The sequence below is a fragment of the Euleptes europaea genome, chromosome 5 (genome assembly GCF_029931775.1).
Source record: "Euleptes europaea isolate rEulEur1 chromosome 5, rEulEur1.hap1, whole genome shotgun sequence".
Classification (NCBI taxonomy): domain Eukaryota; kingdom Metazoa; phylum Chordata; class Lepidosauria; order Squamata; family Sphaerodactylidae; genus Euleptes; species Euleptes europaea.
The window spans coordinates 26675823-26820001 of NC_079316.1; positions in this window are offsets into that span (position 1 = coordinate 26675823).

A 144179-nucleotide genomic window follows, 5' to 3' on the forward strand; every position below is an offset into this window, starting at 1 on the left:
TCATCTGATCTTGAAAGCTAAGCAGGGTCGACCCTGGTTAGTATTTGAATGAGAGACCACTGAAGGAGTCCAGGGTTGCCTCACAGAGGCAGGCAATGGCAAAAGTCTCTTGCCTTGAAAACCCTAGAGGGTCGCCATAAATCAGCTGTGACTTGACAGCAAAAAAAAAAAAAGGGGGGGGAAGCCTTCATTAACCCCTAACTCTTCTGCATTCTGTAATTTAACAATGTGTCTGTCTGTTACAATGTCCCTTTCTTCGCCAAACAGCTGAATCTTTCCTTATGAAGAGTTTAATGCCTCTCTTGAGGATATCTTCCACTGCTTAGAATTCTTCAGCCATTTTCATCTTCTTTTTAAGGAGTGCCAATACCTGCAATCATCACATCTAAAGATCATTTGTACAAGAGCATACAATACTGGTTTTGAAGAAAAGAACAGGAAACGTATGAAGAGGCCTAATCCTAGTGAGATGTGTTTGGTACGGTTGTTTACTTCGTTTATTGAAACATAAGCCATTTTTAGTTTTGAAAACTTATGCAGATTTCCTTTTAACCTTCCATCCCTTTTCATAAGTGTAGCATTAGTTTTCATATCGTTTGAGCATTATTGTATGTTTACAGTGGATTTCCAACCCTACTAGAAATCCTTCTGTATATTACCTATTAGTGGGTTTAGCATTACTGGTACTTTAGCATATTTTAGTATCTTTTTATCCCTGGGAAAGACAGCCATGAAGTTCTTACTGTTTAACCTAAATCTATCTATTATTGTATTCATTTCTTTTACTCCAGCTGCTCAGATCAAACTCCTGTTCTCTATGTGTAGGCTGAACAGGTTGTTTACCACCCTGTATCCAAGATCCTTCAAAATATTTGAAAAGTTATTTGTGGTCTGTTTATTAGATTTATCTTCTGCTTTTCCATCCAGACCAGAAGCTCAAAGAAGATTACAGTTTTATTTGAATCTCCTTTTGGATACTTCCAGGACAGAATGCTTTCCCTTTAACATTTAATACAGGTAGAGATGTTCTTGCTCAGAAAGACAAATGTTTAAACTTAAGTACTCTGAAATCTGGTCCTGGGAATATTCATATGAAAACCTTTTGCGGTGCGCAAGTTCTCTTTAGAAAGATATTGAAAGAAGCTGTGTGGACATTTGTCTCCTAGAACCTTGATGATTCTTTTTAGTATTCTGTCTACATACTGTGGGTCTAAGCAGAATAAATTCTTGTCTTCCAAATTACTTTTTCAAGTAGAGGTCTGTTTTTGTTGCTATGCTTAATTTAAATGCAGTGACCACAGCTAGTGATTTTAAAAAGCCTTCGTAGTTTAGCTCTAGGTAATAGCAAACAAACAGCAGACTCCGAAACGATCATACGAACAGAAAAGACAGTAATCCAGCAGAGAAAACATTTTCCCTCCTTACAAGCTTTGCTAAGCGCAAAGCAATCCTGGAGCTCAGTTACATGGCCCACATTCAAAATCTTAGCTGTACCGGCGGCGGGGGGAGCATTCTGAGAATCTGTAAACGGAAATAAACATATGTATTTAATTAGGAGCATACAGATGAATGTGGTAAGGCTAGCATAAAATAAAGCTAATTAGAATGTTTATGCTGATCAGTGCTTATTTGGGCCAAAACACATGTATTAAGTTCCTATAAGATGCTCACTCAACACTAGTGGTTTATTTCTGAGGTAATGCCAATAGTTGATATTCTGGCAGGCCTCTTGGATGGTGGGTCACAGAGCAGGCCCTAAGAGCAGCTGAAAAGACAGAGACCAATGCTTTAAGGTCAGCATTCCTAGCCTGTGATTCAATCAGATTTAAAGGTAGACACACCGGTTGGCAGCTTGGCCAGGAAATGGGTAGGCTTGCCAATCTCCAGTAGAAATCCCTTCTACTTTGCTTTCAGAGATAGATAATCATCTCTCACTACCTTTTCACTTCCCCGATGGACAAAGCCACGGCGAAATGGGTCTTACCGGTTTCCCATCTCGGGATGAAGTAATTTAATTTCCAACTGCGGCTCAAATTGTTCTTTATCTCGCTAGTACACTTTGGTGTTTAGCGTTACGAAAAATCCAGTCCGGGTTTTCCACTTTTTTAGAGCTTGCCTCCTCTCCGAGTCTACTGGAGCTGCTTCACCCCTTGGTGTGTTTTGTAACTGTGTTTACATCTACTGATTTCAGGACTTTCTGCATACTGTTATATGCTTAGATAGGATTGTGCTTATATATAAAAATAAGTTGTGTGCCATCAGTGCTTGTTGCTATCTTTTAAACCTCCAGTTGGTAGCTGGAGATCTCTTGCTATTAAAACTGGACACTAAGAAATTATCTGGTGTCACATGACTTGCTTCTATGGAGTTGAAAAGCTTATGAATTATCTGCATGACTGTCTGGCAGCACCTCCCGTCTTGTTGGCAAGCTGATGAAGGTCTTTGACCGAAACACGCATGTATGCTACTGGTTGCTGTTTGAAGAATGCTGCTTATCTCTGGATGCTTGACATAATTGCACAGTCTGTGATATATACATTTGAACTTGCTACTGAATGTAGTTTGAAGAATTTTGTTTACCTCTTGGTGCTCTATGTTGCACAGTTTGTGCTACACATGTTAAAAAGGCTCCTTTAGCCTTGACTTAATGCCCTGCGTGGCAAATTTGTGATTATTTATCATTTAATTGTATTAAGCCCTGCGCGGCAAAATTTGGAGACTATTTCTTAGTTACTTGTTACAAGTCATATTATTTATAGTTCTAGCCCTGTGTGGCAGCTCATAAATTACAAGCCTGTCTGAAGCTGTTATCAGCTAATTGCCTCTAGTTAGCGTTTTGGCTTTAAGCCTTGCAAGGCATTTTCGCCTTTTTTTTTTTGGCAGGTGTGTCCTGTAACACGCCAGTATATATTGTTTGTTTCCCTGTGGTGTTGCATTTGCCAATTGTTTGAAAATTATATTATCATTCCAATAGTCAATCTTGCTTTCACATTTGTATATTTGAGCCTCGTGCTGCTTATTTCATTAGTCTACACTATTTCAGCATAGGTTTCTTGTAACCTCCAGTTGGTAGCTGGAGATCTCCTGCTATTATAACTGATCTCCAGCTGATAGAAATTAGTTCACTGGGAGAAAATGGCCACTTTGGCAATTAAACTCTATGGCAATGAAGTCCCTCCCCTCCCCAAAATCCACCCTCCTCAGGCTCCACCCCCAAAACCTCCTGCCGGTGGTGAATTACCTGGCAACCCTATCTCCAGCTGATAGAAATTAGTTCACTGGGAGAAAATGGCCACTTTGGCAATTAAACTCTATGGCATTGAAGTCCCTTCCCTCCCCAAACCCCACCCTCCTCAGGCTCCACCCCAAAAACCTCCCACCGGTGGCGAAGAGGGACCTGACAACCCTAGAAATGAGATTTGGACTTCCGTAATAATCCTTTAGAAAACCAGTATTTTCTGAAGGACTGTAACCCCAAAGGAAGTCATTTAAATAATAATAAATAATAAACAGTCGGAGGTGTAATATTTGGGATACACATGGGTTTCCCCAGCAGGCCCAACAGCACCCTCCCAGGACTGTTTCAGACTGGCAAAATGGTTCAAGGGGAAGGCTGTTTACTTGGTCCCATATGAAGATGTGCTTTTGATAAAGTGGAGAATCCTGCTATCTTCCCTGAGGTTTTTTCCCCCAGGAAGATTGGGATAAAAATCTATAGATAGATACATAATTCACTTGAATGGTGATTGGGTTGGTGGGAGGATGAGATTGTGGATGAATTTCAGTGTCACTCCATTCTGCACGGAGACCTTGTTGGGAGACAAGAGTTGACACAACTTGGTTGTATAACCTAGTGATTAACAACAAATTCCAAGCTTATTGATGAGCTCTACATGGGCAAAAGCTTACATGGTTATAGCAGAGTTCTGCTTATGTGAATTCTTGTGCAACTCCTAGCGATTCCCTCCTGTTATATTGCAGGGCCCTGAACTGTTGCATAAGAACTTACGCAATGGGAAATATGATTGGGGAAAAGAAAAGTTTGACTTAGCACTAGTGGCTGCCACAGTATTTTTCTTTCCACTTGTGCCTAAGCAGTAGTGCAAGCAGACATTTTGCCCTGGATCAACCCATTATTTCTTACTAGGAATATTATTTCAGTCCAATTCAATAAAATTATTTATGGTTTTCCTTCGCTGGATATGACAGCTACAGATTTTTTTTTCTTTTCCTGCTTGGATTCCCCTTCAAAATATATCCAAAATCGTATGATGCTTTGAACCATCGGTTTAAAAATAAACAACCCGACAATTTGCATTCAAAGTATTCCCGTTTTGCAAGCTGTCATGATGCAAGGGGGGAATTTCAGCTTTTCTTTTGAATCTTCCTTTGGAGATCTTGGATGGCAAAGCACCGAGCATCCGGTGGTCTGCCTTTTACAAAGTGTGTGCTTCTGTAGTGCGGTATACATATCAGTTGGTCTCTTGATGAATTTATTAAAATACAATGGTGCAGAAGGAAATGGAATTCCAATCCACTGCTGTTGTCCTAAGAAATCATTATCACGAGACAGAATTAGAAGCATGGATGAGAGTTAATGGGTCTCCCAGGCTGTCCAGCCATCATTATGTTACTGTGCAAGAGGCATCAACCGCTTTAAGTCCCATTAGTGTGTTGATGAGCTGTCTGGAACAGGATGCTTGTATCTGAACAAGCAGTTTACTCTGACTGCATTGCATTAACCCCTTGCTGCCTCTACATGCTTTAGGCTTCCGACTGAATGTCAGGGTGTGAAATCACCCTGCTGCTCTTTCAGTTATGTCATTCATAGACATTTGTGGGGGGAAAGGGTTCGGCTCTTACGCTGCACAAGCAGAATCATGCTGGATAAAGGGTAACTTTCTCGCTTCCTCTCACCCACCGCAGTCATCTGTGACCCCCCATGAATTGTTTCCCTGTAGGTCAGTGGACCTTCAGGAAGGCTGTAGCTCAGTGGTAGAGCATCAGCTTGCCATGCAGAAGGTCCCAGGTTCAATCCCCAGCATCTCCGGTTAAAGGGACTAGGCAAGGAGGTGATGTGAAAGACCTCTGCCTGAGACCCTGGAGAGATGCTGTCGGTCTGAGTAGACAATGCTGACTTTGATGGACCGAGGGTCTGATTGAGTATAAGGCAGCTTCATGTGTTCATGTGTTCATTATGATGGGATCAAAGTGGAGGGGGCTACAATGATATAGGAGAATCAGCAAAAATTAGTTTCCGTCTTCTGTAAGCAGCCTGGATAGCTCAGCTTAGCCCAAGCTCATGAGGACTTGGAAGCTAAGCAGGGCCAGCCACAGGTACTACTTGGATGGGAGACAAACCAAGGAAGACTGGGGTTGCTATGTGGAGGAAGGCAATGGCAAACCAGCTCTGCTCATTTCTCGCCTGCAACACCCAATGGATGGGGTCGGCATGCGTCGGCTGCAACTCAAAGGCATGTTCTTTTTCTGTAAGTGGAAAGGCAGTTGAGGATCCAAGCCATCCGTCTGATTCTGAAAGCATGATTCTTCCTCCCTACAAATAAATACTAGCTTTTGATAAGAAGGACATTGGAAGAAGTTTACATTTTTACATTTCTTTGTAAGGCAGCACAAACATTGCCCCTGAAATTTTTTTGTAGCCTTGTCCCCTTTTACAACTCCGCCTTCATACCCTGACTTACCTCTTTCTATGATTTCCCATTGAAATTTCATCCTCAGATGCTCAAACATCTCTTGCTTTTGGTCATCTGTGAAGCTTCCTTCAGATGGGACAGTGCTGTCTACTTTGGCTGGCAGCAGCTGCTCTCCAGGATCTCAGCCTGAGCTACTTTCATGGGAAATGCCCGAGACTGGACCTAAAAACATCTGCTCTACTGCTGAGTCACCAGCCCTTCTCCCAGATTTAGCCATTCTCCCTTGCTGTCCATTGGATGTGGGACTCCCCTCTTGAACAAATAAAGGGTTCTGCCACTCTCACTAACTTCAAATTCTTCCTCAGTGCCTTTCTTCTCCACAAGCCTTTCTTCTCATTCCTAACTGAAACAAAATTTTAAATCCATGTCACCAAGCTCTCCCACACTCATCCTTTATTACTATTTCTTCTCTCCCAAAGCCTGGAGTTTTCTCATGCCATAATAAGGCCAACTTTTCACGGTAGATTTTGCTTCTCTCTTGCCGTGGAGCAAAAAAAAAAAAAAAGATTTAAATTTCATCCCCATCAATCTCGAAGTAGTTTTGGTTTTTCATGGGAACAAAGCAGGCAGTATTCTACAACGGTTTGGTCTGCCCCTTTACTGGAGCCCTCCACTTCTGATAAGCTCATTGTTTATGCCCGCCCCCAACTCCACCCAGCGGATTATCTTGTGCGGTTCACCTCTGTGGACACGGCCCCAGTGCAAAAAAACAAGCACCAGTCCCTCTGGTTTCCTTATATAATTTTTCTATTTACCATGCTCCTCGTTTCCCCCCACCCCCATACTTGGCGACGCTCCCCTCCTTTCCCAGACTTTGACAGACGGTCATCGTTGTGCCCCCCAGTACAGTTCCGGCCGTCCAGTGCCAGGAACTTCCATCCAAGAGGGCTAGCAGCCTTGGGGGCGAGCCTTGGTGGCGAGCACTCAGGAGACCAAACCGCTCGACTCCACTTTCATGCAACCAAATGTATGGGGAGTTTTGCCTTGGATTTGCCGCTCTCTGGATGCTCTGTGGATGCACACTCTCTCTTCCCTTCCCTTTGCAGCATGCCGATCCACGCACTTTCCCAAGATTTCCATAGTTCCTTTGTTCTGTTCTTTTACCAGGTTGGGGATGCACAGGATGCATGGGGGGGGGGGAGAGGAGGGAGACGCAGAGCAGACTGGCCGCCCCTCCTCAGAAGGGTGATGGGAGGGAGTTTTGCCTTGGATTTGCCACTCTCAGGATGCACATTTTCCCCATCCGAATTCTCAAAAATAAACAATAAGCGGCAAGCCCCCAAAGCAGAGTTTTGAGAATTTGAATGGGGAAATGTACATCAAAAGAGTGGCAAACCCAAGGCAAAACCTCCCATGCATAAATGGCCAAACACTCTCCCTTCCCTTCGCAGCATGCCGATCCGTCCTGCCTTGGAGGGAGGCTGTCCCCCAGGGACAATCCCCTAAACAGACCCCCCCACAAGCAAAGCTACGGCACTCGCTCTCCAAAGAACAAAGAGCACGATCTGCAGCAGCTATGCACCGCCTGGCACTCCTATGAGGAGGAAACATATACATCTCCGGCCGGAAGACTTCTGTGGAGGTGGAATGGTGGCCTCACTGGCCTGTGATACTTGTCGGAGCACAAAACTCCCCTTGTCCAATCACTGTTTGCGTGCCGGGGAGGGAGGAGAAATTTGCCTGCATGGGCGGGGAGAATATATCTGACCCCAGGGAGATTTTCATGGAGATCTGCGCCAAAAACCGCATAGCAAAAGAAAAGAACGGACCAAAACAGGTTTGACTTGATGCGGGGATGAAGCGTTTTCCCCCCTCAAATTCGAAGCAGTCATGAAAAATCAAAAATTAGCAGTGTGGCAAAACAAAAGTGAAACCGCTGCAAACCTCCGTGAAAAAATGACCTAAGAGAATCTCTTCAGTGTTTCTACTGTTGAACCAGTGGTGAACTTGGTGCAGACAGATGCCTTAGGAAACAGGTTCTGGCTTGGAACCAGTTGAGCATTTTATGAGTGGAAGGATTTCTGCTTTGTCCAATGTGACTTTCTCATCTCTCCCATACTGCTGCAGCCCAAGGTGACACCCAAAAGGCTGTTCCTGGTGGTCTCTGCCCCCCCCAAGCAGTGGGATATTTTGGGCTGCAGTGGGAGGAAGGAGGCAAGAAATTCGTACTCCATGGCTGGAACTCTTTCCACCCATGGAAATGCTCTGCTTGGTCCAAACAGTTAAGAGTGGAGCAGGCAAGAATTTATGAAGAATCCAAGTTGGCTAAGTATTTGGAAAAGTGTCCTTTTAGATTTAGCCTTTGAATTTAGCAAAAACAAACAAACAAACAAAAAAAACCCTCAACCTTTAAGCAGGTGCTTAGCTTCACGGAGGTCTTAAGCACATTTTTGAGCATGGCAAGAATAGGGCTTACTTAGCTTCAAAGGCATGTGGTTGGCAAGCTGAGTAGTACAGGGAAACATTTCAGACATCTAATGAAAACTGACAGCACACTCAGCAAAAATATTATTTTTCCATTGCATGACAGTAGATATCTATCAGTCAGCAAATTTTAAATAACACAGATGTCAAGAACCTCAAAACAACACTTTGGGTAGCACAAGAATGAGATGATCGTACTTCTCCTTGTGCCCTCCCCTCAAATAGCCATGAAATATTATTTTCAGCATCTGACTCCTAGCTGTCCTGAGACATCTGGAGCCATTTATACCTGGTCAAATCTCATATAAAATGTGGGCTTGTAAATGGGCAACATTTGGCACTGTACTTGTTTAAAATTTTCTCGGGTGAAAAGTACTGAAAGGATTGGCGAATGGAAAGCCAGCTCCACCATGAATGAATCCACAACCCTCTCCGCCTTCTTTCGACTTTATCCAGTGAAATAAAAAGACCTAAAACAAGCAAATAAACAAAAACTCGGAGGCACTGTTTATAGGAGTAAATATCATTGGTAAAATTGAGCAAAGCACTTACAGCAGAGTGGCTTGGACGGAGTCCAAACTGTTCAGTTGTTAATGCATTATTTATATTAACAAAACAAAATGTCTGGATGGGCCAGAGCTTTGCTGACATGTTTACCAAGATTAGGATTTTAGTCATTAGCTGACAGTTATTTATCAGCTGAAAGAAAAAGAAAGGGAGAGATTGCTCTTGTGCTGAGCGCATACTCCTGCTTACCCAGGACTTTGTTCTTACATGTAGGGAACAATCAGAGTGACCAAGAGACAAGGGTTCCTCCACTTTAATATTTTAGGGCACAAGTTGATGTTACGGGTCTAACCCGTGGATGTCGCTATCATTTTACAGCTGAACTCGAGCAATTTAAAAATGCCACAAGAGTCCCATCTCAATTTTTTAAAATTGATGACCTTTGATGGAGGAAATGACAAAATAGAAACACAATAATATATAAAATATTCTGAAATGTCCCTTCTTCTAGAACACACAGACGCTTGTCAGGGTCATCAGCAGCCATGGATGAAATTAAACCGCAGACTGTTTGGGAGGTGTACTGAACTTCTGATCCTTAAGTCACTGCTGGCGGGATCCTAAGCAGAGTTACACCCTTTTAAGCCGGATCTTGTCAGATCTTAGAAGTTAAGCAGGGTTGGCCCCAGTTTGTATTTGGATGGGAGACCACCAAGGAAATCCAGGGTTGCTATGCAGAGGAAGGCAATGGCAAATCACCTCTGAACATCTCTTGCCTTGAAAACCCTATGGGGTCACCATAAATTGGCTGTGACTTGATGGCAAAAACAAACAATCAAACAATTAGGGCTGCACTCTGCCTCTCCTTAGGAAGCTGTAGGAATTCTTCAGTCCAAGCCTTATGGGTTCTGTTCTTCTTTCTACTCTATTCTATTCTACTCTGGCTGGTCCATTTCTCTGTATAACTGCTTCTATCTCATCCTGAGAACAAACTGGTCTGTAGAGGAAAGCATCTCCGTGCACTCAGTTCAGATTCTGTATTCTGCTTCTAACAGGCCCCACTCCATTTCCCTGACCCTGAACATCCTTTCCCTGGCCTTGCTAACCTATACACCACTCCCTTTTCCACACTGCCTTGTGGGACTTGACCTTGGTCAGCCTGACCCTTTATTTATTTATTTGAAGCATTTATAGCCTGCACAGGCAATACCAAACGTGGTTCTTGGGGCAGTTTACAATAATCAAGGGCAAATTAATATGCAAATCAGTTACAAATATCAATATTTATAATGGAGCGTGTTTTCCAGGCTCTTTCTCCAAGGAGCTCAGGGCAACACACTGCATTTTCCTTCCTCCAGAGAGCAACGTACTCAAGCTCACCAGCAAGCTTCATGGCTGAGTGGGGATTTGTAACGGGATCTCCCAAACTCCAGATTGATATTCAGATCACTACATTACACTGCCGATCTTGCAGCAACCTAAAAATCCATGTAAGCCTTGTAAAAATATTTATTTATTATTAAAAAGTGTGTTGCGTGTTTTCACCTGCATAGTTGTCCCTAGGCTGGAAACACTGCCCTCTAGAGGGAGGTGCTTCCTACAGAGGAGACAGGGTGAATGATTGCCTGGCAACAAGGCATGAGGAGGAAGGGGTAAACTCCAAGAGGGAGAAGCAGCCAGAGAGGAAGTTGAGGTGTTTCCCCTCCTGATGGTGTGGAGAATTTCTAAAAAAGAAGTTCCTGAGAAAACGGACCGAGGAGGTGGAAAAAGGCAGTTAGCAGAGGAGTGGTGGTCTTCTGGAGTGAACTGTCAATCCTGAGAGAGTGTGGCTTCCTCCTGGCGACTGTGAGAAAAAGCAGCTTCTCAGTGACTGTGAGGAAAAGTGGCTAGAAGACGTTCTTCTCTTTTTGCCCTAAGTTTGGGACTGCCATTAGAATTGTATTCATACTGCTTGTAGAAGCTCCCAATCTGACCTTATTGAACATAAGAACATAAGAAAGGCCTGCTGGTTCAGACCAAGGACCATCAAGTCCAGCAGTCTGTTCACACAGTGGCCAACCAGGTGCCTCTAGGAAGCCACAAACAAGACGAGTGCAGCAGCACTATCCTGCCTGTGTTCCACCACACCCAAAATAATAGGCATGCGCCTCTGATACTAGAGAGAATAGGTATGCAGCATGACCAGTATCCATTCTAACTAATAGCCATGAATACCCCTTTCCTCCATGAACATGTCCACTCCCCTCTTAAAGCCCTCCAAGCTGGCAGCCATCACCACATCCTGGGGCAGGGAGTTCCACAATTTAACTATGCATTGTGTGAAAAAATATTTCCTTTTATCTGTTTTGAATCTCTCGCTCTCCAGCTTTAGCAGATGACCCCGTGTTCTAGTATTATGGGAGAGGGAGAAAAACTTCTCCCTGTCCACTCTCTCCAAACCATGCATAATTTTATAGGCTTCTATCATGTCTCCCCTTAGCCGCCTTCTTTCCAAGCTAAACAGCCCTAAGCGTCCTAACTGCTCCCCAGAGGACAGTTGCTCTACTCCCTTAATCATTTTGGTTGCTCTTTTCTGCACCTTCTCAAGCTCTGTAATATCCTTTTTTAGGTGTGGTGACCAGAACTGTACACAGTATTCCAAGTGTGGTCTCACCATAGATTTGTACAAGGACAATATGATATCAGCAGTTTTATTCCCTATTCCTCGTCTAATTATGGCCAGCATGGAATTTGCCTTTTTTACAGCAGCCGTACACTGGGTTGACACCTTCATTGAACTATCCACCACCACCCCAAGATCCCTTTCTTGGTCTGTCACTGCCAGCACAGATCCCATCAGTGTATACCGGTATGTGAAGGTGGGATTTTTTGCCCCAATATGCATCACTTTACACTTGCTCACATTGAATCTCATTTGCCATTTTAATGCCCATTCTTCCAGTATGCAGAGATCCTTCTGGAGCTCTTCACAGTCCAATTTTTTTTAACCACCCTAAATAATTTGGTGTCATCTGCAAACTTGGCTACTTCACTGTTTAACCCCAACTCCAGGTCATTGATGAACAGGTTGAAAAGCACTGGTCCCAACACAGATCCCTGAGGCACCCCACTGCTCACATCCCGCCATTGTGAGAACTGACCATTGATTCCTACTCTCTGCTTCCTATTTTCCCCTCACCTTACAATAAACATTATTTGTTTAAGTGTGTTCATATTTTGATAGGGCACCCACAATCCCTAAACTGACTAAAGTGACTAAACTGAGGCTATCGTATTTTGGTCACGTCATGAGACGACAAGAGTCACCGGAAAAGACAGTCATGCTAGGAAAAGTTGAGGGCAGCAGGAAAAGAGGAAGACCCAACAAGAGATGATAAAGGAATATCAATAAAGGAAACTACAGCCTTGATTTGCAAGATCTGAGCAAGGCTGACAAAGATAGGACATTTTGGAGGACTTTCATTCATAGGGTCGCCATGAGTCGGAAGCGACTTGACGGCACTTAACTCTCTCTCTCTCTCTCTCTCTCTCTCTCTCTCTCTCTCTCTCTCTCTCTCTCTCTCTCTCTCCTATGAGCACTAACCTGGCCCTTTTGAGGGTTACACCAATAAAAAAAAACAGTCAACATGCTGGAAGTCTTTAAAACAACAGCAGTGAAAGCATGTAGCATAAACACAATCTGGACAGTGCAATCCTAAGAACACTTTCCTGGGAGTAAGTCCCACTGACTAAGACCTTAATAGAATTGAGTAGACCTCTCTAAATCCAGTAAGTCAAGGAGCATCAAAGAACATTAAAAGTGGATAGCATAATCTGCAGTATGATAGAGGGGGCCTACACATACACCAGCCAGCCAATGAATGTCTAGGAAAACACTCTTTGGTTTGATGTTTTTGTCCTGTCCTAGAAGAGGGCATGAAACCCCCTCCAATGAGTGACAGAAATGGGAGTTGAAGATGGACCTTGGAGTACTATTTATGAAACATCATGAGAAATAGGGCTGTCAATTCGGTTCGGCCCGAACTGAAAATCAACCGAATTTCCCCTGATTCGGTGCTTTTCTGTTCGGACGGATCCGAACTCAAAACTGGCGGGCAACCGGGGGGGGGGCGAATTCAGCGAGTTCGGGAGTTCGTGAATAAATTCGGCAAATTCGGCCGTCAGTAAGCAGCATAACCGTCAGTAAGCAGCATTTTCCTCCCCCGGCCAATCGGTGGGCAAGCTGGGTCTTCTTCTGGCCAATCAGTCAGGATTGAGTACTGGAGGAATCAGCTGATGTGCGGCCCGGCCAGGGAGAGAGAGAGAGAGAGCGAAATCCTTGTGTGTGTGTGGGGGGTGCTTGTGCACATTCGCTCCTTTCTGTGGCTGCAGGGGGCGCATTTTTTTGGGTACAGACACAAAACTTTCACTGGAACTTCAGATGAAGCTTCTTAAGGTACCCCCCAAGTTTTGTAAACATTGGGTCAGGGGGTACCGAGATATGGGCTCCCCCCTTTTTCTTTCCATGGCTGCAGGGGGCGCATTTTTGGGAGTACAGATCCCAAACTTTGAGCGGAGTTTCAGACCAGTGTTCTTAAGATACCCCCCAAGTTTTGTAAACATTGGGTCAGGGGGTCTCGAGATATGGGCTCTCCCCCTTTTCCCTCCCCCCCTTTTCCATTTATGTGGCTGCAGGGGGCGCTTTTTTGGGGATGTAGCTCCCAAACTTTTAGCATAGCTTCAGTGAATTATTCTTAAGATACTACCCAAGTTTTGTAAAGATGGGGTTCAGTGGGGGCAGAAATATCGCCTCCCCCCTTTTCTCTTTCCATGGCTGCAGGGGGCGCATTTTTGGGGGTGCAGATCCCAAACTTTGAACGGATCCGAAGTGGGGGAGTTCGGACTTCGGCACGTACCGAACCCACAAGGGCCAAATTCGGCCGAGTCCGAACTGTACCGAATTTTTTTTTTTGACAGCCCTAATGAGAAAACATAAAGCCTGAACAACTGCTAATCTCCATATTTTTTAAAAAGGTAACAGTCATTCTCTATGTAGGAATCCACAGATAAATGCATTTTGGGTGTGAATGAACATAAATTATGAAAGAGATAAGAAATCTCCAGACATTTTTTTGTATTGCTGGTGGAAAGCTTTGTCTTCATACCATTTAAAACTGGGAAAATATCAAATTAGTTCTAGACGCTGAGCTGAAGAAATTAATTTCAGTGACAAAAATAAACTGGATCTAATTAGTAGTCCCTGAGCAGTGGCTCATTAGCATGGTAGGTAAGTAAATGAAATCTCAGCAGTAGTAAATGAGAGGATCTGTCTTTGGTTATGCTTAGGATTTATGAGATGCTCATAATTCTTTAGTTAAAGTTTCTTGGAATGAAGCAATGAGATTTTTTAATGGAGCCACTTTATTCAACTTCTTTATGAACTACTATCACTTTGTAAAACTATTAGTAGTTGTTAATGAGGAAGCTAATTCTCAAGACTGACCATTTTTGACTGTCAGGTCTCTATAGTTTCTCATACTGAGGAGTCACTATGCTAAGGTTTAGTTTTTTCATTACAGTGCTAATTTTATATCTCATGTACGGCAGTTATCCTCAAAATAACATGGGCCTACCTTTGGAGAGTGTTTGGAAGCTTCTGTCAATCTAGGCTGCAGCTGCAAGACTGCTGATTGGCACAAGCTACTGAGAACCTATCAATACAAGTAGGGACTTGGGAGGGGCATCTCATTTCTCCCTGTATCCCCTCCCCATTATGTCCTCTGCAACTTCTCTAGAAGCCCCTATAGCCTCTTCCCTTTCCTGCCTCTTTCTCTCTTTCCCATTTGAATGGTAGAGAACCTCAAGAACTTGTGGGGGTCACATCACTTTTTCCTGTCCCACCCCCGCACTATTTGCTTTCCCCCTCCTGGCAACCTCCATATCCTGCTTCTCTCATTCTCAGCTAATCACCAATTTCTGTTTTATCAGCTATATTTATTATTATTATTGTTATTGTTACTACTAGTACTACTACTACTTCCTTTATATTCCACCTTTCTCCACAGTAGGGATCAAAGCACCTTACATCATTCCCCTCTTCTCCTTTTTATGGGCACAACAACCCTACAGGCTTTTATCATTTTGGGGTTTTTAACCCCCATGAGTATTTTTTTAGATTTCACATTTTTCTGCAAACCGGGGGCGTTTTTAAAGTTGGTAAAAAAGCTCCATCTTGTCCGTTCACAGCTTCAGTCACTGGATTTATGTATCTTCAGATTTGGCTAACTTGGCTATTAGATTATATAAGTGGGAATCCACAAGGACTTGCGAGGGGCATCTAATTTTTTCTCCCTCACTATTTCCTCTTTCCCTGCAAGCCCCCACAGCCTCTCCTGTTCTCCTGCTTCATTGTCTCCTTCCCACCAAACAGCCAGCACACCTTTATCTGCCCCCTGCCTTCAGCTTCCCCCCTGCAGCCTTTATTTAGGAAAACTAAGGCTCAGTTGTGTGGTGCTGGCTTCTGGGCCAGGCCTACTTGCATAATAGGGAGCCCTCAAGGACTTGTGGCAGTGCACCTCACTTTCCCCTGTATCCCCCTCCCTATATTATTTCCTTTTTACCTCCCCATATCCTCTGCCCTTTCCCTGCCTCATTTTCTCCTTCTCAGTCATTCACCAACCTATTTTTATCTACTTCCCATCTTCAGCTATATTTATGATTTATTTTCTTCTTTTGTACCACACTTTTCTCCACAGTGGCCAAGGCACTTGTCTCCTTTTTATCCTCACAACAACCCTATGAGGTAGGTTAGGCTGAAAGTATATGACTGGCCCAACATCATCTAGTGAGCTTCCATGGCAGACTGGTTATTTGAACCTGGGTCTCCCAGACCCTAGCACGAAGCTCTAACAGCTGCATCACACTGGCTTTCATTGGGTGGCTGCTGTTGAATAGTAGCAAGCAGCCAGACCTAGGTGAGTCAAATAGTAGCAGGTAGCACTGTGGTTGCTGCCACCCTCAAAGGCTAAAACAGCCCTGGAAAGGGCCCTGCCCGTGCCTTTTTTCGGATGATGACTGAGCCTAGAATTCTGTGATTGCATACCAACAGCCACTGAGGCCTTCTGTTTCTTAAAGCTACAGGCATTCCTTTGATCATTTTGGGTTTTTTTAACCCTCCCAATATATAGGGTTGCCAACTCTGGGTTGGGAGATACCTGGAGATTTTGGGGGTGGAGTCTAAGGAGGGCGGGGTTTGGAGATGGGAAGGACTTCAATGCCATAGAGTCCAATTGCCAAAGCGGCCATTTCTACTTAGAGAGAGACTGGTCCCAGATCATTCAGTTTGCTTCATTGAGTAAGGACTTGAACCCATATCTTCCAGGTCCTTGTTCAACATTCTAATCACTTCACCATAGTAGCTTTCAATACAATATTACTGCATGTAAATGCAGTGTACAGAAATACCTTGGTGACAATAAATATGTCAATATTCATTTATTTTGGGAATCTATATACTCCTCCTTTTTTCCAACACAGGATCCAGATGTGAATCACATCTGTTTGCCACAGCAAACACTTAAAGTAATAATGGGAGCTCAGGGCAGTATACAGTACTTCTGTCCACTATTTTATTTGCACAACAACCTGCTGAGGTAGGTTAGGTTGAGAGAGAGTGATTGGTTCTCAAATGGGATAGATGTGGGTTGAGGAACGCTGGTGGTTGTGACCTTCTTGTGTATTATTACCATGTACTTTTCCTTTCTTACCTCACGTTTCCCCTTCATACCTCATGTAACTAGCATGGCAAATAGTGGTGCAATACTCCGAGTACATCCAAAAATCATGAAGCCACTCTTCCTTTTCATGTATCGACAGTTAGTGGATGGTTCCTGAAAGAGCCTTTATTTGAACATACATTGTCAGATAGTAATGTAACCCTTTAATACTGTTATGAGGGGTGGGTGAGACGAAACAATGGAATGAAAATTATCTCCTGTATCAAGACTAGCACCAGGAGAGGAGAAAGAGATGCTGGACAGGTCTGCAATTCTATTGGTGTTCTGGACACTCCCCTGCCTAATAGAAAACCTCATGCTAAACTGATAGAGGTGATGTCCGACAGTACTGAGATGGAGCCTCCCCCTCCCCAACATGACTGTATTTTATTGATTAGTGGAAGGCCAAAAGCTGTTGAAAGGCAAATTCCTGTAATGCTCTTCCAAGCTACATCACCATCACTTTGTCTGGGCTGGTCAGCATCAACTGTGTTCTGAGATTATTGATTTTTTATTTATGATTTACAAAAAGTGACAGAGATGTAGAGTCTGCTGAGCAAGACGGGCACAAGGCTGGATGCTTGTTCTCAGAGAAGGATGTGGTCCCCTACACAAGCAAAGGAGCGGATGAAAAGGTGATTGGTTTCAGGCGGAAGTGTGTATGTGTGTGTGTGTATGTGCACATCAACAATGCTAACACTTCCTGCATTCTTTCTGATGTCACTCAAAAGGCACTAGTTGGCTATTCCCTGGACCAAACAGAAAGCGTCTCTGTACCTTCTGAAAAATGTTTGCTCCTTGATGAACATGGAGCATCTGTTTGATGGAAAATGGGTGGCTGCTTCAGAATAGGCCTCCATGACTTATGAATAGGGCTGTACATATTGACAAACCCAAATAAAAAATAAACCCGAAATTAGCTGTTTTTGCTATATTCGAGCTTTGTTTCGGCCGAATACCAAAACTGGGGAATCTACCCGAAGCTGATTACGTGATTCCCGAAAAGCTGAATAGATGTTTGGCTTTTTCAGGTTTTGACAATTCGCCTTTGCTCACATGAACGGCTCTGTGCTTTCTCCTATTTTTATATCTTTGACTGGTTTTGTTAGGGCCCCATAGTGGGGGCCCTTTTGAGGTAGGGGTCGTGTAATCAGAGCCAACTTGTCCTAACCAAACTATCCATTTTGATAATCTGGAGGCAGAAGGGTCATTTAAAAGATGGGACTTCCCCAGTTCCGTCCGGAGGGATATACCCTCCAACTAAAAAGTGCCAGCTTCAACTGCTGAACAGGCTTCATTCTGAAGAAGATTCCTCACCTGCACAGATGAGCAATCTCCTTCACAAGAGCTGCCTTGGTCATGACTTCAGCTGGCTCCAATATCACCCCCCACCATGAAAACCTGCTCTCAATCTGAAGGTTGCCCCGAATAGTGGCTTTGTTTCCCCACACCATGACCATCTCTTGAAATCAGATTTTTATTACTATAATAAAGGAAGTCATTTGCCACCAAAAGAAATGTTTTCCATTCCTTATTTCTCTTGCATTTAAGCTGTTTTCCTCAGTTTGGAAGCTAATTTGCATGGACATCATGCTCTGCACCCCAGATATGAAGGGAGCCCCCAGGCTTTGAGGCACCAGCCTGCCAATTGGCTCTTTACGCCAGTCCTCGGCAATGCTGACCTTCTGAACCTGAAAACCTGCTCACAAATGCTTGGAGGATGGGGTGACCCCTTTGCAGGCCCATAAAATTGGACCCCCTGTCCCAAATTTCACCAAACTTCAGTGTCCATCTAAGGAGAGTCCATTGCAGCTACGCTACAAATTTGGTGATTCTACCTCCAAAAATGTTCGCACAGGAGCTTCTGGAAAAAAAACCCCATAGACTATATTGGGCCCAATTTTTTTCAGTAAACCTGGAAATAAAGCTGAGTACCCATTTACCAGTATGGGTATTTGGCTAATTTCAGGTTTACTGAAAAAATTTGGGCCCAATAAACCTGAGCCCGAACATTACCATTTATTTTTTTTGCACAACCTTACTTGTGAACCACCAAACTGAGCCTAGCCGTGCAGCCCCTCCAGGATAACTGTAGCAATCCTCAGCAGATTTACTTGGAAGAGGGTTGTCAACTCTAGGTTGGGAAACACCTGGAGATTTTGGGGGGTGGAGCCTGAGGAGGCTGAGGTTTGGGAGGGGAGGGGCCTCAGTCGGTATAATGCCATAGAGTCCACCCTCCAATACAGCCATTTTCTCCGGGGTTACTGATCTCTGTAGTCTGGAGATCAGCTCCAGGAGATCTTCAGGCCCCACCTGGGGCTGGCAACTTGAAGCTGGGAGTTAGTCCTGTGCTATTCAATGGGCTTTATCCTGGAAAAAATGTCCTTCATATTGCTATCTCAGTCAAGCACCTGCTGCTTAAGATTGCACGGGGGGTGGGGGAAGAGTTGACTTGGCAGAATACAGTGCAGGATTAGTGGTGCCCGCTCAGTTTGGTGACATACCTGCTGTAGAAACATAGGAAGCTGTTACGCAGAACCAGTTAACACGCTCTCCACGCTGTATTTATTAAGCAGCACATGTTTCCAGATATCATACTGTGTCCAGTATAATTAGGGAAACTTAAAATGTTGAAGAGGGTCTTTGTGGTACTATGCACTATGGTGCTGAGAGATTGGGTGTACAGGTAAACTGATACCACAGTTTATTCTGCTATGCCAATCCAGGAACTAAACCAAGAGCAAACCAAGAACAAAGTAGAGACCCCCTAATCTTAATATGTGGCACAAAATGGTCTTATTTTGAGTAGGAAGGTATTGGTTGTAGTGAGTCCTTTATTAGGAAGTGGCCCATACAGGGTTTCACCATCAGTAATAAAACACAAATAGAAGAACCCTGTGCAATTGTTTTAGTGCACTGGCATACATCTGTGCATGGTTCACAGTTGGGTTACTGGCAGCTGTTCACTTTATCATTTCCCTTTTTGTAAAGTATCTTTAAGAATCTCTTATTCCGATACAAATCTTTCCCTGCCATTCACTTCTCATACTGGCTATTCTAGCATCTCACCTACCCCTCCAATATACTTCAAAGTGTCTTACAAAATTAAAAGAGCCATATTTGGTTCCATATTGAGCCACATCTGGCTCTAGAACCATATGTTGCAGAACCCTGCTCCAGTGGAAGGAATCCTTTCCCCAATGGAAGGAATACTTACACTCACGTAGATATTTCCTCACCAGTTCTGGTGGCTGTCAAAATAATTATTTACTTGATAGAAAAACCAAAGTAACATTGCTAATTTGAGATCAGTTACTTAAAATGACATAGCCAGGAACGGAATTTGTCCTGTATCTTGTAAAATAATCACATATAAAACTTGTGCACGCAGTAGCAAATGAACCAATTTGTCAGTTTTATTCAACTTGAGTCATCTGCTGGTAACCTATTATCTTCTGTAATTCAGAATTGTCAGTCAGCGGTGATTCGCCTTGACTTCCAGCACTTATAAAGTCACAGAATGTAGTCATTTAATGAGGGATAGATAAAAATTCCAGTCAGACTCAAAGCTGGGATGTTCCTGACATATCATCAAGTCCTCTCTTCTGTCACTCAGATGCAAATTATCTGAGTAAACTATGGTTAATTATATTAACCAATGGCCAATGCTGAGCAACTCAGAATTTATGTTTTCCATTTCCTGTAAGAAAAAAAAATCAGCTAGCACAATACAGGCTAAACCAATAAGAATAAACGAATTTTATTCTCCTTTTATTTTTGGACAGGGATTGTTCTACTGCTGTGATACTGACAGCTAAACTATATTTTACATTTTTTCATTCGTTTACACTTGCTTTCCCATATCCCCTGCCGCCACACAGCAGCTATGGGGAACTGCTTGTAAAAGAGAGAGCGAGAGCTGGAATGGGCTTGGAACAGCACCATGGGGTGAGGATCCCTCCCTCCCTCTGTGGAGCCATTTCAAGCCCATTTGAGCTCTCTCTCTCTCTATTTAGATGCAGTTCCTTGTAGCTGCTGTGTGGCTGCAGGGAACACGGGGAAACGAGTGTAAACAAGTGAAAAAAACAATGTATAGTTTGGGTCTGAAAAGACATTGGGGAGGGAACATCTCATTATCCATAGGTAGGGTTGCAAGCTCTGGGTTGGGAAATACCTGGAGATTTTGGGGGTGGAGCCTGAAGAGGGTGGAGGGGGAGGGACTTCAATGCCATAGAGTCCAATTGCCAAAGTGGCCATTTTCTCCAGAGGAACTGAACTCTGTCGCCTGGAGATCAGTTGTAATAGCAAGAGATCTCTAGCTACCACCTGAAGGTTGGCAACCCTATCCATAGGCCACAAAAGGGGCCATCCTCTTGATGGGTGAAAGGTTGACCATAACTCATGTTACCTTATATATTAAGCACTATGCCAAATGTATTGTCCAGACTAGTGATACTCAGAGGCTTAGAGAGCCACATATGGCTCTTTGACATGATCACCCATGGCTCTTTTGAGGACCATTCCCCAGTGTGGCTCCTGCCTCATGTTCCAGTAGGCAAGGCCATTGCCTGATGAGGCTTGTTGCTTACCTGCTGGTTCCCACCTTGAAACATCGACAGCCAGAGGGACAAGAAAGCAGGTGAGCTGCAGACTCTATGTTAAAGATAGAAGTAAATATTATTGTATGTGTGTGTTTGGTAGAGCTGCACACAGGGCTAACAATAGTCACATGGCTCTTTCGGTTTCTGAGCATTATGAACGTGGCTCTCTGCAAACCATAGACTGAACACCACTGGTGCAGACAGTACTTTATGCAGTTGAAAACTCAGTGACTTGATTTTACATTGTTCCAGAACAATCCTATGGTACACAGCAGGGGAAAGTCACTCTTTGCAGGAGAAAGTGCATTTTGCCTTGCACTTCCCCCCAAAGAGCTCAAGATGGCATACATAGTTCTCCCTGCCTCAGTTTTTCCCTGACAAGAAACCAGTTAGGTAGATTAGACTGAGAGAAGGCCCAAGATCACCCAGAAGTACATTAAAAGTGGATTGAAAGTGCATTACTCAGTGTGTGTGAAAGCGCCCACTCTAATTTCATCACCTCTTCCTGCTTTTCTGTTTTGTGGAGACTCCACATGGAACAAATGCCATGCTGATCCAGTGCGGTGTAGTGTGGTATAGTGGTTAGAGCATCAGACTAGCATCTGAAAGACCCAGATTCGAATCCCCAGTCGTGCCATGGAAGCTTGCTAGTTGACCGTGGGCCAGTCATACTCTCTCAGCCTGTCCTATCTCACAGGGTTGTTGTAAGGATAAAATGGAGAAGAATGATGTAAACTGCTTTGGGTCCCCATTGGGGATAAAGGCGAGGTATAGTGCTTGGAAGTAAGCTCTATTGAACTAACTGGGACTTACTTCTGATTAAACATGCATAGCATCATGCCGCCCATTTCTCTAATTGAAGGCATGCTGCACTGGGAAAGCTATCCCATTCTCTTCACTAGGTTGGAATTGGGTTCCATACCATATGCTTAATGTCCTGCCTTAGTATGGTATCTAGCTTTTTGCATGGTAATTTAATTTGTATAAGCACATAACAGTTTTGTCGAGAGCCAGCACAACAAGCTTCTGTAATTCTGTGGCTAGAACTGACGGACCTCCCCATGGTTGCCTACTGCAGTGGGTAACAAACCAAACTTGCTTATGTTTCTGAGCGTAAGAACTGCTCCAAAAATCCATTTTTTTCCATGACAACTATCCAGAAACTGCTTCCTCAACATCTGGAGCTGCCAGTGGCATTCATGCAATTTGGGCTACAAGACAACAACAAACTTTCCACCTTGTCATGCCAAGAAGAGGATAAATCTCAGTTCCCAGAAAATTTTTGATTGAAGGCGCTGATTATATACAGGCAATTGTTTGTAAACTCTTCCGTCATTTATGGGAAAATAATCCAAAGTGGAAAAGATGAACTAAGTGATTCCACCCTAAGGGGAGTGAGAGATTAAGAGGTTCTTTGTAGGCCACACAGTTGGTTGCAGATCCAATGAGGACTGAGGCTATTAAAACCTTTAGCTCCAGGTACCTTTGTGGTGTGAAATGAAATTAACATGAGCAAGTGGCAGTCTATTTGCTGTAATGGGCATTTGCAAGGCTATGGGATAGCCTCAGTGAAGAGGCTTGACAATCTGGCCTCCAGAAAGGACTGTTTTGTAGAGCATTTGACAGATGTGATTTGCTAATGTTGTAAACAAATGATAAAAGATCAGTCCAAAATTTCAGGTTTTAGCGCATTTAATAGATATGGAGAAGGGTGACTGAATGCTTGCCGACCAGTGGTGGGAAAAGCTGTTCCTGCTGAAATCCTTTCTCCTTCACAACTAGTCATAGTGCAGGGTCCCTGTCCTCCATTGTAAGTGGTCAGCCAAGGTGTGGAAATGACGTATTTCTCCTTTCAGGATTGTGGAAGTTTCCACAGAAGAGATCTGTGAAACCCCTCCCATACCACAGTGCTCATACATTTATTGTGTGCATCCCTAAGCAGAGTTGTACCCTTTTAGGCCCATAGGCATCAATGGATTTAGGATGTAACCCTGTCTAGGACTGCTCTGTTAGCTTAATTCTCCAAGTGAAGAAAACAGATGAAAGTAGCTCTTAGTATCCTTTGAAAATTTGCTCTATGCCTGTTTTGAAAAATGAAACACTGCAGATGTTCCTAAAGAAAATGCTAGTTCAAATTACATGTGATTGACTGCATAAATAACAAGGAATGGGATGCTAAAGAAAGACTCGCTAACAAGCGTCTTTATTAAAGAAAATATTAGGCAAATTAAATAAAGGCTGTCTGTATTTACAATCCATTCGAAAGTATTGCTGGCTAGATTAGCTCAATAATTGGGCCACACAGGCTGATTCATAAAGTTTAGATAACAGAATAACATCTTAAGGCAATAGTAATTTGATTTTTTCCCCTTAAATGTGTTGGCATAGATTTTTCCGAGATGTTTTACAAATAGTTATTAAAAGCACATTGAGAATCTGAATTCCCTGTGGGCAAAATGTTTTTATGCTTAACTTTCATTTAGTTCAAAATTACAAATAGCTCGGATGGAGGGAAGAGATCACAAAGTCATACCCAGTTATCACAAGATCGGCAGTTGAAACCAATATATAGGAAGCTCAGAGAAGGACAAGTCTGGTTGCCTGGTGCTGGGTAATAATTTTTTGAAAAACAGTTAGTCCCTGACACATTTAAAAGAGAAAACTTGATTTTTCTATGAACGCTGAATATTTCAGTGTTTAGGAACATTTATGATACCACTTTTCACAACTTTTGCGTTCCAGGCAGCCTTTTCATACTGGCTTGTCCATCAAAGAAACCCTACACATCTGCCACAGAATTTAAGAGCGTGGCATAGGTTGCCAGGTCCCCCCGGCAACCAGGGAGGGACTGGGGGAGTAGGGTTGCCAGATCCAGGTTGGGAATCTCCCGGATATTTGGGGATGGAGCCTGAGGTGGACAGGGACAATGCCACCCTACAAATCTGCAATTTTCTCCAAGGAAACTGATCTCTGTAGTCTGGAGACGAGCTGTAATTCTGGTGGGCACCCATAGATGTTTGACAACAGTTAGTTCCAGCCATGGGCACATAAATGAAAAGTTTAAGTAGCTCCAATTACTTGCTTGATTTCCTTGAAGGGCTTTTTGGAAAGTGAGATCTTAATGAAAAAACAATGATGTCTCTGAAATTACCACAATAAACTTGTGTGGTCAGCACACAGAAAAAAAATACTGTCAGCATGCTGTAATGCCAGTGCCTTATTGCAGGGGTCCCCCATGGGTGGTACCCATGGGTGCTATGGAGCCTGCCAGCACCTTTTTTGTGCCCACCAAGTGTTTTGAGAAAGTGGGTGGGGCCAGGTGGGACTTTTGCTCAGCAAAGCTTCTGATTGGCCATTGGAAGTTTTAAAAACCTTGCTTTGGCAGCAGCTGCCACCACACCAGAAGGATTTTCACTGTGTGACTGAAGGTAAGCTGCAGCAGCCATTTTGTGGCTGGCTCCACCTCCTGTGGCAGCCATGTTGTGGCTGCACCCACCATGCTGTGTTCCTGCGTGCTCAAAAGGTTGGGGACCCCTGCCCTATTGTACTAAAAACCCCTTTAATTTGCAAAGCAATTAAATTTGAAAATAATATGCCTGGTCTTGGCCAGGGCGGGCTGGCTGGCTAAAACTTTAAATAATAAATAAATAAAATTTTCAGGAAGAAGAATGTGCATTCTGACAGCAAATCCTGATTCAAGTGAATGGAGAAAAAAAATCAGATCATGTCACAGTGGATACTAACTGGCTACTTCATTATTATCCACATTGTATAGCAACTAATAGTATTGCCATTACTTGCTACTAATTACAATAAATGGAGGAGGTCGTATAATTACTATTAATTCATTCTGCCTGGGTGTAGATTCAGAAGGAAGTCAGCCTTGATTTATATGGAGACAAAATGCTTCTTTTATCCAAGATGTCCTAGAAACATCTCTCTTTCTCTTGAAACAAAGATGCCGGAAAGGGATAAAAACAAACAAGGACTCTAGGCCAAATCCTGCATTGGCAGAGATCCTGAAGTGAGCAGGCAAGACTCTCTCTTCTCGTTTTGCACTTGTGTAACAAAACCATGCTGCCTAAAACCCTATAATTTCTCCTCTTTCTCATCACAAAAGACACGAGATTGATTTGGCAGGAACCAAGTATTTAATGGAGCAACTGTCAAAATGGTAAAATGATTGAAGGGATTAAAGTTGGTGACTCTTCTAGCAATAAATGCCATAAAACTGAATGATTTATATGCCTGGAAGGCTTTGTTAGGTTACTGTCGTTTCCTAATTAGGACACCATAGTAGCCACTTGGGTCACTGGGGGAGGGGGACAGGAAACCTAAGCGAGCTCACATCTACAGCAAGCACATGTAAGGTCTCCGGTGAGCTTAGATAACTCAGACTCTGGGGGAAAAGGCCTGCACAAATCAATGTATTGTTATGAGCCATATTATTCACAAACAAGAACTTCTTGCCAGTTTGGACCAAGGCAGCACAAATTCTGGCAAAGGATTTTTCTAGATGCCAGAGCAAATATATGATAGTCTGTTCTGCAGTTCTGGAACCTAATCCTCAAATAATATCAATTTCAAATAAAAATAAAAGAATTAGAATCTGGTTTCACAGGGTGGCTATGTTGGTCTGTAGTAGAACAGCTAGATTTGAGTCCAGTAGCACCTTAGAGATCAACAAGATTTTCAGGGTACAGGCTTTCAAGAATCAAAGGTTCCTTCATCAAATTAGAATCTGGGGAGCTTTCTCCACTTAGGAAGAACAAATGAAGGTAATGTTCTATAGATTCATAGCTGAAAATGGCCAACCAAATCAGAATTTGGAAAAGGCCATTGGCATTGGATCAGCGTGACAAATGGACAGTCTATTGAATGTAAAGACCACAGACTATCTGACAGCAGCAAGGGTCAAATGAAACAAACCAAACTTCTGCCCCAAAAGTAACCAGGGCTGTTTTGTACCTAGGGTTGCCAGTCCTTCTTCACCACTGGCGGAAGGTTTTGGTGGCGGGGTTTGGGGAGGGGAGAGACTTCAATGCCATAGAGTCCAATTGCCAAAGTGGCCATTTTCTCCAGCTGAACTGATCTCTATCGGCTGGAGATCAGTTGTAATGGCAGGAGATCTCCAGATAGTACCTGGAGGTTGGCAACCTTACCCATCAGAGAATCGGCGGCAGCAGAGTTTGGGGCTGGGGAAAGAAGAAAGGCTGGGGAAAGAAGAAAGTTTATGAGAGGGCTAAGACCAGAAGATTGTTTAAAGCTATTCCCTTGTTGTTGGCACACATTTTTTGCTGTGGAGCTACCCACCCTTCCTTGTTCTGACAACAATATGGGATTAGTTAGTCTCTTTGGGGCTCAGCAGGATTTTTTTGGTCACTATCAAATTGGCTGGGATAAGGGACATTTCCCCCCTTACTGATTCACATTTGTTATTGTGGGGTTGGAGTATACAAATTAGCTTGAACCTGTGGGGTTATACAAACAGGCCTGATCCTGAGAGGCTGGTAACTAGGGCTGCCAGGTCCCTCTTCGCCACTGGCAGAAGGTTTTTGGGGCGGAGCCTAATGAGGGTGGGGTTTGGGGAGGGGAGGGCCTTCAATGCCATAGAGTCCAGTTGCCAAAGTGGCCAATTTCTTCAGGTGAACTGATCTCTATCGGCTGGAGATCAGTTGTAATAGCAGGAGATTTCCCGCTAGCACATGGAGGTTGGCAATCCTACCAATCAGGGAGCACAGTCCCAAGGATAAAGCGGACACTATTTACCTCTTTATGACTGAGTGCTAGAGATAGTACCTAGTTGGCTGTACAGGTTTTCATTACTTCCAGGCTGTGCTTTAAGTGAGTCTCTGAATTCTTGCCTTCCAGGATTGTGTCCAACATTGTTCACTCATCAAACTGGTCTCTTTATGCTGATCACTTAATTCAGCGTAGACACTAACTATAGCAGATGTCAACAGCAATATTTTCAGTGACTTATGAAAGCCATGTTTTGTTTCTGTTTAAAGCTTTTCTTGCTCATTGCTTGGCACAAGAAATCACAACATCCTGAAAGCCTGACAGACTAGTTTTTGGTGGCTAACAAACATATCATTTATTTTGGTAACTTGTTTTTATATTTGACTCCATTGTTTGGAGTATTGTTTTCATTGCATTGCAAATTTCTTAATAAAATGCATATTTTTAATTCCCCCCCCCCCCAGTGTAAGTTAGCCGAAGATGGAAAAAAATTTAAGGGGTGGGGATTGCTTTAAAAATATGATCATGCACTGGAATATACAGTCCACAGGTTGTAAAACACTGAACTGTGTGCTCAGATCATACTGATCACAGTGCTATGAACAAGTCCCATTCGTGCTACATAGTCTCTGCTGTGGAGTGTGTTTTCTTTTCCTCTCTAACACTTGCACTGATTTTGTGCAAAAGTATGTTTCAAAGGAAGAGGATGCTCATTCCATGGCAGAGATTATCCAGTGCACATGGGTGTTGTTCACAGTGTCTAAGCCAGTGAATGTTATACATGGCCAAACTTTTTGTACAGTTGAGTTCAAGTGGGGTAGGGTTAGAGAGGTCATATTTATTTAAACAGATTGCTATATCTATTTCTTTGAGGGAAAGTCGCTTTAAAGCATTAAAGGTTTAAAATATAAATACTGCAAAATGCCATCTGCTTAAGACAGAGAGCTCTGAATTGTATTATTTTTGTTTATTATTGTATAGCTTATTATTGTAGACACATGACAAAATCAATATATACTGGATGGCCCCAATCCAACACAGAGTAGAGCACTGAAATCTACATCCCAATCCATCTAAAGTTAGTTGTATGCATTGTGAGAAGCATCATGAGCATACTTAGTCGGAAGTAGGTCTCGTTGTAGGTCACTCCTCCACATGAGTGGCAGATGCTGATCTGGTGAACCAGGTTGGTTCCCCCACTCCTACACATGAAGCCAGCTGGGAAACCTAGTCACAGCTCTTAGAGTTCTCTCAGCCCCATCTACCTCACAGGGTGTCTGTTGAAGCAAGGGGAAGGGATGGTGATTGTAAACTGGTTTGATTCTTCCTTAAGTGGTAGAGAAAGTCGGCATTTAAAAACCAACTCTTCTTCTTCTTCTTCTTCTTCTTCTTCTTCTTCTTCTTCAATATCTACGGTAAATGAAATTTAGATAATACATTTAGATAAATATCTAAATGAAATATCTACATGGAATTAAATTAACATGGGGATGATATTATCATTATCATTTCTCTACCAAAACTGGCACTCAAGTAATGTACAAATAGTAATGTCACTAAAACATACTACAATAACAGTGCAATATAATCAACACATTAAACTGTCCTGGAATCATAATTCATCTGGTCCAACCACAGCTCAAAAAAAAAAAAAAACCCCAAAAAAACCAAAACACACACATCAGCACAGGAACTGCTGAGTTCAGTAAGCAGCCGAGTGTTCAGTGGATTTTTCTGACCCACAATTGTCTAGCAACAAAATGAGTATAGGTGGACTCCCCTCAGAAGATGGCTCTACAGATTGGCTCCAGGCCACCACGCAAATGGCATCATGCCCTTAGCAGATCTAACATGAGTATATGTTATATAAAGCAAGTTTCCCTCACAAGGTTATGATAAGGCTGAGGATAATGCAGAGCAAGCTCTTCACAGCGAGAAAGACTATTAAATGTCATAATATCATCACAGTAAAATTCAAAGTGGATTTCCAAAGTCAGTGAGGAGTGTGTTCAAGTGTTTCTTTATTATACAAGCGATTAAAAATGCATTTATTAGCTCCAGCACATCACAGTCATTGACTACAGGAACTCTACAGGAACTTAAAAAACCGAAACTAACGAAGCCTCTGTACTCTATATAATTTCCCCCCTCCCGTTAATGTCACTGTAAATCTCAATGTCATATTCCTGTATTTTGCTGCCCCTTAATCTGACAGTGTCAGAGGGATCTATCTTCATTTTCTCACTCTTTTCATAATCTAATCCTCAGCTCTAACATGCAATTAGTGCCCTCTTCGCCCTCTGCATACCAAGCAAAGCGGCCTGCTATGGCTTTCGCTGTGCAATCCGTTTAGCAATGCAGCCAGTAATGAATATGTACATTTTGAGGACCTCTGTGAGGAGGGTCACAGGCAATCAACCTTGAATTCAATTACGCAAGTCAAGGTTAATGACTCGGCACAGTGGTCAGAGGCATTCAGAATATGGCAGATTAAATCAGCCTGTCAGAACTGACAATGTAGAAAGGACAGAATTACTTGTGTGAGAAACAGGGAATCATGTGAAGATAAAATGGTGTCAGTCTTCAGCGAAGATTACATGGAGTTTGCTGTGGCAAATCTGATTGTAAATCTCCCTCAGCCCTATAATATGATTAGTCTACATAAAGACATGTCTGGATTGTAATGGGGAGTTTGCTAATAATGCTGTCTGAATGCCACCCTCGTTTGGTAACTTCAACGTTACCTCCTATTTAACATGCTGACAAGAACATTATGTATGGAGAACCAAAAATAACAAGTCTTGTCTCCTTTGTGAAGTATGTTTTGTACATTTTTGGCAGGAGATTTTTAAGCACTACTCCAAAGGTATGTCATTGGATTTTTAAAAATAGAAGTATGATTTTCTCATCAGTTTTTTTTAAAAATGCATGTTTCTGTCCTAAAAAATAAGTTAAACATCATTAGCATGGCTAACACGGGAATGAAGAAAGCTGTCCAGAACAATGTTCAAAATGTTTTATATCATTATGGCTGGCCCCAATTAAAGGTATTGCATGGATTTTGTTTCTTGTTCTGATATAGGAGAGAAGTCTGTGCTTCACAGAACTGATCCTTCTGTTAGGAAATATGAGGGAGGTCACTTCAGGAAGCATCATGAAAGGCCACAAAATTGTCATCTGTGTAATTACGTTATTTTTTTTTACTATTCCCAGGAGGGCCCTTTTGGACTTTTCTGCCTCAGGGGTCAAAACATCTTTGGCCAGCTGGATGCTCTACAGATTGTACAATAAGTGGCAGGATCCAGACTCCCCCTGCCCCATGCTGCCACAATGGAGGCTATGTGGCAGTACTGAAACAGACTTGTGTGTAGGGGAATTAAAAATATTCACCAATTTCTGGTGGATATCTTTCATTTCAGAATAAAATGGTTAAAGAAAAGCCACCCTTGGCGATGTTTTTATTCTAACTGGAACTTCCGTGAATGAAAATGCGTTGCAGTATACTATGAAAGCCCGGGATTTTGACGGATTGACATCTTGGTCCTCTACTAAATGTATTGGAAAGCACTTCTCCAGTGTTGTAAAGATCACGTAGCCCCTTCAGTGTGTCGTATCCCATTTACTTAAGTTGGAAGTTATCTTACAAAACCAGCCACATAGGATCTTTAATTATGTTATGCTTTATAACGCTGCTGTTGCCAAGCACTGGAACGGACTATTGTCCTTTAACCAAGTGAGGGAGCAACAACCTTATTGAAAAGCTTTCTCTCTTGCATTCATCTTTTTATATTAAAAAAAACAAACCAATAATAAGGATTTTTTTTTTAATCCAAACATTTTAAAAACTATACATTCCTTAAAAATATTTAGAAACAGCAAACAGGAAGATCGACTCCCTTGGACACCAAGTGGTCTGGGCAAACAGACGAACCTTGTATTTTTTTTCTGGAAGACTACCTCAGAGGAAAAGTGTTGATGGACCTCTTCTTGGAGCCTGCCTTACTGTATTCTAGGTGTCAGGCCCAAAGATTTCTTTTTATCCAGGCTTTTAATTTGAGGTTTTTATATTTACAGCTGCTTTATGGCCTGCATCTGTTCTGAGATTTGTAGTTAATATTGTTTTCATGTTCCTTGGCTTGTTTTAATGGCTTGTTTATTTTGTACTGATGTGTGTGTAAAGTGCCACCAAGTCGCAGCTGATTTATGGCAACCCAGAAGGGTTTTCAAGGCAAGAGACTAACAGAGGTGGTTTGCCATTGCCTGCCTCTGCACAGCAACCCTAGTATTCCTTGGTGGTCTCCCATCCACGTAACTATCCAGGACTGATCCTGCTGAACTGAGATCTGAGGAGATCAGGCTAGCCTGGGCCGTCCAGGTCAGGGCTTTATATTAATCATTTATTATTTTAATTGTAAGCTGCCAGGAGCAGGACTCTGGAGAGGCAACATAAAAAACTCCTCAAACAAACAAACAAACAAACAAACAAACAAACAAACAAACCGGTTCTAAAACAGAGAAGATGCCATTGCATTTTTTTCATTTTTGGAATTGGTCCAGCGTCTATGTAAACCTCTATGATATATATATAAAAATAATCCAAGGCTTCAAGCTGGGTGAAATCCTATTACCATAATTTTCTAATTTCCCCAAGCTGAGAATACAATAGATAGAACACCCTATTGTTTCATGTCCTCTTCTTTTATATAACTTGCCTGTAAACTCATGCTGTCATTTCTTCCCTAATAATCATGCAGCAATCTAAGCATTTCAGATCCTGGGCATAAAGGACTTGTTCACCTGCAACAGTAGCTTCAGCACAAGTTTCTTTTGCTCCAGGCCAGCCAGTTCAGGTTTCATTTCCCCAAGAGCAAGCAAATTGGCTGCTGTCCTGGAGCCAACAACTCCACACGCAGTTAGGAAGGGTTGCTTTGAAGCAGCTGCCCATGTAAAGCCCAGATATGCGGCTAGTCTCTAGCAGGCTGTTTTGCTTTGTTGTATTTAAACAGCTCTTCCCATGGCACCAGTGCCCCAGAAAGGAAGGGGCTATCTAAATTAGGACTGCCATCTTAATTATGAACTGAGTATCAGTGCTTTTAGCAGCTCCACAAAAGCCCAAAATCACCTTGTGAAGCTTTTCCTGACATGGAGATGCAGTGATGCAAAAAGCTTCATCTTGTTGGTTTCTGACTGCAGCTGCTAAAAGGGCAGGGAACTAGGGTTGCCTGGTACCTCTTCACCACCGGCGGGAGCTTTTTGGGGCAGAGCCTGAGAAGGGCGGGGTTTGGGGAGGGGAGGGACTTCAATGCCAGAGTCCAATTGTCAAAGTGGCCATTTTCTCCAGGTGATCTGATTGCTATCGGCTGGAGATCAGTTGGAATAGCAGGAGATCTCCAGCTATTACCTGGAGATTGGCAACCCTACAGGGAACGTAACAGAAAAGGCAGCAGCCTAAACCTGAACATTTTACTGGCTGTGGGACAGCCATTCACATAAAACGGCATGTGGGACTGTATCTTGTGAACAAGCCTTGAGCTCTCTGGAAGCTCGGTTCACACAAACAAGTTCACTACTTGGTTACTCAGTTCTTTTTTTATTTCTCACTTGATGAGGAGAAGCTGAAAGCTTGAACTAATTCAAGCAAAAAAGGTCTTTAATTGAGGTCAACATGGGTTGGTACGGTGTTAGCTGTGCGATGGCTCATCCACACATGCAAGTGGTCATTTATTTATTAAATAAATAATCCCGCCTTTCTCCCCAAAGTGGCTTGCATCGTTCTCCTCTCCTCTGTCTTATCCTCACAACATCCCTGTGAGGTAGGTCAGGCTGAGAGTGTGTGACTTGCCCAAGGTCACCCAGCGAGCTTCCAGGGCGGAGTCGGGATGTGAACATGGGTTACTCAGAGCCTAATCCAACCACTGCACCACACTGCCTCTTTGATGTTGCTTTTATTAAGGGAGGGTTGATACATGCCTGTTCATCACCGTACGACCTCTAACAGTGGCTTCCATGTATGAATGAAAGGCACTGCAGATTTTTAAACCACATACAGAACTTCCATATGGCCTCACATCTCCTCCATGGCAATGCTTTCTTTTCAACCACCAGTCACAGCACAATGATCAATGGTAGGGAAATTGTGATGTACGTACTGGTGTGTAAGCCAGACCACAATGATAAATGTAGATGTATGAATTAGACCTCAGTTATGACTGGAATTTGAACACTGGTTCCATCACCTTTGATGTCTAGGATTTAACAGCTTTGAGAGCAGCTACGAAGCACTTTGCTGCAATATTTTATATCCAGATATACAGCATTCTGCAGGTAGAACACACTAGAATACCTCGTGTGCCTATGTGGTTACTGGATTTTCTAGAAGTTCTCTGTGCTGTTGTCACTCTCACTACTGAGTGCATGAAATGATTTTGAAAACTGCCTTTTGGCAACACAACTCCAGATGCAACATGTCCCTCACAGCATAGTTTCAGACAAACAGTATAACAACATCAGGCCTTCAATATGTTGAACCATTGTTTCAGGTTCTCCCCTGAGATTTGAGAGGAAGGTATGAAACACCAAAGCAAGGACATCTTGATAATTTGACAGATATCATCCATTAATTGTACTATGGGGTGTTTTCCGCAAATGTACATTCTAAACAGGTACATTTACATCATGGGGACGTTGCTGCTTGACAAAACTTATTTAGCCAGATATAAGGAACAGTAATTTGCCCTGTCCTGGATAGCTCAGGCTAGCCCTAAGCAGGGTTGGCCATCATTAGTATGTGGATGGGAGATAGGGTTGCCAACCTCCAGGTGGTGGCTGGAGATCTTCCGCTATTACAACTGATCTCCAGGCAATAGAAATCAGTTTCCCCTGGAGAAAATGGCAGCTTTGGCAATTAGACTCTATGGCATTGACGTCCCTCCCCTCTCCAAACGCCACCCTCCTCAGACTCCATCCCCAAAATATCCAGGTATTTCCTAACCCGGAGCTAGCAACCCTAATGGGAGACCACCAATGAAGTTCAGTGTTGGGTCACTGTACATGTTATTCTATTTCCACCAAGAACAACTTACACGAGAACAATTGTTATCCACAACTGTTCTCGCGGAGTCTTTGCCTTCCCATTTCCAGCACAGAAACATAATACATCTCTTACTACTCTGTCAATGCAATCTGACACAGAATCACACCCTTCTAAGCCCATTGACTTCAATAGATTTAGAAGGTTGTAACTCTGGTTAGGATTACATTGTCGATGTGCTAGCTATATGATAAAATATTCTCTGTTCTCACATGAAGCTGCCTTATACTGAATCAGACTCTTGGTCCATCAAAGTCAGTATTGTCTACTCAGACCGGCAGCAGCTCCCCAGGGTCTCAGGCTGAGGTCTTTCACATCACCTACCAGCCTAGTCCCTTTAACTGGAGATGCTGGGGATTGAACCTGGGACCTTCTGCATGCCAAGCAGATGCTCTACCACTGAGCCACAGCCCCTCCTCCAGTATTCTCTAATACTGGACACATACTGTGCTCTCGCTGTAAGGAGTTCTTCCTGCTTTTTCTCTCCTTGATCTTTCACTTCCTTTCCCATGATGCTTGACAAGAAAATGCAGCTATACCTGAGACACACTATTAACTTTAAAATGTATTAAACATCCCTTCATGGATACAGGCTTGTTCATGTTACTGTACTATGATGCAGTCATGCGACATAAGCTTCCCTCCATCTCCATACCCTGTGTTGTTGGAAAAATATTTTTCATAACATCAACAAATATTAGGTACCTACCATTATGATTAGGAAAAACAAAAGATTTCACATTTGGAATAGCTGTCTGTATGACAAGGGTTTAGTGATTTCCTCCCTGAAAATCCTCCATATCCACAATTTTGGTTCCTATGTATGTTAACACGGCAGCTGCTGCACTTTATGAACTGAGGTGGCGTGTCTTGTTTTAAAACTATTTATCACTCTAGAAGATTTATTTATGATGTGCCCTGTCAAAGCTGCATTTATTAAAATCTTCGTATTATAAATCGATTCCCCTCCATCCCCTTTAATATACTTTCCCTATTTTTTTAAAGGCCATATATATAAAAAAGGCACTCAGAGCCATCTTCTTCAGATATTCCCATCTTAAAGTGTTTCTCTGTGGTTGACAAGACCATTTGATTTGACCTTTAGCTGAAAGATCATTGCTTGGATTTGTTTTTCACTGTTGTCGATCCTTTATCGGTGTGTCACTTCAGTCAAAGTTATTTGTATTATTTATCTTAATGTTAGCAGCAATTGAAACTTCTTCATGCTACGCTACCTTACCTAATTTTTACAGCTTCTAGCCAGATATGTTGGCTTCGTGTTTACATTTGCCAGAATATAGTACTCCAATTCACATGACAAGTATACATGACACAAGGCATCTTCAGGCATTATGTTTCTGGTGCTCCTATCCCATGTTCTAGAAGATCTTGCTATTTGTGACCATCTCAGTATGTGCTGTTTCCATGTTGTCTGGAAAGGGCAACACATGAATCTCGCACCTTCAGTGTATGAGATTGCATGCCCCTCAAAATCTGATTTTTGAGTAGCACATACTGAAATGACGAGATACAGTTGTTGCCATTCTCAGACAAAATGGCAACCGTGTGTATCAACATGACTGTGCATAGGTGTGGTCTCTAGGTTTGCCAACCTCCAGGTACTAGCTGGAGATCTCCTGCTATTACCACTGATCTCCAGCCGATAGGGATTAGTTTACCTGGAGAAAATGGCTGCTTTGGCAATTGGACTCTATGGCATTGAAATCCCTCCCCTCCCCAAACCCCACCCTCCTCAGGCTCCGCTCCAAAAACCTCCTGCCCTTGGCAAAGAGGGACCTAGTGGTCTCCCAGTACACAGGAGTGCCAGAACCATAATGCATTAAAAGGGTTAACTTCTTGAGAATATCAAGCAAATGCCAGACCTTATTTATTTATTTCAACATTTTTAGGCTATTTTCTCACCATAGGGACCCAAAGTAGCTTACAAAAAGAAAAGAAAAACTATGACAATCTTTCCCTTTTAAAGATCTCAGTCTATGGTCAGAGATCTCACCCAGGGCACCTGTCTCTTCATCTGTGCTTAACCAGAAACTCCTGACTGGGCTACAGGCAATTAGCTGACCAGAGGAGGGTGTGTGTGAAGGATTTCTCTCTCTCTCTCTCTCTCTCTCTCTCTCTCTCTCTCTCTCTCTCTCTCTCTCTCTCTCTCTCTCTCTCTCTCTCACACACACACACACACACACACACACACACACACACACACACCGCCTCTTGGACAAACACATTGGGAAGGAAGGGGGGATCTTTTACATAACGAACATGCACAGTTTTGAGTGTTTGAAATGTGGTAATTCTGTAGCAATTCTATGTAATCTGTCTTGAGTCCAAGTGAGAAAAGCAGACTATAAATAACACAAGTAAGTAAATAAATAAAAACAAGTAATTGGCATCACGATACCCTGAAATGGCTATAACTGCATAAAGCATGAGACATTCCAAGGTTGGCATGGCTGACTGGCACTATTTCCACTTGCTGGGAAATCAGCATTTCCTTTGGAGCTCAATAGGCTGGTGGAAGAACAATGAAGGGGGGTTCTTCGGCACGAAACTGGAAGTGACATCAGGTGCAATGCTCTAGGATTCACCCCAAACTCTATGGGTTGTTTGCAACTTGTTCCTTTTGTAGCGATCCTAAATCTAAGGAGATAAGGCATGATATAAATATTTTAAAATAAAAATATCAATTTGCTGATTGATTAGTGTGGGGAGGGGCCATGGCCCAGTGGTACAGCATCTGCTTGGCATGCAGAAGTTGTCGACTTCCATCTGTGGCATCTCCATTTGATAAGCTTCAGGTGATAGGTGATGTAAAAGACCTCTGCCCGAGACCCTAGAGAACTGCTGCCAGTCTGAATAGCTGGACTGGCAGCCCATTCCTGAAAGGGGGGTAGTTAGGCAGTGGTTTCCCGGCTGCCGAACAGGAAAATAAATTCATTAAAAAAATAAAAATAGGAAAATGCCCCCCATTGAAAAAAGCGAGACTATGCCACCAGAAAAGGTGGCGTAGCAGTGCTGCAGTGCGAGGGGGGATTCCTGGGCAAAAGGGGTTAGGAAGCTGCCTAAAGGTAATTTGCCCCCAGGAACACTCCGGTAAACCCCCCCCATGTCAGCGCTGGCTTTCCCTTCTGGGAATTCCCTACCAATGGGGGCTAGGGCAGCTCTGCAACTCCCTCATGCCAGCATATTTGCCCCTGGGATGGCGTAAGTGCCCCTTATCCCAGGTTAAAGGGGCATTTACACTGGCTCCTAAGGAGCTTCACCCCCTCTTCAGGATCGCAGTGTAAGGGTCTTTTTCCATATAAGGCAGGTTCATGTGTTCAATGTGCCCCAGGACCCTTTGCAACATACTGACAGATGCGTTGTTACATGCCTGGGGTTGGGCATTGCAGCAGCCAATGACAGCACAAGGGATAAATGTGTAAAGATGTCAATTATCCTGGATTCACGCCTCTTCAGCCTCATGCCTCACCTACTTCATTTGATCATCTTGCACTGAAGGGTGAATCCTAAGTGGGCAGCATGGTGTAGTGGTTAAGAGCAGTGGTGTGGAGTGGTGGAGTCTGATCTGGAGAACTGGGTTTGATTCTCCACTTCTCCACATGAGTGGTGGAGGGTAATCTGGTGAACTGGATTTGTTTCCCCACTCCTACACACGAAGCCAGCTGGGTGACCTCCGGTTAGTCATAATCTCTCAGCCCCACCTACCTCACAGGGTGTCTGTTGTGGGGAGGGGAAGGGAAGGCGATTGTAAGTTGGTTTGATTCTTCCTTAAGTGGTAGAGAAAGTCGGCATATTTCAGTTTCAGTCACCTTTAATGGCATGATAAAAGAAAGTCGACACATAAAACCAACTCCTCCTCCTCCTCCTCCTCCTCCTCCTCCTCCTCCTCCTTCTTCTTCTTCTTCTTCTTCTTCTTCGCTTTGTGTAAGGTAATGAACATCAGTTGAACCCACAGAAAGGATCAATATGAAACACAGGACATCTGAAATAATCTCTTGATGGTGAGGCTGCTGGTAACAACCACTTGGTACCGCTTGATGGCCTACAGAATAGCCTGCAGAACCACAATCCTGCTTAGTTGCTGATGCCGAGCACATCTGGTCTTGCAAGCTCCGTGGGAACAATATATCAGTTGCCTTGAAGAAGACAGGCCTATAAGTGAAATCATACCTTTTAAAAACATTTTGATTACCTGAAATCTCAAGACTGAGTTGCCTTTGGAGAAAAGGGCTCAGATAAATTAAAAACATAAATAACATTTGATTCTATAAATTGTTCCAATAAAAACGAATTATGAGGTTTATGTATGCAAAACAGTGTAAAAAATCCCTTATACATAAGATTTATCCTCTTATTATAAAAATGCTTCTAAAAGCAGATCATTCACTATGATCTCAGTAGAACTTACTATTTATTGTTCAAAATGCATAGCAGTTCACATTTTTTCAGCCAATTATTTAAAAAGAGCATCAACCAACTCTTTGTTCTTTTAAACCTTCATTTTGTTTTTTTGGCTTTTTACATTTCCTGTCCACATGACTTACTAAAAGTAAGTCTAAAAGTCTTAATGGATGCTGGCAGATCACCAGACAATGCCCGTAGTGAATTTGGGTAAGAGTGATAATTATTTGGAGTCCATGAACAAACTGTAACGTTTCTAAGGTATTAGAAAGAATTATTATTCTTGAGTGAAAACAGGAAAATAAACATTCCCCTTCCCAAGGTCAGTATTTAGCTGTTCCGTCAGATGTCTTTGAAAAGTTAGATATAATATATGAAGGTGTTTTAGAAACTAAACTGGGTTTTTTTTGTACCTTAGAATGTGGGCAGCCATTTTGTTGTTAGTAGTGCAACATGCCCAATCTATCATACTTTTGCCAAATTTCTGCTTGGGAAGGCAGTGGAGAGAAAGCTGAGAGGATAAAAAGGTACTGGCAGACAGATAATTGTTCTAGCTGGTTGTGGGCAGCCCCAGATCCAGGTGGTGGTTGGGGGAGCCTGAAGAGGTCCTTGTTGTGTGGAGGGAGGAAGGATGTGATGGTTGAAGCGATAAACAGGGTCTGTCTGTGCATGTATGCATACATGCCCACTTCTATTTGTGGAATGAATGAAGCAAGATCAGGAAAATAATTAATGAACTACTTAAAGAATCAGTCACAATTGGCTAGGAGGAAAAAGTTGGACTGAAAAGAATTTCTCACTATGTTATCGCACTGCATTTGGGTGGCATATTGTGATATAATCAACCTAGGTTCGAAATATCCCCTCTCTGCCAAGGAAGCTTGCTGAGCGACTTTGGGCCAGTCACTCATTCTCTTCCTTTCCCCACAATAGACACTTTGTGAGGTAGGTGGGACTGAGAGAGTTTGGAGAGAACTGTGACTGGCCCAAGGTCACTCAGCTGGCTTCATGTGTAAGAGTGGGGAAACCAACTCAGCTCATCAGATTAGAGTCCGCCGCTCATGTGGAGGAGGGGGGAATCAAACCCGGTTCTCCAAATTAGATTCCACCGCTCCTAACCATTACACCACGCTGGCTCCCTCACACAACAGGATTGTTGTGAAGATAAAATGCAGGAGAGGAGAACAATTTGAGCTGCTTTGGGTCCCCATTGGAGAGAAAAGCAGGGTATAAATGAAGAAAATAGTATTAGCAGCAGCAGCAACAACAGCAACAATAATATATTGTGTGGTGTGGAACCACAGGTATAATTCAGATTGTGTAAGAGTAATCCTTTAGAAGCATGAAGACCCTCACGTGGATATGTGCCAGCTATCAACCCTGTCAAACATTAGATACCACTGAATGGCAACTGGCATCTAATGTTATATACATCAACTGCCAGATATTAAACAGTTAATTTAAATATCATGGGAGTGTCAAAAATAGTTAGTAATATTTGGAGAACATTTGTCAAATATTTGAACATTCAGAGAACACTCGACACAAATTTCAAGGACAATTTTTGGAATAAAAGTTGTTTCAGCTCTAAGGATGTTTCTACCTATTACAGTATGCATATGTCAGCAGGAAGCCTACAGGCTACCCAAAGGCAGCAAGACTTGAGACAGAAACTTGTTGGGGTGGATCCAGTGACTCTTTCCTGCAAGGAGAGGTCTTCTGGCAGAAGGACCTTTCTCTGATGAAGGAGGGCTTCTCACAGGGGAAGGGACTCAATAGATCCAACCCATGGAGAAAAGAGAGTAATTTGTGAGTGAGTAAAACTGCTTGACCTTATGAACATTTGCTTTGAAAAGTCATTACTGCTGAATTTCAGTGGTAGCCTGAGATCTGAAAAATAATGATTCCAAGGACAGTGAATGCCCATAGCAAAGGCTTTCATTGTTACCTATGGTTTCTAGGGAGTGTCTCAGACTGATTAGAAGCACTTACTTAAAATGGTAGTAATTAAGTTATTGAACATTAGAAGAGAATGCCGTTGGAAGGAATTAACTATCCAAATAGTGAGAGTGATCAATTGCACACAGTTTTAATTGGTGAGATGGATTTAGCGGAACAGCCAAAGGTCTAGTCTTTCCAGTTTTCTTTCTGTTTCATCATATTCGGCTGTCTCCTAAACATTTTTGTTCTGTGGTTGGTCTTGGAATACTTTTTTTTGTTTTTACTATAGATGGAATAGTTTCATTTAATGGCACACATTAATAATTGCTATTGGACAATGGGAGCAGCAAGCTGCTAGTAATTTTCAGAAACAACAATGCAGATCTGAATGCAGATTCAGAAACAACAATGCGGGTTCTTCTGAAGCAGCAGATCCATTCATTTTAGAGGAAAAGAACTGCTGTGGCAGAGTCGAGAAGATGGCACCAGTCTGCAGTATTTGCAAAGAACTGGCCTTCTTCTGAAAAACACACATCGCAATTGCTAGAAAGGATAGCAGGGAAAGCTTGCCTGGCTCCTCTGGATATGAGGCAGTCTGCATTTGAATGAAAAAGAGGGGCCAAATCAAGGATAGACTCGCCCTTTAACTTTCTGGGAAAGGTCCTGAAGGGCTGCTGGCAGTGGGGTTGCTAGCTCTGGGTTGAGAAACATCCTGAGATTTTGGGGGTGGAGCCTGAGTAGGGCAGGGCTTGGGGAAGGAGGGACTTCATTGGGGTATAATGCCATAGAATTAGGATTGCCAGGACCCTCTTTGCCACCAGTGGGAGATTTTCGGGGGTGGAGCCTGTGGAGGGCAGGTTTTGGGGAGGGGAGAGACTTCAATGCCACAGAGTCCAATTGCCGAAGTGGCCATTTTCTCCAGGGAAACTGATCTCTATCGGCTGGAGATCAGTTGTAATAGCAGGAGATCTCCAGCTAGTACCTGGAGGTTGTGCAATACTAAGAAAAAAATCTCAGTACACTGCCACAACTTTCCTTTCAAATATATTTCTCTCTCTTTTTTTCTTTTCTTTCCAAAGTTTCTTAACTTGTCTTAACAATTTATACAACAACAAGGTTATAAGTTCCAATACAGTTTAACTTCACTATACAATTACTTCATTACACTTAATACCTTCTCAGAATCTTTAACATAAATGAGTACTCCTCGGGAACAACGAAATGCCGGCAGCTAAGTCCTTACTCGCAAGTAAGCAATATAAAGACAATGTTGTGAGGAACGCTGTACTCCGCACCACTTCCACGGTCAGGTGATGTGGACTGGTCCAATCACAATGATGGAATCTCGTTCCTGCCGGTGTTTCTCTTTTGGCTGTAAAAAGCTGTGTATTTTGAATGTGGATCCATTCAATATTCATAAACAGCATACAAAGATGTAACAAGATCCCAGTTGCCTCTTGTTTCGCGTTGTGTATAATTAGCTTCTTCAGACCATGTATTAATATTCTGACTGAACCCTTGCAGTTCAAAGGAATGACTCCTAGTCATAGGCTCTATGTGAAGTAATTGTATAGTGAAGTTAAACTGTATTGGAACTTATAACCTTGTTGTTGTATAAATTGTTAAGACAAGTTAAGAAACTTTGGAAAGAAAAGAAAAAAAGAGAAATATATTTGAAAGGAAAGTTGTGGCAGTGTACTGAGATTTTTTTCTTAGGATTGCACAATTTTATATCAGTACCTGGAGGTTGGCAACCCTATCTGACAGGGTGACCTCTGGCACAGGATAGGAGTCGCAATAATGGGTTTAAATTGCACGTCAAAAGGTACCGGCAACACATTAGAATTTAACAGTTTATATTTGGCTCATTTTAACATTTGCTAGCCCAATCAATTACTGCTAATTAATGGCTATCTTCTTATTTCCTTTTTAATACTTTTCAATATTTTAGTAAACCTTTAAAGAAAATAAATCAATATTTGAGTATATTTTAGTTTACATTTCAAAAGCATTCTGGAGTTTCAACCAGAATCCTATGAATGCTTACCTTGGAGTAAGTAGAATGCATGCATAGGTTTGTACAGCAAATATACAAAACAGAGCAATACACAGGTTAAAATGTTCTAAATCTTCTCAACTTAACTTAAAATCGGTGGAATTAGATGTTGAGTGTGTCATAGTATGTGATTTATTTACTAATTCCATCAATACACACTAATAGAGCAATAGATAAATCAATATAGTAAGCTATCTATAGCAATTATCATATTGGATGTAATGGTAGATGGTAGAAGTTTCTGCAAATCAGAGGGACTCTTTGGTTTGCAGAAGAATCTTAAAACTTCATAAAAATGGATACGATAAAACAAAATATTTTAAGCATGCTGAGATCTTGCAAGACTACCCACTGAGATCTTGGTTGCCATTTTGGATTGCATAGGCAACTTAACCTTTATTCATCATCATCATTTGTTCCATTTTGAAACTGAAGGAAGTGGGTTGGAGGAGAGAAAGAAAGAGTAGACAAGCAGGACAAGAAAGAAAATAAGGTGGGGGAAGAGTGAATGACAGTGCAATCCTAAGGGGGGGTAGTTGTGGTGGGCAAGAATGGCACCGCCATGCCGCCTCCTGAGCAGCTTGCTGGCCCGGCGGAGCAAGCTGAAAATGTTAATTTCCCCAAACCCTGTGAAACTGCTCTATGTAGTTTTACGGGGCTGTGCCTCCATTTTTGTAGGTACAAATTTGCGCTGGCCAAAGTGGGGGTTCCCAGGGCAAAAGGGCTCAGGGAACGTCCCCAGGAATGCCCTCTTTAGCGTCAGCATGAGCCCTTAACGTTGGAAAAACGCTGCTGCAGCAGCTGCACTGGTGGATATGCATGTCACTGCCACACAGCTCTCCAGCGCTGGTGTAAGTGACCTTGCACCGGCATTAGTGCCTATTTAGCTGGCACAAGTAGCACTAATGCCGCAGCAGGGGTCACGCTGGCTTCTAAGGCCATTCCCCCCCCCACTTCAGAATTGCTCTGTGAGAGTGGACCTGTTATTGATGGAGGGTAGAAACATGGAGAAAAATGGGGGAAACATGAGGGAGAAGGGAGAGAAAAAATTCCCCTCCCATGCAAGTCCTGGGGACATCCTTACATCTGCATTGAGACAAATGTCTATATTCTTCCTCCATCCATCAGATCCATCAGTGTTTTTTTTTTAAACAGGATACCAAATGGTTTATTCCAGTGTATTCTGATACTTCATATCATATCTTTAGGGATGACTTGTGATTTGTTCTGCATTGTTTGTTTCTCAAGATGTTCTTAGCATTATTCCTGATTTGCTGATGTTGGTGAATTTGTTCAGGAGCAGAAGGTAAACAGACAAACTTGGTAACAGACATGGGAAACATTATTACAGGGGATGTATTATTCAATCATGTGTGCAAAGGAGAAAAAAATTAAACCCTACATTCATATGATATTCTAAAATTAATGAACTTTGAGAACAATTAGGTACTATGTCCCTCCAGAGTATTTTATGTGTCTCTCCCATCTTTTCCTGGGGAGAATCAATCTGCTACTCAAATCAGTTTCAGTACACACGAGGCATGTATCCAAAGTATTTGCAGCATGCACTGAGACAGAACACAACTAAAGAAGCAGCATTTTTTAATGAAACATTTGCCTTTCCCCATTAAAAGTCTGTGATGTCTGACAAGACAAGGCACAGCATTCGTTCTCTTTGGTGCTAGCTCAACTATATATTCAGAAACACAAATTGCTACACATTCTAAAACCCAGTTTTACTACAGTTAATATGAAGAAAAGCAAAACATTTCCGTTTGGATACAAAACAGGGAATATCTTTTATGGACTTGTTAAAAGTAGAGCCTATGTTCATTTTTTGAGGTATGCATAACTTTTTGTCAGGCTACATAAGTCCATAACTGGTGCAACTGCGCCACAATTGCTGACTACATACCTCACATACGTACCTGTTTACACTGAGTGATGCTGCTGTGAGGGAAGTGTAAATTTGGCTTGGCTGCAGGAAAACCTCCACAAATGGTCCAGGACTAGAAGGGAACTATTGGGTCAGGGGGAAAGGAGGTTGCAGGAGGTTTGTTGAAAGTCCAGGAGCACTGTGGAATAAATGATAAACAGGTTGTAGGGAGAGGGCAATATGTGTGCAGCAGCATCACAGAAGAGATGTGAGGTTCCGGAGGCCGTGTGTTAGCAGGGTTGCCCACATATATGTGGAGACTAGAGTTCTGGAATTACAACTAATCTCCAGGCTAGAGACATCTTCAGAGACCAGTTCCCCTGGCGGAAATGGCAGCTTTGGAGGGTGGACTCTATGGTATAACATCCCTGCTGAGCTCCCTCCCCTTCCCAAACTCCACCTCCCCCAGGCACCATGCACAAATTTCTAGGATTTTACCAAGCTGGAGTTAGCTACCCTGAATAGAGTAGTGTGGCTACATAGGGTTGCCAGGTCTCTCTTTGCCTCTGGTGGGAGGTTTTTGGGGCACAGCCTGAGGAGGGCAGGGTCTGGGGAGGAGAGGGACTTCAATGCCATAGAGTCCAATGGCCAAAGCGGCCATTTTCTCCAGGTGAACTGATCTCTATCGTTTGGAGATAGGGTTGCCAGGTCCCTTTTCACAAACAGCGGGAGATTTTGGGGGCAGAGCCTGAGGAGGGTGGGGTTTGTGGAGGGGAGGGACTTCAATGCCATAGAGTTCAATTGCCAAAGCAGCCATTTTTCTTCATTTTTCTCCAGGTGATCTGATCTCTATTGGCTGGAGATCCGGTTGAATTAGCAGGAGATCTCCTGCTACTACCTGACAGTTGGCAACCCTATTTGGAGATCAGTTGTAATAGCAGGAGATCTCCAGCTAGTACCTGGAGGTTGGCAACCCTATGGCTACAAGAGGGCCCTAGTGCAAGGAAATGGAAGTAAGGTAGCTAAAATACCTCACATGGTACCTGTAGACATGACTTTCCTATCTTTATTTTTCAGGCAGGGCTTCTGTGCTGTTAGCAGCTGCAATGTAGACAAAAATGTAACAAAAGACACTTTCTCCAGCACTTGCGGTTTGAAATTTTTCCTGCCAGAAATAGGTCATAATCTTAGGCACTGGTGCCTAAGGTAAACTGAGAATGGCTATTTTAACTATTGATTTCCAGTAACTTCTTAGATCCTTTACTGTCATCTCCAGTTCATATAGCTGCAGAAGCCAAATGTTTACCTGTATATGCACCAAAAAGAAATTAGCCCAATAGAAGAGTTTGCTTTATTAATTTTGTGTCTAGGTATTGATCTGTTATAGTTACAGACACTATTACTAGAATGTTCCACAAAGATCTAATAATTGCTCAGTTTGGGTCTATAGATGGACTTTTTAGATGGTTTGTGACATTTATTTTAAACGTTTTTACCTCATGCTCAGTACCAAATAATTCTCAGGCCCTAGCCAGGAAGCATAAGGAATGAAATGGCCATGTTACTGTTGCTATTCAGCCTGTCCGTTCAGATAATTCCTAGCCAACAGAGACATCCTGTTCATTACTGAACGGGCAACTCCCATATGAGACAAGAAGACTGTGGCATTGTAATAATTGTTGTAATTGGACAGCTGAGGACAGATAAATCAACAAAGGAGGAATCTCCTGACACTTCACAATGTCAACCTGAGGGGAAAATTTGCTGACAGGGGAGGATGTTTGACGCTTTATGAACATATGAAGTTGCCTTATACTGAGTCAGACCATTGATCCATCTAGCCCAGGACTAACTCTGTTGCCTTGCGGCACCCATCTGTATATCAGGAAGAGATCTTCGCAGCCCTGCAACTCAATTATTTTAAACTGGTGATTGCAGGTTTTAAGCTGAGACCTTTTGCACATGCAGGCACTGCAGAGTCACCAGCAGAGGCATTTACTGTAGGGTACTGTGAGCTCTCATTTTCAGTTATTTGTATGTGGGATTATTTCCTAAGTAAATAAGGAAGGATTTACACCTCAGAGACCTTGTCAGGGAAGCTTGTTTATGCAATGATATCTTGAAGTCCATTGACCAAACATCACGGGTGTTAGCTTCTCCAATGGGTGAATGGAACATTTTTTCTTCAGCGCCGGAGGAGCAGCAGATAATGTGGGTGGCTGCTTCGAGCGTAGGTGCCACAGTTCTCAAAGGAAAAGGAAAAGAGAGCCAATGGAACAGAGGCAATTCAGTTAATGCACAGAAAAAGATAATGCTGTGGTTCCCAAAGTGGGCAGTACCACCCCCTGGGGGGCGATGGGATTACTTAGGGGGGCACTAAGAGGCTAGGGGGGAACAGGAGGGTGCTAGAGGTGGGCCCCTTCAACTGTGTTGTTGGATAGGGTAGGGGGCATTGGGGTTGGGTTTGTGGAACCAAGGGGGCGGTGGCCCAAAATGTTTGGGAATCACTGAGATAATGGAAGCATTGGGAGGGCATATCTAGGCACAGAAATCAAACATCTAAGACTGGCCCCTGAACCTCACTGTATGTGATAGAAGTTAACTGAATTCAGAGACGTGTATTTGACTTCACAGTTCTGAAAAATTCAGGGCACTTCTTTTTTAAGAGGGGGTGACAGGTTTCTACCTATTCCTCCGGCTGCCGCAGCTCACTGAGCCAACACAGAATTTCAACCCTCAAGAACAGCTGGAAGTCTGTAGTGGTGGTGGTGGTGATGGGGAATACCAGTCTTTCTTACAAAAAATTGTACCCTTAAGTCCTTGGAATGTGGATACGGGTCAGTGGTACTAAGGTATAGGGCTGTTAAAAAAAATTCAGTAAAATTCGGATTTGGCAAAATTCAGCCCGTTTTGATGCGGGAAATGCTGAAGTCCGAACTCCCCCAATTCAGATCTGTGGAATTCAGCACGAGATTCGGAGTTCGGGAAATAATTCGGCCGTTTAAAGCCATTAAAAACACATTTGCCCCTTTCCGCGGCTCCGGGGGGGGCATGTTTGGAGGTAGAGGTCCCAAACTTTCAGCGTAGCTTGAGGGGACCCTTCTTGCAAGAACTCCCAAGTTTTGTGATGATTGGGGCAGGGTGTCCCGAGTTATGGGGCCTGGAAGTGGCCCCCCATCTGCCCATTGCAATAAAGCTATTACAAACACATTCGCGGCTTTCCGTGGCTCCGTGGCAAGGTATTTTTGGAGGTAGAGGTCCCAAAATTTCAGCAGAGCTTGAGGGGACCCTTCTTGCAAGAACCCCCAGGTTTTGTGAAGATTGGGTCATGGGGTCTGAAATTATGGGGCCCGGAAGGGGTCCCCCCATCCTTAATGTGCATCTTTATTCCATTCCCTCGTTGGAATAAAGCCATAGTCCCCCCCTCTCAAACCAGTATGGCTTGGCCCCAAATTGGAAAAAAACCGAGGAGGAGGAGGTGCAGGTGCCGAGTGGCGCCAGGAGAGACTCACGCAAGCAGCACCGTCGCACTCAACCCTAGGCTAGGGGCAAAAAACAAAGGCAGAGCACAGCACACACTCCCGCAGAGGCGAGCGGGCACCCCCCCCAGGCAGAATGGGCGAAAGCCTCCCCTCAAACCAGTACGGCTCGACTCAACCCCAAACAGGAAAAAAACCAAGGAGGAGGAGGCGCAGGTGCCGAGCGGAGAGAGACTCGCTAGCTGCCGCACAGACTCAACTTTAAACTTTAAAACTTTAAAAGCAGAACACACACTCCCGCAGAGGCAAGCGGGCACACCCCCCTCAGCAGAACAGGCGAAAGCCCCTTTGGCTCCCCCCCACCCACAGAAACTGCTCTCCCCACACACAGACTCTGCTTCCACCCCACACACACACAGGAGAAAAGGTATAAAGAAAAACCCCCAAAATCAAACTGTGTGGATGTCTTCCAGCAGGAGCACGGACGAGAAGTAAATCCAATCCTATTCGGGTAAGCACCAGCAGCTCGGCCCAGTCAGGAATCGGATCTCTCAGCAGCACCATCACCAAACTGGAAGGCAATGAATACAGTCGGGACGAGAGGGGAGGGATGGGAGTTTTTAGACTCTTCTCCTGGCCATTTCAAAAGTGAGAATCCCTGCTCTGATTGGCCAGGAGAAGACCCAGCTTGGCCACCATTGGCCGCGGGAGAATGCTGCTTACTAACTGACGGTTATGCTGCTGATTCTGAGCCCCCGAATATGCCGAATTTATTCAGTACGCCCCGAACTCGTTGAATTCTGCTCGTCGTTTTCCCGCCTTTTTTTGAATTTGGTTCCATCTGAACTGAAAACCGCCGAATTGGGGGAAATTCAGCTGTTTTTGGGTTCGGGAATCAACAGCCCTACTAAGGTACCTAATCCAAATGCCATTGGCTTATCTGGTTTATGATCATGGTTGCTGTGGGAATCAAGACAGCCACCATTTTGCTTTCTCTAATAGCTCAGCCCAAACCACTGAGTACAGGTAAACCCTGAAGATGAGAACAGAAAAGAATGTGAGTGTAAATGATTGATTTACTCCATAATATGGATAATGACATAGCAGGATCAAAATGCAACTAAAATAAACCTGGATGGTTTAATTATATCCCTCTATTTACAGTATTTTATTACAGGAGAATAAGGAGATTCTCTTCCAAGACTAAATATCCCAATTGATTTCTCTACCATTACTCAAATGTACTGAGGCTACTTACATGAAGCCTAAACCATATATCTTTTCAAAAAGATTTTTCTTCATAAAATGTGACACCTTTGAAAGTATACACAGTGTTTGCTGAGAGAACACTGAAAGTTAAATAAAGCTTTCAAAAGGATTTATCAGGTAAATGTTATGGATTGCTGTAATTTAATTTATGGGATTAGTTTGACTTTCAATTACCGAGCTTCACACTGAATCACTTTATATCTTGAGTTCTGTAACCAGCAGTCCTTACACTCGATCTTTCATTTAGAGAGGGATTATCAATAATTAGACACTGTGGCCTTATTGATCAACAAATCAATACCCACATTAATCATCAGCAGCCTAAAAACAATTCACTCTTTGCATTAAAGGGAATTGGAGCAATCAAATTAGCATCCTTTGCTACGCACTGATCACAGCCCGGGCTTTTAAACACAAAGGTAATTTTTTTTTCAATGCAGGCTTTTAAAAAAGAAACAAGTGCACTGCAAGTAGGTCAGAATTTGAGTTCAGTTGCACCTTAAAGACCAACAACATTTTCGAGGGGATAACCTTTCATAAGTCAGGGCTCACTTCACTTTTTTGTTAGACTGTCCCCCCAGTTCTTTTGTTTTCAGAAGGATAATTACCATTTGCATTAAGATGTTTCATGGTGATCTTTCATGACAGAAATGTAAAGAGAAAGTAGACCATGCCCTTTGATGCTAGGGCAGCGAGGGCCACATGTTTGCAGAGGAGAGGTCAAATGGCAGCCATGAGCTTATGAGCATCTTTGACTGATCCTCATTTATTTAATGGCTGTTTTTACTGAGATTATACCTGTAAGAGGCTTTTGGCTTTTGGGAGGGTTGGCTAGAAATGTTTCAAATAAATAAGAGCACAATCCCCCTTCTTCGTGTAGGTGAGTTGGCCTGGAGGAAGGAGTAACTACAAAGTTACAGTTTTGTTAGGGCTGCCAACCTCCAGGTGGTAGTAGAGGAGCGAGATATATTAACAAAGTGCAAAAAGTTTATAAGCTACAAGTATTAACACACAAATGTGAACAACAAGTGAACACACAAGACAACTCAATCACAACAAACAAGGTGAAAATATATATACAGTGATATCACAATCACGAAGAGTATCAAGGAAAGTCTCAAAAAAGGTCTCAATAGTAAATTGCATATATCACATGGAGTAAGCAACTTACTCCATATGATATATGCATTTTACTATTGAGACCTTTTTTGAGACTTTCCTTGATACTCTTCGTGATTGTGATATCACTGTATATATATTTTCACCTTGTTTGTTGCGATTGAGTTGTCTTGTTGTGTGTTCACTTGTTGTTCACATTTGTGTGTTAATACTTGTAGCTTATAGATAAACGTTTTGCACTTTGTTAATATATCTCGCTCCTGTTCTGCTTTTCTAATCCTTTGATATTAGTGCAGTGGTGCCTTATTTTCTTCCAACCTCCAGGTAGTGGCTGGAGATGTCCCGCTATTACAATTGATCCCCAGCCAATAGAGATCTGTTCACCTGGAGAAAATGGCCGCTTTGGGAATTAGACTCTATGGCATTGAAGTCCCTCCCCTCTCCAAACGCCACCATCCTCAGGCTCCACCCCAAAAATCTCCAGGTATTTCCCAACTCAGAGCTGGGAACCCTAAGTTTTGTAGGGCGTGGGGGCGGTTGGGTGAATATAGATGAGGTGCCCAATATGGAGATTAAATAGTTCCATTATAACCTGGTAGCCAACCTTTTCAGGATCTATGTACTCCATAAATGCTACCCATTATAAACTGTAATGAGCACTATGTAGGAGCCACCTCTATCTCGGAGCCTCCCTATATCTTTAGACCACTGGCCTATGGAGGAAACAACAGTGCAGGGTGGGAAGGGTATTTATGGCACAAGGTACTCCTGTTCCTGTTCACTAAGGTTACCAATCTCCAAGTGGCACCTGGAGATCTCCCACTATTACAACTGATCTCCAGGCAACAGGGATCAGTTCACCTGGAGAAAATGGCTGCTTTGGAGTATGGTCTCTATGGCATTACGCACTGCTGAGGTCGCTCCCTTCCCCTCCCCAAACCCTGCCCTCCCCAGGCTCCACCCCCAAAATCTCCCAGTATTTCCCAACCCAGAGCTGGCAACCTTACTCTATGCCCTACTCTATGTTCACCTGTGCCACAACCTCCTACGGCGTATGCCGCATGTAGCAGCCACACCATAGCAGATTAGATTCAAAACACTAAATCATGACAGAAAGATCTCAAGACATAACTCTCTCCACCAAAACTGAGCCTAAATTAAAATTGTGTGTGAAATTGGCTTACCTTTGGGATTTGGTGAGCTCTAGAAGAAAGGTGTTTCCAGTCTAATGAAGTTGGTGCTGACAGCCACAAAAGGGTTAAATGGCACTCTCTGGGCACCATCTGCTGGAAAAATTTCCAACACAACTTCTATTGAAATGAAGAGCAGCAGAAGAGCAGGGTTGATTCAATGGCCTGGTCACGGCACAGAACATCCTGATGGATTGTGAAAGTCTACAGCTGTGAGATTTGCTAGGTGTTGTACAAGGATAGAACAAAGACTTAATATTACTAAACAGGCTTTCATATGCAGTCAGAAACAAGGTACCATTAAGAACTATAAATATAATGGCTTGTTTCCTTTAGAGTAGATAGCTATTAAGAGGGAAATAAGCTGCCAACCAGAAATGAAAGGTCTTCTGCTGGGGCTGCCACTCCAAACAATAAATGTAATCCCAGGGAAGAACAGCTATGTGAGAGTTATAGAAAAGTGATATGATGTGAAGTTTCTTTGAGGTCAGAGTTTCTGTTCTCTCACCACATGAACATGCCTTCTGAGTTCCATGTAGTATAAAAGCCAGTAATCACTACAAGACGGATTTTTTAAAAGTTCTCATATAAGAAGGTTATTGAAGGGACTGAATATTTATGGAATATTTATTGTTCAAATGTGGGAATCCAAGAATGTTTGTTAGAATGTCAGTGACTTTTCTTGAATTGGTACTATGAACTGAATGACAGGATCTGAGGAGAGGAAATTATATTTTTTTGGGGGGGGGACCCAAGGTAGTAGATGTCAGTCAAGCTTTGATGCGATGTGAATCAAGTCTACTATTGTTGTTTATAATTTCAGATTTGATGGCAAGTTGTTTTAGTTTCTGAAAAGTTTCAAAATATATGACCAGGTGACTTAATTGGTTCATTTGCTAAGTCAATGGATTGGACTAAATTGGATTATATGACTGTCTTCTGCTAAGTCTTTGTTCAAGGGAGAAAGATATCCTCCAATGGAGAATTGCTTTTTCAGATGGAGAAAAGTCTTGATTTGTTGAAGGAAATCATCCTCTGTTGGCGAACACTTAGTGAAAGACACATAGGATCCAGTTCAAAATGTTTATCATTGTAATAGTTATGACTTTATGTGTGTAAGTGACCTCAGCAAGGAGATTTCAAGGCAAACAAGAAGCAAAGGTGGTTTGCCATTGCCTCCTCTGCAGAGTCTTCCTTGGTGGTCTCCCATCCAACTACAGACCCTGATTAGCTCCTGAGATCCCTCCACTTATTACTTTATTTATTATAAATGGTCCAAACACATTTTGTATATATTTCTGAGAAACCCTAAGCCAGCAGACCTGGATCTACACTGCCTGTCTCTGGAGATGCATTTCTAACTGTCTGGTTCACCCAAAACAGAAACACACACTTACAGAAAATGTTAACATATTTATTTTTGTACAACACATTTTACAAAGTTAGACTGTATTTCTCAGGGTAAGAAAAGTGAACTGCCAATATTACATTCTTATGTGTGCAATATAAAGAAATCTACTGTATATAAAACAATGTAAATAACATTGCATAGCTAAATCAAGCATTACTATTTGAAAGAAGCGCATTTGGAACATGGCAAAGAACTGTATAGGGCACATCACAAGGACCCGAAAGAATGAAAATTATTTTAAAATATTTTTCAAAGTGTCTAACAGTTGTGTATATAGCATCTAGTATCAACAAACTGCATTTGATCAAAAAGTGCCTGACAGGTACATTTTCATAGAAAAGTAAAACCTTTTCCCATAAAAAAGATCTGTTAAATTTCTATTCACTGCTTGTGGTTTTTCTAAGCAGAAGCTTTTCTGTTCCTCAGATAGCAGTCCCTAAAGCACGGGTGTATTGTCTTCCTGAGCATCCGACTCAACAACCCTTTCATCCTGACAAAGGTTCATGGTCCTGCCCATGACCTGAAGTGATAACTCTTGTGATCAAGGCAGATGCCACCAACAGTAGGCAGGCGATATATCCAAAACTTTACCAACTTAAATTTAAATAGGGTTTCCTATCGCATAGGCGCAAAGATGAGGAAAATAGAGTGCTCTGTGCTCTAATTACCTGACCCAATTATGACCCTAGGAGGAAATTGATTTCCACTACTGTGCGAGTGCAAAAAAGTCTGCAAGGCAGAAGGAAATGAAATTCATCCACCTTAGCTACTGGGCAGCTACAAAGCTGCCCAGCATGATGCTCAAGTTGGGCAGAGAACAGCGAAGGTGAGATGAGCTGGTTGGCTCATGAGCAATCATAAGAACACGAGCTGGGCCTGCTGGATCAGACCAGTGGTCCACCTAGTCCAGCATCCTATTTCACATAGCAGCTGACCAGTTGGCCTGGTGGGCCAAACAAACATAGAGGCTAAGGCCTTCCCCTGAGGCTGCCTCCTAGAACTGGTGTTCAGAGGTTTGTGGCCTCTGTATATGGAGGATCCCTTTAGTCATCATGGAATGTAACAGTTGATTGACCTTGCCTCCGTCGATCTGTCTAACCCACTTTTAAAGCCCGTGCTTGTGGCCATCCCTATGTCCACTGGCAGTGAATTCCAGATGGAGGTTGATCGTGGTACATATGCCTCACAGGTATGTTTGCTTTAATCTAAGCAGGCTTGATTTCAAAATGGCATATAACAATGTAGAACTAACAGGAAATGTTTGACAAAGGATTGTTCAATAAAATGTACAATGGCACCTAAAACGAGCATCATTTTCACTAAGGTGTCTTTCTATTTGTAATGAATAACAGATAAGAGAAATTTTTATTTTGTTTTTTAAAAGTCTGACAACATTTTGGTCTTTTGGGTACCCTCTATTATTACAAAGAATTGGGACCAGCGGCAACTCTTAAAAAGATCAACAAGCCCAGAAAGATAGCATAATGATACAAAAATTCACTCCATCTTGCATAAAGAATTTTACAGACTGCATATTCATTTTATTGTGTTAGTTCCATGTTTTAGAAATATCACTTAACTCAGAATGGTCCATTTTGTTGTTTCAAGTCACTTGGCTATACGTTTATTAGCTACCATGGTGCCCTGCATTCAGAAAAACAATTACCGGTAAGTTGAAAAAACAGATACGATTTGAAAAACTTTTATTTTATTGGAATTTCACAAATCAAGATAGAAATAAGAATAAAATGATAAATTAAAATAATGGGAGAGGCAACTAAAAGATTATTGTGCACATATAAAACTAAATCTTAGATTAATGAATATTTGGAGTGATTATGATGATGAATCTTATAAACCTACTCTCTTTAACCCACATTAACTGCTTTTGCCATTTGCTTCAGGTGTGTACCTGAGTGGGCCCTACTTTTGGGCACCTTAGATGAAGATAGATGCACATCCTAACTTCTGGCAAATGAGCATATAACACTCCTCTGATTATTCGTTTTACAACTTGCAGAATCTTATTACTTCCCAATTGAAGCTACCAGCTATGATGTATCACATAGGGCTGTGTTTCTATATGAAAACCATGCTTACTTTTCCAGTTCTTTAAAATTTACTAAACTAAAAGTCTTGCAAGGTATGTTCAGTTTCCAGCCACATTGTCCACTTAGAAGATGTTGATCTTCAGCAGAATACCACTGTCAATGGGCTCCTGCTTTTCACCTCATCTTGGAATGTAACACCCTTGACATAATAAAATAATTTTTTTCACGACTCAGAAATGATTTGCAATAAAATATCTTGCCAAATTCTTCAAGTAAGATCAGGCCACTGAAGTAATCGGGATAACGCCGTTGTGAATCAGTCCTTAAAGCAAAGTTTGCTGTTTAAAACTTTCCCATTTGTAAATGAACCATTGCTATACTATAGTAATCGTCCTATTCTTATAACCTTAAATTAATAATTTGGTATAGATGGCTGTGTTGGAGGTTGATGGAACCCAATGCTAACCGAAACATGATGGAGGCACAATGTTAGGCCTAAAGACCATGAGTACAGGCAGGCTGTCACACACAGAAATAATTAGGAATTATGAGCAATGTGCGGCTTTTCTGCTTGTCTCCCATACCTTTTGGCGGGGGGGGGGATATTGTGTGATGGATGAGGGTAGGTAGAGGTAGAAAGTGTCGTCAAGTTGAAGCTGACTTATGATGACCCCATAGGGTTTTCAAGGCAAGAGACGAACAGAAGTGATTTGCCATTGGCTGCCTCTGCATAGCGACCCTGGTATTCTTTCATGGTCTCCCATGCAGATACTTACCAGGGCCGACCCTGCTTATCTTCCGAGATCTGACAAGATTGGGCTAGCCTGGCCATCCAGCTCAGGGAGATTGAGTGTGGCATAGGTAAAATTTACTCCTAGATTCATAGATAAGCTGAGCATACTTGTCCTTAGGGTTGCCAACCTCCAGGGAGTAGCTGGAGATCTTCTGCTATTACAACAGATCTCCAGCCGATATAAATCAGTTTACCAGGAGAAGCTTTTCTCCCTCTCTCATAATACTAGAATGCGGGGTCATCTGCTGAAGCTGGAGGGTGAGAGATTCAAAACTGATAAAAGGAAGTATTTCTTCACACAACACATAGTTAAACTGTGGAACTCTCTGCCCCAGGATGTGGTGATGGCTGCCAACTTGGAAGGCTTTAAGAGGGGAGTGGGCATGTTCATGGAGGAAAGGGCTATTCATGGCTACTAGTTAAAATGGATACTAGTCATGATGCATACCTATTCTTTCCAGGATCAGAGGAGCATGCCTAATATATTAGGTGCTGTGGAACACAGACAGGATACTGCTGCAGTCATCTTGCTTGTGGGCTTCCTAGAGGCATCTGGTTGGCCACTTTGTGAACAGACTGCTGGACTTAAGGGGCCTTGGTCTGATCCAGCAGGGCTTTTCTTATGTTATGTTCTTAAAATGGCTGCTTTGGCAATTGGACTCTACAGCATTGAAGTCCCTCCCCTCCCCAAACCCTGCCCTCATCAGGCTCCACCCCAAAAACCTCCCACTGGTGGTGAAGAGGGACCTGGCAACCCTACTTGTCCATGGCATCCACCAGTCTTGTGCTCCTTGCTATGTGCAGTGGCAAGCATGGAATCTCATTGAGCTCAGGGCCAGCACAGTCTACCTCATTTATTTACTTGCTTCATTTATACCCTACCTTTCTCCCCAATGGGGGGACCCAAAGCAGCTTACATCATTCTCCTCCATGTTATCCTCACAACATCTCTGTGAGATAGTTTAGGCTGAAAGTGTGCGACTGGCCGAAGATCACCAGCAAGCTTCCATGTCAAAGTGGAAGCTGCAGATGGCCAGTATTGATCAGTTGTTCTATAGATGGTCCTGCATGTATAATTATAAATCCCAGTGTTGTCTCAAAATATCAGATTAGCCCAGTGCTTCAAAAAGACATCATCAAGAAAGGATCCATCATCCCAATACAGAATAGCAAACTGGACTAACAGAAATTTAATTTGTAATATTTGTGTGTAAAGTGCCATCAAGTCGCAGCCGACTTATGGCGACCCCTTCTTTGGGGTTTTCATGGCAAGAGACTAACAGAGGTGGTTTGCCAGTGCCTTCCTCTGCACAGCAACCCTGAACTTCCTTGGTGGTCTCCCATCCAAATACTAACCAGGGCTGACCCTGCTTAGCTTCTGAGATCTGATGAGATCAGGCTAACCTGGGCCATCCAGGTCAGGGCAATTTGTAATATACACTCTCCATAAACTGTGAAATCAGTTAGAAGGAGGAAGACAGTCATATCCATAACTGGCTAGAGTATACAATGGTGCTTGTCATTCAGATTGTTACTCATATTTTTGGATGATTTTCCAAACTCAGGGATGAGTTCCCTGAAAGTAAAAATAAAATAAAATCATCAGCACACTAACAGTGCAATCCTAAGCAAAGTTGATGGGCTTAGAAGAGTGTGACTCTGTTTAGGACTGCACTGTAAGGCTGCGATCCTAAATATACTTATTAGGGGTTAAGTGCTATTGAACTCAAATGAACTTCCTTGTGAAGTACGCTCATGGTTGTGCTGTACTTTTCATTCTATTGTTATCTTTACTTGATTGCACCCTATGGCCAAACTCCAAAGAGCTACTTTAGGCACACCTGAAGGGCTTGGGCATGCCCATTAGGATTTCCCCCCTCTGTTGGGTAGCCCAGTAAGTTATATCACAAGCTGCTTTTGATATTCTCCTTAGGTTCAAAGGGCACTTTGCTATATGAAATGGGAGATGGCTGCCAACCCCCCCCCCAGCTCAAAGCCCCCAGAATATTTCAAAACTAGTTCCACATTTTTGGGTGGAGGATCCAAGCATATGTCTTCTATCCTTTTGACATTTGCCTTGAAAAGAGTTTTGATTACATTTTAAATATTATCCCACTGACACAGATGATAGAGCAGAGCATCTTAGTAAGCTTACATTGACCACTGTTGGGAAAAAACACACATATATTATTCATGCAGCACTTTCAGCATAGATGGGGAAATGTGGCAGAAGAAAAATGACTATCTAAAGGACACCAAGCAAGATGTCTTGGTCTAACCACCCTATCCTGACCTTGTTGACTCTATGGACAGCAGTGATCTTTAATGGGCCATATGCAGACTCCATGGTGCCCCCTTGGTGCCCTGCTTCACACTCATCCCTTATCTCTTTTCAAGCTTTGTCTTCTCTGGAATTCACTGCCAATGGTCCTACTGATGGACATGAGCACTGATGGCTTTAATAGGGATTTAGACAGATTTATGGAGAATAGGTCCATCAGTGGCTACTAGCCATGGTGACCAAGGGGAACCTCCATAATTGGAGGCAGAAAACCTGTAAATATGAGTGCTAGGAGGCAGAGGAAAGCCTTGGCCTTTATGCACCACCACCAAGAAGAAGAAGAGTTGGTTTTTATATGCCGACTTTCTCGATCACTTTAGGAAGAATCAAACTGGCTTACAATCACCTTCTCTTCCCCTCCCCACAACAGTCACCCTGTGAGGTAGGTGGGGCTGAGAGAGCTGTGACTAGGGTTGCCAACCTCCAGGTACTAATGGAAAAAAAACGTGTGCTGAGACAACTAGGTTAAGAAAACAACAGCACCAGCTCAATAGATCATAGCCAAAGTATATTGCCTAGTAACACATATAGCAAGAATTTCTACTTATTATTTTACCATTTGCAGGTTGTATCCTAAACAAAAACAATTCATATACAATACCAATCAGTCCGATAGTATAAGGTAACAACAGAAAAGTCCACAAGTGGGAATAAGAAATCCAGAAATATTACAACCTGATAGCTGTTCAAGTCCCAGACTTTCAATGGTACTTCCTTTCAAAAATAAAATCGGTCCAAAATTCAACAATAGGTCCAAACTCAAACCAAATAGATCCAACTCAAAACGGCACCTCCGGATGAGTGATCGTTTTGCAATATGAATTGCTTCTTCAGTTGATTAATACTGCCTTGACGAACATTCAGTAGATTGCTTCTGTCTTGATGAACATTTCCCTTATGGATAATGTATGTTTAAATGGGTACAAAGACCTCTGAAAAAAATACATATGTATATATATATGCATCACAAGCCATAACGTATAATATACAGACAAGAACTACTCATTCAAAACAACGAATGCCATTCATCTTACCAATAGTAGACCAGCCGTGCCTCATGGTTCCTCAGGCTCTGCCTAGGCTGGTGACGAGTGCAGAACCCGTACAGACTAAATCCCTGAACTCCAATAGCCTACACCTGGGGATGTTAATAAGTGAATTTAAAGGAAACAGCTCAGATCAAAATCATTATTGAGACCTGATGGAGACATCGTTTTAAATAAATGAATAAATTTCATTTCGTGTCTATGTAATAATTTAGCCGCATCTTCTTGACAATAAGGGCGAGGTTTATGTTGCCATAGGGCAAAAAATAAAAGATCTTTGTCTGAGTGGCCTTTCTCTAGATAGTGGTTGGTTAACGGAGCCTCCCGTGTCAGGGAACGTATCCTTGCCCGATGCTCACCAATGCGAATTTTTAATTGTCTCGTCGTTGAACCGATGTATAATAAAAAACATGGACAAAAAATTCCGTACACCATGTGGGAGGAGCTACAATTAGTAAATTGATTAAGTTTGAAAGTGAAGTTTGTGCTAGAGGAACTGACTTCCTTTATTGGCAGGCAATACGGGCACATAGCACAAGAGCCACATTTAAAGTGACCCTTTGGTCTAATCCAGCAGGGCTATTCTTGTGTTCTTATGTCCTCCTATGCTTGTCCATAAGCCATTCTTTTTTACTCTTTCCATTTTCACCTTTCACATTCCTTTCTTCCTCTTTCTCTGACCTTCTTTCTCTCTTGAGTCTGATTGTTCTTAAACCCACCCCCAGGCTTTTTTTCTTGCCAACTTTGAGGAGTGCTAAAGCATGGAACAAGTTGGGCCACTATGGATCCCGGTTGCAATAGGAAGAAAGTATGTTTGCAGTAAACTACATCTGACAGAAGCTTTGACAAAACACTTTAGTAATTTATCTGTGCAATCCTAAGAATAGTGACACCCTGCTAAATGCATGGAAGTCAATTCTGACTCTGTTTAGGACTGCATTATAAATTGACTCCTTGTTTTATAGATTAAGGTTGCCACCCCAGCCCACTTCCTTTGAAGGAAGTTTAATTGAGACCAGTGAAAACATCCTAGTCAAGATTGTTAGGTTCACAGTGCAAATAATGTAATTATCTTAACATTTAATGGAGCAAAATCTGTACAATCAGATTTATAATACTGTAATTTTGACAGTCAGCAATAGAAGGCTTTCTTTTCTGAGGAATCACTATAAATAATTTCCTTGTAAAAGCTCTCTGTGCAGGGAATTAGCTGGTAAAATGAGATTAGTATAAGATTTAATCGCACCAAGCTCATCTTCATCTGATTTCATTCACAGCCAGAGCTGGTCTCATTTAAGAAAACACCTCCTGGTTTTTAGTCTATTGTTGTCTAAGTAACTGAAGAAGGGCAAGAGATAACAAAATGATGAAGTAGCATCTGCTGGCTGTCTTATAAAGAACCTTCTTTGCATATGGTGCACATAAATGTGCTCACAGCATGCTTTAGTTTGCCCATCAGGGTCTTTTAAAAACAGAAATTTAACTGTACTGTCTCTTTAGTATAGTTATGACTTTAGAATGGTCATAGATTAGTATGGTTGGTTGAACTTCTCACTCAAAATAAAAGATAAGTAACTCAATGGAATCATAGTTCCACCTTGTATCCAGTTCATTTAATTTGCACCAAGGGGATGATATTAACAGAGCCCCAACAATGAGGGCTAGAGAAATGGGTAGACTAACTTACCAGGGTTCCTGAGAGACAGGAGGCTATGACTCTTTATGTAAGCCCATGCTTTCATATCAGTCTCTTTATGACATTACAGAAATAAAATGCAACATTTCATTTCATGCCTTATGAGATGGTATGTTTGATATAGACTGGGCCTCTCCATGCTCCAGGGTTGTATGGGGAACAATTATCTCAGACTCTTGTAATTAAAGCCCTGTCCTATAGGGTTGCCAACTCTGGGTTGGAAAATTCCTGGAGATTTGGGGGTGGAGCCTGGGGAGGGAAGGATTTGAGGAGTGAGGGACTTCAGCATGGTATAATACCACAGAATCTGACCTTCAAAGCAGCCATTTTCTACATGGAAGCTGATCTCTCTAGTCTGGAGATCAATTGTAATTCTGGGATATCTCCAGGACTTACCTGGAGATTGGCAACCCTAGCTACAAATTCAGGTCAGCTTCACCCAACAGATCCTGAGAGTTGAAATTTGTTGTGTTGCGAATTCTCTGTTGGATATCATTTGATCCTCCCCTACTATAATTTCCAGAGTCCTTGGGGAAGAGGGGCAACAACTATTAAACCGGTTTAAATCTGTAGCATGGATGACTCATTTTCTGACCAGGGAAGTTTCTGACTTAGGTGTACAATCAAATATGTTGAAAAAGTGTTTTTTTTATACTTGAGTTATGCTTAGACATAGACACTGTGCTGTTCTGTAGATACTGTAAGTGGTAATCTTTGATACAGCAGTGGCTATAAACAACAGAGCCTGCTGGGAGACGTAGTATTGTAGGACAGGAAACAAGAAGTAGAAGAGTGGAGTTCAGATGGGAGGAAGTTCCTAGGCTGCCTTACTGACTGATGAGACATTAGTTCTGCCAGTTTAAGATTTAGAACAAACCTTGTTTGGAATTTAAATTGTATTCAATTGCTTGATGCAGCATTATGGCAAGGAAGATGTTTCTTCTTCCTAGGGTTGCCAGGTCCCTCTTCGCCACCAGTGGGAGCTTTGTGGAGGCAGGGCTGGGGGTTGCAATCTGTGCATGCGGCATGATGATGTCATTTCTGGGTTTACCCTGGAAGCATCAGTATTATGTGGGATGCTCTACCATTGTCCTCCAAAAACTCTATGGAAACCATAGAGTTTTGGGGGGAGAATGCTAGAGCATCCCCATCGCAGTGCTGGCGCTTCCAGTGTAAACACAGAAGTGACGTCAGCATGGATCACTTCCCCTTCTTCAGCGGGCCTGGTTCCGCCATCCAACTAGCTGAGGGGCAGTGGGCAGCCCAGTTAATTGGTGGGCCAATGGGAAGCTTAATTCGGATGTTTAATAATTTCTTGCTAGCAATTAGTGATACAACCTCAATATTGTAAGAATGCTTAGAATTGTAAAGCAAAACTTCATCGATTTTATTTTTAGGGTTGCCAGGTTCCTCTTTGCGACCGGCAGGAGGTTTTTTGGGTGGAGCCTGAGGAGGACGGGGTTTGGGGAGAGGAGGGACTTCAGTGCCATAGAGTCCAATTGTCAAAGTGGCTATCTTCTCCAGGGGAAGTGACTTCTATTGGTTGGAGATTAGTTGTAATAGCAGGAGATCTCCAGCTAGTACCTGGAGGTTGGCAACCCTAATTATTTTCCCAATGGATGGCTTGAAGTTGGTTCATTAAACAGTGCCTTGTGCAAACTTCAAAGCTCCATGGTTTGGCAAGGTCTATCTATCTATCTATCTATCTATCTATCTATCTATCTATCTATCTATCTATCTATCTATCTATCTATCTATCTATCTATCTATCTATCTGTAAATAAAATGGTTCTACTCACTCACCCACCCACCTTTCTTTTTTGCCCACGATGAACCAATACGACTGGTAACACATTATACAAATGTGACAGGTAATACATGGGTTTAACAATTTCAGTTCAATGCAACCCAACAGGAACCATAGTTGATTGTGATTCAGGATTGAGCGTTGAGATTGTCTTACTGGGAGGAGAAGCTGTGATTGAATTTATGGTATACAAACCTAATAATTTAACATGGGAAATGTCCTAGTGTGGAATAATAGATAACGTGTTTGAAAAATGCTTTCACCAAGTTTGGAATTCATACATTTGCTGTATATCACCATTACAAAAGGAAAAAAAAACCACTCCATGTTTGCAGTAGATCATATTCAGATGGCCGGATTTTCAAAGGGGCCTCACACTAGCCTTTAATTTCACAGGTGCCATTCCCTTTAAGCATGTGGAAATAATGAATGCAAAATTGTGCATGCGAGATTAGAGGCTGCAGCCTGAATCCCCTACACTGCTTTGCATGCTGGCTTGTATCTGTCTTTCTGTTGGAATCTCTTCCTCCTCCTTTTCTTCTTTCTCTCTCTCTCACACTTTTGTCCAGTGATATTAAGTAGGTGTCATTAATGGGCCCTTTGACGCTACCAGCAGTATAACACAAAGAAAAGAACCGGCCCTGTAGGTTGTACAGATAGCGATATTTGGTACATATGACATCAAACAATAAAACTAAAGTTAAAAGACACATAAAAATAGCAGTTATGAGACTTGAAGTGATCGGACGGAGAAGGAAGGGCTTGCAGAAAAAGGCTTGGCTCTTTGATGTTTATTACTACTGCCCAGCAAATAGGAACAAATGCTGTTTTTCATGAACACTTCGTAGCATTTGGCATTTCACATTTGTTTCCAATTTTGAACCGTTAACATTGTGGGCTTTCATTACGCCATTGTCTTTAGGAATTGAACGGGCCATCATGGTTGTAATTTATCTTTTGTACAATATAATTTGGAGCAGTTTTCAGGCCAGAAAGGAACATCTGCATTGAAAAGCGGAGGCTCTGGACACTTTTAAGAGTTCGAGACTGGGACATGTTAGAAGGTCAGTTTCCACGTCGGCTTCCCCGATCGTTGTTGGTTTTATTCATTATATTTGACATATTAAGCTTCTGTATCTTGGCATAAAGGGACACAATATTGCAGCATATTGGCAAGCTCATTTGCTTTTCACAGCGAGTGTTGTGTCCAAATATCAATCCCCCGGGAGACACACGTGTATATAGACTGTAGGAAAACGAGCCTCAGCAGCAGGTGTTCTTTTGCAGCCTAATGAACATGGCAATCTGTTACTATCACCGCACTGCTTTTCACCAGACAATTAGGCAACTAAGCATGTAATTATTCAGCCCAACAAGAAGAGCCTCTTCTCTAATTTCATCTTTTCATTGCTGTTTACTCACCCACACTCCCCTCATTAATGAGAGATTTTCCAGTCTATGCTAATTGGTTTCAATAACATTCATTTCAGTTGAAAGGGGAACGATTCTGTTAATTGGAGGATCGAAAGCGTCTTTTCATTTCGAGTGCGTCCTGCTATGGAAATCTGAATCCTCTCAACAGGTTCGAGCTAATGAAATTAAGTTACACAGCCATTGGTGGTGTAATAGAAATAAAAGTAATTTATTTTCATTGAAGCATGTGCTTGAGGTCCAGAACAATTAATACCGCTTGTAATGGGAAAAAATTGGAAATGGTGATACTAAATAAACAAGGGGGTGGTGTGGTCCCCCACTCCCCTTTAAAACTGTTTATTTAACTCCCTTCCCTTTGGTTAAATGGCTAATCTTTCCCAACCCATATTAGAAATATATATAATGAGAAGCATGCTCTTTAAATAACACCCTTCATTTTAGGATACTTATGTATCAGGATAATCAAATGAGGGACAATTTAAAGTCCTTATTAATCTTTCAAGTTAGTATGATAAAAATGTAAAACACAACATAAATGCATTGGAATAATCTGAATGGCCACATGTAGATGATTTAAAATCTGCTTATGTTACTGTACATTTGGCTTTAATAATAATGGAAATCCCAAAGGCATTTGAGATGTTGCTTCTTGGATCTACACATTTATGGAAAACTTGGCATTGTCCCCCCCCCCCCGCAACTGTCAGATGCCTTGGTATCATTCTGCTATACTTTGACCTATAGCAGAGACCTGTGCTAATGTAAAAAACTAACCCCTCCACCCCAGCAAACAAAGGTTAGAACAAATTTTCTGGGCAGAGATGTCATACCTTGGTATCTAATATCAAACTGCCAAATCACTTGATTTTGGTGTCAGTGCTGTGCACAAGAAGTTGATTTTTGGTAAGCGAGGTGTCATAGTTCAAGGATGTCCAGGTACCCTATCCTTGGATCTGGAAGCATTGCTTCTCTATGACCAATTATAAATGCATGCAACCACTTTTTGAAGGAATAAGTAAACAACCATGTAGAAAGTACGTGTTGTTACACAGCGTGAGCCTTTTGGAACACTTTGAACATGTACAGAGGTCCTCTCTCATTTATCATTATACCTGATATTTCAAGGCAGAGTCCAGAAATTGAATTCAGATCCCACAGTTGTGCTTTTACTCAAATTCAGAATTGTACTAGCAGTTCAAGACAATTTAAGAAGTATGGTTAACATTCCCCCCCCCCCAGAATGACTCTCACCCGAAATAAATGGGCTTATGAAGCATTGACAAGGGAACTTCTTTGGTGAATCAGGCCTGACATATGGAGGGAAAAAACTGACTTTCCAAGGAATACCTAGGGGAAAGCTAGTAAATTTTTTTATACAATATGGGATGATGGTTATTGATGACTCTTACCATTTGTGGAAAGGAACCTGCTCATCACATTTTATTTTGAAAATGCACATTCTACCTCTTTGGACCTGCTGCTTTTTAGCTAGAGTTGCCATGGATGGTGGCATCAAATTGGTCTAGTCTTGTAAGAGGGTGCACTGTTCCTTATTTCAATGGAATCACCAATGTACAGCCCTTTTGTTGGCTAGGTAGCAGACATGAGATGGAAGAAGAAAGTGCTCCCACCAGGAAAGCAGGATCTGTCTGTCTTAGAAGGATGTGTGTCTTACAGAATTCCATAATTGTAGGATCATTTATGTGGAGCCTATCTATTCTGAGATAAAGGACTTTTCCTTAAAGTATATGATGTAGCCCTGAGCTATAAAGAGAAGCTTCAATAAGTAGGTCTTAACAATGCTTTGGGAAGGTTCAGATAGGATTGCCAGCTACGGGTTGGGAAATATCTGGAGATTATGGGGGTGGAGCCTGGGGTGGGAGGGGTTTGGGGAGGGAGGGGACCTCAGCAGGGTATAATGCCATACAGTCTACTCCCCAAAGCAGCCATTTTCTGTAGGGGAACTGATCTCGATCATCTGGAGATCAACTGTAACAGCAGGAGATCTCTAGGTGCCACCTGGAGGCTGGCAACTCTTTTCAGACTTGTAGGTCCATAGTGGGAGGCTGCAGTTAGATCACAGTTGCCTCTGTTGATCTCAGCTTGGAAATCTTTGACCAAGGCCACAAGTGCAGTTTTGATACTGAAGCCAGAAGGCAGACAGCTGGGGGCTAGGGTGCTGAAGGTATCCAGTTATGTCTGAAGCTGCTGGGTAAATCTTCACTCAACAACCTATCCCAGAAAAGAAAGATTAGATAAGGAACAGGAGTTGGTTGGGGAGTCCACTCGGGAGTTAGGTTTTTTGACAAGAGATGCTTGCAGAATTGAGGTCATTTGACAACTGAGCTTCCTTGGATGAAATAATAACTGCAGATAAGTAACTTATGGATACCAGTTCATTCTGATGCCTTCATAAATTTTTAAGAGAGCTTTGCCCAGCTTTGCTTCATTTTATTCTAGTCAAATGAGCTACTGAACATAGTGGAAGACAGAAATGTAGTTAACCATATGTATGTCAGAACAAGTTTTAGCTCATTTTCTTTTTAAAAAATGCTTTGAATAAACAACCTACTTTGCAATATGTTATGCTTTATTCTGAACTAATTGGATGACTGCACGTTTCTTTCTTTCTAAATAATGAGCAAGCATATTAACGGGACAAGGCGATCTTTCATGTCTGCATTAATTGTAAGTGTCTGCACATGGATGTGGTAGCAGGAATGGTATGTAAATGTCCTCACTTTCCCCACCCCATCTAGTTTCTAATGTCTATAATAGGGATGGGGTTATAAAACAATATACTGCATTCTGTTATGAATATTTCAGGAATTATTTCTTTATTTTGTGCATAGCTCATAGTGCCGACATTTGATTTATAGCTGCATGGATGTACCTGGGGTTGCTAAGGTTACCCAATTTCATTCACCTATGGATATTTGAGATCTACATAATCCCATCACATCATCCAGTGCATTTCAAAGTGATGTTGATAAATGGTACCTTGCTTAGATGATATTTCCATTTAGATGTGATATATCTCAAGATTCTTGTCTTTTAAAATATTGCAGTTGATGAAATTTTACATTATGTGCATATACAGAAAGCAAAGTTAACATCCCCACCCCCCAAATTTGAAAAGACCCCAAAACCCTCTTCAAAGTAAGGAAATATTTGGAATTCTAATCTGTTGAGGTTTCCTTTCCCTGTGAATTTCAATAGTTATCCTTCAACTGCTATCAGATTATCTTTATCATAAAGGATCATGGATCCTAGCCCTCACTAGAAGGCAAACTATGAAGCTGGCACTGGCACATGACAAGAACTAAGAAACTGCCAAGATCCATGGATTTATTTACTTACATTACTCTTTGGTCCAGAATGGTCAAAGGTTTGGAATCTATGCCCTATGAGGAGAGACTTAGGGACCTGGGTTTGTTTAGTCTGGAGAAGAGAAAGTTGAGGGGTGACATGATAGCCATGTTTAAATATTTGAAGGGATGCCATGTTAATGAGGGAACTAGCTTGTTCTCTGTTGCTTCAGAGACTAGGACATGGAGTAATGGATTTAAACTAAGAGAAAAACGATTCCACCTAAACATTAGGAAGAACTTCCTGATGGTAAGGGTGGTTCAACGGTGGAATGCGCTGCCTGGGGGGGGGTGGAGTCCCCATCTTTGGAGGTCTTTAAGCAGAGGTTGGATGGCCATCTGTCGGGAGCACTTTGATTGTGGGATCCTGCATGGCAGGGGGTTGGACTGGATGGCCCTTGTGGTCTCTTCCAGCCTTGTGTGATTTTGTGATTTTTTGTGATTTTTATCACAACCAAATTTCCTCCCTTTTTCTGTTCAAAGGTTAGGATTAACAAAGGGGTCGTGCAAAGATGCCTGAAGTTTAGGAGGGAGGAATATAGCACACTTCCACTGAGAGGTGATTCCATAATATCATTCTGTTACATCAAGTCATTCCACAGCATCAAAATATCTGCCAAGAAAGCCCTATCCTTGCCATAGATGTTCTAACTTCGCAAATAGAGGAAAGGGCCCTTGAAGATGTGCTTAGATGGGGAAGAGCACTTTGCTAGATACATAGGTCTTGGGATGTGAAAGGCTTTAAACATAAAAACTAGCACTTTGAATAGCGCCCAAGAGCATACTGTTAATGCAGTTGGCACAGAACCTATATCTATTGCCTAGATGTCTCCCAATTTGGGACCTTCTACAAATGGAGCTCTCTAAAGCATATATTCTTATAGAAATTTTGCCTAATAGTGGCGCTTAAAACAATTGGTTGATTCCAAAATATCTGTGTCATTTTGGGAATGGGATCTTAAAATTATAAATTCTGAATATGTTGGCATGTTTTTGAATGAAATGTTTTGTGACAGTCCGCAATTTACAAATTTATTGCATTCCAAGTCGGAAACAATATGCTTTCTGGCCTGTAGGGAAATGTACATGTTGAAGTTATTATTTCATAAATCCATTGGTGGAGCATGGAAAAGAAATAGCTTAATTCTCTTTCCCTCTACTAATTATTGTTAAAGATGAGACTCAGCCCTGGCCAGGAATTCTGCATAGCACTGCTAAACAATGCACATCGCTGTCAGAACCAACAGAAGTAATCCAACTTTCATTTGAATTGGATCCAATACCTGCCCTTGGTCCCTTTAGTGTAGAAATGAGAAAACAGTGCACCATACTTAAAGTGGGCAGCATCACAAGGGCTTGGGTTGTTCTGATTTCTTGTTAATATAACGTAAAGCCCTGACTTGGATGGCCCAGGCTAGCCTGATCTCAGAAGTTAAGCAGAGTCAATCCTGACTAGTACTTGGATGGGAGACCACCAAGGAATACCAGGGTTGCTATGCAGAGGAAGGCACTGGCAAACCACCTCTGTGAGTCCCTTGCCTTGAAAACCCTACTGGGTTGCCATAAGTCAGCTGTGACTTGATGGCACTTTACACACGTACCTAAAGACAGAGCTCAGCTTTCTAACAATGTTATCAAACAGCTTGACCAGTGGCCTTTATTAAATAGCATAAACCAAAAGGGGAAAAAAAGTTTCTTGCAAAAGGAGCAAAAATTCTATGAAAGCTTTGATTTAATCAAATGTAATGGCTGTATTTGGAAGCTGCATTTTGTAGCCTGATGCAAGCAAGGACACCACACAAGGTAGGATTCTTGACTAGGGTTGCCAGCTCTGGGTTGGGAAATACTTGGAGATTTTTTGGAGCCTAAGGAGGGTGGGGTTTGGGGAGGGGAGGGACTTCAATGAGGGAGAGCGCCATAGAGTCAACCTTCCAAAATGGCCATTTTCTCCAGGTGAACTGATCTCTGTCGCCAGGAGATCAGTTGTAATATCTCCAGCCACCACCTGGAGGTTGGCAACCCTATTCTTGATGCAAGCTAATACTCTTCCGTTTTTCTTACAGCCTTTCTTCCACTTTCTCCTCCATGTTTCTTCCCCCGTGTCCTCTCTATTTTCCTCCATTTCAGTCTGTAGGGTGTAGTGTGTATGGTCTCCCTAATGGGACAAACTTCTACAAGTCAGCAATGATATAAACTACAGCTATTAAAACTCGGCTGCATTTTTCTTGTGGATGTGGTGTTGTCTAGAGGAGCATCCATATAGGACCAGTTTGGCAGGACTCACCCACTTCCTCCATGGAAAATAGAGGCCAAAGATAAGAGACAGGTTTCTTTTACAGCCCCTCTTCCTGCTGCTATGGAGACCCCTAGTGGAGCGTATGTTATAAATTCACTGTCAGGAACACTGAAGCTGTATTCTGTGGGATATCCACAGGGATGACATCTGCTTTCAAGATCATTTAAGGCAACCACATATATGTACCTCCTTTTTTTTCCCTTTAGTGATTTTATGTTACTTTCCTGAAGGATACTGAGACTTGTGTATTCAAAAGAAGGCTAATGGGGGATGCTGCATGGTCCATGTCACTGAAGGCAAGGCATGCGTGCATTACTAAAGTAGTTAAAAATTGCACCCTTAGACAAGACACCAATCTCGTTAATTTTGCTCTGGAATTGGAAGGGAGCAGTAATGGTTGGCTCTTCAAATGTGTAACTAAATAGATGCTGAAAACACAGAAAGGAAAGCATGCAACAATTATGTGGGTATAAATATAGAACTGGAATGATCAAAATACTCCCAAGGCCCCAAACAAGGTCCCAAATCCATACAGCACAAAGGATAAGCTCCATTCTCCTATCAGCATCCGACTGCCATTCAGTGCTAATGAGTATCGTGCATATTGAAAGGGCGGTCGAAATAGCCTTTTGTCTTTTCCGTGTGTTATAGTTGGCAGGTGTTAAAAATGAGCGTCCAAGAAATACTTAAAAAAACAACCACACGAAAAACCCTCTCTACCTCCATCGCTTTTTCCATTAGTGTCGATAGAGATTGTTGGCTGGTGTATTCCCATAGGAGAAGCTTTTGTATGTCTGACCCTCTATTTTTATTAAGTTATTTTAAACCAGCAGTACAATTGCTCTTGCTAGGAACTCTAGGTGCCCAAACAATTAATTAATTCAGCAACAGTGTAACATAATAATAACCATCCAGCTGCATTAAAGCTCAGTTTTATATGTACAACATAAACGTGGCCAGGCAGCAGTATTAAAAAGTCATAAACAGTTAACAAATTAACTCAGCCTGTCAACTTGAGCAAAAGAAAATTCCCTTTCACACTTCCCGGCCAGCCATATCGTAAACTCTGTGAAATGTCTGGAGGGCTGTCAAGTTTGGGTTATTTAAGAGCCAGGGCAAAAGCAGCTGTATGCTCTTCTGTGCACAGCCTCCATTTTGGAAAGCGAAAGGTTACGTGGGGCTTAGGAGAATGGTTGATGATGGTTGCAGAAGTTGCTGCCCAACTTTGGAAGAGAAGCTGTTTCCAAAAAAAAGAAGCAGTCTAAAGGACGCAACCAAACTCAGTTCCGCACAGGCTTAAAGAAATCAGTGCAGATTAGCAGAGGATGGGGCTCTCATACTATTGGAGGGTTAGATAGTTGTCATCCGTGCTGTTTTCTAATCCTTCTGTGATTGGCTGTGCCCTGTGTTGAATTCCACATTCTTTTGCGTGTTCATTGGGAATGTCTACGATTAATTTCAGAACTGGCCCTTGCATTGATGTTGTTTTTCACTATGTTTGTTGTGGGCTATTTTGCATCTGAGCAAAGCCATACATATTTAAAACAATTTCCCCCCCCCTATGTTTTGAGCATGCAATCACATCAGCATTGCTCGGCAGCTTCCATTTCACTGGATTTCCCAAGTGACTAACTTACAGTGCATTCCTGAGCGGAATGCCTGCACCAGGCTTAGGAGGCAATGCAGGAGGCGCTGCCTCCTAAGGAGATTTCGACCCGGCCGAAACCTCTGCCTGGTGCCAAAAATCCGTGCAAAAATAAAAGGGGGTATTCCCAAGCCATAACGGCTTAGGAGGCCGCCTAACAGAGGCCCCGCCCCCCCCGGCTGGCACCGTAACACCCTAGGAATGCCTCCTGGGATGCCATTACTCCCCAGGACCGCCTCCTGGGACACCATTATGCCCTGGGAATGCCTCCTGGGTCGCAGCCATGGCCTTTGCTGGCATCCGGATGCCATCTGCAGGCTCCAGCGGCATCCGGGCCCGGTGCTGCCACGGCAATGGCCAGTGACCGGGGTCCAACCCTGCACGCCGGGGCTGGGACCATAAATGCTGGCGTGCACTACCCAGACGCTGGCGCTGTGGACCCTTGCGGCGGCGGAGGCCTTCGCAGGCATCCTGAAGACTTTTGTCCTGGCTGCCAGTGCGGCTCAGGAATGCGCGGTTACTCATTCACCATTTAAAGTCCACTCTTTGCTTTTGCCCATTTAAAGCTTCTCTGGTTTGCTTGTGCTCATCATGGTTGCAAAGGAACGTTGCTAGAACTGTGCGCACCTTTGCATGCTTGAAAGGAATACAACTTGTGTCATCTTTTAATGAGTTTTAGTGCATGCAAATTATTACAAGAAACTATGACGAGCACTGGCAAGTCGGAAAAGTCTTAGAATTGGGGGCCCATGCAGTCAGTGTGGGATTCTCTGACAGTATATGATTCTCTTTTTTTGGATATCATTTGTATCTACAAAATTTCATTTATATTAAATTAGATTTACATTTCTTTTGTATAGCATTTTCAGTAAAGGGCAGGCATCAGAGGTTGGCATGGTTGGGCATCTCCCCCAGTCCATGATCTGGCAATGAACAGATTGTCAAGTGAAGATGCCAAGCCAGTCTAGCGCCTGGATCAGTGGAGGAGCCAGAGCACAAGACAATTTTGTGCTCTGTTGCTTCTTCCAGGGGAAAAGAAAGTATCCCAGAGTCTCTTGCAACACTGTAGGAAGGAAGAAGGGAAGGTTACATAATGTATGTATGATTGGGGGACGGAGAAGGAAACATTGATGGTGGAATAAAGGAACTATGTTAAATGGATCCATGGACACACTATGCTCAAAGGTCCCTAAAATCTGCATCTGGCTCGGCTTCACTGTACAAGAACTTTGTATCAAATAGTTCAATCTAAGTAACAAGCAGAGTTCCATCTCCAGAGAGGGCGGAGAACTTTATTTGAAACCACAACCAATTATTTTTACAGCCACTAATCACTACCGTTACATGAACAATATGGAAAGAAATGCACAGATGAAACAGGAAGAGTGCTACAACTATGACCCAACATGAGTGAGCACGCTTGGTTTTATATATAAATATAAATATATAAATATATATATATATAAAGAGTTCTCAGTTCTCCACAGTATAACAGCAAGCTGCACAGAATGAGAAGTGGGAGTCGGAAATAACTTGCAAAGTTTTTGGGAAGTCGTTCATGGGTGTTTTTAAAAAATATTTTGAGATTTGGGACTGGAAGCAAAACTTTGTTATAAAAATATGAAGAATTATGTTGCCTTTTCAAATAAGGTCATTTGAAGCACTTAACTTGAAAAAAAAAAACCTGGTGAGAGGTACGGAAGAAAAGGTGCTTTAAAACCAGGTAATAAAACTATAAAGTTAATGAGGGAACTGTGTTCCACTTTATAGTATGGCCACTTTATAAAAACCTTCTTAGGAGCTAGGCTTTCAGAGTAATACAGTGCATGCTATAAAATGGATGTTTAATGTAGCTGGAGGCCAAGGAAAACATTGTATAATTGTAGTAAGCAGCTTGCTAAGTAAAATGATAGCTTTTAAAGGATGAAATATAGTGCTCAATGCCAGAACTGCACGGGCCTCCAGCTCGTGATTGCTTCAATAACAGTTTCTTCATTTCACTCACAAATGCATCTCTGAGGAGATTTGTAACAAATATATTATCTGCCTGGAAAATAAACTGTTAACTCGATTGAGTACCCTTATTTGCTGTGCATAAATTATCTAATAGCCTCCCCACCTTTTTTTTTTTTTTTTTTTTTTTACAATGAAGCCATTTAAATTTGCGAAGAAGGGACTTGTTATTGTTAGGGATGCCTTGAAGTTTGCAGTGCTTGAAAGGAAACATCATTGGTCATAGAACGCTAGACAGGAACCATCAACCTGGATTACTAGAGTGTAGCTAGCTTGGTGTTGCAGTTTACCTCTCCCTGATGTTTCAACAGCAATTCTTGTGGGGTTAAGGTTTGTAGCTGTCTTCCCTTTCCAGAAGGATATTTTTTTTGGGGTGGTGGTGGAACTGGAGCCTTATTTCTTTAGCCACAAACACTCCCATAAAACACTCCCATAAAACTACTACATAAAACTTCTCTCTGGAGGCCCTCCTTCGGGTTTCCCTGCTTTCTAAGGTTAGGCAAGTGATAACCTGGGAGACGGCCTTCTCAGTCATGGTACCAAAGCTCTGGAACTGTCTCCCCAGGGAGAGTTATCTGTCCCCTTCTGTTGCCATCTTCCGCCAGCGAGTGAACACTTTTCTGTTTCGTTTGGTGTTCCCTCAGTGATCCCTCCTCCCCACCCAATGTTTTCATTGTTGTTTTAATGTTTTTGTGTGTATTTTAATATTTTTAAATTGTTTTGATGATGTGTTGGCTTTTTGGCTGGGAGCTGCTTATAATGGTTTTGAAGAGTGATTTTATTATGTATGTTTTAATTTGTTAGCTGTCTTGGTTGCCCTTCTGGGGGTAGAATTTTTGTAAAATTAATAAAATAAGATAAATGCCTCAGATTTCCTGGGCCTCAAATCTGGACCTCAGCTCTTTGACTTTTTGTACATCTTCCCTACATGATTGGTCACTGCTTAAGACAAACTTCTTTCTGAAGGTAGACATTGAGCCTTTCCAGTATATAGCTCAGACCCTATGCTTTGTCTTGCTCCTGTTGCATACTGCCCTTCTGATTAGGTCAGGTTGCCAAAAGTAAGTGCCCTTTTTTCAAAAGGCCAAATTATCTTGTCTGTGCCCCCTTTAACTGTGCTGGCAGAAGGAGAACCATTCCCTACAGAACGTTTGTTAATACAAGAAAATGTTTGGGTACAGATAAGCATGTTTTAAAAATATTTATTAGCAACCTATGAGCACAGGTATGTACAGCTTTTAGCCTCTCTCTCCTCTCCCCTAGTGGATTCCTTCTTTCTCCTTCATTTCAGATCACCACTTCATATATACAATCTTGATTCAGGAAGCTTATTTCAGTTCTTCAGCGGCATTCCATAACAGCTGGACATTTCTAGCTTTAACTCTCAACAGAGAATTCACAGTCCAAAATAAAGAAGGCATCTTGGAGGCATCAATGAACAAAAATAGCAAAGCCACTACTAGTGCAATCCTATGCAGACCCATTCCAGTATGCAGACCCATTCCACCGTTGAAATCAGTGGATTTAGACTGGAATAACTCTGCAAGGGATTGCCCTATATGTTCTTCTTAAGGCAAGAACTATCAAAACCAAAAGTCCTAATCAAAGATTGCTGGATTGGAGAATATGCATTACACTGCCTCACCCCCTAGGCTTGTAGAACTTTCCCCTGCACCCCACCAATGCCAATTCCAGACTTCTCACCCCACTTCTCTCCAACCTGTCTACTCCAGCTGCTTTCTTGAAACCTGTTTCAGCTTGGCTTACCATTGATGCATTCACCTAATCTCATCAATAGACACCATGGCCTGGAATGGAAGATCCAGCTAGGCAGGACTGTCAACCTTAGGGCCTGATCACCTATGGAGAGATGGGGGCGGTTCCTTCCACAGAATGGGAGCTCATTTTAAAGCAAATAATAAGTCAGGCCACTGTTTCAGCTATCCAAATATGGTTGAGTTCGATGGGCAAAAGCTTTTGTGAGTTTCTGGTAGAGATACCTTTTAACAGGAGATACTAGGAACTGAAACTAGGACCTTATGCAGTGAAGCATGTGCAATCAATCAATCAATCAATCAATTAATGGAACCATGATGGAAAAGGCCCGGGCTATGGTCGATGCCAGATGGGTCACCCTAACAGCCCATTTCTTACACGCACTTATGCTGGCGGCAAGGCCAGTCCCGCCGGCGGCTGAGTGCCTCGCCCCTATGCCAGCACGGCCTATCGTTGGCACAGGCCACAGCGTAGAGAGGCCAGCGCAGGGGGTTGTTCCAGGGGCGGGGCGGGGGAGGAGCCACTGGTTAGGCGGCTTCCTATCCTGGTTTGCCGTGGTACGCTGGTGCCAGGAAGGGCGGCGCTGTGTCTGCTTTTTAGCAGACAAAAAAAGCGCCGTGAAACGGCTTTTTTCGCTCCCCCAGCATGCGCAAATCGGCTTAGGAAGAGACGCCGCTGCGCCTCTTCCCCGTTGACTTTGCACGCCGTTGTTTCAGGAATGGGCTGTAAGTGTTGGAATAGCCAATAGGTGCTAGAGAACTATACTGCTTCGTCCCTTAATTAATTAATTTATATCCAACCTTTCCTTGTGTTCAGGGTGGCTTAAAATAATAGTTAAAAACATTTTTTGTTAAAGCTAAAAATCAAATAGCAAACCCCAAATCTCTCCCCATCCCCCACAACATGCTTGCTGTTTAAACCCCTCTTGGCAAACAGGCAGGCCTTGCAGTACCTCCTGAAGATCTCCAAGAAGGCCCTTCCCTCAATTCTTCGAGGAGCCCATTCCACAGAGCTGGAGCCATGCTGGGAAAAGTCCAGGCTTTGCATCAAAGAAGATATACAAAGATGGGGAAAGTTTAAAATATTTGGGTTGGGAAAAATATCTACAGTTAAAATGAATGTGTTGCTAAGATTGATTTTTTTTTATTTCAAATGTTACCAATCATTATAGAGGAAAAGACTTTGAAAACATGGCAAAGAACAATAAATTACTTCATATGAAGTGGGAAGAAACCAAGAGTAAGGTTCAAGATATTACAAGATGAGAAGAAAAGAGGAGAGTTGGCAGTTCCACATATCAAATTGTATAGTCAAGCAGAAGCATTAGTATGGATAACAGACTGGATTATTGATCTGAAACGCAGAATGTGAAAATGTAATTAATTGATATTAAAAAAGAAATTCATAATTAATTGTGGCTTAAGAATTTATTAAAAACAATTCAAAAGCAAGATGGGAAACATATCTTAAGAGATGGACTACTTAGAATATGGTTTCAATGCAGAAGTAGAATAAGTCCTCCAACTTTGCCTTTGACATTGCCAGTTAATGTGCATTGTGATAATGCTACACAAAGAGAAACAATATAACTTTTGAGAATATGATGGCAAACAATTAAAGGTGAAGGAAATGTTTAATAACCGGTTTTTGGATCTAACACAAACTTAATGTTCAGTATTCGTTGCATTTCATTGTGTATCATTATCCAATATTTTCTTGCCTTTCTACAAGTCTACCACAAAATATGCCAAAAATAAATAATGAGTTGTTTAGGTATATGGTGACAGTGGGAATAGTGGTGTATGTAAGAAAGTGGAAAGAAGAGGACTGCCCAGATGTCATTAAATGGACAAATAAATCAGCAGAATATGCAACTATGGCTAATTTAATATCCTTACTGTATAACAGATCAACCTCTGAGTTTTTATGAAAAATGGAAACCATTTTTAACTATAGAAATGATAACCAATCAAAGAAATAGAATGTAAGAATTTAAGTAATAAATGTATTATTAGATATGCTAATATAATTAGAAAGTAGAAAACTGTAAGTCAAGAAGGCGATAATTGGATTGTAACCATAAAGTAAGTTCCAATATAATGTAACAATTTGTATGTTTATGTCTGTATGTTTAGTCTGATAAATTACACACACACACACACACACACACACACACACACACACTTGAAAAAGCCTGGGCTTTGGTCAATGCCACACTAGCCACTTTATGTGGTGGCATAGGTGCTAGAGAGCTATATGACTTCATTCATCAGCAATGAAGTTCAGAGTGAGATTTGGGGCATAGGATGTGGAGAGTTCTGTCTGAGATGACTGCTGTGCCAAAATAAGCAAGGTCCCCGCACACGATATAGCAAGTAAAAAAAACCTAACAAACCTTGTACGTGTGAAAAATGTGCAGCCTGTCAGAGTAAAGAGCACCAAATGTTCACCTGGCCTGCAATGCTTCTTTTGCTGACTAAACAGGGAGCCAACCACCTTAATGCCCTAGTTTACGACACAATTTCTGGCTGTGTTTATATTTATATCACATTTTCAGGCCAGCTCTTTTGCTTCACATTGAGGTACATTTGAACACAGGTAAAATTGGTTATCACTCCCTAACAGCAAGGAACATTTGCGCTGTGTCACGCAAAAGTTTATTTGACAGCTGCTAATTATAGGCATGTAAAATGGTTTGTTTCTGCTGAGGTCTTATGAAGCAGACAGAGTCTACAGTTGTTGATTATGAAGGGCTATTATATATTGAAAGGTTAGGATTTATTACTGAAAGTATAAACCGATTGCTCTGGATTGGATGGTAGGTGTACTCTGGGGAATAAGCCGCCGGGCTGTTAGCTTGGGGTAATCTATCAGTAGGAGGAGAAGTGTGTTCTATCAATTAAAGGAACAAGCAATTCTACTGATTTGCTGCTGGCACACTAATAGAGATAATGGGTTTTATTGGACAGCATAGGAACACAACAGTTGGGGAAAGACAGCGATATTAGATAAATATATAAAAAGCCCCCCCTTCCCTGTTCATTAAAGCATTATGACTGCTGCTGTACTGATACCTAACTGAAGGACACCCAGGCACCGGCGTGTCTAGCTTGGACAGATCTGCAGGAGATGGAGGGAAAACATAACGGACAAAAGTCTAGGCCTTTCAGCTTAAAGGAGCACTTTAAGAGATATATGGCAGAATCAGGTTATTCCTGTTTAGATATGTTTATTCTTAATATAACTACCCTTCCCCATCCTGGCACTGTATTTATAGCATCCAATCCTGAGTTGTGATGCCCTCCCCCAGCCATAAATACTTCCAATGCCACATTCGCTTAGTGGATGTAACAGTGTTATTCCCAATATGGGTATGTTTCTCCTTAAGTATGTCCATTTAGGCATGGTGCAGTGGTTAAAAGTGGTGGTTTGGAGCAGTGGAATCTGATCTGGAGAACCTGGTTAGATTTAGGGCTGTTGAAAAAAAAATTCAGTATAGTTCAGCTTTGGCAAAATTCGGCCCTTTTAAATTCGGGCCGTGCCGAAGTCCGAACTCCCCCGCTTCAGATTCCCGAAATTCGGGCGAGATCCAGAGTTCAGGGGAAATTCGCCCCCCCCCCCCGCGCGCCTTCAGGGAAGCCCCCTGAAGGCGCGCGGGGAGGGGGAGCCGAACCCCGAATTTGCTGAATTTATTCGCAGAACCCCCGAAGTCGGCAAATTTGGTTCCCCCCCCCCCGTTTCCCGCCTTTTTAAAATTCGGTTTGTCCTGAACCGGAAACAGCCGAATCGGGGAAAATTCAGCAGTTTTCGGTTCGGAATGAACCGAATCGACAGCCCTAGTAATATTCCCCACTCCTCCACATGAGTAGTGGAGGCTAATCTGGTGAACTACATTTGTTTCCCCACTCCTACACACGAAGCCAGCTGGGTGACCTTGGGCTAATCACAGTTCTCTTAGAGCTTTCTCAGCCCCACCTACCTCACAGGGTGTCTGTTGTGGGGAGGGGAAGGGAAGGTGATTGTAAGCCGGTTTGACTCTCCCTTAAGTGGCAGAGAAAGTCAGCATATAAAAACCAACTCTTCTTCTTAGGGAAGAAAGACACTTTATATTACAAAGAGATTTACTTATTCTTTTAAGCAAGTCTGTCTATACATCTTAAACCCCTCAGATAACTTTGCCTTCAGCAAATAATAATCTCCTGGTGGTCCCCAGCCCAAAGAGTGTCCGACTGTCCTCGACCAGGGCCAGGGCTTTTTTGGCCCTGGCTCTGGCCTGGTGGAACTCCTTATCCAATGAGACCAGGGCCCTGCAGGATCTCAAAAAATTCCGCAGGGCCAGGAAAATGGAGCTATTCCACCAGGCCTACAGTTGCGGACAGCTATGGTTTCCATCTGAGCTGGCCTCCCTACTAGGGTTGCCAGCTCCGGATTGGGAAATACCTGGAGATTTTGGGGGTGGAGTCTGAGAAGGTGAGATTTGGAGAGGGGAGGGACTTCAATGCCATAGACTCGAATTGCCAAAGCAGCCATTTTCTGATTTCTATTGCCTGGAGGTCAGTTGTAATAGCAAGAGATCGCCAGCCACCACCTGAAGGTTGGCAACCCTACCCCCTGCTCTCTCCCTATATTATGGCTGTAACTATATGGGGGGCCATTGGGGGGCATGGCTGCTGATAAGCTGCAGCGTTTCTTTGGTTTTTGTTTCATGAGTGCCATCACCTATTTTATCCATTTTGAAGTTTTCTGAAATTGCACATTTTATAGTTTTATTATGATGTTTTTATTGTATTTAATTGCTTTTATTGTATGGATTGCATGCTGTGAGCTGCCCTGGGCCCAGCTTCAGTCGGGGAATGAGGGCAGGGTGTAAAGCTAATAAACAAACAAACAAATCATTTATTATATTTTAGGCAGCTTTATCCTGACAAGTCGGGCTCAAAGCCCCTCATGGCAACATGATACAGTTAAAACTTATACAATATATGATTTAAACTAAGACAAAGCATCATTTAAAACGATAGTGCCCTTAAACTCATGGCAGCAGCATTAATTCGCACATATAAAAGTAGTTATTTATAACATTTGCAGCAATAATGGAAAAAGGAGAGGGAAGGAAGAGAAAGGGAAGCCACCAAAATAGATACTGTTGCTGTCCTCAACCATATGCCTAGTGCAGTGGTCGGACTCGGCAAACCGTGGCTCCCGGACAGGCCAAATTGGGGACTGGGGGGGAAGAGAGAGGGGCCTGGATGCTGGGGGTGGTGTTACTTCCGGGCTGCCTTCCCCTTTTTTGCTCGGGAGTGGGGGGCGTCCCGAGCTCTTCCTCCGCCGCCACCATTGTTCGAGACTGTGGAGGAGGGGATGGGCCGGCGGGGAGAAGAAGAAGCCTGGTCGAGCTGGGGAGGAGGCTTGAGTAGCCGGGAAGCCTATCATCCTCCCCTGTTTGGGACTGGATCCTCCTCGGCTCGAACCGGGCTTCTTCCCTCCCCCCCCCCGCGGTGCTCTTGCATGGGGAGGGGATCGGGCTGCGAGGGTTGTGCACTGATGGGAGGCCGGGATTCCCCGCCCCCGCCATTGAGTTTGGGGAATTGGGTGGGAGGGAAGTTGTTGAGTATTATGTCAAGTTTTGTTCAGTGTGTCTGTGGTTTGGTTGAGACTTGAAACTTTGGTTAAAGTTTGTTAATAAACAGTGTACCTACCTATGTAGTTTGAGTTTGGGAGATTTGGCTCTCAGGGGAGGTCTCGGTCATTGTGCTGTTGATATTTGGCTCTGTTGACTGATGAGTTTGCCGACCACTGGCCTAGTGGAACAACTCTGTCTTACGGGCCCTGCGGAAATACAAAGCACAATCCATGTAATACCTGTCAGATTGCACCTTAGTTCCTGTGAGCAAGGGAAAAAACTGTTGTCTTTCCACTAAAATTACAAAGGCCAGCAATTTTACATGTATCTCTCTGATACCAAGTGAGATTCACAGATCTCTTGCAGAGTGAGAACAAAGGAATGGTAGTCATTGTATTAAAAACTCATGTGATCGATTAAAACTTATGCACCTTAAACCCACTGTTTTGGATGACTCTGGTCAGGCCTGATTCAGGTATAGGTGTGTACTTAAGAAACCGTAGGCATTTCGTTAGCTTTCCTATACCAGATCATTTAACTCCTAGCCAAAGGTACACCTCTATAATGCTATAGGTTTATTTGGGTATAGAACACAAGTAAATACTATTAGAGAGTCTTTGCTTAGATTCTAAGCTTGTTTTATTAAAGCATACTTATTGTTTTCTTAACATAAACGAAACCAACAAAGCATTATACTATCCATCCATCATTGTTACATAGATAATTAAAGGAGAACAATTACATGAGTCCATAAAGGTTTCTTACCCCCAAATTAAGCAGGTCACTGGCAAGGAACCTCTTCTGAGAAAAAGCTCTTGATCAAGATAACTTACCCTATTTACAGGATTTTAAAATCATCTCCTAACAATAGCTATCTGTCCCACTTAATGAGGGCACACATTCTTGGCTAACTCATTATCGTATAACTTCAAATAACATACCAGGTTATCTATACTTAAAATAACTTTTTAGAGTATATAAAGAATGTTAGTTCATTCTCACTACTTTTTATCTCAACAAAGTTTATTTAAAAATAATTATTACAAGTTTATCATACACATGAATATCTTCTGGCTCGCAACCAGTGCTCCCATGCTTGAATCATAACTTCACTTCTGTGAAGTTGGACATTCTTGCAATTCTCAGACGCTTCTGCACCTGGGTCTCAACAAATTGTATCTATTGACAGCGGGTTAGATAGCACCTATCTTCACATGGCCATATAATTGTTGCCACTTTCCCTTCTTTTTACTAATCTTCAAGGCTATTCTATTCTGGATCACTAGACTCCCTTCTTGGCAGACTTCTCCAAGAGGACAGGTTTGTTCTGACTATGTGTACCACAACATCTTCTAAGAACTTTTTGGTCAAGTCCAGCAACTGTTCCCCTATATTTCTGGCCATATCCATAACACCACTCCTCAGCATTGTCTCACACACACGCACAACCAAAAACAGAATCCATGATAAATCTAAATGTCCTTGTCGTCACAAGCAGTGATTAAGGAGGTTCACCTGTTTCCTGGGATGTAACCCTCTGGCAAGGATACCACAGAGGGTGCAATGATATCAAGATTTGTTAGACCCCACAGGAAGTTCTTGAAAAAAAAATGCCCCTTTTCCATTTATGGGCACTGTCTGAAAATGCATTGTAAGAATGCCCTATCCTTCTTTAAAAGAGTGGTTTTCAGAACTACATCTCTCTACTAAGAAGCATGTTCTAGATGAAGTGTAATGATTGCTCAGAGGTGGCCCTCCAACTAGACAGCCCTAGGGCACAAAAGACTGGGGGAAGGCTCTATCAGTGCCCCTAGTCCCAGTGCTTCCACCCTGGCTGTTGGGCTAGCCACCTGGCCTGCTTGGGGCTCACTTGACCACTGAAAAGGTGGGAGGAAGTGGAATAAGAAGAGCCATGTGGGATCAGCCCAAAGGCTCATCTAGTGCAGCATTCTGTTCACATAGTGGACAACCAGCTACCTCTAGTAAACCCACAAACAGGAAGACTGCAACAGCATCATCTTGCCTGTGCTCTCTAGCAGAAGCCAAGTTGGTTTTTATTCAGCAAGGCTTGTCCTTCTATATGCTTGACAATTCTATCTGCTTTTCATCAGTTTACCTGGAATAGACGTTAAGCTAGCTGGCCTGTAATTTCCTGGATCTCCCCTGGATCCTTTTAAAAATATGAGTTATATTAACCACTGTCCAGTTCTCTCGTACAGAGGCTGATCTTAGGAATATGTTATGTATCTTAGATAGAAAATCAGCTATTTTACATTTGAGTTCTTGAAGAACTCTAGGATGGATACCATTTGATATGTTCATTTGCAGTTTGTCTATAAGTTCTAGAACTTCCTCCCTTGTCACCACTATTTGCTCAAGCTCCACATTTTTTCCTCCTGAAAACATCCATTCAGGAACAGGTATTTGCCTTCAGCAGTGAAGACAGATGAGAAGAATTAATTTAGCTTCTCTGCTGAATTATCTTCCTTCAGTACTCCTTTAATAGGGATTGTGTTGAAAATGGAAGTAATGGGCGACACTCTAGGAACCCCCAAATAACATAGAGATTTCAGGGACTCCTAGAGTGTCACCCAGAAGTGATGTCACTCTTGGGTTTGGACACAATTCCCTCCCTTTCTGCTGCCTGTCCCATCAGTAGCTTGGACTGGCTGGAGGGGTATGCTTGGGCTGGCCTGTTTAAGGCACTGAAAGCCGCTGGGATGGCCCTGATTCGACCACTCTACTCAGCAATATAGGAAGCTTTCTTCCAGTCTAAGGAAACTCCCTTCAACATAAATGGTTCTTCCACTGGCAGAAAAGGCACTTAATAATAAGGGCAATAAACATTTAAAATCTTTTAACAATATAAAATACAGATATCAATATACTGTAGAAGTACCTTAGATCAATTTTTATCTTCTAAACATGTGCTTAAAACAGACAAAAAGCCTACATGCATACGCTTCTAAGCACTGCATATAGTCCTGTGTGGCTGTTACCCCTCTTTCAGACCTGTTGGGGAAATCATGGATCTCATGGCTTGCCATGTGCTTTCACCCTAAGTAGTGCTTTCTGTAACTGGAGATGTCTCCTTCCAGAAATCTACCAGAATTCTGAGTCTGGGTAATTTTATTCCTAAAAGAAGAAAATGATTGTGTCTGTTTAAGCAACTGGACCCACTTAGGACATGGATGCTGAATCTGTCAGATCTTCTCCTCTAGTCTTGAGCTGACCCACCCAAGTCTAGCCACTACCAAGTTCCTTTCCCTGATTCAGAGCCCATTCCTGAAGGGGCCCCTTGAAGCTCCTTAGGAGCCAGCATGACCCTGTGCCGGCATAGGTGCCACAGAATAAGGTGGCACCTATGCCGGGTGGGGGCAAACACGCCGGCTTCCAGGAGCTGCCACCCCCTGCCACCAGCGCAGCCATGCTGGAAGGGCTTTCCTGGAAGGGAAAGCCGTGCTGGCATGGGGGGCGGTCATGGGGGAGGAGCTGCTATTAGGAATGCACCCTCACGCTGCCCCAGGAATGCACCCTCATGCTGCAGTGGTGTTTCACCACCTTTTTTTGGTGGCGCAGCCCCATTGGAGGCAATGGGGGATGTTCCCCTTTTTTGTTTTTTGTTTTTATTTTTTAAACCCTGTTTTTTGCCTCTGTGGCAGGCGGGAAGCCTCTGCGGAGGCAGTGTGGCTGCACTGCTCCTGGCCACTGCGAATCTGCCCCCCCCTTCAGGATTGTGCTTCCTGCTATTTTCATTTGAAATGAAAAGGGCACCTTTCCCCCACCATACCATTCCTTTATTAGGCCTACTCATCGGTCCTGTTTAAAGTGGTATACATTGTATGTGCGTATAGCAGAAGAGAATTGTGCCAGCTGGCCCCAACCTTAGGCTTATGGGTACACAGTGATCTCCTCAGTAAATACACTGGTATGTGTGTAGGCTTCTCCATGTGCTAGATACCATGTCCTGTTCTGTAACAGCCTTTCTATATTACTGTGTCCTCTTGATGTCACTTTGAAAAATATATTCCTAAATTATATCAGTAAAGGTGCAGCGAGTGAGCATGAAGGGATTATTTATATCCTGTTTGTCACTGATTATCCTGTATATATTAATGTTCTGCTAAATGGTCTTGATCCAGTTAGGCATCTAAATTAGATTCAGCCGCCAAAAAAAAAATGTTTGAATTACATAAAAATGCAAGAAGATCTGGGCTGTCAGTGACTTGGAAATACTTGCTAAAGTATACACTTCTTGAAATAAGAATATATTTTATCTCCACAATTAGTGGTTTCACTATTAAGGAAGAGCCCAGAGTCCTATAATTAATAACTGCTAATGCCACAAGTGAATTATGAAGGTTCTATTTCACGAAGAGGAATAAATGAATAATCCTAGTATAAACCTATTAAAGATGCGCAGGCAGCAAAGTGTATAGGTTAATAAAGTGTTCAATAATAAATAAATTAACTGAATAGTAATAAATTTCAAGGGTTTGTCGTCACCTCATTTGTGAACTACAGTGAATGTATGTGAGAGGAAAAAAATAACCAGGTTAAATAGAGGATATGTGCTGAAAAACTGCACTTAAAATATGCTTTGATTGAGGACCTCTTCGAAATACCTTCAGCAGTGTGGGAGTTGCTCTGCAGAGTGGCAGAGAACATGCTTTCCAAAATGGAGGAAGGACCCTAGTGGCTATTTTCTCTCATCGAACACAGCAGAGGTACAAGGTGAAGGCATCTGGGGAGTGGTAACATCGTATACGTAGGCAGGTCCCTCTTCACCACCGGCGGGAGGCTTCTGGGGTGGAGCCTGAGGAGGGTGGGGCTTGGGGAGGGGAGGGACTTCAATGCCATAGAGTCCAATGGCCAAAGTGGCCATTTTCTCCAGGGGAACTGATCTCTATCAGCTGGAGATCAGTTGCAATAGCAGGAGATCTCCAGCTAGTACCTGGTTTAACTATTAAGCAAGGGCGTGTTGCATATAATAGCTGGCTAAATCTCCTGTAAGAGACAGAGATCTCTTTCCTCCCTTGCCACAGCCTGCTTCTGCCCCCGTTGCCATCTGTTTATGCAAAGTGTTTTAAGGGGTGACCTTCATGAAGATGGCACTGGCATCATCAATAACATCGTCTTTGGAGGCTCTAAAGAAGCCTCATCACAGCACATTCCATTCTGTTCCTCATTCCTCATTCATTCTGTTCCTCAGAGAGCCAGCATGGTGTAGTGGTTAAGAGCAGTGGTTTGGAGTGGTGGACTCTGATCTGGAGAACTGGGTTTGATTCCCCACTCCTCCACATGAGTGGCGGAGTCTAATCTGGTGAACTGGATTTGCTTCCCCACTCCTACACATGAAGCCAGCTGGGTGACCTTGGGCTAGTCACAGCTCTGGTAGAGCTCTCTCAGCCCCACCTACCTCACAGGGTGTCTGTTGTGGGGAGGGGAAGGTGATTGTAAGCTGGTTTGAGTCTCTCTTAAGTGGTAGAAAAAGTCGGTATATAAAAACCAACTCCTTGGAAATTTAATGCATACATAGCTCATTGAAATGCTGGTGTGTGGAAGACAATGTGTGGATGGCAGCAGTAGTATCAGCAATGAAGTGATTCACTGTAGAGGACCTCTGGGAAGGGATAAAGGGCATCGGTATTACAGGGCTTTATATGAGGGATGGGTCAGGGATCGGATTTGGGGCTGGCATTGTGGAGTTCCAGAAAAGAGAGGCAAGCCTGAAACCCCTAGATCATGAGTTCCCAACTATGTTAAACCTGTCTACACTTGTGGCAGAACCAGTACCAGCGCAGATCAACTTAATAATTCACCACCTGTTGGTGCATTAAGTGCCTGTTACAGGCCATTCCTGAACCTTCAGTGGCCGGGGACGGCGTGGCCAAGGACCCACCATGGCGCCTCCAAAACTGTTCCCCAGGCACCAAAAGGCTTTAAAAAACCTTTCGAAGGCTTTTTATTTTTTAAATGGGGCATTTTGCCCCATTGGGAACAGCGAGGCTGCACCAGCAAAAAGTTGGCGCAGCCACGCTGTTCTCCCCGTTGGCATACCTGGGGTGAAAGGGGACAAAAAGCTGCCTACCCCAGGAACGCCCCCTGGGATGCTGGTGTGGGGCTTTGCACCGGTGGGACGCTGGTGGAAGGCCCAGCTGGTGTCCCTTGATGGCACTGTTGTGGCAGCGCCAGGAGACCGGCGTCCGGGTCCCCCCCACTGGCATCCGTGCCAACCTGGACGGCATAAATGGCATGGCCACTGGCGGCTGAGCCGCTTGTGCCGGCACAGCCCTTTCCTAGCCTCTAAAGTACTTCGGTCCTTTCAGGTCAGGAATGGGCTGTTTGTTTGTTACAGTTTGGTTTAGATTATATTTTTGTTTGCATTTTATATGTAAGCCAGTTTGAAGTCCAAACGTGGGAGAAAAAACAGGGTACAAATTATTTATGATATTTACATACTAAATCATTGCAGGTAAGCTTTCCTGAAAGACAGCTTCCCTATATCCTGCAATATGCATCTGCAGTGGAGTGTTGTCTGTACCGGCTGACTCTCAGTACCCAACAAGACTGGTCATCCACCTACTCCCATTGTGCCCTAAAACATGTCTAAGAATACCCTGAAACATGCAAGGGGTCCCATGGCAGATATGCAGAGGTTTGTCATATGCATGAACACACATGAAGCTGCCTTATACAGATTCAGACCCTTGGCCTATCAAAGTCAGTATTGTCTACTCAGACTGGCAGCAGCTCTTCAGGGTCTCAGGCAGAGATATTTCACATCATCTAGTGCCAGATCCTTTGCCTGAGATGGCAGGGATTGAACCTGGGATCTTCTTTATGTCAAGCAGATGCTCTACCACTTAGCCACAGCCCCTCCATTGTCAGCAAAAAAGTCATTGTGGAGAACGTTTTGTGAGGAAATAAAAATTAAATACCATTGGCATAGATTTTTAAAATACCACAGTTCTTTCCAGACTCTCTATATTGATGATGCAGGAATTTGGAAAGCGTATTTGTTTGGTTTCATAATATTTAATGTGGAAACTCAATGGAGCTGTTTTCGTTCACTTCCAACTGATTTCGAGTGCAAGTCAAAATGCCATAAAAGTTAAAGACACTGTGATGTTTCACTAGTGAAACATGTATACCGAAGTGTACATTCAAAAAGCTTACTTAACCTCCACACTGGCCAGTTTTATAGATTTGATTTTCTTTTTTTATGGCACACGCTATATGACAAGTTATAGCTATAAACTGGGAACCCTGCATGTTATCCCTGGGGGGTTGATATTTTTCTCATCAAGGAACGTTAGCTAAATAGCTTTTGAATCTGAATAGGTGAGAGAATGGTGGAAGCTAATCCATAGGAGTACAACCAATAATTGATGCAATGGGAAATTATGATTTTAAAAGCACATCTGTTTTATCACTTCTCTCTCAATGCGCTCTACATTAACGATAATTACATTAAAAAAAAAACAAATGGCTTTTCAGTGCTCTTATATTGCCCAAGGAAAACATGCATCTCTGTGCTTTAGAGCTTTATACTAAGCAGGAGTTCTTCCAAATGTCCAATCCCCACACAAATCCAATAATATTTCTTAGGGGAGGTTTTCATAATATATATATTTTTTCATACAACAATCTCAACATTATTAACTACAGTATGCCATCTATATGCAAGCAAGAAGACAAGTCCAGGAGCTAAGGAACCCATATACCTGTTGAGATCCACCAACCAATTTCCTTTAGCTATGCTTCTCTTCAGATGGTGCTCACATCCTCAGTGTGATCCCTTCTCTTTTATTATGCCTGTGTTGTGGAATAGACTGATAAAAGACATGTGCAGGCCATCCTCATCACTGGCTCTTTGCTACACAAGTAATGCAGTTTTTATTTCAAATGGTATTTTGGTGAGTAGTCTGCACAGGAGGTTTCTATTAGGTTATAGTTATTTCATATCATTGTGAATATTTATAACGAATTTTAATGGGCTGTCTAATGTTGTCTGTCTTGGAAGAAGAAGAAGAAGAGTTGGTTTTTATACCCCACTTTTCACTATCTTAAGGAGTCTCAAAGCGGCTTGCAATCTCCTTCCCTTCCCTCTCCAACATGCCCCATGTGAGGTAGGTGGGGCTGAGAGAGTTCCGAGAGAACTGTGACTGGCCCAAGGTCACTCAGCTTAATGTCGAGGAGTGGGAAATCAAACCTGGTTCTCCAGATTAGAGTCTGCCATTCAAGTGGGGGAGTGGGGAATCAAACCCATTTCTCCAGAATACAGTCCTCCACTCTTAACCACTACACTATGTTGGCTCTCAGTGCTAATTGCAAAACAGTAAAATGCTTATAGAAAACTGGGGAGCCTGGTATTAATTTACAAAAACCAGGTGGGGCTGAAGGGTTAAACCTCTTTCCTTCCCTGCACAGCCTCAATGCAAATTGAGGCTGGAAAAGCCTGCAACTTGCACTATACAGATAGAAACATGTGATCTCCCACAATCTGTTTTTTTTGCCCTAAGCCACTTTCCATTTTTGAGAAACGTGTGGTAGAATTTAAATCCAGATGTATGTGAACAATTTTTTATGACTAAATTGGATTGGTTCTTGTAGGTTATCCGGGCTGTGTAACCGTGGTCTTGGAATTTTCTTTCCTGACGTTTCGCCAGCAACTGTGGCAGGCATCTTCAGAGTAGTAACACTGAAGGACAGTGTCTCTCAGTGTCAAGGGTGTAGAAAGAGTAATATATAGTCAGAAAGGGGTTGGGTTTGAGCTGAGTATTGTCCTGCAAAAGTATTGTCCTGTAAGTATCAAGATAATGTGCTAATGAGGGTATGGTATGTTAATATGGAACCATTGTATCCTGAAGTGATCTGTTAATGTGTGTAATCCAAAACTAATCTGTATGGCTATTGTTGAATGTTGTCTTTGTCTGGAGGTGTTTCAGGGCAGGAAGCCAAGCCTTATTCATTCTTAAACTCTCCTCTTTTCTGTTAAAGTTGTGCTGATGTTTGTGAATTTCAATGGCTTCTCTGTGCAATCTGACAAAATAGTTGGTAGAATTGTCCAGTCTTTCAGTGTCTTGGAATAAGACCCTGTGTCCTGTTTGTGTCAGTCCATGTTCAGCCACTGCTGATTTCTCAGGTTGGCCAAGTCTGCAGTATCTTTCATGTTCTTTTATCCTTGTTTGTATGCTGCGTTTTGTGGTCCCGATGTAAACTTCTCCACAGCTGCAAGGTATACGATATACTCCTGCAGAGGTGAGGGGGTCTCTTTTGTCTTTTGCTGATCGTAGCATTTGTTGTATTTTCTTGGTGGGTTTAAACACTGTTTGTAGGTTATGTTTTTTCAAAAGTTTCTCCATCCTATCAGTGACTCCTTTAATAAATGGCAAGAATACCTTTCCTATGGGAGACTGTTTTTCTTGAGTTTTCTGATTTTTGTTTGGTTCAATGGCCCTTCTGATTTCATTCTTGGAGTAGCCGTTTGCTAGCAGTGCGTGATTTAGATGGTTAGTTTCTTCCTTGAGAAACTGTGGTTCACAGATCCGTCTTGCACGGTCCATTAATGTTTTGATTATTCCTCTTTTCTGTCGGGGGTGGTGGTTGGAGTTTTTGTGTAAGTAGCGATCTGTGTGAGTTGGTTTCCGGTAGACCTTGTGACCTAACTGATATACTCTGCAGGAGTATATCGTATACCTTGCAGCTGTGGAGAAGTTTACATCGGGACCACAAAACGCAGCATACAAACAAGGATAAAAGAACATGAAAGATACTGCAGACTTGGCCAACCTGAGAAATCAGCAGTGGCTGAACATGGACTGACACAAACAGGACACAGGGTCTTATTCCAAGACACTGAAAGACTGGACAATTCTACCAACTATTTTGTCAGATTGCACAGAGAAGCCATTGAAATTCACAAACATCAGCACAACTTTAACAGAAAAGAGGAGAGTTTAAGAATGAATAAGGCTTGGCTTCCTGCCCTGAAACACCTCCAGACAAAGACAACATTCAACAATAGCCATACAGATTAGTTTTGGATTACACACATTAACAGATCACTTCAGGATACAATGGTTCCATATTAACATACCATACCCTCATTAGCACATTATCTTGATACTTACAGGACAATACTTTTGCAGGACAATACTCAGCTCAAACCCAACCCCTTTCTGACTATATATTACTCTTTCTACACCCTTGACACTGAGAGACACTGTCCTTCAGTGTTACTACTCTGAAGATGCCTGCCACAGTTGCTGGCGAAACGTCAGGAAAGAAAATTCCAAGACCACGGTTACACAGCCCGGATAACCTACAAGAACCAATGAACTCTGACCGTGAAAGCCTTCGACAATATACTAAATTGGATGATCATAGATTTGGCTGGCAGAAATTCCATGCGTGCTTCCCCCTGTGGAGGAGGCCACAGATCCATAGTTATAGCTATAAATACATAGATTTTTGCTTTAAGCAAAGTTTAGATGCCAACACTGGGCAAAACCTACATCTTTCTTAATTAAGAAAATTGTTCCTTGCAGTTATTTCATATTGCCAAGGACCAAAAACTTTGATCGAGGAGAGACAGAAGCATCTTGAGAGAGGATGAACCACTGGAAGAAGAGAAATCACCCTGTTCTCTTTTATAGTTTGGTGACAGAATTTTAACAAGGAGCCCCTTCTAGCCCTTCACTGATAGGAAGTCTTTTCTTGTTTTTAGAAACCAATTTGGCAGTCCTTTAAATGATACTGCACTTGGCCTTTTAGCCGGTCATCCCCCATCCAGGAATGTCAGACCTATTAAGTGCTGATATAGCACCATGGGATTCCGATTGAGTGGATTCCTTTTAACATGTTATATTCTTATCTTGAACTGACATTACACACCACTCATCAGAAGATGTACGGCATTGGCAGCAGCTCCGTCTTTCAGGATGAAATGACTGTAGCCCAAATTCTGATTTTATCTCACCAGCATCAGATTTAGTGGCTTATTTCATGTTTATCTTTTTTTAAAAAAATGAATGTTTCCTGTTAAGTAAACGAGCTTAGTTGTTGCATTCCAATAGAACATAATCAGAAGATAGGACTCAACTAAGAATACACAATAACAATCACTGATTGGCAATTAGATTGATCAGTGGGCCTACTATGGTGACAGGCTACCCTTACAAAGGGGCCCATGGCACAACATCTTGTACCAGCATGCTACAGCTAAAACCACTATAACAAGGGCAGCCACAAAACAACACTTCCACTCATACCTAATTACAATACAACAAAAATCGCATCAGCAAAAACATTCCATCCACCCTATATAGGGTTGCCAACCTCCAGCTGGTGGCTGGAGATCTCCTGCTATTACAACTGATCTCCAGCCGATAGAGATCAGTTCACCTGGAGAAAATGGCTGCTTTGGTAACGGGACTGTATAGCATTGAAGTCCCTTCCCTCTACAAACCCCTCCCTCCTCAGGCTCCGCCCCCAAAATCTCCAGGTATTTCCCCACCCGGAGCTGGCAACCCTAACCCTATATGAATATCAGTTTACCACCTAATTCTCACCTTCTCTGCCAAAGTGTTTTGGAGGACTGGTACTGTGATTTTAAAAAATGTCCGAGATTGAGTTGAGGATGACTTAGGACCTTTCTACATCTGTTCTTTTGATTATGGTTTGAATGAGGAAAAATGCACGCTGAGCCCCAGAGAATATAATAATAATTAAGTGCTGTGACATTCCAGCCTACTTAAGGCAACCCCTCATGAGGTTTTCAAGGCAAGAGGTAAGCAGAGGTGGTTTGCCATTGCCTCCCTCTGCATAGCAGTCCTCGATTTTCTTGGTTGTCGCCCATCCAAGCATTAATCATGTCCAACTCTGCATGGCTTCCATGCTCTGATGAACTCAGGCTAGTCAGGTTTAAAAATGGCATACAGTCACCTGATTTCCAAAGAGCTCACTAGGGAGCAATCCTAAGCAGGTCTACTCAGAAGTATGTCCAAAGTTATTCAGTGGGGCTTTCTCCCAGGAAAGTGTCCTTAGGATTGTAGCCCTAGTGTCAGGTTGCAGGTCTCAGACTAGGAGATGAGTAGACTGTCTCCCTGCATCACCACTAGTTGGAGGAAGGAACCTCTATTTTCATAATTGTATAGAGTCTTCCAGGAGCCCCGTGGCACAGAGTGGTAAACTGCAGTACTGCAGTCCAAGCTCTGCTCATGCCCTGAGTTCGATCCCATCGGAAGTTGGTTTCAGGTAGCCGGCTCAAGGTTGACTCAGCCTTCCAACCTTCCGAGGTCAGTGAAATGAGTACCCAGCTTGCTGGGGGTAAAGGGAAGATGACTGGGGAAGGCACTGGCAAACCACCCCATAAACAAAGTCTGCCTAGTAAACGTCGGGATGTGACGTCATCCCATGGGTCAGGAATGACCAGGTGCTTGCACAGGGGACCTTTACCTTTATAGAGTCTTCCTCAGCCAGGAAGTCAGCTGACACCAAAGGGCCAATCACGTGCCACTGTCTGATATAAAACTTCCAGATCTGATGCCTGCCATCCTGTTGAGGGAGGCCAGGCCACTATGTTCTTCAGCAGTATAGCCATACTAGTAGCTGCACTTTTGCTACATAACCTCTCTGTACTGTTGTCTGCCCAAGGTACTTGCCTGCTGATGGACCTTAGGACCTGAAATGAAGAAAGAAATTATTCTGAAAGTCCATTTTTAAGAGTTTTGTCTGGGGATAAGGAAAGGTAACATTATGTAGCACAAGCTCACCAGGCTTCACTGACAATCTCCTGCAAGAGTTATAATATTGGATGGTAACAGTTCATAAATGTACATTGTTTTCAGTGTTTCATTGGCTTCTGTGTGATCTCCTTTGGATAAGGCAATATAAAATACAGAGGGAAGCTGGAAGGGGGCTTCTAGTAATATTTTGGATAGCTATGATGTTTTGCTTCATAAGTATTTGTACTCAAAGCCTGCGGGCTCAGCAATTCTTTCTAAATTTCCCCAAGGAATTTTAAGCAGTCTTCCACTTTGGTAAAGGTGCAGTGTGATTACTTCCAACAAATTGCGCACCAAATGTTTCAGAACGAGGGCCAAAAAGTTTGCTGAGCTACTAACCACAAAGGACACAACAAGATTACCCACCCACCGCCAACCAAAATAACATGATTTAAAAATCAATATATTTGGGATTTAGTTGTTCTCTAGTTTCTGTGTCTTTTGTAGGAGGGACATTTCTGATTTTTTTGTGGAGTGATGGAGATGGGGATTGGGGACAGACAATGTTCAGGTAATCCAATAGCCAATTGTCGGTATATTCAAAGCTAAATTGTTCAAAAAAAGTACTTTTTCCGATTAGTTTTTATGCATTTAATACTTCATAGGAATTTTCTAGGCAAACTAAATTCTGTTTAGGATGTTTGATATTCAAGGAAGAGTGGCACAGACTCAACCTAGCAATGTTCCTCTACGGCTGCTATTCTAACAGTGCTTGCATGGGAGTAAGTCCCATTGTGAGAAGTGGATCTTGCTTCTAAATAAATATGCATAGGATTGGGGTCCATCAAAGACTTTTTGTGCTATCATTTGTGCTCAGTCATTTCTAAGCATGATGAGTAACACTTCCTTTTGATGCAAACCTGCACATCCTAATGTTAGCGGCGGTGGGGGCAGGAGAGGTAAGAAGCTGCTTTGGGATAGCAACTATGGGAGTGAGAGAAGGGTTGGCAAGACTTGAGAGAAACCCCTGAGGATCCTCCCATGACTAAACAGGGTGGTGGTGAGGGTGGTTTACACAAATTGTTAAAAAAGGAAGTCTCCCAACAAGAATATATTGTCAGGAAAAGGGTTTGCTGCACCAGTTATCAGCTGATGGCCCCAAAGCTATCACACGGGAGAAAGAAGGCAAACTCCTAGGGCCTTGTTGTCATTTCAGTTTTGGATTTAGCCATTTTCAGACATTATGAGTGAGTATACTTGAAGCCTGCCAGCCATGCATATAGATAGGGTTGCCAGGTCCTTCTTCACTACTGGTGGGAGGGTTTTGGGGCAGAGCCTAAGGAGGGAGGGGTGTGGGGAGGGGAGGGACCTCAATGCCATAACGTCCAATTGCCAAGGCGGCCATTTTCTCCAGGTGAACTGATCTCTATCGGCTGGAGATCAGTTGAAAGAGCAGGAGATCTCCACCACCTGGAGATTGGCAACCCTACATATAGACAGCACGCACTATCCTGATCTCAGTAAATCAAGCCTGGTTCCTCATGGCCACATTAATTTATCAAGATATTCCATTAAAGAATAGATAATACATTTATATTCATTGGTGGCAGAAGATCCATTGTGACGTTCTACAGTACCTTGAAGGCAGGGTAGGATTGCCAAACATACAGGGGGGAAAAACGCAGGCCATTTATGCTTGGTAATTAGCAGCGCGTTCCAGGCTGAATTGCCCCGCATATTTTTTTGAGTTTTTCCTGGTGAACCGTCATTCAGGAAGTGACTATGAAGCCGGCGCATATCGGCTTAGCATTACTTAAGAGCCCCTTTAGCACGACCTTTTGTGTTTGTACCACCGCCGCGAAGTATCCCCTCAAAGAAACATGCAAAATCACAGCTGCGCGTTAGCTATGCAACTGGTGATTGCTAATGTCTATGCAAACAAGGAGCAGGCGAGTGTGTGTGTGGAATTTCTCCTTTTGCATCGGGACCGTGAATAGTCATTTTAAAGGTCGCATTTAAAAAAAGAGCTTTGAGCGAACTTCAAAATTGACCCTGCATAAATGGCAACGGTTTGGCAAAACAAAACAACAAACCCCACCCTTCCTTTGGGCCAGTTGCCAGAAAAGCAAGGCAAGGCTCATTTCCCTTCAACAGATTTTTTTGGTATGCCTTAAATGAACAGATTTTGAGTTCAGCGCCACTCTGGGACTTGCCACAAGTCTTCTCCCATGCTGAGGATTCACTCAGAGAGAGTTGCGGCAAAGATGGCTGATAGAAACTTTTACCCCAGCAAAACCCAAGACTCTCATAGGCTACTTTCCCTCCTTAAGGCACCTCCAGTTTTTTTTTAATCAACAGGCACCTTCTGCAGCAAGCAAGCTGTGGTGAGGATACATCTGGCCTGTGATGAGGTGAGTCTGGCTTCTAAGTGAAAGTGAAGTAGCAAACTATCTGTCTTGGAGTCATCTCTTGGAGGGGCCCAGCTGAGGCTGTAAAAACGCTCACACGATGTCATAGTATCTTCTGTCACCCAATGCATCCCTCAGTAATTGAAGAAGGGAGAGGTAGGGGACCAAAGTGTATGGCAGTTGCTAGGCAACCATGGGTGTTCTACGACCTCGCAGCTTCCAGCTCTCTAAAGTAGGGAGGTCTACTTGCATCTGGAATTCTCCCCAGATTCCAAGCAATATGATGCCTCCTGGGTGAAGGCGATTAAATAGCTCACAGAATGAGCTGTTTATTGTTCCTGGTGAAAAACTAGCAACTGTACATTCCTCACCTCCTTATACTAAAGGGCAAAGTATTTCACGACTTTGGAAGAAGAGAAGGTGTCATAATGAATGGAAGAGGAAGAGGTTAAAAAAGAAAGTATAAGTCCCCAAATGGCAGGGTTTTGAAAAAAATATACACCACTTTAATACGGAGTAGGTTTTGAACCACAGTAAGTCCATGTATCAGAAGCAGGTGGATGAGGAGCAAAAAGAAAGAATGTGTATCAATATTTAAAGGGTGTTTTTCATTCCCCCCAGCGAGAAATGCTATTTAAATCAGCACAAAATAAATGCAAGCTTCATATTCTTGGAATTATACAGTAAACTGCCCCGTACATTTTGGCAGCAGTTAAACATATCCTTAATCGAATTCATATGGGGCCTCAAATGATCACAATGTTTGGAGAGGAGCCAGATAGTAAGTAATTTAAACATCACAGGAAATTAAATTTTAGAATTCAATTTTGCATAAAGTTTTCTGTAATGAAAATGTCAGACATAAATTATGAAGTCTGATTATATTCTTTTTAAAAAAGTTTTTAATAAAATAATAGAAGCACTTGACAGTCCAGAACAAATGCATATTTTATGTGAGTAGCATTATGTTAAAACTCGCATTCTCTGGAAATAATGGAACAGATGTTAGCGCTGCTATATCAGTTATCAGGTGCTCTGTTAAACAGCTTCAAACACAAGTATTTATTAAAAAATGCTAACAGGATTGTCTCCTAGGGTTATCTAATTGTAGGTTTAAACTGTGGATACTTAATATAATTAATTATACATGTAGGCTTATATAGTTGGACCATAATTTATTATGTGTGTCAAAGTATAAATTGCACTTTATTCCATTATAAATTAATTTAATATGGGCGAGGGGAACAACTTTAGTGAAAATATCAAATGGTTCATAATGCAGTTATAAATGAACATTAATTCTAATTTCCCTTGCTTTGGGGAGGAGGAGGGGAAGGAAGAACAATTCCCTAAGTGTTATAGGGGGCTAATTTTTTTAAAAGAGGAAAAATTTCATTGCCCGTTCCTGCATTCAGGGTTCCTAAATATCGGAAAATCTTGGTCCAATTCCAAAAACAGGAAAAAAATACTATTCACCCTTGTGAGTAGAACAGCTGGTTTTAGAAGCAGTCACATTATATATTACTGGAAGTTCAGACTGGAAGTCTCTAATGTAGCCGCCTCCCTGACATCTTATCAAGCTATGCTCCTTGGGGATACCTGGAGATTTGGGGGTGGAGCCTGAGGAGGGTAGGGTTGGGACCTTGATGTGGAGGAGGGACCTTGATGTGGTATAATGCCATGACGTCCACCCTCCAAAAGTCATTTTCTCCAGGGGGAAACTGATCTCTGTAGTCTAGAGATCAGCTGTAATTCTGGGAGATTACCAGGCCCCACCTGGAGGTTGGCAATCCTATGAGGTGACTGCAGTTTCCCCCTGCCTTCCACCAGCTACATGCCCTAACTGTCATGCAGACAGCAAGCTCGCACCCTGTCTTTGAACCATAACATCCCTATATTTATGCATTGAGATCATTGCTGTTCTGTCTCTCCAGAGAACATCATTAAAAGTTGAGTAAACTATTTAAAAACCCAGCATAAAAAACCCCAGTGCTGTAGTATGAGCAGCTTCTGTTGCTTGTGACTGGAAAAGAAGAGCCATCTTTCTAAAAGTCAGACCTGGCTCTATTGCTGGAAAGCAAGGGAAGTATCGTACCACTGCAATAATTCGCAATAGCCTGGTTGACATCTGCACCTTTAGTGTAATCAGAGGCTTAAATAAATGAGATTACCACTAACATAATGGCAGGAAGGATGGAATGGACATGTAATAAATTCTGGTGGGTTGACCTCTTCGCTTGCCCATGCTACTCTTAATTTCTAGCTTCTCTACTAACTAGTATTAGCGGGAAGGGTTTTTTAAAAATCACCTTTATCCCAAGCTGAGCCTTGCTTCTGTGTTGCATTTTCCTGATCTGACAGCAAAACTTTCACACAGCCCAAATAATGCACTTTCAATCCACTTTCAGTGCACCTTAACGATCGCTTGCAAGTGGATTTTGCCAGTTCACACAGTAAAATCCATCTTCAAAGTGCACTGAAAGTGGATTGAAAGTGCATTATTTGGGCTGTGTGAAAGTGCCCTTAAGACACAAAAGTAATTTCATATAAATTAAGGTGCAACCTGTTATATCCCCTGCAGCTAAGTAGAGTATCAGCTATTATCATAACTTACCCATAGTCATGTATTAAACCTCTAAACCCTGCTTTTCTAGCTGGTGTGGCTGGAGCCCACCTTCTGTCCTGCCAAAAAGTGGTCTTTCCTTGCCTTGAGGTCCCACCCAAGAGAGTTTCTTTCCATTTTACTAAGGGGGTGGCCCTCTTGACCAAGATTCACTCCAACAAACAAGGTTTCACATCCTCATTCAAAATCGGAACGACCCCTGCATTGACCTTGACAGCAGACCTATCATACAAACCGCACAACCAGAAGATATATCAGAATTAGGACTCTGCTGGTGCAAGTGAATGTTACCATCAAGCCTTTCTTGAATGTTTCCTTCAATCTTTCCCCCCACCCCCAGCTTGCCAATGGCCAAGACAATATTCATGATTTAATTGTTTTAGTTTCAAACTTTTTCTGCTAAGTGATCTGATCAAGTCTGTTCAAGGCCAAGCGCCATTTGCTTATACAGGGCTTAGAAGTCAGTTTCGAAGTTTTGTGGTGTGAAAGTTGCAGAGGATCCAGAATAGATTTCTAAGGGTAACAGTGTCAATTCAGTGTACAATTCCATTCTGCTCCCTCCCTAACCCTGACTGTAGATGTCTATAGAGTGAAGAATGAACCAAGTCCCAACTGGTAGGGATAAGTAGGGCTGTCAATTCGGTTTGGTCCGAACTGAAAATCAACCGAATTTCCCCTGATTCGGCGCTTTTCTGTTTGGACGGATCCGAACTCAAAACTGGCGGGCAACCAGGGGGGGCCGAATTCAGCGAGTTCGGGAGTTCGCGAATAAATCCGGCAAATTCGGCCGTCAGTAAGCAGCATAACCGTCAGTAAGCAGCATTCTCCTCCCCCGGCCAATCGGTGGGCAAGCTGGGTCTTCTTCTGGCCAATCAGTCAGGATTGAGTACTGGAGGAATCAGCTGATGTGCGGCCCGGCCAGGGAGAGAGAGAGAGAGAGAGCGAAATCCTCGTGTGTGTGTGGGGGGTGCTTGTGCACATTCGCTCCTTTCTGTGGCTGCAGGGGGCGCATTTTTTGGGGTCCAGACACAAAACTTTCACTGGAACTTCAGATGAAGCTTCTTAAGGTACCCCCAAGTTTTGTAAACATTGGGTCATTGGGGTCCCGAGATATGGGCTCCCCCCTTTTTCTTTCCATGGCTGCAGGGGGCGCATTTTTGGGGGTACAAATCCCAAACTTTCAGCGGAGTTTCAGACCAATGTTCTTAAGATACCCCCCAAGTTTTGTAAACATTGGGTCAGGGGGTCTCGCGATATGGGCTCTCCCCCTTTTCCCTCCCCCCTTTTCCATTTATGTGGCTGCAGGGGGCGCTTTTTTGGGGATATAGCCCCCAAACCTTTAGCATAGCTTCAGTGAATTATTCTTAAGATACTACCCAAGTTTTGTAAAGATGGGTTCAGTGGGGGCAGAAATATCGCCTCCCCCCTTTTCTCTTTCCATGGCTGCAGGGGGCGCATTTTTGGGGGTGCAGACACAAAACTTTCACTGGAACTTCAGATGAAGCTTCTTAAGGAACCCCCCAAGTTTTTGAACATTGGGTCAGGGGGTCCCGAGATATGGGCTTTCCCCTTTCCCCTATTGGGATGAATGGGGCAGCCGATCCGATCCTGTGTGCATCTCCTCTCCAGAGCAAAACGTTCCGTGCCTAATTGGAATCATCTTGGATTACAGCCCCTCTTGATGGAACAGAAGACAGCCACAGTAAGACCCCTTTGGGGGCTTTAATCTATAATTTTTCTCCTGTGTATGTGTGTGTGTGTGGGGAAAAGCAGAGTCTGTGTGTGTGTGGGGAGGGAGCAGTTTCTGTGGGTGGGGGGGAAGCCAAAGGGGGCTTTCGTCGGTTCTGCCTGGGGTGTGTGTTCCCCCTCGATTCTCTCGCTCCCTGGTTTGAGGGGGGAGGTTTCAGTTGTGTGTTGCAAAGGTGTTGTTTAACAAGGTTGTGTTTGCAGTTGTTTTGCTAATTTCTCCGCTGTTGTTGGGCTGGGAGCTTTGTGCGTGGGTGGCAAGCTCTGCTGAGAGATGCACAATATTAAGGGTGGGGGGGACCCCTTTCAGGGCCCATATCTCAGCCCCCCCTGACCCAATCTTTACAAAACTTGGGGAGTCTTTCAATAAACGTCCTTTGAAGCTCTGCCAAAAGTTTGGGACCTCTAAGCCCAAAAATGCCCCCCCCCAGAGCCACGGAAAGGCGTGGTTGTGTTTTTAATGGCTTTATTCGGCCGAATTTGTTTCCGAACTTTGAATTCCCGCCGAATTGAACGGATCCGAAGTGGGGGAGTTTGGACTTCGGCACGTACCGAACCCACAAGGGCCAAATTCGGCCGAATCCGAACTGTACCGGATTTTTTTTTTTTTTGACAGCCCTAGGGATAAGCAATGTCTTCTTCCAGGTCTGTTCAGGTTGATCTCAGGAAACTGCACTGGGGAGACTGCTGCTCTTCTGGCCTTTGACGTATGGGCTTCTGTAGGGTTCCATCTTTTCTCCCACGCTATTCAAAACCAACATGAAAACATTGCAGGAGTCCACTGGCACCTCAGAGACTAACAAAACTTATTCTAGCATCAGCTTCCGTGAGTCAGAGCTCACTTCTTCAGATGCATTGGACTATAAATCTATCAGACTTGAATTGTATGTGTGTGTAAAGTGCAGTTAAGTCACAGCCGACTTATGTCAACCCCAGAAGATTTTCAAGGCAAGAGAGTAACAGAGGTAGTTTGCCATGGCCTTCCTCTACATAGAGACCCTGCTATTCCTTGGCGGTCTCCCATCCAAGTACTAACCAGGGCTGACCCTGCTTAGCTTCTGAGATCTGATGAGATCAGGCTAGCCTGGGCCTTCCAGGCCAGCAATAAATTGTCTACAAAACAGAAAATTGGGGGAGGGAAAGTTACAAAGAAAGACTGGTTAAAACAAAATGCAATCTAAAGAGTAGTCAGTCCATTTAGCATGGGTGTGAGACACATCCAACTATTGTTAGATAGTCAAATGGTAAAACTTAGTGCAGGATGAAATTAGATAAGCAGATACAATATGAAGTTACAGAGGTATTGTTAGAGTAATCAACCCCTGTAAGGCATGAGATATGCAAAACAGCCTGCTAAAATCAAGGTCCAATACCCCAACACTTACAGAGCACATGCTTTACATGTAAAAGGTCCCAGGTTCGGACTATGGCATCCCCATTTAAAGGATATCATGGCAGGTAGGTGTTGGGGAAAACTTGCCTTTGTCTGAGACCCCAGAAAGCTGCTGCCAGTCAGTGCAGACAATACTGCAGTAGATGGGTGAGTGATCTGAGTTGGAATAATGCAATTTTGTATATACTGACAATTCCTGTTAACTTTGAAAAATTACATTTTTTCCCTTTGGCTATATTCTTTTTCAGTGTTTATATTCATAAGAGTTCCCCTGTTTGAGTGTGACAACGCTCAAGTCTTGTACAGGGGGCTGAAAATCAAATGAGATTAACATTCCAATTCTTCAGGAACCGACGGATAATTTCTTTCACTACCGTTAGCTGGATACTGGGCAAGTCCGTCTCTTTATGTGAAAGACATTCGTGATCAAATGCTGAATGGACCGGAATGAGAAGCAGAACAGAAATAGTTTAAAGCAAGAGGTATCGCTTTCTTTTTTAAAACCAAGTCTCAGTGCTTGGAGGTGGAGCAGGGAAAATGTACCTCTGCTCTCTGCTGTCCTGGATATCTATTTTGGAAGGCTGCCAGCCCTCTGATCCCTTCCTGATGCATCTCGAAATGCCAATTCAGCGTGTCAGGAGGCCTGGGGAAGGGATCACAGGTCTGGCAGTTTCCCAGCCATTATCTTTAAGACAGGGAAGGCAGGCTGTGAGATGTCTTAACTTCCAACATGGAGATGTCAAGGAAGCGACATCCTTCCTTTGCAGAGCTTTTTAGCAAAGGCGAGATGGCGAGGGAGAAGGATGCATAACAGAATTGGAGATAACTTTTGAGAAGCCAAAATTAACTATTATGCACAGCGAACTACCATCTCCAGGAAACATGGGAACCTTCCAAAGACTATTATCTTGGCATTATCTCCATTGAACCCTATTAAAACCCTTTGTAACCCCGCTAAATTTCTCAGATCCTTCTCCTGAAGCAGAAACTTTCACATTCACCAAGGCGTTCCACTTTAAGTAAAGGCTGGGGACACCTCTAGTGCGCGTTATGGACAAAAGTTGATAATGGCTAAGCTGGGACATGATCCTTTCCTCCCTTAAAACATGGAAAACAGCTCTGCACCCTTTCTACATTTTCACTTTCCCCAAATACACCTCGTTATAAGCTACCTCTTGACAACTATTGCTGCTCCCTGGCACAATCTTGTCTTAAAATGATCTGGGTCTCAGAAACCATCAGGGAACCACTGGACATCTTCCAGATGAGCGTAAAGAAAATAAATTGTAAATACAATGTATATATTAAGGAGAATGAAGGGGACTAGGGGGCAAATTACACATATAGTGCAATTCTGAGAGTTGTTGAGTTGGAGGTGGCTGACTGCCAGAACAACAGCACCACCACTGGTCAGTTCCCTAAAGGGAACCTGCATAGGTTGGGGATTGGGCAAATACCCTGAAAAGTGGGGCTGCAGGAACCGTGACCACACCAGCACCCCCAGCAACAGTGCCATAATGGCCACCAGATGTCATGTATGCACAATGGCACAGTTGTGACAGGAGGGGGAACCAACCAACTATAAGGTGGCAGCCATGGGGAGCCAGGCTCAGGAACATGCTAGCAAACTGGCTGGGAGGGGTGGGCTGATGTACCACTGGGGCATGCCTATAGAACACTCCCCACCCCCTCAAAGGCACTACCTCAGGCTACAGAGAAATGAGGGAGCAGCACAAAAAAATGGGAAGGGGTATCCATTGCCAGTTAAAGGTGGGCAATTGCCTGCCAATTAATGGGCCTGCCCTCTGGCCCTCAGCTGGCTGGCAGGGGGAAGCAGGCCAGCTGAAGGGGGAACTATCCACCCATGCGCATGGCAGCACGTGGCAAATTAATGTCCCTTCTGGGTTTACCCAGAAGTGATGAGGATGCTCTAGCCCTTAAAAAAGCTCTATGGAAACTAGAGAGTTTTTGGAGGAATGTATTAGAGCATCCCCATGCCTTCCAGGGTAACCTTGAAGTGATGGAGACACTCAAGTACATCCCTCCAAAAACTCTATTATTTCCATAGAGTTTGAGGGGCATGCTAGAGCGTCTCCATCGCTTCTGGGATAAACCCAGAAGGGACATTATTGTGCATGCTGTGCGCACACAAATCACTTACTCCCACAACTACAAGGAAGCTCTCACTGGTGATAAGTGGGGACCTTGCAACCCTAGGTATCCACCACCCGGCACACCAGGAGCAATCCCAAGCAGTACCACTCAGAAATAAAAGCCATGTGAAGCAATGGAGCAACCCTCAAAAAAGTGTTACAGGAAGACCAAAAGGAAGATGAGGCTGCCCATGGGTGTCCGGTGGTCACTGGTGGGGGTGCACTCCCACAGTGCCGAGGCAGGCCCCAGACGATACCCAGGTGATACCCTCTGCTGCAACCAGTGGAGCAGGAAAGGGGCCACAGGTGTGGGGGACAGAGAGAGGCCACAGACAGGTCAACAAGCAGCTCCTCAATGCAAGCCTGCTACTTGTCCATGACCCCAGTGACAGCCACCAGCCACTGGAGGTGCCCAGTATCTGCTCCTTGAGCCACTGCAAGGCCCTCCAAGTACTGCTGACCCTGGACCCTGGCATCCCTCCATTCATGCTGGATCTCCAGCAGCTTCCATACCACGAAAGAACTCCCCCTTGGAGTACCAGCAGTCTAGTCCTGGTAAGGAGCAAGGACTTGAGGGGTATTGGTAGTACCCTCATTTGGAGGCCTGCCTCTGTTTGACAATGCTGGCAAAGGGGGGGGGGGAAGCCTTCATCCCAAGATCCCAACTCATTCATGTCCAGCTACACCCTTAGGCAGCTTGAACTTTCAACTTTGTTAGATATCGAGTAGGAGGAGGATGGAGGGATATGTGCCGTGTGGGGAAATATGCTTATAGGAATTCCAGAGCATTTCCTGATATAATTAAACACCAACACTCAGACATTCATAACCTTTTCAGCACAGTCACTGACACATTCCTGAACCAAATAAATATATAGAAAAAAGTCCAAGTCTTGGTTAAATATAAATATTTAAAATGAGTCATGAATTTCAGCTACTGCAGTGGAGGTGAACTCTCTCCCCTTGAAGTTCATCTGGCTTACACTCTGTTTGCATTTAGGCCATTTATTGGTTTGTGCTGCTCCTTATGGTTTTTTGTTTTGTTTTGTGAGTGTTGATTTATTTCGGGTTTTGGTGATATGTTTTTGAGTATGTCCTTATTTCCCTCTGGCTATTTCAAATATTGAATATATTTAGTACCCTTCCTTCCTTCCTTCCTTCCTTCCTTCCTTCCTTCCTTCGTTCCTTCGTTCCTTCCTTCCTTCCTTCCTTCCTTCCTTCCTTCCTCCTTCCTTCCTTCCTTCCTTCCTTCGTTCCTTCCTTCCTTCCTTCCTTCCTTCCTTCCTTCCTTCCTTCCTTCCTTCCTTCCTTCCTTCCTTCGTTCGTTCGTTCGTTCCTTCCTTCCTTCCTTCCTTCCTTCCTTCCTTCCTTCCTTCCTTCCTTCCTTCCTTTCTTCCTTCCTCCCTCCCTCCCTCCCTCCCTCCCTCCCTCCCTCCCTCCCTCCCTCCCTCCCTCCCTCCCTCTCTCTCTCTCTCTCTCTGTTGGATCTGGAGAATCCATATGGAGTCTGATTCCTACAGTCAGAATTGTTCATATCACGAGAGCATTTGCAAGACAATATGGAGCATTCCTATGGTCACCAATTTATTCAACAACTAGATTCGAGTCCAGTAGCACTTTAGAGACCAGCAAGATTTTCAGGATATACACTTCCAACAGTCAAAGCTTCATCAAATTCCTATAATTATGGGAGGGTTTCTGACAGAGGGAGCCTTGATTCTTGAAAGCGTATACCCTGAAAATCTTGTTGGTTTCTAAGGTGGTACTGGCCTTGAATCTAGCTCTTCTCCTGCAGACCAGCACAGCTTACCTCTGAAACCATAGAATCACAGAGTCATAGTATCATAGAATCATAGAGTTGGAAGGGACCACCAGGGTCATCTATTCCAACCTGCTGCATAATGCAGGAAATTCACAACTATCTCCCACCCACCCACCCCCACACACAGTGACCCCTACTCCATGCCCAGAATGATATATTCGATGGATTGTTGAAAAAATTTTTTGTCAGCTTAAGGTGGATTGTTCCTGAGAACTTCTCACATGATTTTTCTGGATGGTATCCAAGAATGCATGTTTGTATTCTTCTAGGTCTACAGAGAAGAGACTGAACCATACACTTCTTTTTGCAGCCATATCTGGAGCTATTTTGAAGAGCATGACATAGGAGACATAAAAAAAAAACTTTTCTCAGGTTACATGTAATAATGGATAGAAGAAAAGACACCTGAAGGGGATATATTTCAGGAATTGCTTTGCTTTGTTGGTTTGACTTCTCTCTGCAAGTTCTGGAGCTTTAGCTTTGACAACTGTGCTCTGAGTTCCACAGGACTCTCTTCCGCAACCTGGTTGAGGTGGTTAAGGTTTTTGGAGGCTAGCACTCCCAAATGCTGATGACATCAGCTATACTTTCTTTCATCTCAATTGAGGTGGTGGAGGATGTCCTGAATAAGAACCTAGAGGTGATAATGGGTAGAATGAAATTGAATTAACTGAAACTCAATCCAGACAAGTCAAAATTGCTGTTAGGGGTAACTCTTGCACTAAAAAGTTGACATCAACCAGCTCCGAATGGGAAAGCACTCCTTTCGGGGATACTTTTAGATTCAGCCTTATCTTTGAAAGCCCAAGTGACTTCCAAGGCTCATGGTTCAATTTGTATAAGGGAGAACTGTAATCAAAATGGGGATTTTCGGGTTGAAACAACAGGGATGTGAAATGCACAGCCTTGGCCAAAGTAAACAGCTGAAAGTGGAGACATTCGTAAAGATTATGGGAAGGTAGGAAGGAGCTGGGAAAGAGGGGCATCATTAGCACTGTAGCCGTCATGGAGAAGATAGACACAAATATTTTTGCAAGAGCTCACAATGGTTTTGTGATGGGACTGTGCAGGAGATTAAGCATGTGGCCTGGGAACACCTGGGGGTATCAGTTCAAGACCTCTCACAGCTGCTCATCATCACCTTGTAATAGGCCTATTCCGCAAAAAACAACAACAATGTGCCTCCAATTAACTAACATGGGGGTTCTCTGAGTAACATTTGCTATTCTTGAGTTACAGGGTCCTAATTAAAAGGATGATGCCTGCAGAATTGTGGTGAAAGCAATCAGCTATCTCATATTAATCCTGGCCGTCAAGTCAGGGTCAAGGCCATCTAAATCATTAACCTAAGGTTGGGGGGGGGGAGGGAAATAATTTAAGAATTGAACCTATAGTTTTAAAAATCATACATGGTATTTTTCTAAAAAAAAGAAAAGAAATTAACTGATTGAATTTTAAAACCAAAACCAAATATTGGCTACTTATAAAGTACAAAATATTTTATTATATATAAAAACCTTGCATTAGTATTGGGGCACATTAAACATGATAGTATTACGGTAATTCCTTGTGAACTTAAAAGTTAGCAATAACGGTATTGATAAATATTGGCACTTACTCATAACATGCATTGTATGAATTAATTTTGGTTATTTTATAGGATTTCTACTTTTAAATAATATGTGGGCCTGCTAACACTTAATTGTTTACTAGTCACAAGTCATCACAGTATGGTGTAGTACTTAAAGTCACTCTTGTTCAACCTAAATTGATAAGTTTTTCTCCATCTTCCATAATGCTAGAACTCAGAGGCACCTAATAAATTCGGTGGGCAATTGATTCAGGGTAAACAAAATTACACTTTACTCAATGAGTAATTAATTTGTTGAGTTCACTGTCAGTGGATATAGTGATGGCTTTAAAAGGGAATTAGATTCACGAAGGATTGGTCCCTCAATGACTACTAGGTATTAGTGACTAAAGAGAACCTTCATATTCAGAGGTATTCTGGATACCAGCACTAGGAAGCAATATCTGGGAAGGACGTGGCCTTTATGCGCTGTTTGATGACCCTCTAGGACAACTGGATGGCTGCTGTGTGAAATAGGATGCTGGACTAAATGGACCACAGGTATGATCCAAGAGGCCTCTTCTTATGTTTTTATGTTCCAACCCACCGTACAGATTTGTAAGGACAAAATGGAGAAGGAAAGAAATATGCATGCAACCTGACCTTCATGGAGGAAAGGTAATGTGGCCAAGTTTGAAGATTATGCAAAAAAACAAACCCAAAGTGGATTGTGAAAAGCTCTGAATGGATGTCTCCAAAACTGGGTGAGTGGACAACAATATGGCAAATGAGGTTCAATGAGGTACAGAATCCTAACTGTACTTATATGTGGTGATATAACTGGTGGTGACTGACCAGAAAGGTGGTGATTGACCGGAAAGGAGAACTTCGGGTCATGGCAGATACATCAATGTAATTGTTGATTTGGTATATGGCACTGGTTTTAAAAAAAAAAAGTCAAATTCTATAATTGCACTTTTGGGGAAAGGAATTAAAAATAAAATTGCAAGTGTTGTAATGCTCGTGTATAGATCTCTGTGTGGCTGTGTTTGGAATACTTGGTACAGTACTGGATGCCCCATCTCAGACAAGGATACTATACAGCTGAAAAAGGTGCAGAAAAAGACAACCGAATTGATTAAAAAAAATTCCCTATGAAAAAAGATAAAGAGTTCAATGGCAGCCCCATGTATGGTGCACTGCAGTAATCTATTCCAGATGTTACCAGGGTATGTACCACAGTGGCAAGATCTTTCCTGCCCAGGAAGGGCCACAACTGTCCCAAACGTGATGGATGGTTCTAAAACAATACTTCCCTTTTAAGAAATGTAGCTACTTTTATGGGTCTAGGCACTTCAGCTCTTGGGTCTCACATTGGTGCTTCTCTTTAAACCTTTGTTTCTAAATAACAGCTGGACCTTTAGAGACTTTTGAGTGTGTGCTCCTCTATTATGACTAAGAACAAATAATTCCATAATATGGTCCTTAACATTCCTGGCTTTTCACCTGTTTTGACATCCAGTTTAGGACATCTTTCCAAATGTATGCATGGGTGTACTAAACAACTGCCAGCTTATATACTATCTATAGTGTGTGTATTTGCCAACCTGCAAATGGGCAAAATCAACAACTGCCTGTACATGTGCTTTCTCTGTTGTGGCTCCTGCCTTGTGGAATAGCCTGCCTAAGGATGTCAGGAAAGCTCCCACTCCGCTGGCCTTCTGCAAACTATGCAAAACTGAACTATTCACAGGAAGCTGCCTTATAGTGAATCAGACCCTTGGTCCATCAAAGTCAGTATTGTCTACTCAGACCAGCAGCGGCTTTCCAGGGTCTCTGGCAGGGGTCTTTCACATCACTTACTTGCCTAGTCCCTTTAACTGGAGATGCCGGGGATTGAACCTGAGACCTTCTGCATGCCAAGCAGAGGGCTTTTCTGCCATTAGTAGGGTTATACTGTACAAAATGGTTCACAGACTTGCTTGGATAAATGATTGGGACTGTGGTCTATACTGTTGTGTATAGCTTATTGTAAGTAGGATCCTAGTATGTAATTTCTGTACTGCGTAATGTGTCATGTGAATACTTATGCTATACTTCAGATCTTTTTTGTGGTTCCAGACTTCTAAAATCCAAATGCATTGGTTATTGAATGTCCCATTTAGTTTATTGTACTGACTCGCTATGTGTAATCCGCCTTGAGCCTCTGAGAAAAGTGGACTATAACTAACATGTGATAAATAGCAATGATCTCAGCACTAGGGTTGTCATCCTCCAGGTAGTGGCTGGAGATCTGGATTGCAACTTATCTGCAGGCGACAGAGATCAGTTCACCTGGAGAAAATGGCTGCTTTGGAAGGTGAACTCTTTGGCATTATACACCATTGAGGTTCCTCCCCTCCCCAAATCCCACCCTCCTCAGGCTCCACCCCAAAAAATCTCCAGGTATTTTCCAACCCGGAAATGGCAACTCTATCCCAACACAGATCCCTTTTTTAAAATAATTTCTTTATTATTTTTCAAAATTATTAAACACAAAATATTGTCGAAGGCTTTCACGGTCAGAGTTCATTGGTTCTCGTAGGTTATATCTGTTAATGTGTGAAATCCAAAGCTAATCTGCATGGCTATTGTGGACTGTAGCCATGCAGATTAGCTTTGGATTTCACATGTTAACAGATCACTTCAGGATACAATGGTTCCATATTAACATACCACACCCTCATGAACACATTATCTTGATACTTACAGGACAATGGTTAGCACATTACCTTTGTTACTTTTTGCAGGACAATGATTCAGCTCAAACCCAACCCCTTTCTGACTATATATTACTCTTCCTACACACTTGACACTGAGAGACACTGTCCTTCAGTGTTACTCCTCTGAAGATGCCGGCCACAGCTGCTGGCGAAACGTCAGGAAAGAAAATACCAAGACCACGGTTACACAGCCCGGATAACCTACGAGAACAAATTAAACACAAAGTTCAAGAGTTAGTATAAACAAAGAATAAAATATAAAATGCAATAGAAAACATTGTTATGTATGATCAAAAATATATTGACTTCCCCTACACCTCCCTCCATCTATTGATTAATTAGTAATCTCTTTTGCATAAACGTCTAATCCTAATATTATTACTAATACCTATCAATCTCTTTGGCATTTATATTCTTTAAAGAGAGAATGATTAATACAATCATAAAAAAGAAGAAAAGAAAAAAATTAGTAAATCTCACTAATAATAAATGGATTAGAACAATAGGAAACATTTAGTTGTTTTCATTAAAAATTAATTATTTTGTAAACCCTCCATTTCTCCCAAAAACTCATTTTAATATAAATTATATTTCTAGTATATTGATATCTTATGTTATTTCATTTCCATTAAAACCAAGCTTTTTAACCAATTCCTGTTTAATCCCTTCCAAAAGTCAAGCCAGACTCTTTTAAATCAGTTCCTTTGTTCGGAATTTCCAGCATTTTTTTCTTTTCTTCATTAAGACTAGACATCAAAGAGCATCCTTGGAAGTTGTTGGTAAGATTTCTTCTGCTGGTGAATGATCTTCATAGCTGATCTGCATTGCAGTTTCTTCCATCTCAAAGCCAATAAAGGAGATCCCCATAGCTCCAGTTTTTCTACCCTTTAAGTCCTCCAAACTGGTGTTAAAAAGTTCCTCAGGCAGATTATAAAAACAAAGATCTAAGTTGCTCACATTCAGATCCATTGTTGCCAGCTGGACTATTGCAGTTTGTTTGTTGTCATTCTCCATTTCCTTTGCAAGGTTCTTCTGTTCTTTGTCTTTCTTGTCATCTGAAGAACCCTCTGATCTCACCTCCGACCTCATTGGGATGATTTGAATTTTTATATCTTTAAGGTCATCTAAGATAAAATCCAGTTTTTGGTTCATCAAAGCAGAAAATTGATCCAGCTGTTTAATCAAACACTCCATGGTTGCTACTTCTGAAATTTTCGTTGAGACTTAGTTGGTAAAGTCCCAACAAAGACCGGTGTTATAAATAGCAGAGAGGTGCTGCAGGAATCAGTGTCGTAAACCTTCCGTCTTCCTTTTGTTCAGGAACTTGGGAGGTATTTGTCAATTGCACGATGATGCCACACTTCCGATTCCAAGTTCTCTGCTACTCTCGCAATGATAGATTATTTCCAGGAAGGACGTGGCAGGAAGACTTAGTGTAGTTAGAAAGACGACACCTCGCGATGTGGGGGGATTACTCCTCCTCCCTCCTCTTTATACGTCATAGTTTCTGATTGGTAGCAGAGACGTCTTTCAAAAAATCTTAGTTGTGTCTTCCCACCGATCAAATTGATAAGATTCCTGCCGATTTATCTGATCTTTTCTTGTTTTCAAAGAGTCATTTAAACATTAAGTGGGGAGAGACAGATTCGGCAGATGTATTTAGCAATCTCCCAGTGCTTCCAGATCCAGGTAAAACAAAAGAGTTCTTTTAACTTACTCAGATTTTAGGAGAGTAGGTATTCTTGCTTCTGTGTAGTTGCTTAGATGGTGATAGATAGGGGAGATCTGAGCCTAATTCCAAAGAGACGTTTTCGGCAGTGTTTCCCCCTCAGGCCGGCGGGACCTCCCAGGATTCCGAGAGTCGTCTGAAGACTCTCTCAGCAAAACTGGGGGTCAGACCGCTCTTGAAGGCAGCAGGGGTGTTCCTGTTCCTCGGTCCACTAATTAGAACCGGGGTGGGGTGCAAAAATTTGCCCCCAAGTTCAAACGTTTCTTGATTCTCTTGGGAGCCCCCGAGAAACGTGGCGCTCAGATCAGCGTCCCTAGTGGAAGTCCCAACACAGATCCCTGAGGGATTCTGCTTCTCATCTCCCTCCACTGTGAAACCTGTCCATTTATTCCCATTCACTCCTTCCTCTCTTTATACCATCTACCAATCCATGAAAGGACATTTTCCACGACTTTTAATTTCACTCAGGAGTCTTTGGTAAGGTACTGTGTCAAATGCTTTTTGGAAGTCCCAGTATACAACATTTACGGAGTCCCTCCTGTCTACATGCTTGTTGTCATTCAAAAAATTCAAAGAGCTTGGTGAGGCCATGCTGATTCCTCTGAGATCTGAAGTAATTCATCGACATGTCCTACTTAGTCTCACTTAGGGCCCTGTTGTTCCTGCCAGATCAGCTTCTGTGTGAATAAACTGAGGTCACCGAGTCGCGCTTTTGAATTGATCGGTCCACCTGATTATCTAATGAGAGGACAGTGCAGGGAGCATCTGAGTGGTGTATGTGAGTGTTTGCTATGTACATAGAGATCATGAGGCAAAGGCAAAGGTGATTAAGGAAACTGGAATCATTGGAGAGGTAGATAGGAAGAATGCTTGAACAGTGTGGGAATTCATATTGACAAGTGTTTTTCATTTTATGAATACTGAATTGGCAGTATCACAGAAAATACCTGTATAAAGTGGGAAACTTCAATATTATTAATGATTTCTCAGTATCATTGTAAGGTATATGGGTACAACAGAACATGTGTGTGTGCTTTGTGCCACAATGAGGCCTGGGCATTAGATTAATTTGAAAGATGCACTTGTAGAGTCCCTGAAACTTCCCAAGATACATATGGGTTTTGATAAAGAACTCGCCTAAACAATGGGCCTTTCCCTGGATTTCCAGGACAAGAAAGGATCATTTCAAAAGAAGGGAGAATGGGGAATAAACCAGACCTGGTCAGGAACCTGTGGGTGCTTTGGCTAGTTAGAAAAGAGCAAGAAGCATTGTGAAGTGCTGCTAAGGGTAGGGACTGACAATATGGATAGGCTGCATTAGGCACGAGAATGAATTTTGCAAGCTTTCTGGTTCAGTTTGAACATCTTTGTTTCAATTTCCTTTCCCTTGAGAGGAACAGACTGTGAAACTTTTTTCAGTTCCATTTTCTATCCCCTTTTGCTGAATTTTTGATGTTATGATGTATGCATTTTTCAATGTTATTTGTATTGCATAAAAATAGAGTGAAAATAAAATAAAAGGGCATAAAAGAATCACACAAAACAAAAGAATAATAAAAAGCAGCAAATGGCAAGGATTGAAATAGATGATAATAACAATGATAATGTACAGAGAATCTGCACATTGTTCAATATTGTGGTATCATGGCACTGCAATAATAATAACTCACCTCTGGATTTTCCTGTATCAACAGTGTACTCCTGTATCAACAGGGTACGGTTGCCAGCTCCGGGTTGGGAAATATCTGGAGATTTTTGGGGAGGAGCCTGAGGAGGGAAGGGTTTGGAGAGGGGAGGGAATTCAATGCCCTAGAGTCCAATTGCCAAAGCGGCCATTTTCTCCAGAGGAACTGACCTCTATCGGCTGGAGATCAGTTGTAATAGCAGGAGATCTCCAGCCACCACCTGGAGGTTGGCAACGCTAAGGTCAATAATTATAACAGGGATTCCCAATATACTCCAGGAGTATATTACAACTGATCTCTAACTGATAGAGATCAGTTCACCTGGAGAAAATGGCCGCTTTGGCAATTGGACTGTATGGCATTGAAATCCCTTCCCTCCCCAAACCCCGCCCTCCTCAGGCTCCACCCCAAAAATTTCCTGCCGGTGGCGAAGAGGGACCTGGCAACCCTAGACTGGTCACATCACTCACACATGTGTCCTTGCATCATACTTCTGTGAAGGATATCTGACCACTTTGACACGGAATTCTTAGAACTAGTAAAATGGGTCTATATACTGGGTACATATGCAAATGATGCAAAAACAAAGAACAAATTACCATTTGTTGGTAATGTTGCTGCGAAGCATAAAAAAGTAACCACTACAAATGCTTTTAGAACACACTGCTTTTTTTGGTTTGAAATTTATTCTGTAAACCTTGCTAAGTCTCCCCCCCGTGCTTTACAGAAATCCTCCCCATTTATATCTGAAAAGGTACATTTAGAAAATATAAACCACTATACCAAATCTATTTCTTATGCCAGGCAGCTCAGAGGATTGGACTATAAGTGATTACAAGCTTTTTTTTTTTTGCAATGGAAACCTGAGTACAACATTCAAGGCAGGTTCTTTAAATACGCACACACACATACACAGCCATGACACATTTAATGCTATGTAAAAAGAGTTAATGAGGCACAGACCGCTATAAGCTGGGGGAAGAAAAGGCACAGGAAGTGCATTTGAATTGCTTTGAAAAATGAGAGTTGGATTTGTTTCTCAGGATTTAAACTGGTAAATTATTTGAATTTCTCCACCCCTAGGTGAATGATTTAGATGGCCTTGACCCAGTCTGACTGCAGGGATTAATGTGGGATAATGATTGCTGAGGCTATCACTGCAGCAGGGATCATTAATTATCCTTATTGATTGTAGCTTTCAAAGATAAAGCATTATGCTGACTGGAAAATACCCTCTTCCTGCAAGGTCAAGGCTAAAATAGGGAAGCTAAATAATTGCATGAACAAACACAGAAAATAAAAATAACCTCCTGGAGAATTGTGTAATTAAGATCCAATTACAACATTTAAGGCTTGTTTACAAAATGACAGGGTTCTTCTTGTCAAGTCATTTCCCTGAAAATTGCTCCACTACATGATAATTGCATTATAGCAGGTAACTGGAACAGCAGGCTGGAAGGGAGGGGAGGGGGATCATTTTCCTTGGATATGTGCTAACCTGCTCCTGCTTTCTGACTTGGCCAACAAGCCAAGTGCCAGGGCCCCAGAGGATCCTGTCTAAAAATACTAATGATATGTTAAACGAAATGGGTTAGATTGAGGAAGCAGTACTGGTTTCAAGTCTTCTTGTATTTCTTTTGGAAAAGTATAATGGAATTTCAAGACCTCCCTAGAATGTTATCACATATACCTTTCATCCCCCACCCCCTTCTTTTCTCCTGCTACATCATTTTGCTGCAGTAAGAATCTCAAGTTTCCAGAGATGTTTGGCTGCAAATTGCCCCGATGAAAGGAAGAGGCATTCAACTGACATTTCTGTGCATCATCCTAGTCTGAGATGGTGAACGAGTGATTTAAATGCATGAAGATGTAAACAGAAAAGCCACACAGAAGAAATAAAAAACAATCGTCCTATATCCTAAGCAGGGGTTATTAATGATCAACTTGACAACTACATAGGCATTGATTTCAATGGAACTTACTTCTTAGTAGATTTGTGCAGCCTCAAATGCACACATACAAACATTTTAGTTTTTTGAAAAGCATACTTTAGTCTGGTATTTACTCGTAAGCGAGATGTGCTTTGGAATTAGGGCCATAATGTTTCAATTTTTCAAAAATCGCCCAGGGCATTAGTTCATTGCACATTTGTTGATGCAGTATGTCATTGGATAAAGATGTGACGGGAGTCTGTGCCTTTCAAGCAGAAACATTTTCTTGACATCCATCTAATTAGAATTATTTGAATCTTAAACATTTGTTTTAAGTAAGAACCACACTGGCTGGCATGTTAGTTCAGCAGTCAATTTATGTGAGGTCTTTAAAAAAATCAAACTGATATAACCCTTTCCTCTTTATCATAATGTGTTTTTTAAACTTATAATAATCGCACAAATGTACCTCTAGCTAGTAAAAGGTAACTGTTAATCTAGCCCATCATCGAATCCTGCTTCCCTCTTGTCCATCAAACAAATGCAGTTTATGCAAATGTCGGGTTCCCCAGTGGAATGTTTTAATCTGAGGCTGTTGCCTTTGAGGTGGCTGAGGCAAATTATTCCTCGCACAAGTTGTTTTTGTGACTAAACCAAGAGATTTTGCACACTAAATCCATGGCTGAAATATTGATAAGGCTGCACAGCCTCCCATGTTCAAGTCCACCTTGATCAGTAATTCACAACATTGGTTTTAGGCTTAAGTTGTGTATTATCTCAGTAGTGTGAGAGCCGTTTTCTTCAAGTTCTAGTGGCATCTTGCTCTGGTATCATTGGTAAAGAAGAAGAAGAGCTAGTTTTTATACCCTGTTTTTCTCTACCATAAGAGTCTTAAAGTGGCTTACAATTGCCTTCCCTTCCCTCCTCACAACAGGCACCTTGTGAGGTAGGTGAGTCTGAGAAAGTTCTGAGAGAACTGTGACTAGCCCAAGGTCACCCAGCAGGCTGCTTGTGGAGGAGTGAGGAAACAAACCCGGTTCATCAGATTAGAGTCCACCACTCTGTCTTGACCATTACACTACGCTGGCTTTCAAGAAACAATAAACAGGTGGGGTGAATGATATGTTTTCTTTTCATGGCAAAATCACCTGTATTGAGGAAGATCAGCGCTGCCATGAAAATGATGGTGCCGTGGTCTTTTGAGAAGACTGTGACTTATGAAAGAGCAGTTTACACACTAAGGATCCCAGTTTTAATCCCTGGCATCTCCAGCTAAAGTATTTCAGAAAGTAGGTGATGGGAAAGACACTTTTTTGCCTGAGATCCTGAAGAGTCACTGCCAGTCATAGGACGTGGTTTGGGCTGGTGACTGGGATAGCTGAACAATTTCTGATTTTGTATAAGGTAATTTCATATGTTCATATAGATCCTGATTTGATGGCAAAAAAAAAAAAAAAAAAAGCACCAGGCTCCAAGGACATAGTACCAGTTGGTTGGTGCAAAAGGGGTAGCATCATGCTGGCTGAACCTCGTGGATGGGGGAATGAGCTCTCCCATGGTGCTCTTGCTTGAAGATGGGCTCCATGGGGATCCAAGGCAGTAACCCACAAGTAGCATCAATCTTTCCTATAAGAGCCAAGTGGTTTTCCTAAACATTATAAAACATGCCCATCTGTGGCCAGTTAAGTCATACTGAGTGTAGTACATGATAAGAGTGCCAGAAGATTCAGTATCGTCTAGGACTGAGCTTCCAAACCAGTCATAACTGAGGTTTTACTAATAAAAAGCCATCCTACTCATTTGTCCCTCCCTTTGACAATTTTCCTTAGCAGTAGGTAGATCTTTAAAAGCTATTGATGTAAAAACCGGTCAATTAGTAATATAAGAACCAATCTGACTCAATAGAATTTGGCTGAAGGATGAATAGTGCGGCTGGACGGTGAAGCTCTTTAATTCGTGATGTGATTCAAGGAATTAAATGGTTTTTAAAAATGGTGTGTGTGTGTGGGGGGGGAAAGGGGCCTATGCAGGACATGGGTGCACAGAGAGTTAACGTCATTGTTCACTTTGTCAAAAAGCTAAGAGCAGATTAGACATCGTGAGAGGGGGTAAAGGCAACCACAATAGCACCCATAGCAACAACTTCTAAAGGTAACTTACAACCACATGGATACTCCAGTCCCAATGTCCATCCCTTGATCTTGGATATCATAGAATATAACTCAATAAACCAGTGAGAGGAAGGGCCTCCTGCAGTGACAAAGAGACCCCCACTGATAGGAACATATAATAGCAACTTATTGTTTATGACACAATGCGGAAGAGAAGATATGCTACAGGTGCAAGGAAAGGTCGACCAAACGAACAAGTTAGCCCATCAACCTGTTCCTTCATTTATTGTGTAGTACAGACCATTAAATAGGATGTTGGGGAATTGAAAAAATGTTGAACATTTTATGACAGGCAATGCGGGGGGGGGGGGAATGGCTCACACCAAACTAGGTATGATTCTTCTTTTTTTTCTCCTCTTAAAAGTTCAGCTTCCAAAAGATTCATTTGAACCTTTGCTAGATGAACAATAAAAGTTCTTAATCTGACTCTGGAAAAAGCATCACACAATACATGTATGGTGCATCAAGCTAGTGCATTTACTACCTGGCTTTCCTATATTAAAGAAATAAACTTGTGTTTTGATGCTGACCCTCAGATGCCAGCTATATACCATTTTATTTCCTGACCCTGTCTTCTTCTAGTCAGCCTGTTGGATTGTTTAACTTATATGCATGTGAATTTAATCCTGTCACATTTTACTTTGCTATATTTTCATTGTTTAATGTGTTTTTCAGTGATGTTTTGATTGTTAGCTGCTTTGAGCAAATTTGTTTGGAAAAAGAAAGATCCAGGTAATTTTTATAACTATACCCAGTTATACATTTAAATATATATTTTGTTTAGCTACTGTTTAGACTGACAGCAAAGAAATACAACAAAAATATTCACAGCTGAAGTTGTGATCCACATGATTAGACCTACCCTCATAGTTGGAATCATTTAAATATTTCACTGTTTGAGCAAGAACCACAAGTGAAAATGTACGTGGCACCATGTTAACTAGTGTATATTGTTTAAAAGGCCCCTAAGATAACCCACGCCCTGACCTGAATGGCCCAGGCTAGCCTGATCTCATCAGATCTCAGAAGCTAAGCAGGGTTGGCCCTGGTTAATATTTGGATGGGAGACCACCAAGGAAGTCCAGGGTTGCTGTGCAGAGGAAGGCACTGGCAAACCACCTCTGTTAGTCTCTTGCCATGAAAACCCCAAAAAGGGGTCTCGATAAGTCAGCTGCGACTTGACGGCACTTTACACACACACACAAGATAACCCACATTGTAGAACAGAGACTCAGTATTCAGAAGAAGAGTCGCTGCTGTACAATGAGAGTTATCTTAGGGGCCCTTTAAACATTACTCTAGTTGAATAGAAGCCACTTTTCCATGAGTTGTTCTTGTTCAGATGATGAAATGTTTAAATAATCCAAACCACAGGGACAGGTCCAGTCGTATTGGTTACAACTTCAGAATCAATGCCCCACCCCTATAGTTAAGTATGTTACTTAGAAAAGCAGCAACTACGGTAATATGTAAAAGTCCCTTCAGTGTAGTGTACTTAAACATGAGTTGAAATTATTGTGAAACCAGTCTTTCTTTAGAAGCTATTGCTCTCCCTCCTTTCTCTGTTCTTATAGGTATTGGAACAGAAGAAACAACCAGCAATTCCTGTCACAGATCAGGAAAAGCCTTCTGAGTTTGGGCAGTTGCCCAGTTTGAAAAGAAATTGTCTTAGAAATCTGTCCCACAGCCATCATTAGAGTTGCCAGCTCCAGGTTGGGAAATATCTGGAGATTTTGGGGCTGGAGCCTGAAGAGGGCGGGGTTTGGGCAGGGGAGAGACTTCAGTGGGGTATAATGCCATACAGTCTACCTTCCAAAGTGGGCATTTTTCTCCAGGTGAACTTATTTCTGTTGCCTGGAGATCAGTTGTAATAGCTGGAGATCTCCAGCTATCACCTGGAGGTTGGCAATCCTAGACATCATCAATCTAGCCAGCTTTGGAGCAGAAGTAACTTGCATGATGCATGGAGGGAGGGTTGGAGAGGAATGCAAGAAGTGAGAATGCAATTTCTGTTTGTGGCAATGGCCCTGTAGGCAGCCTACATGTGCACCTATGTGCATTCACCCAACGGCAGGGTGGTGTGGCAGGGAGAAACAGAGCTTTATTAAGCACCATATAAATCTTTCTCATGCAGGGACTATGACCAGTTTGGGAATAAACAAGGGCCTAATTAAATAGTATTTATGTTTTGTAATTTTATCTGTAACTTCAGATACTTTCAGGCCAAGAAAGAACTTCTAATGTATATTTTTTTTATCAAAAAGTTGGCCTTCAGAATTTTTTTTGGGCACAGCTAGAAAATGAAATACAAATAATTTCAAAAGAAACTACCATGGGGCTTGGCGACATAATTCTTGCTCTCCCTGTAAGTAGGTAAATAACACAGGATATATGCAAACTAACCCCGCAACTTTACGATGATAAGAATGGCACTCGGAGGATGCATCTTCTGCAACACAAAATAAATGGACCACAAGCACTCTGCTGGGTAATAAACAGATTTCACTGAGCCTCTGGAAGGATTCCATAATTTCAGATATAAAAGAGAGCTCCACCATCATGACTGCATAAATTGCTGGCCTTTAAAAGGCTTATTTTTAGATGATGAGGATAAAATGGAAGATTTTGATGAGATAAGGTCTTCCCTTCCTTCCACACAAATTAATTGTACAATTTAATAAACTAACAGGTGGTTCCACTTCAGACACAGCAGATGCTAGGCTGAATGAATGGAGTCCCCTCTTGCGATCACCTCGTCCCCATGCTCTTCCTTCCTTTATATCAATCCCTTTCTTTTTTTTCCTTCTCCATTTTCTCCCCTATTTGATTTATGAGCAGCTACAGTATGAGATGTTTTGTCTGAATTATATGAATATTGATGACAGGGTAGTGTTGATTTTAGCTGAACTAATAACTTCTATAACCCTTCCTGCTTTTCACAATGAAGTATGGCTCCCTATCGTGGTATCAAATTCTCACATCTTTATGCTGCAGCTTGGAAGACTCTCTTTTATATATTTTATATATTTATTACACGGACACTTTCCCCAAAAGTGTCATCCATGGCTAAGGCAAACTGATCTAGGAGTAAGTCCCACTGAATAAAGTGGGACTTGCTTCTGAGTAAAAAAGGACAGAATCACATTAAATATGGGGAAAGCTGTATGGAACCTATTAGAACACTTCTACTTTCTACTATTATAATTTTTTTAGCAAATATTTATAGTGACCAACTTGCTGCAACTCTGTAACAATAGTCATTAGGTGAGGCTGGAAGCACAATGTGGTGCGATGTTCTGGAGTAGGACTTACTTTGGAGCCCCAGAATCAACTCCAAAACCAGTCATTCAAAATTCATTCAATAAGCTGGTGCAAGTTACTTTCCGTCAACCTAATCTACTCATAAAATGGAAGAGAGGCACACACTAGATATGTTCTTTGGATGAAAGCCAGGATAAGCATATAATAAATGAAAGAGATGATCATAGTGAAGACATTTTTCAGATATGTATTAGGAGGGTTATTGGGAAGATTATATCTCAAACACAGAGTAAAAATCGTAACAGGAGTGTGTGCTGGTCTAAGTAAAGAAGTCAAAAGTCATGCTGGACATCACCAACCATCTAAGCGTATCTGATGTCTCCCACTGTCAAGGACTACAAGGTTTAAAACAGGTTCTTGAAGGTCAGAGGCTAGGAGTTATCATAGATTGGACTTGCAAGCTACCATGGGTCAATCCAACCAGTTTTTCTGCTGGTGGAAAAGGAAGAACGTCCCCCTTTGATCGTAGAAAAAAGTCGAGCTGACAATAATGTGACCCATATACGCAAAAGCCATGTGGGACAGGGGCTGTAATAAGAAGGGGAACTGGGTGAGACTGAGTTAGATCCAACTCCATCTGCTTAGGCTTAAGAGCCCCCTTTAGATACACAAGCAAACACGGATGTGTTTCATTAGTTCCTGCAATTGGCAGTCAGCCATATATAGAGGGATTGCTGATCCAGGGTAATAACTTGGGGAAGATTGCAAAAGAAGACAATACCCAAATAAATTCAAAGAAACTTTACTTATAACAATAGGCTATACAACAACTTTTTGGAAATATTGTGAATTTCTTAAACTTTGGAAATATATTGGCCACCACCACCCCAGCCGTGAAGCATTGGCATGGCATTCTGGGCTGATCCGCAACAAAAGTCAACCCCAATGTGGCTTGTATGGCTCCTGCCGCCAGTGATCCCATTGGCCTCTCCCCCCCCCCGCTACCGCCAATGCCTCACCACTGCAACCAAGCCATCAGGCCATGCCTGATACTTAACAGCCAAAGGTCTGTACCCCAATCAGAGAGGTGAACACCATCACGTTGGAATAAGGCCGGTTGCTTATATGAAATATCATCATGGTGAAACACCAGGCCCCCAAGGGACCGGACCGTTTTCCCAATGGCTTTGGTGGCCTTTCTTCTGGACAAATCCACCTTATGGGGTTTAATAGCCCCATGCCAAATTAGCCGCTCAGTCATGTCCGACCAGCAAATCAGCATGTCTGGAAAATCGGCCGCCATTCTCCGGAAGTCTGCAGACGCCTCCTCGGAAACGTCCTTTCCTTTCCGGGTCGTCAGATCATTACCGCCCAAGTGGACGACGAGTGCATCCGGCGCCCCATACTGCTGGGTTGCAGCCAACAGGGTGGGAAAGAATGCTGCCCACCGCATTCCGCTTTGTCCCATCCATATAATCTGGATTCGTTCATCCAGGCCCAAATTCGTCCCCCAGCCGGAAGACTTGACGTACTGGTAAGCTCGCCGCACCCAGCTGTGTCCAACCAGCCACACTTGCTTGATACGCCCAGCTGCAACTCAAAACATAATGTTAATATAAGCTTAACTGAGGGCGGATATATTCCCTGCAAGCTGCAGAGTGCCACCTGCCAATTTGTCTGATCTGTGCTTCAGGAAAAAACCCTTGAGCGGCCATCGTGGCCACCCCAATATGGAACGAATGAGCGCCAAACTCCATGACTGGTAGACCCAACCATCCAAGGCATCGCCTGAAAACCTGGATAAATTGATAACGAGTCAGAAAGGCGCCATCGGAATGGATGAACAATGGTCCTGTGCACAGCGGCCGCAGTCTAAGGTAATGTCTCATGGCTGAAACAGGGCACGGGCCAGCCCCAATAGCCGTATTCAGCCTAATGAGCGCCCCATGCCCTTGTTGGTCTGTTTTGGACAGCCGAATGGTGACTACCAGCTGGGCACCCCGAGACCCCACGTCAGCTAATTGGACTGCCCTGTTGGAAGTATCGCCTTTTGCATTGGGCACCAACTTGCTAATACGAAGAGCTCCGTAAAAAGCCAACGTGAAGGTGGCTGCGAACAAAACAACCTCAAAATCAGAGCAACAAATGTGCCCTAAGCTATGGATTAAATCTGACAAAATACCAACTGATATGGGACGTCGCTGGTCCGGCATGTGAGGGGTTCCCCTTTTCCACCCCACAATGGCCCTGCGCGCCATATACAAGGCGCCCCTCACCTCACCCCCATGTGCCCTATTAAAGAAAGTCAGCGCTGCTAGGTGAACACTGATAGTTTTTGCTGCTGCTCCACTTTCTTTCAAATGGGCCACATATCTCAGTATCCATTCATCCAGAGCCGGCCAGTGCTCCGGCCCTCCCCTGAGCGCCGAATACTCAAGGAATCTCCTGGCCGCTGCTGCATAGGCCCGAAAAGTAGTGGGTGCCACTGATAAGTAAATCCCGCGAATCAGAGTACGCCTTCAAGTCCCCATAGGTCCTCCAGGAAGGCTTCTGGACTCGGTTCTGCCTCCGGTGCCAGGGCCCGAAATCTGTCCCACTGTTGGCGAGATAAAGCATCTGAGATGCCATTATTAACACCAGGAACATGTAATGCACGAAAAGAGATGTTAGCATGTAAACAGGTTAACACAAAGGCCCGGACTAACCGCATTCCCCGGGGAGATTTTGAAGATTGCTGATTGACCACGTGGACAACTGACAGGTTATTGCACCAAAACGTGATGTACTTGTTACAGAACTGAGCTTGCCAAATTGTCACTGCTACCACTATCGGGAATAGTTCCAGGAAAGTAAGATCCCTTACCACCTCTGCATCAGACCAATGAGCTGGCCATGGCTGTGCGCACCATTTCCCTTGAAAATAAACTCCGAAGCCAATACTCCCTGACGCATTGGACTGCACCTGTAACTCAGATCCCAGCGCCCAGCTTTCTTGCCACATGGAAACACCATTAAACTGGTCCAGAAACTGAAGCCAAGTTCTGGCATCCTCCTTCAACTCACGGGAAACTCTGATGCGATGGTAGGGGGCCCTAATGCCTACCGTGGCCCTGTACATGCGGGCACAAAAGGCCCTCCCCGGCGCCACCACTTTGCATGCAAAATTAAGGTGCCCCAAAATCGATTGCATTTCCCGCAAGGTACACTTCTTTCTTAACAGCAAGGACAGTAGTGCCCGTAGCGCCAGCAGTTTGTCGGCGGGCAATTTAGAAGTGCCCGACAATGTATCCAATGCAATGCCCAGGTACTTCAAGCAAGGGGCAGGACCTTCCGTCTTGTCTATGGCCAAAGGCACGCCCAACTCCCTTGTTAAATCAGTGAAGGCTGTCAACAGGGTAACACAAATGGCAGACCCAGCCGGGCCCACCATCAGAAAATCATCCAAATAATGGGTAACCTGCTTGCAACCTGTCCATTGTATGACGGCCCATTCCTAAAAGGAACTGAAAGTCTCAAATGCCGCACATGCCACGGAGCACCCCATTGGCATTGCTTTGTCTACATACCATGTGCCCTCAAAATGGAACCCTGAGAGGCAGAAGTCCGCTGGATGAACTGGCAGTAAGCAGAAGGCGGACTGTATATGGCACTTTGCCATCAAAGCGCCAGGGCCACAGGATCTGACAATGGCCACCGCATGGTCAAATGACTGATACCGTACAGAGCAGAGCTCCGGGGGGATGGCGTCATTAACTGAAGCCCCTTTAGGATATGACAGGTGGTGGATGAGCCGAAACTCTCCAGGGGCCTTTTTAGGCACCCCCCAATGGGGAAACCCAAAGGTTGACCATTGGGGGTGAACTAATGGGGACAGCCACCCTACCTGCCCGGCATTCCTTGGCTATTTTCTCCCTGACAATGTGAGGCATCTCCCGTGCTGATTTTAAGTTACCTGCGAACATGGGATGCCGTGGCTTAAAGAAAGGAATGTGAAATCCCTTAGAAAACCCCTCCCATAGATAACGTGCCACCCTTTTATCTGGATAATTGATAAGCCAGGGGGTCAATGCTGTCAACTGAATTGGGGTATGTGCGAGTGTGAACAGATGGCGCTCACTGCTTGCCCCCAGCGTTGCTGCTACTGGGGGCTGACACATCCTTGCGGGGTCCGGGAGCCGCTTGCCTATTTCCTCGAAAGGAATTACTGCCTGCCCCTTCTTTGGAACAACTAAGTCTGGCATGGGAGCCAAAACAGTTCTCACAAACGTGTTCAAAACGGCACTTTGCCCTCAGGCATTTGCCCTGATTAAACTCCCAACAGACCCGCCTATAGACCCCCCGACGTGGACCAAACCATCTGTCACTCTTCCTGCTGTCACTCCTTGGCTTGATATTAGGCCCTACAGTTATCAGCCATAATTTATCTTTAAGAATATCCCATCTATTCCCGCTATTTTGAGAGGCACATTTCCTAAAGGCCTCGTTGTATTCAATAGCCGCAGCATCGCCGGCCAAAGAACGGGCCCGAAGCACATTGGCCAAGTGGTTGGGCAAATGCCAACCACGGTCTGGGTAGGCCAAAGCTACAACTCCCGTGAATATAGCGTATCCTGATAGCCACTTGTCAAATGTTCTTTCCGTGCTGCTCTGCTTTTCCTTCTCCTTTTTACTTGCATTTACAACTGGCTATGGTATGTGCCAGCGTGGTGCAGTGGTGAAGAGCTGCAGGCTCTAATCTGGAGGATTGGGTTTGATTCCCCACTGCCCCACATGAAGCCTGCTGGGTGACCTTGGGCCAGTCACAGTTCTCTCAGAACTCTCTCCGCCCATGTGGGGGCAGGCAATGGCAAACCACCTCCAAGCATCTCTTGCCTTGAAAACCCTACAGGGTCACCATAAGTCAGCTGTGACTTGACGACACTTTCCACCACCTCCATGGTATGTCTCACTGACCTGGATAGGCCCAGGTTAGCCTGATCTTTCAGATCTCAGATGCTAAGCAGGGCTGACCCTGGTTAGTATTTGGATGGGCAACCTCCAAAGAATATCAGGGATGTGTAGCAGAGCCAAGCAATGGCAAACCACCTCCCACGTCTCTTGCCTTGAAAACCCTATGGGGTTGGCATAAATCAGCTGTGACTTGATAGCACAAAAAATTGCTATGTAAATGCAATACTTTGCTAGGCAAAGAGAATTGGTGTTAAATTTTTAGATGAATAGACAAATTGATTAAAATATATTGATTTATACTCCACAATGGGCACCCAAAGTGGCTGAACATTGTTCTCCGCTTCTTCATTTTATCATAACAATGACCCTGAGAGGTAAGTTTAAGCTGAGAGAGAGAGAGAGAGAGAGAGAGAGAGAGAGAGAGAGAGAGAGAGAGAGAGAGAGAGAAGTAAGTAACTGGTCCAAATGAGTTTCCAAGCAGAATAGGGATTTGAACCTGCATCTCTCAGATCCTAGACCAACACTCTAACCACTATGCTACATTTGCAATTACCAGCAAGACTTTTGCAAGATTGCCCTATTTGAGCAGGAAAACTACAGACCTAACGGTAAAGCAATATGCTCATTCTCGCTACATATTAATGCAAAATAAGAATTTATGCCACAGCTGTATCCTTGAAAATTGTCCTTAAAGTTTGAAAGGCATGCAGAGTCATTATATTTTTTGCTGCCTGTTTCAACAAATTAAAATGCTGCCAATTCTTAAAAAAAATCATTTCTAAATCTTTGCTTGATGTACACTGCATTATGCAGCAAGCAAAGGCAATAAACACTGCTCGCCATGTTAGAACATAATTAGTAATTTCCTAGTGGAAATTTGTGAGAGAGGACCAAGTATTTATTATGTCTCCAGAACAGATTTAAGAACTTGGAAATACTTGAGCACTAAATTCAGGAAGGGCAACTGAACAGAACATAATTCACGTTTTTTTAAAAAGGGAGACTTGGCAGTCAAGAGTTTTACTCACACAGCTTTTTTAATGCTTGTCATTTTATTACAGAAATAAAAAGCAATATTAATTCAAGGTCATGTAGAACAACAGTCTGTTGTTAATAAGCTATGCAGTTCTACTAATGAAAAAAGATTAGGCACATTATTTAGTAGCATTTGAAGTTGATTGAAAAGCATCTGGCTGGTTTATTTCTAAAGAGACCAAGGGTGGAATCCTGTGTACACTTTATTTGAAAGCTGCTCCACTGAAGGTTGTGGGGCTTAACTTCCAAACAAATACATATAGGTTCTTGTAGGTTATCCGGGTTGTGTGACTGTGGTCTTGGTATTTTCTTTCCTGACGTTTCGCCCACAGCTGTGGCAGGCATCTTCAGAGGAGTAACACTGAAGGACAGTGTCTCTCAGTGTCAAGTGTGTAGGAAGAGCAATATATAGTCAGAAGGGGGTTGGGTTTGAGCTGAGTCATTGTCCTGTAAAGTATTGAAGGTAATGTGCTAATCATTGTCCTGTAAGTATCAAGATAATGTGCTAATGAGGGTGTGGTATGTTAATGTGGAACCATTGTATCCTGAAGTGATCTGTTAACATGTGGAATCCAAAGCTAATCCGCATGGCTTTAATACATGTAGGATGGGGCTGTAAGGCTTTGAGGGAGTTATTCATAATGGAACTGCATGCGGCTGGCAACTTCCAGGGAAAACCAGCTCACTGTTACATCTAACAATACACAGTCCTGTCCTTGACAAGAGCAAGATAAGAACATAAGAACATAAGAAAAGCCCTGCTGGATCAGACCAAGGCCCATCAAGTCCAGCAGTCTGTTTACACAGTGGCCAGCCAGGTGCCTCTAGGAGGCCCACAACAAAGACGACTGCAGCAGCACCATCCTGCCTGTGTTCCACAGCACCCAAGATGATAGGCATGCTCCTCTGATACTGTAGAGAATATGTATGCATCATGACTAGTATTCATTTTGACTAGTAGCCATGAATACCCCTCTCCTCCATGAACATGGGCAGGTTTACTGAAGGGGGGAGACAAGGGAACAAAATTCTGGGGGCTGTTGTTACCCTGGCTGGTCATGGAACCAAGCAAGTCATGTGATTTGTTTTCATATGACATTTGGTGATGTACGGATGGAGTGCCGTGACCTGGATAGCCCAGGCTAGATCAACCCTGGTTAGAACTTGGATAGGAGACCACCAAGGAAGTCCAGTGTCGCTACACAGAGACAGGCAATGGCAATCCACCTCTGAATGCCTCCAGCATCACCACAAGTCTACTGCAACTTGATGGCACTTTCCACCACCACCAAGGATGGGATAGATATATTTTTTGGGGTGTGTGTGTGTGTGTCAGTGTCCAGTGGAATTGGGCGATGCTGCAATGTCAGTTCCAACTGCACAACTGGAGGCGATGTCACTGTGTGGCTGTATAGCACAGCCCCCCAGACTCTATGGTTTTACATTGTAGTGACATATGACATCACTTCCAGTTACATGACCAGAAGGGGCAGCACAGTATTTCTGCAATGTCACCCTCCTCATTTCTCCCACTGCTACACCAGGCAGTAGCAAGGGACCAGAGGTGGGGGATGATTTCCCTAGAGTGGGGTCCAAAGGAATCATTGGCCAAACTGGAAGCTTTCCTCCAGCCTAAGGAACCTTCCTCCTACTTGTAGCTGTAGCATGATACAGCCCAATATAGGGGTCTATGATAGTTCTTGGTGGCCCTGTAATGTGGGATGTGTATCTGTTCCTGTGATATGAAAGAATGGTGGGGACTGCGTGAAACAGATTGAATTTCCCTATGTGAATCCTGTCCAAGGACAATAACATTTTCATGTCAGGCTGACCTTCTACCCACATACAACATTATACAGCGTCAGCTTTCAGTAGAACCCTAACATTTAGGGCTTACTCCCAAGTAAATGTAATTAAGACTGGAATGTCAACAGTAGATGTTTGCCCGAGTTTTATTAAGCTTGATATAGTAGAAGGGGTGGGACTTCAATACCATAGAGGGAAGGGGAGGGACTTCAATACCATAGAGTTCAATTGCCAAAGCGGCCATTTTCTCCAGGTGAACTGATCTCTGCGCCTGGAGATCAGTTGTAATAGCAGGAAAACTCCAGCCACCTCCTGGAGGTTGGAAACCCTAGTTTAGGATTGCGCTGTAATGACATGCATTATACATTCTGGGTTGGATCCTGCTTAACATTTTCATGAAGGGAGGTGTATTTTCCCCTTTTCAGACCCCTGACTCTCCATCCATGCTGTTTTTGGGCAAAGCTGGATTTAGGCCTCTAAATACCGTATATACTCGGGTATAAGCCGACCCGAATATAAGCCGACCCCCCAAATTTGAGGCCAGAAAACGGAATTTCTTATTGACCCGCGTATAAGCTGAAGGTCAATAAGAAATTCCCTTTACCGGTCTCGCCCTCCCACCGGCCTCCCGGGCCCTCCAGACCCACCCCGACCCCAGTGCCATCCAAGGGGGGGGGAGGGGGAAGAGCCCCTGAACCCCCTACTCACCGGGAGAGGCGGCGAATCGGCACTCTAAAATGGTGGCCGCCATTTTAGAGTGGGAGGAAGTGGCCCGGAGGAGGCCCGCGGATCAGCTGGAGGCCTGCGGATCAGCTGTAGAGCGGGAGGACCAGCCCGGGGGGGTGGGGGGGAAGAAACTTCCGCTGCGGCCGCACAGCAGAAGGCGCTGGCCAGCAGGAGCGTGCTGGGGGGTGGGGGGGAATCTGCTGGGCGGCAGGAGCATGCTGGGGTGGGGGGGAATCAGCTGGCCGGCGGGAGCGCGCTGGGGTGGGTGGGGGGAATCAGCTGGCCGGCGGGAGCGTGATTCAGGCGGCTCCGAAGGAGAAACCGCCCAATTACAGTATTGACCCGTGTATAAGCCGAGTTGGGATTTTTCAGCCTTTTTTTTAGGCTGAAAAACTCGGCTTATACACGAGTATATACGGTACCGAAAGACTTATTACCATTTTTTTTGTAATGCTATTCAGCCTAAACTTGACATAGTTTAAGGGCTCAGCACGTTTCAGTCTGGCCCTGTTCCTGGGAGGCCCTGCCATAGAAGCAACATTTGGGGGGGCATTCGAATATGCAGCAGGAAGGGGGAGGCAAGAATGTCAAACATTGCAGACAGAAATCCTTCTGTCAATGGTCTTTTTTGGCAGGATCCCAGGCATAAACTGAGTACAAAAACCATCCAAAATGGGCACAAAATACAAATGAATCTACAAAATCAACTGGGGAAAGGGAGAAGAATGGAAAGTGTTCACAAAAATATCAGGGCATATAAAAAAAAATTGGAAATATTTGTATATCTCTGTTATTAGGCTGTTTATCATTTAGTGCCGTAAGGCTATTTTTCATAAAGTCAAGTACGATAGTTGTAATTTCTTCTGCGGGAACTTCCTCTCATGGCTTGCTGTGGTACTTAATCTTTTCTTGGCCAATACCAAATTTAAATCCAGGCCAAATGCCACATCTCAGTCACAGCTTTAAAGGATTAAAAATGATTATTCTGGTATTTGTCATCTTGCCCGATACATAAGTTCATGTCAGTGTTATCTTCAACATTGACATCCAGTTTCATCTTCGAGGTGAGAGAATAAACTGTTGACTAAATGGATTATCTATAATGCAATTAGTGTTCTATTCGCAAATGATTCTTGGAGGGCCAGCAGGACTTAAACACAAGGGTAAGGAGTACATAGAAAATGGGGAGGAGGAGAAAAAAGTTTATTATTCTGATTTTTTGCATTCGCTGTCTGTGGTGCACAGGGAAACATGCTCGAGAAAGAAAGCTTTAATTTGGTAAGGTCACAATAAGGTTATGCAGCATAAACATAATTTAATTCAGCTGTTTCAAAGACTTCAGTTACATTAAATACTCAAGGGGCGCAATCCACTAAGGATTGCAGTTTTTGAACCCCCATTCATTGTGATGAGTTTCCAAGGTGCTTAGGCCCCCAATGCCTGAAAAGATGCAGGGAGCCAAACAGCAGGTTTTGGTAAATAAATGGTAATTATAAATGGTGTATTGTAAACGATATGGTAATGGAGGGGTAAGTACATTGAGAATTAGAGCCCTTTTCAGAGTGCACAATCATGTGTCCTGGGAACCTACCACAGAATCATAGAGTTGGAAGGAATCACCAGGGTCATCTATTCCAACTCCCTGCATGATGCAGAAAATTCACAACTCTCCTCCACTCCCAGTGACCTTACTCCATGCCAAGAAGATGAAGTATGGGTCACTGGGAATGTGGGTGGGACTTAGTTGTGAATTTCTTGCATTGTGCAGGGGGATGGACTAGATGACCTTGGTGGTCCCTTCCAACTCTGTGATTCTATGGTAGGCTCCCAGGACACATGATTGTGAACTCTGAAAAGGGCTCTTTTTATACATACATTCTCTGTGGCCAAAGGCCATCACAATCCACCATACAAAACATTAAAATAACATAAAATATACATTCTCTATGTACTTACCCCTCTATTACCATTTAGTTTACAATTCACCATTTACAATTACCATTTATTTACCGAAGACTACCAACTGGATGTATTGGGAATGTATGCTGCTTGCAATCCACCTGATACATGTAGTTGCTATCTTGTGACCAAGGACAATGCATGTATTTACTATACACATACAGCTTCAGTACCTGTGAACATGGACCCTGAAAAACCCAATGATCAATGTGCCCGTGCTAGAGTTGTACGTTTCTAGGAAATAAGCATGTTTTCCTGTTCAAACAACATGGTGACCACATGTATTGAGAACATCTATGTGCAGTTGGAAGGCTCCTGCTATGCTTGATTGTTAAACGAAGCCTCTTTTGGATGTCACAATCTACGTTCCTCCTGCTGTGCCAGCACTACTCCTGCTACTAGTATTTCTACTAAATTGGTCTAGTATACTACTGTAGCTAAAGCAATTTCAACTCAGTTCATTATGTCCTCAGTCTAGCAGTCTTAAACCAAGCCGCTATCTTTCCACCAATGCTCTGCCCTCTTCACTGGCAGGAACAATAATTCTGCCCTACTTTAGAGGATTGCTATAAATGCACTGGGTTAATAGATTACTTTGGAAATAAATATGGATTGGACCTCACACCACATTTCCACTTGAAGGAATGATTTCCATCAGCAGAGAGTGACTTCCTTATCTCCCGCCTCCTGCAGCGGTCCAAAATGCCACCCCAAATGCTGCTGCCCAGGGACACCATGGGTGGGCCTTAGGGTTGCTGCCTTCGGGTTGGGAAATACCTGGAGATTTTGGGGGCAGAGCCTGAGGAGGGTGGGGTTTGGAGAGGGGAGGGACTTCAATGCCATAGAGTCCAATGACCAAAGCAGCCATTTTCTCCAGGTGAACTTATCGGCTGGAGATCAGTTGGAATAGCAGGAGATCTCCTCTTGGAGGTTGGCAACCTGAGTGGGCCTTCTGAGCTGCAATAGGAGGAGGGAGTCAAACAACTTCACTGACAGAAATCATTCTGTCAACAGAAATGTTCTGTAAAATCCAGCCCTATGACTTGAACCCAAGTAACCATGAAGAGAAGGAGTTAATGGAGCAGAGTTTTTCTGATCTCTCCTGTCTTCTCTATAGCTTGCATCACTCAGGACTCCTGAGGCTGAGAGAGTCTGGTGAATTGTATGTGATGGAGCTTGGGAGGGGGCTACAGTGGAAAGGGGAAAGCCTGTCAGTTGTCCCCCTTTTCATAGAATCATAGAGTTGGAAGGGACCACCAGGGCCATCAAGTCCAACCCCCTGCACAATGCAGGAAATTCACAACTACCTCCCCCCTCCACACCCCTAGTGACCAGAAGATGGCCAAGATGCCCTCCCTCTCATCATCTGCCTAAGGTATAGAAGGTATTTTCTTGCACAAGCTCTTGTGCAAACAGTGAAGAAGCTGATTTCTACCCATTCGCACTTCACACTGCAACTTCCCACTATTGCAGAACTGCATGGTGCATGAGGTGACTGATGTGTAGGGTTTCCCAGCTCCAGGTTGGAAAATACCTGGAGATTTTTAGGGCAGAGCCTGAGGAGGGTAGGGTTTGGGGAGGGACTTCAATGCCATAGAGTCCAATTGCCAAAGCAGCCATTTTCTCCAGGTGAACTGATCTCTGTTGGCTGGAGATCAGTTGTAATAGCAGGAGATCTCCAGCTAGTACCTGGAGGTTGGCAACCCTACTGATGTGGGAAGGTGGGATTGCTAGATATCCTTTTAATGTCTGGATGCCAACCTCTAGGTGGGGCCTGGGGATCCCCTGGAATTACAGCTCATCTACAGACTATAAAGATCAGTTCCTCTGGAGAAAATGGATGCTTTGGAGGGCGGAGCCTATGGCATTGTACACCACTGATGCCCCTGTCCTCCCCAGGCTTCATCCCCAAATCTCCAGGAGTTTCCCAATCTGAATTTTGCCAGTAGCCAGAGGGGACTCCCTTCCATTTGCAGTTGGCTCTAAGGTAAGTATTATTGCTAATATACAGCCAGATTCAAGTCCAGTAGCAGAGACAACAATATTTTGGGGGTATAAATGTCTGACAAAGGGAGCTTTGATTCTTGAAAGTTTATACCCCAAACATCTTGTTGGTCTCTAAGGTAGGGTTGCCAACTGCCAGGTAGCAGCTGAAGTTCTCCTGCTATTACAACTGATCTCCAGCCAATAGAGATCAGTTCACCTGGAGAAAATGGCTGCTTTGGCAATTGGACTCTGTGGCATTGAAGTCCCTCCCCCCTCCCTAAACCCTGCCCTCCCGAGGCTCCGCCCCAAAAACCTCCTGCCGGTGGCAAAGAGGAACCCTACTATACGGTGCTACTGGTCTCGAATGCAATTTTTTTACTGCAGGCCAACACAGCTACCTTCTGAAACTACTAATATACAGTATATTAGCATAGTGTTAACAGTGTGATTGCACAATCAAACACAGATAGATAATCTTTATTACGGACAATGACCAGCTCAAGTAACCCTTTAAAAGCATCAGTTTACATAAATATAGAATATCTGAATATCAGAATAAAACATGCTGATTCACTTATTAACATGAATAAAATCACTTCAGTAAAAGGGGAACACATATCATTAGGGCTGTCACTCCTCATTTCAGGACTGTGGATTGGTGCGGACCCACCTCCGCCGTGCATCCATTGCAGCAGCACAAAATCTAGCCACTGAGTATGTTATATCGGAGTTTACGTCTTGTAACAGAGTCGGAGCCCCGTGGCGCAGTGTTAAGCTGCAGTACAGCAGTCAAAAGCTCTGCTCACGACCTGAGTTCGAGCCCAACGGAAGTCAGTTTCAGGTAGCCGGCTCAAAGTTGACTCAGCCTTCCATCCTTCCGAGGTCGGTAAAACGAGTACCCAGCTTGCTGGGGGTAAAGGGGAGATGACTGGGGAAGGCACTGGCAAACCACCCCGCAAACAAAGTCTGCCTTGGAAACGTCGGGATGTGACGTCACCCCATGGGTCAGGAATGACCCGGTGCTTGCACAGGGGACCTTTACCTTTACCTTTAACAGAGTCAGAATGTAGGAATATCCTTCATAGCCAGAGAATTTGTGAATTATTGGTGAGATAAACCTTTCTCGAATAGCTGTATAATGTTGTCAATAAAACAAGACATGTTCTAAAGTTTCTATGGATCTGGAACCACAGGGACATTTCCTCTCCTCATATGGGATCTTCTTGAACCAGCCTTCTTGAATGGCTGAAGGGAGGGCTTGACATGTGGGCAAGGTAAAGGCTTTTCGGTGTTTAGGAATTTCCAGACTGGTTAAATACTCCATAGGAGTAGTAAGATACCTCCTGGATTCACTAATGATGAAGACAGGTGTTTTGGCCAGATCTATTTGACGTTCTGTGTCAATTATATTCTGTTTGATCAATGCCCTGGCCTGGGCATAGCCTATGTCAATCAAGCACATTCTTTCTTCTACCTTCAATTCTCTGCCTAACAATTCCCCCAAATCTCATTTCCATTATCCAGAAAAACCAGTTTTAATTCATTAACTGTCTTTTTGGCTAATGTAAGAATTATTTTCCTTATGAACAGAATGCTACCCAGGTACATTTCATCACTTACAGGTTCACCTCATCACCTTAACTCCACAGGAGCTGGGTGTTTAGCATGGACACACCTAGTCAATTTCAGATTCAAAACAAAGTAACAAAAGGCTACAGGCTAACTCTGCTAGGAGCTAAAGCTGAATTACAGGTAGGACCCACCTTTTAGGAATGTTGGCAAAATGTGAACCCTGTCCCCCACATTGTGTTTCTTCAGTCATATTAGATCATTCGGCTGAGATGAATTAGTGGAAGTAAGTTACCAACCAACAAATGTAGGTATGAAACAGCACTGAAACCTTACGTGAGGAGGGGAAATTCTGCCACAGTAAAAGAACTATATCCAAAGGATAGCAAATATGACCTTTTAATATTTGCAAAATTTATTTGATTTAATTAATGACCAAACCAACAGTGTGGTGGTTTTTGACAAATTTGCCCAGGTACAACTTTAGATTTAAAAAAAGCTATCAAAGACCATGAGTTATTACAAAAAAATTAAAGAACAATGAGAAACAAAATAATTTGCTGATAATAACAACCCATTTGTGCTGCAGCTACAGATATTCTGTTAATGGTGTGATGTATTTGATAGCATTTGCAAACAAAACATATATTTGAGTTATATATATATATATATATATATAATAAACACTTATTCATTTAAGGTAAGCTAATTAATGGAAATAATGAAATATTATATATGTATGACTGCAGTTTAATGCAACTGTTGTTTCTACATTTGTGGTTTAGAGATATTCCCACATGAACTGATGTTGTTTTATTAATGTGTAAATACTGAAATAATGGCCAGTGGTTTCACTAGTGAATTAGTACCAACATGGCAAAGTAGACAGCAGAAGTCCAGAGTCTTCTTTCTTCACCAAATTAAAATAAAGCCTTTACATCCAAAAAAAACTTGCCATTAGGTAAATTTCTCCTTGTTCATTGGATTTCCATTGAAAAACACCAGTGAAAAGTGTTCTTTTTAAAGCAGAAGAATGATTTCCGTTGAAAGCCAATGGAAGAAAATGCAAAGTGCTATCCTGATGGGAGACTATTTTACAAAGACAATGTAAACTCAGATGCATGAAAGTGATCACTATAATAAAACTGTGCACACACAAAAGCTCATCCTTGGTGGTTTTGTAAGAGAAAGGGAATAGTACTTGTTCTCTGAGCAAGCCGTTTAGCTAACAACCAACCCTTGCTGCTCCTGAGTCTCAAGAGAGTCCACAGGGAGAAATCTCCAAGAATTTTTTTAAGGCTTTAATTGTTTCAGGCTTCCCAAGTCTTTCTTATCCCCTGACCACTTCAGCTATCAAGAAAAAAGAAGATGGAAAGCACTGTGCTGACAGTCGAGGAACATGCTGCAGTTCTCATGGTTGATTTTCAAGGTGGGTGTAAGTGTTCTGCTCTGTATTTGCAAAAGAAGTTCAGGAGAGCTGATTCTGAAGAACTCAAGGTAGCCACCCTTTTAGCTTTTTAGAAGACATAGATGCCACCATAGAAGCATGTTGAGGACTGAATCTCTCTTCCGTGTCCCCCCCCTCTTTCCATCTGAGAGGGAAAGATTGGAAGTATACCAGAGATATACACAAGATCATTTTAGATAAGGAACCAAAAAATGCCACTGTGGTATTGACAAAAACCAATATGAAAGTGGGAACTCAAAACAAATGTTATTGGCACACTGTTTTGAGCACATGTGTGAGCAAAGTGCTGTCAAGTTACAGCCAACATATGGTGACCCTAGCAAGGGGCTTTCAAGGCCAGTGGGGGCAGAGGTGGTTTGCCATTGCCTTCCTCTGCAGAGTCTGTCTTGGTGGTCTCTCTTCCAAGTACTGACCCTTCTTAGCTTTTGAGAGCTGATGAGATCAGGCTATTCCATGCTGCCTTCCCTCCCTATTTTTCAGTACCAAGCATATTCTTTTGTATTTGCATCTGTGGAAGTCGTTGCTGCTTTCCAAACTGTATAGTTTCACATTCTGCATCTGCTACTACACTTTATTGCTAGATTGTGTAGGTGGGAAAGAGCACAGACTTCCAAAAAGGTCTGTATCCTTTGATAGGTTTGCATCTCCAAAGGATGCAGTTCTATCACACCATTGTTCACTATATTTGATTTCTGTTGGTATCTCACCATATGCCGAAGGTTCAGGATGGATTCCAGTATATTCCAGATTCTGCAGAAAATATTTTCAAAAGCTTTCCATCAGTGCAGTCCTATGCAGAGTTCTAGATTCGTTGAAGTCAGTGGGCTCCAGAAGGGTGCAACCATATTTAGGATTACACTGTCAACTTCTCATTGACAGCTTCAGTGGCCGACCACCATTTCAATGGGAGCACTGCAAATGGCCAGGTGACATCATCCTGTCACCCAAATGAGATTTGCCACTGCTTGCCTAGGAAGTAAATACAATGTCTGAAAATAGCCAGAGAAACATGTACTTTCTTTGTCCAGTGGGAACATTCAGTTCAGTAAAATTATTCCCATATGGAATTGTTTTTGGGGATGGGGCTTTTGCTTGGTGGGGGATCTGTGATTACATGATGGTGATCCATGTCAACAAGGACCAATTTCCTTAGGAAATGCTGTTTGTGTTTGTGATATGTATTTACTATAAGTAAATATTAAGTAATTCAATTCAGCTGACATGCTTATTAAGAACCAAATCTTTCTTGCTTTACTCATGTTTCCTTCGTTGGCTTAAACACAATGCATCAATCTGGTGAGACTGATTCTGAAGATGCAAAAAGGCAGAAGTTAACTCTATCAAGGTGCATTTTCAAGGATGCATTTTAGCTGAGCCCCTGAAACAATCACCCATCTTTCCCCTCTAAAAGCCCCCGACATTAGAATCCCTGAAGACCAAGCAGATTTACTCGTCATAACTTCTGTCAAAACCTGTTCTTGAGTGAATGAATGAACAAATCTCTCAGAGGACTCAGAATCTGCACCACTTCCAGAACAGCTGGATTCTGTGACCTGAGACTATTGACATTTGCAAAAATTTCTCTTATTTCTGCGACCGCAGTTATTTTTATACTTCTTGCTCAACTGTTTTCAACACACAGGTGTCATAAGGACTCGAGCAGATCGCTTGAGAGGTGGCATATGAATTCCCTAAAGAAAGAAATAAGTGACACTGCATAAGTGACACAATAGTTACGCAGTGTACTGAAGTCCTTCTTCTGACTACTAGCTCCTAATCCATCCCTCTGTTTACTGAGCCTGCACTAGTTTTTGTCCACATGCTTTTAAGTCTCTCTTCACAAACCTGATTAACATTGTAATGCAGGACAGTGCTTTCTTTAAAAACAGCTATTAGGAAGTTGTGTGATGAATACCCCATTTTGTATAACACTGAATTCTCTTTGGATAGCTTTTAGAGCACAATGCAATTTGTGATCATTGTTGTCATCTGCACCCAGCAACACTGGTGACCACCAAAAGGAGGTGGTCCATTGTATTCTGGCCCAGCAGAAGACTTGGAGCAGTTTTCAAGGACAGCTCAACAGAGAACTCCTCGCAGTCTCATTCTTCACAAAATCCAAACCTGTCAAGTCCAATTCGGTATAATTCTGGTGTAGTTCAAGTTGCCCCATACAGCCTGTAAAGGGAATGATTTTGGTGGCAATGAGACTGTTCAGATGTTCAAAGATTTTGGAACCAGACTTAATAGAGAAAGATGTTCACAACAGCCTTCATAGAGGGGTAGAGAGACTAAAATCCAGAGGAAGAAGAATTCAGAAACAGGTACAATGTGGAAGTTCTACTTGTACAACCCATTCCAAAAGGGGGGGTAGATTTGTGGTGACTGGGAGTGGCGGAGCTGCGCCTCCTCCTCTTAGCCTTCCTGGCCACCACAGAGAAAAAAAGAGCCTTTAAAAAATAAAATAAGGGAAAATGAGGGGAAAATCCCCATTGAAAAAAGTGAGGTTGCATCGCCAAAAAAGGTTGCACCACCTAAAAGCAACTCCACCCCTGGGACCGCCCCGGGAATGCCTCCCCCATGCTGGCGTAGCAGTTGTCTTCCAGGATTTAGTTCCCGGACTGGCTGCATTGGGGGCGGCGAAGCTCCGTTACTCCTGGACGCGGGCATGTATGCCCCCATGCCGGTGTGTTTGCCACTATATCACATGATAAAGTGGCACCTACATCAGCGTGGGGTCACGCCGGCTCCTATGGAGATTTGCACTCCCCCTCAGGATTGCAGCCAAAGCGGTATAAAGAAGGCTCAGACAGAAAAGCTCTGGTTCATTGTATGGTGGTGCAGAGCTAGATGGCTCGTGAGCCAAGAGAGGAGAGAAACGTGAGAATACCAGAGTCTAACACTGCAGTATGCTTTAGAAAAACAATTCATCTTGCATCCCAATAGTGTGTGGTAGTAGACATGACTATAAGTAATTGTATAACACAGAAGAGCTGTGAAAGAGCTTTTAGAGGAAATTACCCTGACACAACCTGTAGTGAACTTCATTTATGCTTCATTTATAGGCCAGTGCATTTTTTTCTCATCTTACAAACCTTTACCAAAAGTGAGCTCTCTGTCCATGCCTACCTTTGAAACAGAAGTCTCAGGCATATCTCTCTCTCTATATATATATATCTCAACCAATGCCCCAGTTTGATAGAACAGCAGGAGGGGAAGACTACAGTTTGCTACAGTTCAGGCCTTTTAAAAGACATGATCCGAGCATACAGGCAGCTTTTTTTTATCAAATGCAGAAGCAGTGAAACCAGGTTTCAGCTCCCGGGCTGTGAAAAAACAAAAGAGTGCAGCCGCTTGCCCGCAGAGATGCCATCAAGTAAGAAATTGCTCTACTGGGAGTTAGCGGTAGAACAGAGGAGCAAATATATTAATAAAAGATATCACTATGGAATAGATTCTTCCATTCATTTTTGCAAACCACCTCCACACTTAGTTGGAGATGGCTGATCTATTTTTCTTTTCTTTCTGAACCTAGGTCTAACGAGTGAGGGCAAAGGGTTCCATGCAAGCCAAAGTTAACTGTGTTATTCATGTACTGAATTTTTATTCTGCTCTGCCTCCAAGGAGCTCTGAGCAGAATAGATGGTCTCACCCTCTCCATTTTATCCTCACAACAACTCTATGAAGTAGATCAGGTAACTGACCTAGTGAGTTCCAGGGAAAAGTGGGGATTTGAACGCAGGATTCCTTGGTGCTAATCTGACAGTAGGCGCTGCATCACTCCACTCTAGAATTTTATTTTTGTGTGTGAGGCAAACTGGTAGTTTCTTTCACGAATCTGTTTGTTTCTTGTGATTGTCATCAAAGTCAATGACAATCCTGAATGCAATGTTGTTATACCCTTCTAAGTCCTTTGAAGTCAGTGAGCTTAGAATGGTGTAACTCTGCTTAGGACAGCTATGTCCGTTTGTAGCTAGAAATGATCTGGACCTTTGGGAATGAATGGGAGTAGATGGAGAAGGAGGGGGGAAAGGAAGGACAATGACATTGTGAGTGAGCCCCCTCTCCCAGTTTAGGTGCTTGACAGAGCAACCTTAAGTGTGTCTACTTAGGAGTAAGTGCCATTTGATTCAATGGGGTTTACTCCCAGGAAAGGGTTCTTAAGATTGAATCCTGAGCCTTTCAGTACTCCTTCAAAAGAGCCACAACCCACAATTTAAAAACCACCAGTATAGTGGGTAATACATCAGATCTGGACTGGAGAAACGTGCATTTGAATCTGTATTTAGTCATGAGGGTGTTGTAATGAGGGTGTTGTATACCTTGATATGCACTCCCCTGAGCTATCTGAGTGAAAAGAATGATAGTAACAAACATACCTTCCATCCTTCCTAATGTTTTAATTGTTTTTATATCCTTTTTGTTGGATTTAATGGTTTTTAAGGTTTGCTTTTGTTATGTATGTTTTAATCTGTTAGTTGCCTTGCTGGCCCTTATGAGGGCAGAAAGGTGGGGTATCAATATTGTTAAAACAAAATACATTATGGGGGAGAGAAGAATTATGTGTCCTGAGTTCTTTGGAAGAGGGGTTGGATGGAAATTGTAATATCAATAGATATTATAGTGAAGTATTAAGAGGCATTTTGTTGGGGGATGCAATTCAGTTCTCATTATTCTGTTCACTGCAAAATAACAGACTTAACTCTTTCACATGCAATTCATGAATCTTTTCATATATGGAGAGAAAAGTAACCCTACTAGGCCCATAAAAATAAGTAAAGTGCACATCAATAGGAAACCTTCCACATACTGATCCTTCACTCTTGTTTCTCCTGTCCATTACCACCTCTTATCAGCACTAACTGAGCCCTTTCAGGTACTGTATTTCTGGTTTGAGATTATAGCCTGGGCTGTTCCAGGGCTGAGGTTTCCCAAGAAAGCCTCAACACTTTCAGAAATGAAAGGTCAATTTAGCTTCACTTTCAGCCATTTGCTACAGTTGACGTTCCTCCACCACAGTAAAATACAATTCTTAAGAATGTCTTCCTTCCTATCTGTTGACATGTTATCACCGACACTTGCTAAACTAGTTAGATTACAGTTTCAAACATTCTATCTGAAGAAAGGATAGAATATCGAATTAAAACTAGATCATTGTGCCACGATGCAACACATATTCTTTCCAGCCTTTCTTAACGGTGTTGGGTTGCTGAGCAAAATGTCAACCCCGGGGTATGACACCTCAGTGATGTATTATTAAACATAAAGCCATCCAGCTGGACCAACTACAGCAAACTTTAATTTACTAGTTATATATATAACTTTACAGCTATATTTCCATGGAAAGGATTGCTGTCTGGTGGAGCAAGTGTGAAGGAGGAGATGTTAACAGGCTGGCCTGAGGACTGAGAAGGTCTCCCAAAATATTTGTTTTAATAAATGGATTTGATATAGAGCAAGGCATTTCATATAGAGAAGAGGAAGTGATTTTGGAATTTGAAACCGCAACATTCAGATTGTCAAAAAAATAAAGGATTTTTTTTTGCGGGGGGGGGGGGGGGAAATGCCAAACATCCAAAAGTCAAACTAATGCTTAGATATGGGCAGCTTAAGCATATGCGAGTTACTGGAAAGTAAGTTGCAATATGTTCAGTGAAGCTTATGTTCAGATACGTATGCAGTCTTAAGTTTATTAAATTTTTTGGCTGCTCATTAGAGGTTTTTGCTGTTTGATTGAACTTTTCTAAATCATATTTTTTTATTTATTTAAAACACTTTAATGCTACTTTTCTACCTGATTAGGGTCCCCAAGGGAACAAACATTAAACAAGAAAACATTAAAACATTTTTTTTAAGCAGAAAGACAAGCTAAATTTAAGATTGTTTACATTTGAAGTTGTATCACTCTCTGCTAATGATAAATAAGGAACAGGTCCTGACAATGGAATTTGGACATAGCAATTTTCGTCAACGGATCTTTTGAAGACCGGTTTAAAGAAGGGTTAAAACAATGATTATTTTGCAAAGTTCTCAGAAAGTCCATCCGTTGTCCAAACTTTGGATTGTAGTCCTTATTTTCCCCCCATTTACTTAGAGACAGATATATACAGTGCTGTTGTAATAATGAAACAAATGTGAAATCTACTGTAAAGTTGCACAATACAGAAAACTGTTGCTCCATCTTCTACTACATACATGTGTGACTCCACAGGATCATTAACGCTGATGCTTTTCTTTTCGTTAAGTTGGAATTATTCCATCGCGTCTGAGACACCTTTTTACTTCCAAATCCTCCAGTTTCTTCCATAGCTCTTCATGCTCCTTCTCTTTTTCTTCTCACGCTGGCAATCTGACTTGTAACATTAAAACATTTGAATGAATCTCTGTGGGGAGGAAGTTTCAGAGTTTTGGTGCCATGAACAAGAAAGCCCTTTCTCATGTTTCTACCCACCTAGCCTCAGGGGCAACCGAAACCGGGCTTACAAAGGTGACTGGAGTGAATGGGCAGACTTGTATTTTGTCATCTGACTTGAGTCTCAGAAAAGTGGGCTACAACTTAAGATAACAACAACAGCAACAATAGTGTGTAGTGTTTTGATTAGGGATGTTCAAGTACTTTTCAAATTGTTGTGCTCCCCAATTGTGAAGCTGTTCGACATGGCACTGAGATTGGACCATGGTAAGGTAGGAGATCTGAGGCATGCCTCATGAATGATCATGGCTGCCAAAAATAGCATGTTTACTGCAAAATTCACAGAAACCTTAGTTTTGATGTTTGCCAATGTTTTGTGTCAAACTTCAGGAAACATTTAAATGCATCTATCTGATGATTTCTCAAAGGTAAGGAGGAGAAAGAGGAAAAAATGAAAATAGAAAGGGATGAAGGTTGACCTGAAAATGCTGAGAAATAAAGATGTGACCCATAAGTAACCAGAGAAGCGTAGTACGAACAAATTACATTTGGGTCTGTCCCAATCGGGGATTCAAAATCTTTTGTGTATGACCAGTTCCGTTCCTCCTCTGTCTGAGGAAAAAAATGGCACAACTGCCGCTACTAATTAAGATTTAGCACTAATAATATAAGGAAAAACCATTTAAGTTGGAAGGGCAAAGGTGAAGAGAGAGGGCAGCATTTGATAAAGGAAATACAATAATGAGTAGCGGGGGGCTCATAGCATGCACTGTGCAGAAGAGATCAGTTCAGGATTCTTGGAAGTCATTGTGGAAGAAATAGGCTTAAAAAGAAAAGGCTGCAGAGTGGCATTGCAGGAGTCCCAAAGGTGGGAGTTGGAGAAGGGAAGAGAAAAGACCAATAGTAGAAGAACCATTCTGGATTTGCATCATGTGCAGGCCATGGCACACATTTCTGCATAACAACAAAATGGCAGATGGCCACAACTTGGTGATTAACCCTTTGACACAGAGTTCACATTTACTGCATCATTTTCAAAAATGATATGATGGAAACAGAGAACATTCAGAGAGAGGCAACATGACTGGGAGTATGAACCAGATTCCATACTCAGAGAAAGGCTAATGTTAATTTTGAAATAACAGAGAAAAGGAGTGATAAGGAGACTAAAGCTCATGCACTGGATGAAGAATGTCTATCCTTCCTTATAATGTAAGAATGAGTGGTACGGCAGTACTTCTGGTACAGCAGCTGAATTTTGTGGTAGATTATATATACGGGTTGGTAGATCAACTATCTATTTGAGTTCCCTAAGAACTTTCAAGTGTATGCCACCAGGAACTGGAGACTTATCGGTTTTTAATTTCCCCAATAGGTCTAGGGCTTCATCTCTTGTCACCTCAATTTGATGTAGTTGTTCGGACTCCCTTCCAGAAAACGGTGACTGTGGCATGGGTACATGCCCCACACCTACCACAGTAAACACAGAAGCAAAAAATTCATCAAGCTTCTCTGCCATCTCTCCATCTTCCTTAAGCAATCCCTTTATTCCTAGGTCATCCAAAGGCCCATTTGCTTCTTTAGCTAGTTTCCTGCTCTGGATATATTTAAATAAATATTTATTGTTTGTCTTGATGCTTTTAGCAACCTGCTCCTCAAATTCTCTTTTTGCATTCCTAATTATTGACTTACATTTCTTTTGCCAGAGCTTGTGGTCCCTTCTGTTCAATTCTTTGGGGGCAAACATTCCACTTATTAAAAGAAGCCTCTTTACTTTTTATAGCTTCCTTGACTTGTGT